Source organism: Bos grunniens, chromosome 17, assembly GCF_055505025.1.
Source record: "Bos grunniens cultivar Pamir isolate PY7600 chromosome 17, Bosgru_T2T1.0, whole genome shotgun sequence".
Taxonomy (NCBI): domain Eukaryota; kingdom Metazoa; phylum Chordata; class Mammalia; order Artiodactyla; family Bovidae; genus Bos; species Bos grunniens.
The window spans coordinates 73058215-73179747 of NC_141181.1; the positions used below are offsets into that span (position 1 = coordinate 73058215).

General features: G+C 64.2%; 5 protein-coding genes and 1 long non-coding RNA gene across 46 annotated transcripts in view; 3 read left to right on the forward strand and 3 right to left on the reverse strand.

The window, feature by feature from the left end:
• The window catches only part of TBX1 (T-box transcription factor 1), a 7233-nt gene extending 3623 nt beyond the window's left edge, over nt 1-3610 (forward strand). For 3 of the 6 annotated variants that reach the window (XM_086349277.1, XM_086349272.1, XM_086349275.1), the window contains 6 exons: nt 292-393; nt 995-1166; nt 1544-1699; nt 2270-2337; nt 2415-2515; nt 2793-3610. In XM_086349277.1, coding sequence (XP_086205403.1) covers nt 292-393; nt 995-1166; nt 1544-1699; nt 2270-2337; nt 2415-2515; nt 2793-3262 — 1069 coding nt within the window. In that variant the 3' untranslated portion in view covers nt 3263-3610. The remainder of the gene's footprint in view (nt 1-291; nt 394-994; nt 1167-1543; nt 1700-2269; nt 2338-2414; nt 2516-2792) is intronic. The other 3 variants (XM_086349273.1, XM_086349274.1, XM_086349271.1) reach the window with 1 other exon arrangement.
• A 5441-nt stretch (nt 3611-9051) lies between these two features.
• Nucleotides 9052-41030, reverse strand: GNB1L (G protein subunit beta 1 like). 7 transcript variants are annotated; one of them, XR_015144886.1, is made up of 8 exons: nt 39717-41030; nt 22019-22136; nt 21498-21623; nt 19842-20004; nt 17743-17841; nt 15199-15414; nt 9681-12216; nt 9052-9483 (listed from the first exon to the last, which is right to left on the reverse strand). XR_015144886.1 is itself a non-coding variant. In XM_086349301.1 (8 exons), the coding sequence occupies exons 2-8, from the start codon at nt 35596-35598 to the stop codon at nt 11965-11967; spliced, it is 987 nt and encodes a 328-aa protein (XP_086205427.1). In that variant the 5' UTR covers nt 35599-35664; nt 39717-39886; the 3' UTR covers nt 9052-11964. The 7 variants fall into 7 exon arrangements, 6 of the variants coding, with proteins under 6 accessions (XP_086205427.1, XP_086205429.1, XP_086205426.1 ...); XM_086349301.1 differs by adding an exon at nt 35586-35664 and having other exon boundaries at nt 9052-12216; nt 39717-39886; XM_086349303.1 differs by adding an exon at nt 35490-35664 and having other exon boundaries at nt 9052-12216; nt 39717-39886.
• Nucleotides 23761-25848, forward strand: LOC147355941 (uncharacterized). Its single transcript, XR_015144887.1, has 2 exons — nt 23761-24134; nt 24201-25848. It is a non-coding gene; the product is annotated as an uncharacterized LOC147355941 (long non-coding RNA).
• A 5320-nt stretch (nt 41031-46350) lies between the features above and the next one.
• On the reverse strand, nt 46351-74306 carry TXNRD2 (thioredoxin reductase 2). 8 transcript variants are annotated; one of them, XM_086349305.1, is made up of 18 exons: nt 74195-74306; nt 72436-72501; nt 69176-69232; nt 68916-69057; nt 68493-68567; nt 67790-67868; nt 67331-67393; nt 66383-66453; nt 59464-59483; nt 58771-58862; nt 57460-57634; nt 51131-51267; nt 49981-50076; nt 49663-49755; nt 48386-48457; nt 48218-48315; nt 47364-47544; nt 46351-46513 (listed from the first exon to the last, which is right to left on the reverse strand). In XM_086349305.1, the coding sequence occupies exons 1-17, from the start codon at nt 74286-74288 to the stop codon at nt 47415-47417; spliced, it is 1560 nt and encodes a 519-aa protein (XP_086205431.1). In that variant the 5' UTR covers nt 74289-74306; the 3' UTR covers nt 46351-46513; nt 47364-47414. The 8 variants fall into 8 exon arrangements, with proteins under 8 accessions (XP_086205431.1, XP_086205432.1, XP_086205435.1 ...); XM_086349306.1 differs by having other exon boundaries at nt 47152-47544; XM_086349309.1 differs by having other exon boundaries at nt 74115-74306.
• Nucleotides 74290-89279, forward strand: COMT (catechol-O-methyltransferase). Of its 5 annotated transcripts, none has more exons than XM_086349318.1 (6): nt 74290-74474; nt 82237-82303; nt 83708-83999; nt 84701-84894; nt 85104-85235; nt 87293-89279. In XM_086349318.1, the coding sequence occupies exons 3-6, from the start codon at nt 83708-83710 to the stop codon at nt 87491-87493; spliced, it is 819 nt and encodes a 272-aa protein (XP_086205444.1). In that variant the 5' UTR covers nt 74290-74474; nt 82237-82303; the 3' UTR covers nt 87494-89279. The 5 variants fall into 5 exon arrangements, with proteins under 5 accessions (XP_086205444.1, XP_086205442.1, XP_086205441.1 ...); XM_086349316.1 differs by having other exon boundaries at nt 74290-74355; XM_086349319.1 differs by lacking the exon at nt 74290-74474 and adding an exon at nt 78001-78190.
• Nucleotides 89223-119755, reverse strand: ARVCF (ARVCF delta catenin family member). Of its 19 annotated transcripts, none has more exons than XM_086349285.1 (19): nt 119540-119672; nt 105674-105882; nt 98261-98419; nt 97628-98154; nt 96425-96924; nt 95878-96061; nt 95228-95345; nt 94815-94986; nt 94318-94335; nt 93373-93444; nt 92385-92512; nt 92080-92230; nt 91791-91989; nt 91499-91610; nt 91314-91404; nt 90999-91052; nt 90584-90672; nt 90159-90278; nt 89223-89864 (listed from the first exon to the last, which is right to left on the reverse strand). In XM_086349285.1, exons 2-18 carry the CDS (start codon nt 105866-105868, stop codon nt 90171-90173), a joined length of 2877 nt encoding a protein of 958 aa, XP_086205411.1. In that variant the 5' UTR covers nt 105869-105882; nt 119540-119672; the 3' UTR covers nt 89223-89864; nt 90159-90170. The 19 variants fall into 19 exon arrangements, with proteins under 19 accessions (XP_086205411.1, XP_086205404.1, XP_086205405.1 ...); XM_086349278.1 differs by lacking the exon at nt 119540-119672 and adding an exon at nt 105983-106076; XM_086349279.1 differs by lacking the exon at nt 119540-119672 and adding an exon at nt 105983-105999 and having other exon boundaries at nt 90584-90669.
• Between the last annotated feature and the right edge of the window lie 1778 nt (nt 119756-121533).

The following is a 121533-nucleotide window of genomic DNA, read 5'->3' on the forward strand; positions in this document are numbered from 1 at the left end:
CGGGTGGAGGTGCAGTAAGAAGCCAGAAGCCGAGGTCAGGGCCTGCAGGCCCGGCTGGCACGCTGAGTTAGCCGTTTCTGTGTTTCTAACGGGGTGGGGGGGCAAGAGGCTGTCCTGCCATCCACTCGCCCTTGGTGGGGCAGGGGCCTAGTCAGGTCGGTCAGGCAGCCGGGTGAGGGGAGATATGACCAGGGTCCTGGCTGGCCGGCCGGCCGGAGGCTGCATCCTGGGCCACTGGAAGCTGGAGGCCTGTCCTCCAGTCCTGAGCTGACGGGGTCTTGCCATCCCCAGGCGCATGTTCCCCACCTTCCAAGTGAAGCTGTTTGGCATGGACCCCATGGCTGACTACATGCTCCTCATGGACTTTGTGCCCGTGGATGACAAGCGCTACCGGTGAGAGTGCGGCCCGGCCCGGCGGGCGGAGGCGGGCGGCCCAGGATGCTCGTTGGTGACCGCTGGCCAACTCTCCGGTCCCGCCAGCCCCCGCCCCACAGGTCTCATTCGCCCCCAGCAGTTCTGGGGACTGGTCCTGAGGGGGCTCAGACGTGCCCGGGCTCCCCACCAGCCTTGTCCGCGTCCCTTTCCACCCCCTCCCCGGGACGCCGGCCCGGAGCCGGCAGGAAAGGTGGGGTGGCCGGGAGAGATTACGCTGGGCGGGCCTGGCCGCCCGGACAATTAACAGCAATTAATAAAGAGAGCCCGGTCCGCCCTGCGCCCTAGGCCCTGGCGGGCCAGATCCAGGCTCCCCTCCTCCCCGCCGCACCGGCTGGTGACTCGGGAGGCTGCAGGCTGGCGGACGGACCCGCGTGCAGCGAATCGTGGCGCCAAGGCCGGCCGCCTCCCTGCTGGCGCTTCCTGCCGCCTGTCGGGATGGTTTCCTTGCGGCCCCCTGGGCAGCCCCCCATCTGCCCCGTGGGAGCCTCGGGCACCTCGGGCTCCCTGGGCAAGGCCCTCACCCGGCGTGTCGTGGCCCCTGCCCCCCACCGCGGCCCAGGTACGCCTTCCACAGCTCGTCCTGGCTGGTGGCCGGGAAGGCAGACCCCGCCACGCCGGGCCGCGTGCACTACCACCCTGACTCGCCGGCCAAGGGGGCCCAGTGGATGAAGCAGATTGTCTCCTTCGACAAGCTCAAGCTGACCAACAATCTGCTGGATGACAATGGCCATGTGAGTGGCCCCCCGAGCTACCGCCCCCGTCCCCGGGCAGGCTGAGGAAGTCCCTGCTGACCCGTGCCATGGCAGAGTGTGAATGATGGACGGATCAGGGAGAGCCAGCCCACGGGTCAGGGGCCTGGGCCTGGGAGAGAGGGCCGCACTGGTCCCTTCACCCCATTCTGGGCTTTTGCTGGAGGCATTTTCCCTGGAAAAGATGGGGGGCCGTGGGGTGGGGCGGTGGGCAGCAGACTTGTGAATCTGGCGGTGAGGCTCCTAAGAGGCTGGCCTCCTTGGGGGAGTGCAGGGTTGTGCCGGGCTGTCGGGAGGGAAGTGCGCTGCCGGTCTGGGCCCCGCGGAGCTGAGCTCGGCCCTCACCACCTCTCTTCCAGATCATTCTCAACTCCATGCACAGATACCAGCCACGCTTCCACGTGGTCTACGTGGACCCGCGCAAAGACAGCGAGAAGTACGCGGAGGAAAACTTCAAAACCTTCGTGTTTGAGGAGACACGTTTCACCGCAGTCACCGCCTACCAGAATCACCGGGTGAGGCCCTGGGGCAGCCCGCTCAGCACCCCTGGGAAGGGGTGATTCTCAGTGGCTGCCTGGGGAAACCCCGCCAGGATGGAGCCCACCCCCCCCCACCCGCCCCTGCGGCCTCAGACCACCCTCCTCCCCTCTGTGTTGCTGTCCGGACCAGCCTCCTATCAGGTTGACCCCTCAAGCAGCAGCTATCTCTGAAGCCTGAAAGTTTGTTTTCCAAACCATTCCGGAAGCTCCCACTGGGGGCCTGATGCGCGGTCTACCCAGATGCCTGGGGTGCCCTCCAGTCCAGACCTCGCGGCTCGGGGGTGGACCTAACTGCATTGCTAGCCCAGCCTGGGGGGCACTTGCGGGTGTGAAAGAGGAGTAGTTCCTTAGCCAGAAGGAGGGCTCCCCAGCCGCGGAGAGGTGCAGCCCCCTGCGGGGGAGGGAGCGGGTGTGCTCCAGCCCGTTTCTGGTGGAGAAGGGAGTGGGGGAGAAGCAGAGGGGAGAGTGGCGGGCGCTGCTACGGCTCCCTCCCCTCCGGGTAAGTCCCGCGGCCCCCAGAGCGAGCCCAGTGCCCGCTTCCCGCAGATCACGCAGCTCAAGATCGCCAGTAACCCCTTCGCCAAAGGCTTCCGAGACTGTGACCCCGAGGACTGGTGAGTGTCCCCCAGGAGAGCGCGAGAACGCGGGCGCCCCGCTGGCGCCCCTGACCCCGCCCGCCTCCCTCCCGCAGGCCCCGGAATCACAGGCCCGGCGCGCTGCCGATCATGAGCGCGTTCGCCCGCTCGCGCAACCCCGTGGCCTCCCCCACGCAGCCCAACGGCGCGGAGAAAGGTAGGCCGGGGTCGTGGGATCCGGACGGGCGGCCACGCCCGGCCTCGCCCGCGCCGCAGGGGCGCTCGCGGCCTTCGCGGCGGTTGCACGACTGCGGCGGCCGGGCAAGCGCGCACTCGCCCGTCGGCCCGACGGCTGCGTCCGCCCGCCCACCCCGCCCCGCCCGCCGGCGGGCGCGGGCCCCTGGGGAGGGCCCGGAGCTGGGCAGGGGCGCCGGGCGGGGGCCGGCGCGCTCTCGCCGGCTTCACCGCGGCTCAGCCGTCGGCCCTCCCCGCAGACACGGCCGAGGCCCGGCGAGAGTTCGAGCGCGACGCGGGCGGCCCGGCGGGGCTCGGGGACCCGGCGCACCCGCCGCAGCTGCTGGCGCGGGTGCTCAGCCCCGCGCTGCCCGGGCCCGGGGTCCCGCTGCCCGGTGCGCCCGGAGGCCGGCCCAGTCCCCCGCACCCCGAGCTGCGCCTGGAGGCGCCCGGCGCGTCGGAGCCGCTGCACCACCACCCCTACAAGTACCCGGCCGCCGCCTACGACCACTACCTCGGGGCCAAGAGCCGGCCGGCGCCCTACCCGCTGCCCGGCCTGCGCGGCCACGGCTTCCACGCGCACCCGCACCCGCACGCGCACCCGCACCACCACCCGGCTGTGAGCCCCGCCGCCGCGGCCGCCGCCGCCGCCGCCGCCGCCGCTGCCGCCAGCATGTACTCGTCGGCCGGGGCCGCGCCGCCGGGCTCCTACGACTACTGCCCCAGATAGTGCGCGCGCCTGCCCGGGGCCCGGGCCACGCGGCCGCGGGGCCGCCCCCTGCCAGCCCCAGGGCGGCCGGAGGACCCCGCTCCCCGGCCCCGGAACCCCCGGGGCGCGCCGTCAGCGCCGAAGTGCGCGGTGCGCGCGGGAAGGAAGTGGTATTTATTGTTCTCGGCGAGGCCGCGACGGCCCCGGCCCTCCCGCCCCCCGCCCTCGCCCCGGTCTGGCCGCTGCAGCGGGACGACCCGAGAACTCCCGTCTGCAGGCGGTGTGGTGTAGATACTTGTAGATATTTGTAGATAAACTGTAGATACCGCGCCGGCGCCGCCTTGATAAACGGTTTCGCCTCTTTTGGAAGCTGCCTGAGTGTCCGTTTCTTTGCGCCGGGTTACATCGCGCGGGGTGTCTGGGGAGAGCCGGACTTGGGGACCCGCGGGTTCTCCGGCCAGGCCGGCCGCAGGGCCAGGGGTCCCTGCCTCGCGCCCCAGCCCTGCGCCCTGGAGCCCGCGCGCGGCCCGCCCCCCCCCCCCCCCCCCCCCCGTTTCCACCTCGCGGTCCCCGCGGCCGGAGCTCCAGGTGTGCATCCGGCCTACATTCCTGCCTTGGCGGCTGCCCCTCTGCCTAGGGCCCGGGTCCCGCCCGTGGCCCGTTTTCAGGACCGGTGCCTGTCCTGTTTTTCCATGGAAGCTGGGATAACAGTCCTGGTCGAGCAGGATGGACACTGTCCGTTGGGGGCTGGGAAAGGAAGAAACCCTGACTCTGATCGGGAAAGACAGAAACAGGCAGCTCTGTTCTCAGAGCGCTGCCCTGGCTGCCCCGGCCCAGGCCTGTGTTTTTCCCCTGTTTATTGACTCTATTTGCTTCGAGGGTCCCCATGGGGTGGCCTGAGCGAAGCCACAATGACAGTGGTCATGAGTCATCCTGAAACCTGCCTGGGAAGCGTTTTTCCCAGGCCAGGTGGTGTGGGACCTCTCCCCATCAGCGCCACACCGGACCTTTGATGCGGTCCCTTCCTGAGTCCAGGCAGGAAGAGCCAACAGCCCATCAGCGTCAAGGTTGCTGGCCTGGGCTCGAGAGGGACGGGAAGTGCGAGTGGCCGAGGCCCTGTCCCCCTTCCGGGCCTGACCCGCTGCGTCTGTGGGCCTGGGCCACCTCTCCCAGGGCACGGCTGGGCTTTTCTGATGTCTGCCCTCGCCGACCCTTTCTTTCCGGACGTGTCCGCCCTGGAGGCGTTAAGTAGAGCTCAGCGATCAGCCGGCAGGAGCCATTCTCGCGTCCGGTCTAGGACGGGACGTGGTGACCACGGCTGCTGAGGAGCGAGCAGTGGAGCCAGGGCCCCCAGATCCTCGGGGGGCACCTGGCACTGGGCGTGAAGACTCCTGCAGTGTCTGCCTGAGTGGCCAGCAGGCTCGGTGGACAGAGCTTCAGGGACGCAGCCCTGGGCGCCACCCCAGTGGCTCCGCCCTAGTGGACAGTCTGCCCCCAACCCCAGGTCTGCCTCTGAGTGAGCCAGCTGTGCCCCTGGCTTCCTTGCCTGGGGCCACAAATCCAGCCAGCCCTCCTCGTCCTGGGAGGAGAGACACGCTGCGGTTTGTTCTGACCAGCTGGTCTCCGTGTGGCGCTTCGGCCTCCCACGCCCCATCCAGACCAGGGAGAACCGCAGATGCAGAAGTCTGTTTTGGGTTTGTTCAGACATGAAGTAAGGACACGTGTTCCCTGGTGCCCAGCGTTGGCAGATGAGAGGTGCCTCCCGAGACCGCCCCCTCCCCAGACTAGAGCCAGGGTCGCTATGCCCACTGCGGGGCATGCCCATGCCAAGCAAGACGGAATAAAGGTGGACGCCGGGCTCCCACCAGCCGTGTCCGAGAGCCGGGCACCTGCGGCTGGGCTCTGCAGATGCTTGCCTGCCCTGGGGTGCGACCCCGGCCCCCAGAGGTGTGTTTTCTCCCACTGCCCCCAGGGCTGAGTTGTTCTGGCTGAGACCTTGTCACAGGCTGGCCGCGAGCCGGGGACCCCTGCCAGCCACTGCAGACCCACGTCCAGACTCACGTGAGGGGCGCTCACGTATTCTTGGTGGGTGTTGGGCTGTGCTGTGCCCCCCCGTTGCAGTCGCCCTGCCTCTCGTCCTGGGGTCGGGGGAGGCCTGGCTCAGGTCACCAGGCCCCTGAAGGGCACTTGGGACTCTCGGTCACTTGTTCCCAGGTGCAGGCCCCTCCCTGGGACAGGCCATGTCCTCCCCCGCACCCGGCCTGTGCTTCCCACTACAACCATTTTCTGGGATGGGGCTGGGATCCTCCTTGGGGGCTCCCTCCCAGCTGTTGGACACTCTGAGCATCCTCCCTGTATCCCCGCTGGCCCAGAGACCCCGTTCCGGCCCCTTGTATGTCTCCAGGGCCAGGAAAGACCTCTCAGAGACCTGGTCCAGGGGCTCCAGATCCTTCAGTCCCGAAGTTCTTCGAAGAACCTCGATGTCCACCATGTGAAGGAGGTAAAGGCAGGAGTGGAGGGAGGAGCCCCTGGAGCCCAAGCATCCAGGGGTGTGGGGGACCACGTCCCGGGGTGGGCCGTTCCCTGGTCCTGCCACCTCCCGGGGTGTTCAGGAACTGCCCGCCCCGGCCCAACGGTTACGGTTACGGTGACTCGCCCGGCACCCCTTCACCTAGGTCCCCAGAGGCCCGCTGTGCTGACCTGACCCCACCGCGTGAGGCCGCGAGGCGGACCCCCTCCACAGTGAGGCCCTCGAGGAGGTCCCCTGGTGGCTGTGCTCTGGGTGGGGGGCTGCAATGTGGCCTCCCGGGGAGGCCTCGGTGGTGCAGCCTCTGGACAACGGAGGTCTCTTGGGGTCTGCAGGCCCGTCCCTGCCGGGGAGGCCCCCAGAGCCTATGGGCCACATTGTGGGGGAAAGTGAGGCAGGTCTGCTGCAGAGAAAGCTGCGTGCAGGCCGCCGGGGGAGATGGGCCCAGAGATGCTTCATGGACCGAAGCAGTGATCCCAGGGAAGCAGGAGCGTGACCCAGCTGGGCTGGGTGCAAGGGCGCCTGGGTCTGCAGCCGGGGCCTCGATTTCCATGCTGTATGACTGGGGAGGGGGTGCGTGGGGGGGGGTCTGAGCCTCAATCTCCCGTCAGGTTCTGTGGGTCCCGGGGTAGAACCTCCGACCAAGCCTGGCCCTGACAGCGGCCTCCCAGCTGGGAGCAGGCCAGAGCGGGGCGTGGGGTGTGACACCGCTGCTCTGCCGTCCGCGCTCTGTACTCAGAGAGCTGCTCTGTCCCCCCACGCTCTGTACTCAGAGAAACACCGATTGTGCCTTTGACAAATTCCCTTTCCTGCTTGTTGTCGTTCTTCAAACCAGATGGGTTTTTGAGATGAAACCGGGGACAGTTGGAGTCTCCACTCAACGGCTGCCAGGTCTGCACGGGAGTTGGCAGAACCAAAGGGGCTCTGATGGATGCGGCCCACTTTGGGGGAGCTTAGGTCTTAATAGCAGCGATTAAACGATCTTCTTAATTATACAGGGGAATGTTGACATCGCTTCTCCATCAGGTCTCAATCATAGGGAGCACACGCCCAACCCCTCCTCCCAGCCCCACCTCCACATCCTACCACCCGCCCCGGCCGGGCCCGTGGACAACCGGGCACTCCTGTGGCACGGCCCTGGGCACTGGCAGTCCTGAGGCGCCATTGCCGATGTCCAGGGCCTCAGCCTGCCTCGGCGGCACCACCTGGAGCCTCGTTTTCTCAGCCACGTGGCTGTGCGTGGTGGGCTGGGCCCCTGCTCTGGGGTGCCCTCTCTCCTGGAAGACACCCTGCCCCACACTGGCCCCTCCAGGACGCTGACCCTCCTGGCTCCTCCTCGTCATCCTGGCCTCAACTCCTCTCCCTTTCGTCCTGCCTCTGAACACAGCCTTTATCCTGCATGCATTTCTGAGGTTCTTCCCCAGAACCTCTGTGAGCTCATCACCCAGCGAGGGTTGTGGTGGCGGCCAGGACGATGAGGGCCTCGTGCAGGGCGGGGCCGGCACGTCTCCCCACGGCCTGGGATGCACACGGGCCTTCCCCGAGCAGGCTGTGTGCCGCAGGCAGGCAGGCGGTCCACGGGGGACGCCTAGTCGACTGGGCCCTCCCACATGCCTCAGCCCTGGGACGCCCTGGGACGCCCTGTGCCCATGGCCACCTGGCTGGCGGCTCCTGGCTGCAGGAGCCCTGCAGGCCGTGTGCCCTTGACCAGCCTGGGTCAGGTGACCGGGCACCCAGAGGCCACCTCCCGGCTCTGAGGCGGCGCTGGGAGCTGCCGCATGTGTGCAAGTGGCTTTCCTTCTGGTAACAGCGAGTGGATCTTCTTAACGCGAGAAGGAAATCAGGCGGCTTCCTTGAGAGGCAGCTGGCCAGATCTGGGGGCTCTAGGGCGGCCATTCTCCGGGAGAGCCTGGGGGCCCTGGGCTGCCAGCTGCACCCCTGCCCAAGGGCCTCTCAGTGAGGGGGGGACACGGCCGCAGGGGCCACAGGCCTCCCTGAGGAGGCCACCACCCAGCACCCACCCCAGGGCCCTGCCCACCCCACCCCCACCTTACCCTCCATGCACCCCTGTGGTCCCCACCCCCCTGTGCCCCTTGTGCCAGCAAGATGCCTCCGGCCATTGAGGGTGAAGCCCTATCTCCGTGGGGTGACTGAGTGGGGGCCATGGGCCCCACATAGGCTGCTGCTCCCTGGGCTGCGGGACCAGAGGCGCTCCTGGAGAGCTGATCCCACCCCGAGCAGGTGGGTGGTCCTGGGGCTGGGGGTCCCCGCACGCTTCCTCTCCGTGGCCCAGATGAGCAGGCCCTCTGTGACTTCAGGTGGCCAGCTGGGAGGGTGCTCTCAGTGAGGGGCCAGGACGCCGCTGGCACCCGCTTGGGGAGGGCTGGGGGCCGTGCCCACCACGTGCTCTCCCAGGCCCGAGGCTGCTGGCGGGGGCCCTGGGGCCCTGGCATCCCGGCCGCCCAGCACCGTGGATGCCGGGAAGGGGCCCAGTCTGGGGTGGGCTGGACACCCGTTCCCACCCACAGAAACAGGAACAAGACAGGGCGGACTCGCCCCGGAAAGCCGGCCCAGGCCTGCTCTCTGCTCCTGGGTCCCTCCAGTGGTCAGCGGCTGCCATGCAAGTGTGCCGCCCCAGGGAGCGAGCTCCCAGAAGACGGAGATCCTGTCATGTGCATACCCGGAAAGTAACCAAGGGTGAACGGAGAACCCGGATAGACCACGGCAAGGAGCAGCTCACACCCACGAGGGCCCAATGGCAGAAACCAGCAGAAGACAGCCGGGCAGCGGGCACAGCTGGTGGACGGAATCCCACACGCGGTGTGGACCCAGGAGGGCTGGGAGCGGGCCCTGAGCCCACACACGTCCACCCAGGCTCAGGGCAGCCCAGCCCCCGAGCAGCGGGAGCTGCACGCCCACGGACGGCTCATCAGTGGTTGGAATGGCTCAGCAGATGAATGGACAGAAGGCCCGGTCTGTCCACAGGGGATGAAAAGGAAGGATGTTCTGGTGCCACGACACGGACGAGCCCCGAGGACCGGATGCCCGGTGAAGCGCCAGACCCAGGACAGACCCTGCCTGGCTCCACCTGCACAAGGTCCCGGGGTCGTCAGATTCACAGAAGAAAGTAGACGGTGGGGACCAGGGCGGGGGACGGGGACGGGGCAGAGCGTCAGTCTGGGAAGACGGAAAGCTCTGGAGCTGTGCGTGCTGACTGCTGCAGGACCCCATGTGGGTCCCTGATGCTGCCAAGCCGTGCACCAAGTAACAGCCGAGACAGTAGTGACTTTTAAGTGTATTTATGTATGTTTAACAATTTATAACCCCTGGATTACCCTCAGTCTATTAAAACCATGCTGTTCATCTCGAATTGATCAAGTAGGTCCCCATACATGTGTGCACGCTCAGTCGTGTCTGACTCTTCTGTGACCTCATGGTCTGCAGCCCGCCAGGCTCCTCAGTCCGTGGGACTCTCCAGGCAAGAACACTGGAATGGGTTGCCATGTCCTCCTCCAGGGGATCTTCCCGACCCAGGGATCGAACCTGCGTCTCCTGCATCGGCAGGCGGGTTCTTACAACCGCGCCACCTGGGAAGCCCCAGTCTGTCCTTACGTGTCTGTAAACCGGCAGTTTTCCAGGGCAGTTCCGTGTCTGGAGACGCCTGCTGGTTGTCACCCTAGGCGGCTGGAGGCCAGCCTGCTGCGGGCACAGGAATCTTGGGGGCACAGGTTCGGGGTCAGCTCACAGTGCAGCCCGATGTTCTGAGCCCCATGGCCTGCCTAGCACGCAGCTGGACAGCAGCTGGATGGGCGCGTGTCCCTTCCGTGGGAGCCCCTCTCTTGGCTGTGTGCCCACCAGGCTGGGTCCACCCGCCCGGCCCAAACACCCCTGTGCCCAGGGGCCCAGACTCACCATGAGGCAGGCCATCCAGCTGTGGGCTCCAGCGGGGTGTGGGCTCAGGACCCCCAGGACAGGGCTCCTCCGAAAGCCCGAGCCTGGCCAGTCCTGGAGGCTCTGGAGCAGAAGGGGCCCGTGGGGCAGGCCGGGGGTGGGGACCCTGAGAAAGGTCCCTGAAACCACCAGGAAGGTTGCTGAAGCATCACAGTCAGAGCCTGTGCCGACCCCTGACCCTGACCTTGGAAGCGGGCATCCTACCGCCCCCGCCCCCTCCTGGCCCGCCCAGCGTCTTCCCCTGTGTGGGGAAGACACCCTCGATCCTCGGGGCCAGGCTGGGGGAGGGGGGTGGGCAGAGTGGCACCTCCAGCCCCACGGCGTCCTCGGAGAGTTTCTGCGCTCGAGCACCGCATGTGCCCAGGGAAGACAGCAACGTCCACCAGGACGGGAAGTCACCGTGCTCCGGGGAGAGCAGGGCCGGGACAGGCTCGGGGGGTCCAGGCTCAGCACTCGGGCTGCACACGGCCAGGCTGGGCAGGAGGGGGCCTCAGGGGGCATGTCCACCACGCGGGACGGACAGACAGGGGCACGCCCCATGGGGTCCCTCCGTCCACAGGGCCCGGCCCAGATGAGGGCGACGGTGGCATGGATGGCTGGGCACCATGTCCACACCCAGACTGGGAGAGGTGGCACCAGATGCCGGGAGGAATGGGGCAGCGGGGCTGGGGGCTGTGCCAGGTGCCCCGTGGCTTTCCACCTGCCCCCGCCCTGGGCCGGGCCCGCTCGCCCCCCGCCCCGTGTTCCCCCAGCCCTTCCTCCCATCCCTGAGCTCGGCAGTGCAGCCTGGGGGCTCAGTCACTCCCCCAACCATCTCCTGCCATCCTTCTCCAAGGCATTGAGCTGAGAGGCGCGTTGAGGCCCAGGGAAGGCCCATAGCCTCTGCTCGCCCAGGCCCCCCGGACAGACTCCGGAGCTGGCCTGACGCCTGGAGGCCAAGGCCTCGCGCTAAAGCTGGGCGCGGGCTCCGTGCTTTTCTCCTTCACTTTGATCTATGCTTGAAATTTCCAAATAAAAACAACATCCAGACTGATCAGCTGGATGTTGTGCAGTGATAACCCCCCATGCCGTCACACCCCACCTCCGCTCATAAATCAGCTTATGGCTGTGATAGAGCAGAATCCCCGACACGCCGCTGGCTCTAAGGTCAGTAACAACGCTCAGTATCCAACCACAGAGCTCTCTGAGGATGCAGGTGCCTCTCAGGGCTGCAAGGAGCTGCGTCCTCTGGGGGCAGGGGGCCGGTCTCACGTGAAGCCCCCCAACCCCCTTGGGCCCTCCTGCCAACGCCCCACGTGATGCTGGCGTGCCAACCGCACTTGCGTCCCTGCCTCACCCCACCGGCCAGCTCGCTGTCCCCTGGCCCCGCGCTGGACCTGGGAGCCAGACCCCCCGGCGGGGCCCTCCACCTGGATGCACACGTGGGCTCCAGATGCTGAAGGCCGGGCGGCGCCCCTGGAGCACAGCCACCGCAGGCCCACCCTCAGACCCGCCGGGTAAAGCGCAGTGCAGGGTGGGGGTCCTGGGCGCCCCTCGGGGAGGCCTCCAAGGCCACAGCCAAAGTGGGGACTCCTCCCTGGCCAGGCGGCAGGGGCTCCTTCACAAAAAAGCCCGTAGGACCAACGGCCTGTGGCCTGGGCTCTGCCGGGGTCTCCCACAGCCCCCACCCCAGCGCCAGGGTCTCCTTCCTCCCAGCCCACAGCCCAGCAAGGAGGGTTAGAAGCTGCCCTGGGTCCCCGTCTGCCCGGCTCAGCCGCCGCGCCGCACGCCCGGTGGCCACCTTAGCCTGGGCTGAGTCCTCCTCCTGGGACCCTGCTGCAGACCTGGCCCCCTCCCCACACCCCCAGTGGCGTCCTCTCACTGGGGTGCATGCTCAGCCCTCAGCCTTGGCTGTCTGCGAGGGGCTGGAGCCCGGGACTGCGACCCCCAGCCCCGCCGTGCTGTGTGGCCGGCCGCCCGCCAGGGGATGGCCCTGGCTCTGACGCCCCAGGGAAGCAGGGGCCGCCTGGGAGAATCCACGCCTCCATGCTGCAGGTCTGCAAACAAGTTTACTGTCAGGCACGCGGTGCGGCCCCTTGCTTGGACAGCAGGCGCCGTGTCCAGCCTGGCTATGCTGCAAACAGCAGCCACCAGGGCCCACACGGCTGCGTCAGGACGGGGAATTGGTCCCGGGCAGGAGGGGGGCCTGAGCGACCCGGGGGGCCCAGGACCCATGCCTCTGTGCCCGCACCCTCTCTGTGCTGAGTCACGTGGGCGGGTAGAGCGACCAGACGCTGATGCGCTGGTCCCCGGAGCCCGCAGCCAGCAGGCCCGTGGTGTTGAAGGCCACGCAGTGGACGGTGGCGCTGTGGAAGGCCAGCATGGCCAGCGGCTTCATCGTCCGCCACTGAAACACGCGGACACGGTGGTCCCAGCCCGCAGTGGCCAGGATCTTGCTGTCTGGCCGGATCTTGAGGTCAGCGATCCCGGGATTGATGAGCTCGTGGGTCCCACGCACCTGCGATCAGAGAGGCAGGGAGACGTCGGGTAGCTCCTTAGATCGGCTCCTGACGCCCACCCCCGGATGCCCTGCCCCCAGGACATCCCATTCCTGGACGCCCTGCCCCTAGGAGCCCCCCCGCCAACCCTTCATCCGGGACGCCCCTCCTTCTCCCCATCCATGGTGACCAGCAGCCCTGCGTGTCCCACGCCCTCTGCCCCTCCTGCCCAGGAATTCAGGCTTGGGGCTCAGCGCCCCAGCACCAGAGCAGCCGCTCCTCTGCTGCACATGCAAGGCCCCGAGGGAGCAGGCAGAGCACACGCAGCAGGCCTGCGCCCCAGCTCTCACGGGCAAGGACCTGCCCGTCTCTCCTGGGAGCTCTAGCCCTGGGATCAGAGCGGTGGATGCACTGGAACCCACGTGGCCTGCTTTGGGGGGCTGTTAACAGTGGGGACCGAGAGGGGGTCCCTGCGGAGCAGGGTGCGTCTAGGCCAGCATCACTGCCTGGGAGGGACCCAGGGGGCAGGGGGGACCTTCCCTCCTCCTCCTGGAAGCTGGGAATGCCCGGGCTGGAGAAGACGGGCCATCCTTCCTGCTGGCTCCAGGGATGGTCAAGGGGGCAGGGCCCTGTCCCTGGTCCCTGGATGTGTGGGCAGCATCTCCCGCCCACTGGCCTGTGTATCCCGCTGCCAGCTTCGGTGGGGTGCCCCTGGCAGGGTCAGGGAGTAGGCGGGCGGGCCGCGGCCAGCAGCGGGGCAAGGGGACGCCTGGCCGACCAGCCCAGGCATGGTGGGAGCGCGCCTGACTGGCGTAAATCAGCCTCTTCAAGGATGTGGACCTGCCCGAGGAGGGAGGCAGGGCAGTCTGCACACCACCTGTATGAGGGCGGCTGCGGCCCAGAGCCTGCCTGAGGGGCAGAGCTGGGACCCCTAGGTGGGTGGCGCCCAGCGTCCTGGCGAGGGTGACCCAGGGCCTGGGCACCATGGGCCCCGCTGAGCCCGCCCCGACCAGGACCCTGGGGAAGGACCCGGACACCAGGGCTTGCTTGGCGCGTGACCTCAGGTGCTGGGAATGTGCTGGGCCCATCTGGTTCCCATTACCTCGCTCCGCTCCGCGCGGAGCCCCAGCTGCGTCTGCAGTGCTGGCCTGCCTGCCTGCCTGCGCGGAGATTGATTTGGGCTCGTTGGAGCCGTGGCCGCGAGGCGAGGCACATCTCTGTTCACGAGGCTCCAGGGTAACACCGAGGGCCCGCGACTCGCGTGGACACCAGTGTGCCCAGGCCCCCGAGGCCTCTGGGACCGGCAGCAGCAAGTGGCCAGGGGGAGAGGCGCCCCCGGGACAGCGCTGAGTGAGGCCCAGCAGCCTCCCTGCCTCCTCCTCCTCAGGGTTCCCAGTTTGTTGGCGACGGCACCTCGGTTCTGTGCTGGACGTGCCGCGCGCGCTCTAAGTCTTAAATCTCTGTCACTGTTTCCCCCACAACGCAGGACGGATCAGGCCGACCTGGGCCAAGACAACAGGAGGGGCGGGAGGCCTGGGGTCGCCGCAGCAGGCGGGGCCCTCCGGAGAGCCGCCTGGTCCCCAGGCCTCAGGCACTTGGGCTGAAGTCCAGGCGACACTGGGAAGGGGCGCAGAGCCCACGCTACTGGGGGGGCTGCCTCAGCCCCACCAGGCAGGAGCAGAGGCAGAGGGCACCCTGATGTCCACCTGGGGGCCCTCCACCCTCAACGTGAGGTGAGCACGGCACGGCCCCGCCCACCTCAGGGATGTCGGCTCCCACCACCCATGTCTGGGACTCCGAGGCCTTGGAGACCGGGGAAGCCCCACCTCACAGCAGAGTGCCCTGTGGGGAGGTGGTCTGCCCCACTGCACGGGGCCGAGGGCTCGCTGGGACACAGGCCGGGCAGCTGCCGTGCTGGTCTGTGAGCGCGGCACAGGCAGGGCTGCAGGGGCAGGCTGATGCCAGGGGAGCTAGGGTGCCACCCTGTCTGCGGGCACACGGGGCCCGGCTCAGACGTCACCTGCAGCCACGACCACTTGCTCTGCTTCCAGCGCAGGCCTCCTGAGGGGGCGCTTTTCCGGAAGCCATTGCCCTCCCCAGCCACTGGAGTCCAGCCTTAGCCCCCCGCTCCTACCTGGGGCTCCACCCTGGCAGCCCTGACCCGCGGTCCTGCCCCCAGGAGGGGCGATGCCTGCGGGCATGAGGCCTGTCCCCATCTCTACCCGGGCCCGCCTCCCCAGGGGCAGGACCTGCTCCCTGGCCATGGGGGTCTGGGCTCCTGGGCGAGGCCTCCCTGTGGAGGGTCTGAGAGACACCCTCTTCTGCGGCCTCCAGTCTGCGGGGAAGCCCGGGCCACACAGCCCAAGAGGACGCAGCCAGTGTTCCACTCGGCTCCCCCCGGGGCCCTGCTTCCCCACACCTGGGCCCTCGGAACCGGCTGTGGACAGGTCTCAGCCTCCCGAGGCTTCCTGGCTAACCGGGGCTCCCGCCCCACCCAGAAGCCAGCGTGCACCCAGGCTCCCCACAGGGCTGGGCACTGGGCACCCAGACGTGGTCCCAGGGGCTGCGCAGCCATGGAGGGCGGGCAAGGCTCCGGTCACTTTGCCTCAAGGCCCCCCACCCTGCCGGGCAGCTTGCAGACGGCTACAGGCGCCTCACTGGGGGATTTCTCCACGTACAGTTTGGTTCTTTTTTTTTGATTAATCAGTTCCTTACTGACCAAATTCCTCTGAGTTTTCAAACTGGCTTGCACAGCCCGGATCCCACATGCCTTTCCCCTAGATGGACGAGACGTGACCGCTGTCGGCCAAGGCCCGAGAGAAACCCAAGCCCTGTGAGCGGCTCAGGAGTGCGGCCCCTTGCCCGCTGCCTGCCCGCGCCGGCCCCGATGATTAATTAGCCAGGGGCCTGCACCAAGTCCTTTTCATGCCTAAATATTGTTTCAGCCCATCAGACCGCCAGCACGGAGCAGGATGGATGAACCCGCGGCCCGGCCCGCTGACCTGCAGTGCCTGCTGCCCTTCCAGGCTCCAGACGGCCAGCACCTTCTCCGCAGAGCCCGACACGCCCCTGGCCCTCCGTGGGTCCAAGGCCAGGGCCATGACAGGCTCCGAGTGGCAGGCGACACGGCTGCACACCTTCCGCGCGGAGACGTCCCACAGGGCCAGTGAGCCGTCTTCGTAACCGGCCAGGAGCAGCGGGCGGGGGCTGGACTCGGCCTGCGGGGAAAACAGCGTGTCAGCGCCAGGGGAGAAGGGGCTGGGGACGGGCCGGCCACCCCGCTGGACCCGCGCGCCTGACACGCAGTCTGGACCAGCACCGGGGGACACGGGCCACGCCGGCCCTCCGGCTCCTTCCCACTGCTGACATGCGCGGCCACCCCTGGGCGGGGCCGGCCACCTGTCTGGCAAGCCAGCCAAAGAAAACCACGAGCCCCGTCTCCATGAAAAATGAACCGTCTGCACTTTGTCAACGTCGCCGCGAGCCCCCCGCCTCCGACCATCAAGCTCGCGGAGTCAGCGCCCCGCCCGCCACGTGATGGATGAGGGCGCGGGTCAGAGGCTGCATAGCGGCCACGAGGGGTGGGGGTGCGTATGGACCCCAGGCCAGCCTGGCACCAACTGGGAGCGGCTGCCCCGGGACTGCTGGCTGAGCTCCCGGGTCTCAGAGGTGACTGAGAATGCCCGCCCCTCAGCTGGGCTGCGGGACTTCCCTGACCAGGGGCTCAGCGGCCGCCCTGGGCCCTGGAGGGCCGGCGGGGGCCTGGCCCGGGGTTGCCGAAGCCCCGAGGAGGGAGGCTGGTGCTGGATGCAGCCTGGGCCTCACTGGACATGGCCCTCCTGCGGGCCCGGGGCTGCACCGCAGGCGTGACCTAAGGATGCCAGGGACAGAAGGGGGTGGGGAGCCCCGCATGGGCCCACCCGGGGTCTGGAGGGATGGGAAGACCTGTGTGCCTGGCTTTCTGATGACCACAGGAGCGCCCGGGAGAGAGGAGCAAAGTCCAAGGAAGCGGCCGTGAAGACTGCTGGGCCTGGGTCCAACCCCCGGGGGCTCCGCCCTGGCCCCCCCGCTGCCCCCACCCGTACACTCCCCCTGCACTGGGGGCTGCCCCGCTCCTGGGCTGGGGCGCCCCGGCTGAGTGAGGGCTGCATGCTGCTGACCCGTCCAGGCCCCACGTGGTGGCGGGGGCACCAGAGCTCCCGGTCCAGGGCCCACCCCTTGCGCTGAGGCCCCTAGGCCCCCCCGATGCACACAGGGTCCCCGCGGCCCAAAGACCGCATGGGCAGGCCCACCCTACTCACTCAGCATCCCTGCCAGCCTCTGGGTGTGCCGGCCACAGGGGCCCCAGCACCTCCAGGTTCCTGGGGAGCCCCTTGGCCAAAGGGCGGGCGCTGGAGGGCCAGCCTCCAGGTTGGGTATGCATGACCTCTGACCTCCCATGTGACCATCCTCCTCACAACACAGGCCATCCGTTCTCAGGAGCGGGATGGACAAGAAGGCCTCTGACGACTGGTCAGGGCCCCCGCCACACTTGGATCCGTCAGCGGTAGGCAGTCCAAGCCCCCAGGCCTGGAGATGCGTCCAGGGCCGACTCTGAGCCAGGGGCTCCGGGCTGGATCCACATCAGCCAACGCAGCTCGGCGTGTCCGGCAGCCGCGTCGCTCACCTTGATGAGTTTGTACATCCTGTTTCTACACGTGGTTCTGGTGGAATTCCTACACCATTAGGCAACGACGCTGACGGCGTCTCCAGGGAGAGTGAGCGGATGTGATGCGTCCCCTCTGGGGCCTGTGAGCACCCCGCCCCCCCGAGCCCGCCAGCCCGGCACCCACAGCCTCACTGTCCAAGAGAGTCTCGGGGCCCACGCCGCCCCACGCCCCCGAGAGCTGCTCTCAGTTCAAAAGCTGTGGGGGCAGCGAGTGTGAGGAAGGGCCAGGAGTGGGGCGCACAGGCCCATTCACCCCGCGGGGCTGCGTCTACCTGCAGGGCTGGATGGCTCCCCTGGTCCCAGTGGCACAGGAGAGCGGCCCTGGTCAGCGGCCTGCTCCCCGTGGCGCCTGCGACTGCAAGGACACCCCCTGGTCTCTGGAGGGCATGCCCTGGGCTGTCCACTCGCTGCCACCGGAGCATTGACGCCCCGGTGACCGAGGCTGCCCCCACCCTCGCCACAGCCTCGGAGATGCCTCCTGACTGCGAATGGTCATCAAGATCGGCCAAGCAAGGAGGACACGGCCACTGGACAGCGCTGAGCCCCCCACGGGCTGGAGAGCTAAGCAGCTCGTCCCGCAGTCAGAGGCCACGTGGCTTGCACGGTGGGCCAGCACCGCCCCCACCGGCCCCACGCAGACCAGAGGACAGCACGTGGCTCCCCAGGGAGGTTGCCGCTGACCCCACTGCCCGAGGGGTCTGCAGGCGCCCTTGCAGCAGGAGCGGGGCAGGCTGGGGATGGCACAGCGGTGGAGGAGGGGGACCAGGAACACCGTCCCCAACGGGCATGACTCACGCCCGGGGGCGTGGCTGGGGCGTGGCCAGGCACGGGGCCTTACCTGCCAGAGCTGCAGGCACATGGGCATGCCCAGCCTGGCCCCCGCCTCGGGCTTCAGGCAGCTCACTGACGTCTTGGACGGCAGCTCCAGAACTTGGACCTGACAGCAAGAGAACAGGCGGGTCTGGGCTGGAGCCAGGTCGAGTCTGGGCCGCACGCACAGGAGGCTCAAGGCTCAGCTTGGTGCTGTGGGCCTGTTTGCGCCTCTGCACAACCCCCTGGGTCCCAGGCCACGCAGGATGCACACGTCACTCCCGGGTCACTGGCGGGGCCCTCGAAGGTGTCGTTGTCCAGCGGCCACCTGGGGCCTCCCTCGTGTTGACCTCCCGGCCGGGCGGGCGGCTCTGCCCGACGTGTTGACTCAGCGCCTGGTGCCCCTGCCTCCTGGCGCCCCCGCCTGGCTAGGCCTCACATGCGGACGGCCTGGAGCCTCTGGGCTGTCCTGGGCCCAGTGCCCGCTGCTCCACCTGTGTGTAGCCTGTGCTCAGAGTTGCCCACGCCAGCACAGACCCTCCTGGGTGCCCTGCCTGGTGGCCACCCTGTGGGCGAAGCACCACGGGCAGTGTGCCAGGGGGGACATGGGCAGCCCAAGTCTCCAGACAGCGAGGCTGTGGTGCAGATGGGCTGTGGCATCAAGACGATGAACACCTGCTGGGAACACAGGACCCCTGGGAGGTGAAGCAGAGGTGCCGACGTGCAGGGCGGGGGCGACGCTCTCACCAGCACCACACGCGCGCACACACGCCCTCCACACCGTCGTGTCTGCAGGGCTAGCTTCCGCCCCGCACACCTTGTCCTCACTGCCCCAAAGACGCGGCAAAGAACCTGAGCCACCAGAGGGCCGCCCCACCACGAGCTAGGAAGGCGAGGCGCCCCCACAGCAGCCGTGAGCTCAGGACAGGCGCCAGCAGGACGAAGGACGCTGGGAGGACGCAGAAGCCCAGGGTGCGGCCCGGACGTGACCGGGCAGACCAGGAGGACGCGGGGGCCTCTCGGGGGAGGTCCCCCAGGCCTCAGACATCCAGGCCCACCCTGGCCAAGGGCGGGGCCCGGGGGCCTAGCGCCTGCATGTCAACGGGACTGGCCAGGGGTTGGGTGGTGCTGGCGTGAGAGCTCTTGGCCACGGTCCCTGTGGTCAGGGGTGCGGGGGGCCTCCTACACACTGCTGCTCCCACCTGGCATCCAAGGGCACGTTCTGCTTTCAGAAAGATGTCTGGTCTGGGCAAGTGTGGCCACCCAGACGGCTGGGCTGGCGGGGCGGGATCACGTCCTAGTCACATCGGGAGCCCCTGGGCCTGTGGCCTGAGTCCAGGCGGGAACACGGGGAATGGCCCGCTCCCAGGAGGCGGCCGGCCCTGGCCCAGACCCCGCCGCCTGCTCGGGAAGGGCAGGCACGGAGGAGGCTCAGCACCGTCTCGCTGCTGCCGCGGGAGAGCGTGGAGCCCTCTGTCTTCACATTAATAAAACTTTTAACAGGTTTTTGGCAAATTGGCAACAAAAGCACATGTAGCTCCTAATTGGAGATTTGAGCGCCTCGGCGAACAAACAGACGCCTGTTCCTGCCTCGTTATTTACGAGCTGGGTCTGCTCTGAGATTCACGGCTCCTCTTGGGCACTGGCCAAACTTCCCGGGTGCAGGGCTTGAGTGCCCGCCCAGCCCGGCCTGCCAAATGGCCCTCAGGGAGCAGGGACAAGGTGGGGGATGGAGGGGGTGCCACCCCCGGGTATGTGGCTCCAACCCCCCCCGACCCCCATCCCCATAGGCCCCACCCCCAGGCGCAGCTGACCTGGCCCTGCTCAGCCTGTGCCCCCCGACAGTGACCCTGGGGCCCTGCTCTCTGACGTCCCCTCTGTCCTGCAGTCGCCACCCTGGTGCGTGTCCCCCAGCAGCGTCCCAGCCCTGCCCAAGGCCTCACGTCGGTGCCTAGTTCTGACCTGAAAGGCCGCCTCCCCTGCTGGCCTGCCTCTGCTCCTGACGCCCTGAGGGCCTCCCGGAGACCCCAGCCTACCTGGGCCCCCTGCCCAAGCCCAACACCAGGGCCACCCAGGCGGCCGGCCACAGCTGCTCGGAGACCCCAGAGCCGCTTGGGGCTCACTCACCTCGTCACTGCCCCTCCCAGGCACTGCCAGCATCCAGCGCTGCGGGCCCTCGGCCAGGACGGAGGCCCTGCAGAAGCCCACGCTCTCCAGGTGCACGGCGTCCACCACAGCGTTCCTACCTTCCGCCAGGTCCCACACACACAGCTGCAGGTCGCGGCCCTGGCTGCCAGAAAAGGAAGCGGCAGGCCGTGACCCTCCCGGTGGAGGCCACAGGACGGCATGGGACCCCTCGTGGGGAGGGCCCCGGCTCCTGCGCTAAGAAAGGCCACACTTACACCTGCGGCCCAGACGTGCTGGCCTGAGGTCCGAGGCAGACGGGGAGCAGACACCGAGGACCCCACCCACCGTCTGGCACTGACGCTCCAAAAGCTCAAGCCCGTGTCCCTGCAGCGGCCCCTCGCTGGCCCTCAGGTCTCCCATCCGAGGAGCCCAGGAGGAGGGGCCGTCGCTGACACGTGCAGCACGCACACACCCCGGAGGACGAGGCGTGGACGTGGAGCGTCTCCTCCCGACGGCCTGCCTCAGCAGTCCGACCTGAGAACCCCAGGGGTCCAGAGCAGGCGAAAGGGGCCGCCCACGGGCACAGGTGCGGCCTCGGGTGTGCGAGCCGGGCCGGGGGGGTGTCTGCGGGGCCTGGTGAGGCCGGCCCGGGCCCCAGCTTTGTCCTCCAGCCCAACATGAAAGGGCACCTTCCCTTCAAGGGCCGTGTAGGAGGCTGGACTTGCAAACACAGCTGGGCCCCGGCCGCCACTGCAGCGGCACACACCTGGCCCCTCAAGCACCTGCGTGTTCTGCATCCTGCCCGGCGGAGCACCGCGGCCAGCTGTCACGCACGCACGCCAGCACCCCCACAATCGTCCCGCATGTGTCCGCAGGCCGGCTCTCCAAGGGGCCCGCCTCCCGTGGGGGCTCCCCCAGGACAGCCCAGGGTGCTTGGGGGAGCAGGGGGCCCGGAAAGGCCTACACCTCCACTCAACACCCAGGAGGAAGGTGGGGGTGGCTCAGCGGGGCCCTCGGACACGGCCCCTACTCCAACCATCACGGAGAGAGTGAGGCCCATGTGCAAGGGGTGCGTCTGTGCAGCTCAGGGGACGGGTCGAGGCCCTGTGGGGGCTGAACAAGCATACGCCCAGGGCATGGCCCTAGACTCACCCGGCCTCAGCCGCCCCAGGGCTCGCGAGTGGCTTGTGTCCAGCACAAAAGTGCTTTGAAGCCCCCTGGGGCCTAGAGGCCTTGTATTCTGGGGACCAGCCTCCACGGTGCCCAGGTTTCAAGTCCAGAGGCCAGAGCTGCCCTGTCCGGGAGTTCCAGGGCAGAGGGTGCCCTGAAAAGCCCTCTGATGTCTCAGCTATCTGGGGCTGTGACCCCTGAACACAAGCAGAGAGCCCCCAGACAGCAGTCACTCTGGCAGTGGGGCCCCCATCCTGGCCCTGCCCCACCCGCACCGTGCCTCTCTCCAGGGGAAGGCGGAGGCCCCCAGAGTGCCCCACACCCCCCAGCGCTCAATGGCCGCCTCCTGGCCGACTGCCCAGCCTGGGCGCGTCCCATCACCTCCACGGGCCCCTGCCCTGCTGCCAGCCCCCAGCCCCTCCTGGGATGCACAGGCCAGGTCCACTGCAGCCTCCCCCCACCCCGGTCAGCACCGCCGCGGCCCACCTGAGCAGCTGGGGTCCCTGGGGCAGTGTGTGCAGCCAGGTCACACACTGGCCCCCGTGGCCATCCAGGGCGGCGAGTGGCCTCCGCGTCTGCAGGCTCCAGACGTGCACCAGCCCACGCAGCGACCTGTTCAGACAGCGTGGTCAGGGACGGCCTTGGGGGTGGGGGGTGGGATGCAGTCAGGCTGAGAGTCAGGGTGGGCTGGAGTCAGACTTGGGGGGGTTGGGGGGCTGGAGTCAGGCTAAGAGTCAGGGTGCGGCCTGCAGTCAGGCCTGGGGGTTGGGGGGTGGGCTGGATTCAGGCCTGGGGGTTTGGATGGGTTGCAGTCAGGCCTGGGTGTGGGGTGGGGGCTGGGGGGACACCACTTGGCTGGTGAGCAGGAGCTCCAGCCAGTAACTCTCAGGGGACGGCTGGCCACACGCGCCCAGGAGACGCGCTCCACTTCCAGGCAGGGCGGTCGAGGGGGCGACAGCGTGGGCCCTTCCCCAACCTGCTCCTGGCTGCCGGGGCGGGGCACTCACCCCGAGAGGAGCAGCGGGTGTCCCTGGGCTCCGTGGCAGAAGTGCAGCGCGTGCACAGCCGAGCGGGCACCGCGTAGGACGAACTGGGGGTTGGGCACGGGGGCTGCCATGTGCTCGCCTGCGGACGGAAGGGGGCGTGAAAGACCGTGGGCTCCTCAGGACGGCACGGGCGCCCCTGGGTCCCCCAGACAGCAGGCCCCCCCTCGCCTGGAGCCCCCGCCCTGCCCTCTGCGCCCCCAGGGGCCCTTCCTGCCCAGCCCTCCCCTCTGCAGTCAGAGGCGTGCAGGTCCGTTCCTCACAGGGCTGCGGGCTCGGCCCCCCGGCCCCCATGCTCAAGCAACGGGCCAGCCAATGGCCTTGTCCAGCCTGGACCCTGCATGCCCCTATGGTGTGCAGACAAGACGCAGGCCCTGTATCCTGCCACTGCCCAGGAGGGCCGCTCTCACAGAGCACGTGTCTCGTGAGCAAGGCCTGCGGGTCCCCCAAAGGAGGAGCTGCCAGGGCCCCTCCAAGCCCCTGCAACCACCCTGCCCCAGTCCTGCTGGTGGCCATGGCCACGGCCACCTGTCTGGCCGCAGGTCCTGAGCCAGGTTGAGGGCACAGCAGGGAGCAGAGCCTGGGGCGGCCGAGGGGCCGTCCTGCTGGGCCCCAGGACAGTCCCCCGAAGTCTGCACACAGCCATCAGAGTGCCACGGGGCCGGGGCTGAGGGCTCCCACGATGCAGGCCCCCGGGCACACGCATACACGCAGCGCCAGCAGAGGCCCAGTCCGCACTTGCCATCGCCGCGGCCTGACGGGAGTTTCCAGGACCTGCACGGGGCTGGCTCCAGCAGATGAATCAGGCCCCACCCCCACCCCGTTTCCCAACGGAAGGACGCGGGGAACAAACCCGTCACATTGCTGTTACAACAGCCGGACGCTCAGGCCAAGACGAAGCCTCAGCAATTAAGGGCTCCATCGTTTCAGGCAATTAAAGTAAACGCTTTATTTAAAAACTAATTAATTCTAGCTACATATTTTTCCCATGACAATACCCCGTGATGACTTGATTTATGACGCCTAATTATTCTTTATTAATCTAATTGAGAATAATCACATCATCCCATCTCCTGGCAGGGGGCCGCCCAGAGCTGTGAGCACCCAGCCGCCTGGCCGCCTCACCCCTGGCTTGTCACTATCCCCCTCGGCGGGCAGAGGAGTCCGACAGCTAATCCACAGAGCACAGGCCTGGGTCTGCGAGACACATTCCTTCAAAAATTAAAAAGGGAGAATCTGACGGCTCTTCCTCCACTGTGACACATGCCCCCGGAGGCCCCCGGACGAGGAGGCCGTGGGGGTGATGCTGTGCAGGGGTCCTGGCCTTCTGCAGGCCCCCCAGCCCCGCCCCGTGTGGGCACAGTGTGGGGCAGGAGCCTGCGGCTGACCCCTGGCCGCGGAGGACAGGGCCCAGGGTGCTTGGGGGCAGGTCACTGCACAGGAGCAGCCCCTGCGCAGGCGGGACCATCAGGCTGAGCCAGAGCTGGAGCTGCGCCCACGGCTGCCTGACGTTGCCCCGCAGCCCTCAGCCACCTCGGGCCCAAACCGCAGCCTGAGCGTCATTCACGAGGACCCGAGACGAGGCCTTGGCGGTTCACACGGAGCGCCCTGGGTGGGCCCCGTCAACAGCACGAGCAGACGAGGAGGCTGGCCCCGCAGGGGCCCTGCAGGGGCCACAGGTGTGGAGGGACCGAGCAGAGCGCAGGGCTGGGGCGGACAACAACACTGAGCGGCTCTGAGGCCCGAGACGGCCTGAGCTACACGGAACGCGGCCCACTCAGATCCGGAGAGACCCGGCCAGGGAGAGGCTGCTGGGGGCAGGGGGCGCGCTGGGGCTGCAGCGGAGACGCTCCGTCCATCATGGGGGACGAGGACAGGCTCCCCGTCCACCACCTCCCGGGGGACACGGGAGGACAGGCCTGTCCGTCCACCCAGGCCTGTAGGAACCTCCTGAAGCACCCACAGGCACCCAGAGAGGACATTCGGCTCAGACTCAGGGTAAAGGTCAAGGTCGAGGGAACAGCAGGGCAGCCCTTCTGAATTCAGGGTCCTGAGCACACGGACACGCGGCCTCGGTGAGGTCCTGAGCACACGGACACGCAGCCTCGGTGAGGCCCTGAGCACACGGACACGTGGCCTCGGTGAGGTCCTGAGCACACGGACACGAAGCCTCGGTGAGGCCCTGAGCACACGGACACGTGGCCTCGGTGAGGTCCTGGTTCACATCGAGAGCCCAAGATAAAAAGGGATAAAGCAGACTCAAACATTCAAAGGCAACTTCAGCACGGTAGCAGCAAAGAAAACCAGCAGCGAGAACTCAACAGGCTCCTTGGACACAAACAGCATGCCATCAGAGAAAACTCCACTACAGTCCCAACTAAGAAGATAAAAGACTTAACCATGAATCGTTTAACTGTTGCACATCAAAAGAGCTAAAAACCTAAAGTATCTTTAAAACACGTGGAAGTCTTCAAAACGAAGGTAGAGCTAAATGCCAGATAGAAAACTGGGCAAAAGACAGTAACAGACAATGCACGCACGGAGACAGGGGAATGGCCTTGAAGGTGAGGAGAGGCGCTCCCGCCTGGGACTAACGCCGCCCCAGTGGCTCTGGTTCTGGCCGGATGGAGTGGGCTCAATGCTGACTGTCGCCTCTCTCTTTGGCCAACTGCAAAGAAAACCTCCAGGCAAAACATCATTAGCGATCACCATAAGCTCCCAGAGCGTGGGACCTGGAGTAGCTCCTCGAGGCCCTCCTGGGCCCGCGCAGCCACCGCTCCTTGGAGGTGAGTTTGCTCCTCCCGGCCGCTGCCCCTGGCCCTCGGGCGTGGGGTAGCTCCTCTTGGCTGCTGCCCCTGACCTCGGATGTGGGGTCAACCTCTGTTCGTTTCCAAGGCAAACCATTCAATATCACAGTAATCCAAGTCTCTGCCCCAACCAGTAACGCTGAAGAAGCTAAAGTTGAACAATTCTATGAAGACCTACAAGACCTTTTAGAACTAACACCCAAAAAAGATGTCCTTTTCATTATAGGGGACTGGAATGCAAAAGTAGGAAGTCAAGAAACACCTGGAGTAAAAGGCAAATTTGGCCTTGGAATACAGGATGAAGCAGGGCAAACGCTAACAGTTTTGCCAAGAAAATGCACTGGTCATAGCAAACACCCTCTTCCAACAACACAAGAGAAGACTCTATACATGGACATCACCAGATGGTCAACACCGAAATCAGACTGATTATATTCTTTACAGCCAAAGATGGAGAAGCTCCATACAGTCAACAAAAACAAGACCAGGAGCTGACTGTGGCTCAGATCATGAACTCCTTATTGCCAAATTCAGACTTAAATTGAAGAAAGTAGGGAAAAACCACTAGACCATTCAGGTATGACCTAAATCAAATCCCTTATGATTATACAGTGGAAGTGAGAAATAGATTTAAGGGACTAGATCTGACAGATAGAGTGCCTGATGAACTATGGACTGAGGTTTGTGACACTGTACAGGAGACAGGGATCAAGACCATCCCCATGGAAAAGAAACGCAAAAAAGCAAAATGGTTGTCTGGGGAGGCCTTACATATAGCTGTGAAAAAAAGAGAAAGTGAAAGTGAAGTCGCTCAGTCGTGTCTGACTCTTTGCGACCTGTGGACTGTAGACCACCAAGGTCCTCCGTCTATAGTATTCTCCAGGCAAGAATACTGGAGTGGGTGGCCATTTCCTTCTCCAGTGAAAAGAAGAGAAGCAAAAAGCAAAGGAGAAAAGGAAAGATATAAGCATCTGAATGCAGAGTTCCAAAGAATAGCAAGAAGAGATAAGAAAGCCTTCCTCAGCAATCAATGCAAAGAAATAGAGGAAAACAACAGAATGGGAAAGACTAGAGACCTCTTCAAGAAAGTTAGAGATACCAAGGGAACATTTCATGCAAAGATGGGCTCGATAAAGGACAGAAATGGTATGGACCTAACAGAAGCAGAAGATATTAAGAAGAGGTGGCAAGAATACACAGAAGAACTGTACAAAAAAGATCTTCACGACCCAGATAATCACAATGGTGTGATCACTGACCTAGAGCCAGACATCCTGGAATGTGAAGTCAAGTGGGCCTTAGAAAGCATCACTACGAACAAAGCTAGTGGAGGTGATGGAATTCCAGTTGAGCTATTTCAAATCCTGAAAGATGATGCTGTGAAAGTGCTGCACTCAATATGCCAGCAAATTTGGAAAACTCAGCAGTGGCCAAAGGACTGGAAAAGGTCAGTTTTTATTCCAATCCCAAAGAAAGGCAATGCCAAAGAATGCTCAAACTACCACACAATTGCACTCATCTCACACACTAGTAAAGTAATGCTCAAAATTCTCCAAGCCAGGCTTCAGCAATACGTGAACCGTGAACTTCCTGATGTTCAAGCTGGTTTTAGAAAAGGCAGAGGGACCAGAGATCAAATTGCCAACATCCACTGGATCACCAAAAAAGCAAGAGAGTTCCAGAAAAACATCTATTTCTGCTTTATTGACTATGCCAAAGCATTTGACTGTGTGGATCACAATAAACTGTGGAAAATTCTTAAAGAGATGGGAATACCAGACCACCTGACCTGCCTCTTGAGACATCTGTATGCAGGTCAGGAAGCAACAGTTAGAACTGGACATGGAACAACAGACTGGTTCCAAATAGGAAAAGGAGTATGTCAAGGCTGTATATTGTCACCCTGCTTATTTAACTTCTATGCAGAGTACATCACGAGAAACGCTGGGCTGGAAGAAGCACAAGTTGGAATCAAGATTGCTGGGAGAAATATCAATAACCTCAGATATGCAGATGACACCACCCTTATGGCAGAAAGTGAAGAGAACTCAAAAGCCTCTTGATGAAAGTGAGAGTGGAGAGTGAAAAAGTTGGCTTAAAGCTCAACATTCAGAAAACAAAGATCATGGCATCCAGTCCCATCACTTCATGGGAAATAGATGGGGAAACAGTGAAAACAGTGTCAGACTTTATTTTTTTGGGCTCCAAAATCACTGCAGATAGTGACTGCAGCCATGAAATTAAAAGACGCTTACTCCTTGGAAGAAAAGTTATGACCAACCTAGATAGCATATTGAAAAGCAGAGACATTACTTTGCCAACAAAGGTCCGTCTAGTCAAGGCTATGGTTTTTCCAGTGGTCACGTATGGATGTGAGAGTTGGACTGTGAAGAAAGATAAGTGCCGAGGAATTGATGCTTTTGAACTGTGGTGTTGGAGAAGACTCTTGAGAGTCCCTTGGACTGCAAGGACATCCAACCAGTCCATTCTAAAGGAGATCAGCCCTGGGTGTTCTTTGGAAGGAATGATGCTAAAGCTGAAACTCCAGTACTTTGGCCACCTCATGTGAAGAGTTGACTCATTGGAAAAGACTCTGATGCTGGGAGGGATTGGGGGCAGGAGGAGAAGGGGACGACAGAGGATGAGATGACTGGATGGCATCACTGACTTGATGGACCTGAGTCTGAGTGAACTCTGGGAGTTGGTGATGGACAGGGAGGCCTGGCGTGCTGCGATTCATGGGGTCGCAAAGAGTCGGACACAACTCAGTGACTGAACTAAACTGAACTGAAGCTCCAAGAAGTGAAGGACGGCAGACAGACTTTGGAGGCAGGCAGGAACTTGGAGAGCTGAGCTGAGTGGGGACAAGCTTCCTGCTTCTGTGTTTGCGTCCTGGGGCACTGCCTTCAGGCTGGGTTGGGCTGCAGGGCTGCGAGGCCGGGGTGGCTAAGACTTGGAGAGGAACTAACTTCAGTGCAGGGAAAAGTCTGAGTCCTGGACTGAGCTAAAAACGTAATACACGGCACAGAGAGAGCGTCAAACATCCACCATGACCCCGGATTCTGAAGAGTCCGGGTCTGACTCCCCGATGGTGTCTGCTTCTCTCCTCTCTAGGCCCTGCCCCAGGCGTGGCCCCAGACATGGAGCTGTGCAGGAGAAGTGGCTCTGAGGGCCACCCCAACTTCATGGCCAGAGGGACCGCACAGAAAGGGCCCCACTGGATCCTGTGTGACAGACGGCAGAGAGCAGAGGGCTACAGACAGGCGGTCATGGAATGAACCCCGGAAAGCCTGTGCTCACCTCTGAGCTGTGTGGGGTGGGGCGGACCCACAGCAGCACCAGCGTCAACACCTGAGCTGGGACCACCGAACACTGCCCAGGGCTCAGGCTGACCTGAGTGGCTGGTGCGCGGGCCCAAAGCAGAGCACTGGAAACTTTGGAGACGGACATGTGAGCGAAAAACTGTGGTCCACGACGGGGGGAGGCCACCTGACGGGGTGACAGCCTGCTGACACGACACTCAACGTTCTCCAGGGGACCCAAGATCACAGTCCGTCCAGGCTACAACATGAAGTTACTCCACACACAGAACCAGGAAATGAGATCAGTTCTCACAGGAAAAGACAATTCACAGATGCCAGCCTTGACGGTTCTGAAGTTGGGAACATCAGATGAGGGTTCTGAGCGGCCTCTGTGCTTGTGCTCCGGGAGGTGAAGGTAAACACTCTTGAAAGGAACACAGGGAAGTTGCCAGCAGACAGGTTCCTAGGGCTTCCCTGGCGGTCCCGTGGCTGAGACGTCGCAGTCCCAGTGCAGGGGCCCGGGTCTGATCCCCAGCGGTCCCGTGGCTGAGATGTTGCAGTCCCAGTGCAGGGGCCCAGGTCTGATCCCTGGTCAGGGGATGAGGCCACGCAGGCTGCAGCTAAGAGCTGGCGCACCCGCTAGTAAATCCAGATAAATGTGTGTGTGTCTTAGAAAAAGAAGATATGAAGTGGCAAGTCAGGACACGAGAACATACTCACCGGCCCTGTGCGTCAGGGAAATCTAGTGACAGACACAGCCACATGTCCTGCAGGCTCACGGAGCGGCCAGTGTTAAAGACGGGCTACGCCGCCGGCCGCTGGGACCCATGTGACGCGGGGGAGCTCTCCCAGGGGTGCACTGGCTCAGTCACTTCGGAACGCAGTTTGGCTGTCTCTAGAAAAAGGCCCCCCACTAGGGATGGTCCTCACAGCCACGGAGGCCGAACACACGGTGATGGGCCCCACACCCCAGCAAAGCAGTGCTGACCAGGCTCCCCGCAGGTCAGCCTCAAACTCGCGGAAAAGCAGCCTGTGGAGGAGAGCGGACACCGTGACGCCGTTTAGATGAGACTGTAGAAGGGGCAAGCCGCCCAGCGGTCACAGGAAGCAGCTGAGGGCCCCTGGGGAGGGCTGGTGGGGGAGCGGGAGGCCGGGTGAGGTCGGGAGGCGGCCCTGGGCGCTCCCCCAGGACGACGTGCGTGTGTCTCCGGGCGTGTGTGCCTCAGGTGCGGCAGTGCTTACACAGGTGCCGGAACGTATCCAGTTATCTACTTCACGTGTGTGTGCTTGAGTGTACGTCAGTGTTATTTAAAAACACTCAACAGTACCTAAACCAACGATGTGAGCAGACACTTCACCTGTAAGGTGTGCAGACGGTGAACACACAGCTCAGCGCCCTTAGCCTCGGGGAAATGCAAACAAAAGCACCACAGCTCAGGTGAGGCTGGCAGAGCCGCCGAGAGGACGGAGCCTCACGCGAGCCCACAGCCTGCTGGGAGGTCCACGGCCAGAGCAGCAGAGTTGCACCGCCAGCGCTGTGACCACGGGACACCGGCTCTGCAGAAACGAAACCGTGCCTGAGGGGTCTGCTCTGTTCACATCATCTCTCAAATGCAAAATGACCAAATGACCACTCACCCTCGAGCAACAGTGCAGGAACCCAGTACTGAGGAACGCAACGCTGTGGACGCGACCATGGAGGACGGGAGCAAGGACTAGCCTACATTCTGCACGGCCTGGTTCACTGGGCATGCTGGAAATGGCAGGTGCCAGGGCTCAGGGGTCAGGATCCAGGGTGCACAGAGGGGAGGGGCCCCTGAGGGGGTTTCTGCCTGCATGCTGGAACTCCCTATAAGCATGTGTCGTAAGGATCAACCTGAGGCCACAGTGATGAAAAAACAGCTGAAGATATGGGCCAGCATATGGGCCAGGCAGAGACCTGCGAGGAGGCGGGCTGAACCCCACCCCGGAGGCCACCTTCCTCTGGGAGACGGGGCCCGTGTGGACAGACGTTCTCTGGGTACGGCGCGTGCAATGGCCCTTTATGTGGGAGGTCCTGCTCCCTGAAACCGAAACCCCAGGCCCGTCCTGAGGAACATAGGTGGCAAGTCCCAGCTGAGGGCACTCGCTTAGAACTGTCTCGGGCGCCACAGCCCACAGGAGCCCCCACGGATGTGACAACTGAGGGCCACGTCCCAGCTGGGACCCTGGGGAAGGACTGGAGGGAAAACGAAGGAAACTGGAATAAGCCCGGGTCTGGGGGGGGTCACAGTGTGTGAGATCGCTCATTCCGCACGGGATGACCGCGCCAACTTGGGGGCGAGCACCCTCCTGCCATCCTCAAGGAGGCCAATCTCCAAATGTGGCTTGGGGAATATTTGGGGGCTACTGCTTCTCGAGTGACTTACCACCAAGATATTATGAAAACCCAGCTTCCTATCTACATTTTCTGGTTTTAGATCCAATTTCTCATTCCAGTTAAGGGGACTTTAAACAGACTCACTGCCAGTTTTTAAGTGCTTTTCCTATTTAAAGTGATTTCCCACCCTATTTTTGCCCTAACAGACTTAGATCCTAAAATGGACTGGAATGGGTAAATTTAACTCAGGTGACCATTATAACTACTGTGGGCAAGAATCCCTCAGAAGAAATGGAGTAGTCATCATGGTCAACAAGAGAGTCCGAAATCCAGTACTTGGATGCAATCTCAAAAACGACAGAATGATCTCTGTTTGTTTCTAAGACAAACCATTCAACATCATGGTAATCTAAGTCTATGCCCCGACCAGTGACGCTGAAGAAGCTAAAGTTGAACAGTTCTATGAAGACCTACAAGACCTTCTAGAACAAACACCCAAAAAAGATGTCCTTTTCATTATAGGGGACTGGAATGCAAAAGTAGGAAGTCAAGAAACACCTGGAGTAAAAGGCAAATTTGGCCTTGGAATACAGGATGAAGCAGGGCAAACGCTAACAGTTTTGCCAAGAAAATGCATTGGTCATAGCAAACACCCTCTTCCAACAACACAAGAGAAGACTCTACATATGGACATCACCCGATGGCCAACACCAAAATCAGATTGATTATATTCTTTGCAGCCAAAGATGGAGATGCCCTATACAGTCAGCAAAAACAAGACCGGGAGCTGACTGTGGCTCAGATCATGAACTCCTTATTGCCAAATTCAGACTGAAATTGAAGCATGTGGGGAAAACCAGTAGACCACTCAGTATAACCTAAATCAGATCCCTTACGATTATACAGTGCAAGTGAGGAATAGATTTAAGGGACCAGATCTGATAGACAGAGTGCCTGATGAACTATGGACGGAGGTTCGTGACATTGTACAGGAGACAGGGATCAAGACCATCCCCATGGAAAAGAAATGCAAAAAAGCAAAATGGTTGTCTGGGGCGGCCTTACAAATAGCTGTGAAAAGAAGAGAAGTGAAAAGGAAAGGAAAAAAGGAAAGATATAAGCATCTGAATGCGGAGTTCCAAAAAATAGCAAGGAGAGATAAGAAAGCCTACCTCAGTGATCAATGCAAAAAAACAGAGAAAAACAATAGCGTGGGAACGACTAGAGATCTCTTCAAGAAAATTAAAGATACCAAGGGAACATTTCCTGCGAAGATGGGCTCAATAAAGGACAGAAATGGTATGGACCTAACAGAAGCATAAGATGTTAAGAGAGAGGGCAAGAATACACAGAAGAACTGTACAAAAAAGATCTTCACCACCTAGATAATCATGATGGTGTGATCACTCACCTAGAGCCAGACATCCTGCAATGTGGAGTCAAGTGGGCCTTGGAAAGTATCACTAAGAACAAAGCTAGTGGAGGTGATGGAATTCCAGTTGAGCTATTTCAAATCCTAAAAGATGATGCTATGAAAGTGCTGCACTCAATATGCCAGCAAATTTGGAAAACTCAGCAGTAGCCACAGGACTGGAAAAGGTCAGTTTTCATTCCAATCACAAAGAAAGGCAATGCCAAAGAATGCTCAAACTACCGCACAATTGCATTCATCCCACATGCTAGTAAAGTAATGCTCAAAATTCTCCAAGCCAGGCTTCAGCAATACGTGAACCATGAACTTCCAGATGTTCAAGCTGGTTTTAGAAAAGGCAGAGGAACCAGAGACCAAATTCCAACATCCGCTGGATTATCAGAAAAGCAAGAAAGTTTCAGAAAAGCATCTATTTCTGCTTTATAGACTATGCCAAAACATTTGACTGTGTGGATCACAATAAACTATGGAAAATTCTGAAAGAGATGGGAATACCAGATCACCTGATTTGCCTCTTGAGAAATCTGTATGCAGGTCAGGAAGCAACAGTTAGAACTGGACATGGAACAACAGACTGGTCCCAAATAGGAAAAGGAGTACGTCAAGGCTGTATATTGTCACCCTGCTTATTTAACTTCTATGCAGAGTACATCATGAGAAATGCTGGACTGGAAGAAACACAAGCTGGAATCAAGATTGCTGGGAGAAATATCAATAACCTCAGATATGCAGATGACACCACCGTTATGGCAGAAAGTGAAGAGGAACTAAAAAGCCTCTTGATGAAAGTGAAAGAGAACAAAAAAGTTGGCTTAAAGCTCAACATTCAGAAAAGTAAGATCATGGCATCTGGGCCCATCACTTCATGGCAAATAGATGGAGAAACAATGGAAACAGTGTCAGACTTTATTTTTTTGGGCTCCAAAATCACTGCAGATGGTGACTGCAGCCATGAAATTAAAAGACACTTACTTCTTGGAAGGAAAGTTATGACCAACCCAGGCAGCATATTAAAAAGCAGAGACATTACTTTGCCAACAAAGGTCCGTCTCATCAAGGCTATGGTTTTTCCGGTTATCGTGTATGGATGTGAGAGTTGGACCATAAAGAAAGAGGAGCGCCGAAGAACTGACGCTTTTGAACTGTGGTGCTGGAGGAGACTCTTGAGAGTCCCTTGGACTGCAAGGAGATCCAACCAGTCCATCCTAAAGGAGATCAGTCCTGAATGTTCATGGGAAGGACTGATGCTGAAGCTGAAACTCCAATACTTTGGCCACCTCATGCGAAGAGCTGACTCACTGGAAAGACCCTGATGCTGGGAAACATTGAGGGCGGGAGGAGAAGGGGATGACAGGCTGGATGGCATCACCGACTCAATGGACATGGGTTTGGGTGGACTCTGGGAGTTGGTGATGGACAGAGAGGCCTGGCGTGCTGCAGTCCATGGTGTCGCCGTGAGACACGACTGAGCGACTGAACTGAACTGAGACAGATCCATCAGTATCGGCCCCCACAGGAGGTGTCCACACTCAGCTAACCAGGTGACTGGGAACCTTCATCTGCACGCTCGCGGCTCCTCCTGGAACAGAGGGGAGTCGGGAAGCAAGAGGCCTCCCTCATGTGACGTGGTCCTGCTGGCAGGCATGCCCTGAGGAATGCCCTGTGGTCCTGCAGGCAGGAGGAATCGAGACCCGTCCCTCCCGGCCTCCCGGGCCACACCTGAACAGGCCGTCATCCTTACTGTCCTGATCAGCCTGGACCACGGCAAGGCCTAAACCCAGGACTGGCTCCTGGAAGCAGCGTCACACCCGTCCTGGCTGGATGCGGGTTCTGCCCGCCACCCCCCAGTTCGGAGCTGTGGGGAGGTCTGTGGAAGCCTGCAACACGCCATGCGCTCCTGTCGCCGAGGCCCATGGGTCAGCGTCCTGTCCACAGCGCTGGCTCACTGGTGGGGGCGGCCCCGCCCCGAGCCACCAGGGAGGCCAGTCCTGCCCACGACGCTGCGGGGAACCCTTGGTCCAGTGCAACTGCGCGTCTGCCTGGGACCCCAACTGCACAAAGGAGCGCCTCTGGGACGGGCGGCTGGCTGCGGAGTCAAAGGCTCGCGTCACAACCCTCCCCGCCGGGCCCCTGCACCTTTGAAGCCTCGGTGAGTGATTGAAGCGTCTCCTTTCGGAGGGCAGATAGCGCTGCGAAACCCGACTCTAAGCTCCGGGATAAAGGTAGTTTGTTTCCTCTCAGCCAGTCTGTCAACACCTCCTCAGTAATTAGCCCTAATTATTACCAAGGGCCGGCCCCCATTTGGTTATTAAATCAGAAATAGTATCGTGGCTAGCCGTCTGTCAGCGCCTGCCGGGCGACCTTGGATTCACTGGATCCTCTGTCAGTATCCGTGGCTTCAAAGACGTAGGCCCGGGAGGGGCTCGGGCAGGCAGCTCAGGGCTGCAAGGGGGTGGGGGCCAGGCCAGTGCCCCAGGTGGCTTCAGGGCCCGGGAGGCAGGAACCAGGCACCCAGGAGCCCCAACCTGCACCCCGTCCCCGACCCACCACCCCTGCCTCCCAGCCCGGCATGGCTGTGTGTGGGGAGGGCGGTCAGGAGCAGCCCGACGGCCCAGCGGCCCGCCTCAGCACGGCCCACTCCCCGAGTGCCTCCATGGTGTGGCCTCACCCACATGAGCCGCGAGGGCCAACCGGCAGCCGTGGGCGCGCAGCCGCCCATCAGACCCCTTGGGACGGCGGGACAGGCCAGGAGGAAATGCCAGAGTGAGGGGCCGCTGCCCCAGGAGCTGGACGCGACAGGAAGGCAGGCCATGTGAGCGTGCTCGGCCAGCTGCTGGCACCGGAAGGCAGGTGGGACCCCGGCCTGTGCGTCCCTGGTGCGGGCGTGGAAAAGCCCCTTGTTGCCCAGGACGTGGGCCCACTCCCACCAGGAGGTCTGCCCCCCAGGGCACGGCAGCTGAGGGCTGACCACGCTGCCCAACGGTGCTCCACAGGGCCTGGGATGCAGCCGACACCCACGGGCTGGCACCAGGAAGCTGCAGGGAACTTGGAAGGGCCCATACCTGCGGGGGTAAAGGGCGCGCCCACTTGGGGCCCCTTGGCGGCCAGCAGGCAGCCCAAGCAGGCTGCTCCCGCATGGGCTCACCCCAGCCGCTGGCCGGGCCAGCGCTGCTCAGACGCACAGGTGGCCAGGGAGAGGCGGGCCCGTGACTCAGAGACTGGACCGGAAGGGTGGGAAGGGGCTGGCGAGGGTGCCTTGCAGGCCAGGCGACCTGAGTCACGTGAAGGAGGAGAGTTCAAACTGGGGGCACAGGGTGGCATCCCAACACTGCTGCCCGGGGCTGAGCAGCTCGGCAAGCGGGGCGATGTCGGAGGGACACTCACACCGGCACCCAGAGGTGGCCGGGACGCGAGACCACGCAATCCACGTCAGGTGTCGACAGGCCAGCCGCGCCACCAAGCCCACACCCATCGGAAAGGCCAGGTCAGCGGCCTGCCGCCCTCCCAACCCACAGCAGGCCAGGCCACGACTGACCAGGCTAGACGGAGGAGGACCAGAGGTCGCGGTGTGACCAGGTGGACACGTCCAGACTCCTCCATCCAATCAGAGACGAGACAAGACGACACTCACTTCCCGTCTGCATGCTTGCTTTGCTGTAGCAGCCTCCTCCTGCCAGGCTTCCCAGGGGGCTCGGTGGTTAAGAATCCGCCTGCAATGCAGGGGACACGGGTTCAACCCCGCATCAGGAAGGTCCCCTGGAGCAGGGAACGGTGGAAGTGGCAACCCACTCCAGTACCGCTGCCCGGGAAATCCCACGGACAGAGGAGCCTGGGGGGGCGCAGTCCAGAGGGTCACAAGAGTCGGACACGACTGAGGGACCGAACAGCAGCCTCCTGGCTTCCAGACTCGAAGCTGTTCTGCTCACGCGGTGTCTGTGCCGTGAGATAACACACATGCACCCAGAGGCTTTTCCGTCACGGTAGAGGGTGAGATGACGCCAGTGTCTATTTTACTTAAAACGTTTAACCAGCTGGTTATTCGTTTTTCCTAGAACGACTTCTCACCTGCGCTTAGGTTTCGACTGATCCTTTTTCGGTCTTCTCCAGAACTCTAAGACCCACAGGGCCCTGAAGCGCTGGCCCAGCCGCCCACGGGAGCCGGCCCATCCACTCGTCTGTACTGACCTACCCGAGGTGCCTCAGCGCCCGTTACCAGGACCCCGCCCCGGCCCCGAGCAGAGCGGGCCTTGGTCACTGCGGCTGGCCCTGAGCCTCACACCCAGTCTGCAGCCCACTCCTGCCCTCGCCGGCGGCCTGGAAGCCGGTCCTCGGGGCCACATTGCTCCCCTGAACCTCCGCGCCCCCCGCTTCAGCCCCAACTCCTTCAGCCAGACCTCGCACCCCCCACGGCCCAGGCAGGAGCCTCACCTGCAATGCCGGTGACCATTCTCACACTTGGCCACAGATCCCATGCACGTGTAACAGCCCCGCCCGGGGACACCAGGCTGACTGCTGGAGGCCCCGCCGCGGGGCTCGCCGTCTGCTGGGGACATGGCCGTCACAGCACAGGCGTGTGGGCTGAGGCAGAGGTGCAGTGGGCGGGACAGCTGCGGAGGGCAGCAGGGCCCAGAGGAGACCGGACCTGGAAGGGGTCCACCTGGCGGGCGGGCGGCTGTGAGCCCCAGGGGCACCCTTCTCCACCAAGGCCCTCCCACTCCTACCCAAGACTGAGAACAGCCACTTCCTCCAGGCGGCCTTCTTAACTTCCTGCCCCGAGGACGGACGCACCCGGGCAAAGCCTGGGGCAGTGGTGAGAGCAGACGCCACACAGGAGTCAAAAGGGCTGGCACGCAGGCTGGGGCACCCAGCACTGAAGGGGCGGGGACCAGGCCACATGGATGTCCGACAGGGATGATCCAGGGACCTCGGTCCGCCCGCCAGCAGTGCCCCTGCCAGGTCCAGGGGCCCCCGGGGCCTCAGAGGATAAGGGGCACAGGGCAGAGACCACTACGCCGCGGGGAGCTGTCTGCGCCCAGACACCCTGAACACACGCACCCTCCGCCCAGCAGCGGGCGCAGTGCCCAGGCACCATCTGGAACCACACCGGACGTCCAGCAGGGCCACCTCACCAAGACAGGGCGCGCAGGCCGCTTTGCCGGGGCCACCGCCACACCTGCGCAGCCCGTGCTCAGATGGGAGCCGCAGATGGGGGCGCGGATGGAATGGTGGCTCTCCTAGGGTCTTGGTGGTGTCCACCGCCCCCTGGGGGGAACCTGACGGTAACTCCTGGACACCCTGGGTGAGAGGAACCTGGTCTCTGGGCAGGGGCTCAGCTGATCCTGTACGTGCAGGGGAAGCTTTGGGGGCGCCTGCCCTGGCTGGGGGGCGGCTGGCCCCATAGGACCAGGACTGTGTGCAGAGCTGGACAAGGCAGGAGGCCCTATGGGCCTGGGCTGCCCTCTGTGGCCAGCAGCTGCTCACAGCGAGTGTTTCTGGATGTGGAGTTGAACTAGAAACAGCAGAGGCCCAGAGCAGTGGGGCCAGGCCTGGGCGGAGCGCCCGTGTTGCGAGCCGGGCCTCTGAGAACCTAAGTGAGCACTCTCACCACAGGCCACTGTGGGGCCACCGGTGGCTGGCTCGAGGCTGGAGGCAGGGCCCAGGGCACTGCAGCGCGGCACTCGGCAGGGCCGTCTGGAGCTTGAATAACATCCTCAAGATCCTGGGGATAAAGCCCATGGTCGTCCCCAGTCCCCGTCGAGGCACGGGGCTGCCCATGCCCAGGCTAGGTTCGCCAGGTGCCTGAGGTTGTCCCGGCGGTGTTCGAAGTGGGAGGTCAGGCAACTGTCCTGCTGCACCAGGAATCGGTCCAGCAGTGCAGTCGAAGGCGCCTGGGGCCGAGCCGAGCGTGCAGGGGCGGCCCTCTCTGCGACACAGCACCACCCGCCGAGCTCGTCTGCTCCACAGTCGTGTACACGCGTGGGGTCCCCACATTGGACCGCTCAATCCAGGAATCCTCTGTTGGGGGCGTCCATGACCCAGGAGAGGCCCCGTGCATCTGCTGCCAGGGGTGTGCGTGGCGCAGCTGGCCGCCACCCAGACAGCACAGTGAGGGCCCTGCCACCAGCGACGAGGCAGCTGGGAGTGGACGGGAGCTGCCGTGCCAACCAGAGAGGACGCGAGGAGAGGGGCCCGGAGGGTGGGCAGAAGCAACAGACACACGGGCAGAGGCAGCTGAAGAGGGGCGCTCCAGGTAAGTGCTGAGCGGGCAGCTGACTGCAGCCGCCTCAGGAGAGCCCAGGAGAGCCAATGGGACCGAAAGCCGCAGGCCACCATCCGAGACAATCTGTCCAAAAACAAGGCAGGAGAAGTGGGAAAGAGGCCCCACCATCGCCCCTGGGCGGCCGACCCTGGGCCCCACTGGACCTCTCCGAGCAAGGGGCCTGGAGACCCACTGGGGAGGCCAAGAAGGCAGGCAAATGCCGCCTGGCCCCTTCAAGGACAGGGTGTGATGGCAGCCAGGTCCACCCAAGAGAAGGAGGGCCCAAGTCAGGTCCCCCGGGCTTCCTGGGACAGCCTGGATGGCTGTTAGGGAATTTCAGGAGGAGGCTGACAACAGCAAGGCCCCGGGGCCTCTATGCATGGCCAACACTGACCCTGACGAGGCTGGTCCTCTTGCTATGTCTGAGGCGCGGTGCTGAGTGAAGTCGCTCGTCTGCAGCCACGTGCCAACCACTCAGTGAAGGTACCACCGACCCTGGCCTGAGACTCCCCTGGCCTACTCCAGCACACATCACCCCCCATCACCCACGACGAGTCAGAGTCCCATGGACGGATGCCCTTCACCCCCACCCTGCACTGTCAGGCGCTCAGGATCATGAGACCCCCAGAGCACGGCAGCTGTTACCCGTCTGCCCTTCAGCCCACCCACACCCCCATCCAGACCCCTGTCCCTACTCACAGGGCAGCCACCCCCACTCCAAAGGCCTCCTCCCTGCATCCCCCTCCCTGTCAACAGCCCGGCATCCAGCCCCTCCCGGCCGACAGCTTTAATTCCGCTTGCTGTGTCTACTCTCGCCACTCCAAGGTCACCACGCAAAGGGCCACCTGCTTAAGTGGGCCAAAGACACACAGAGCAGAGAAGGGGCGGTTCCCATCAGATGCACGGAACCTGCCTAAGGGCTACCCCTTCCCCAGTCTCCTTGCAACAGGATGTCCACCCGTGGTCGGCACAGCGCGCCCCACTTCACCCCTCTGGGGGCGGTTTCGCCAACAAGGCTCCACACCCGCCCCCTCCACCTGTCGCCCACAGACGCCGGCCTGCACTCACCTTCGGGGCGGCTCCCCGCGGATCCACCTGCCCCCCCTCCCCCCGTCTGCCGGAGCTCCTCCAGGGGGCACGGCCTGTAGGTCCTTCCGCCCCGCACCCCAGGGTGGCCCCCGGTACCTCCCTCCGCACCCACTCCTCTTGTGTGCGTGTTGGGGTGGGAGATACTCCACCCAAAAGCCCGTCGCATCCTGACACTAACACTCTGGGGCGGCAGAGGACGCAGGCGGCAGGTGAACGCCGTGCACGGCCCTGCCCAGCAACCCAGAGTCCCACCGGCCGCTGACAACGCGCTGCCCACGGAGCACTCTGGCCCCGGCCCCACGACGAGAGGGGAGGCAGCGGCCGTGCCACCCGCCCGCGCTACCTGAGGGAGCCGGGTGCCCAGCCCGACCGGCCCTCCCCCGGATCGCGCGCCGCCGCACCAAGCCCACCTACCTGCGGCCGCGCGGCGCCACGACTGTGCCGCTCCCTCGACGGCAAGCACGGAGCGGGCGGGACCGGCGGCGCGGGCCGAGGTCGGGAGAGAAGGAAGGGCGCAGACCCAGCCCGCCGGCCCTCTGAGGACCGCAGACCGAGCGGCCAGGCTGCCGGCCCCGCCTCGACGTGGGCCCCGCCCCCTGCGTGCGCGCGACCGCCCCTTACGGCCCCGCGCCGGGCGCGACCACGCCCCACGCCGGTCTCCCGGCGGGGCCCGCGCCTGCGCCCTGCGCTCGGGGGCTGCGAACGCGCAGGCGCTTCCGGCCCCGCCCGCGGGCGGCGCGGCGCGGGGATTGATGGGAGCGCGCCGTGCCGTGGGCCCCCCGGAGCGCTTCGCGCTGGGGGCGCTTGCGCAGGCGCGGCCGGGGCTGCGTCCGGCGGTGGACGTGGCGCCGGGCTGAGGGCTGACTCGCTGCTGAGAGACCGCGGCGCCCTCCGGCCTCCGCGGGCTGAGGGTGCGTTCCTTGCCCTCAGTTCCTGCCGAGCGCCAGGAGGGGTACCGGGAGGGTTGGCACAGAAGGGCTGCGTCGCCCGCCCGCCGGACGGCGTGTCTGCAGAGTGCCCGTCGTGGAGGCCCGGCCAGGGCCGAGCGCGGACCTGCGCCCCGGAGCGACAGAGCGGGGCTGTCCGAGGACCGTCCGCCGTGGGCGAGCCGGGGGGAGCCGGCACGGACCCCGGGAGCGCAGCTGCGGGGGCCGCTGGCGCCCTCCGAGCCTACTCCCCGGGGACGCCCCATGCGGGCGGGTTACCAGGGCCGAGGTCACCGGGAGTGGTGTCAAACGAGCCCCCTCTCTGCCCTGGTCTAGCGACTCCTTTCATGAGACCGTCCCTGAAATGTTATCTGCGTTTGCACCCAAGCTTACTTGCTTTGATCCTTGAAACGGAATCAAAGGTTACATTGTACCTTCTCAGGGTCTATGGGCCTTTCAACAGCCTCGCCAAAAATAATAGAGGTGGCACCCAGCCAGGAAACGCCTCCTGGAAGTGTGAATGAAAGTTGTATTTTTCGGTTGTGTCTTTCCTAATTGACCTGATAATTTAAACTTCCTGCTTCAGAGGAGACGGGGAGTTCCCGACTGTTAGGCAGCTCAGGGAGGTCAGTGGAGAGAGTGGGCAGCTGGCTTTGTGCAAGGCACTCATCCAGCTGGGCCATGCCGTCAGAAAACACATTCTTGGGTCCAAAACGCTTTTTTTGTTGTTATTGTTCAGGTCATCTATGTATATGTATTTTAATTGTGGTAAAATGTAATAATTAAAATTTATCGTAACTATTTGTAAGTATGCATTCAGTAGCATTAAGTACATTCATATTGTTAGGCAAACTTCACCACCATCATCTCCAGGACTTTTTCATCCCCATCAAACACTCCCCACCACCCCTTTCCCAAGCCCCTGGGGACCTCAGTGCTACTTTGTTAGTTTGCCTCTTCTAAGTATCTAATGTAAGTGGTGTCACATATTTGTCATGTCGCTTAGAAGAATGTTCTAAAGGTTCATCCACGGTGTGCACCTATCAGAATTTTTGTTCCTTTTTAGGGCTGGATAGTATTCCTTTGTACTGTATACAACATTTTGTTTATCCGTTCATCTGTTGGTAGACACTCGTGTTCCTCCCGTCTTTTGGCTGTTGCGATTGATTCTGTTGTGAATGTGGGTATACAAATATCTGTTTGAGTCCCTGTTCTCAGTTCTTTTGGGTGTATGCCAAGGACTAGAATTGCTGGGTCACATGGTAAGGCTATGTCTAACTTTTTGAGGAACCGCTAAACTTTGCTGCAGTGGTTGCATGATTTTTCATTCCCACCAACAGTGCACAAGGGTTCCAGTTTCTCTGCATCTTCACCAACAGGTGTTCTTACCTATTTTTTTTTTTTAATAGGTGGCCTAATGGGACCTTGTGGTTTTGATTGGCATTTCCCTAGTGACCAGCGATGTTGAGCATCTCTTCCTGAGCTCATCGGAGCTGGGTGTGTGTTTGGACTGGGGAGCCCAGAGGCCGTGGGCAGCCTCACGCGTTCAGTTGGTGTCAGGACTGTGGCTCCCCAGAGCCAGGGCAGCCGGGAAGCGGCTCCAGGCCCCGGTGTGGGCCTCTCCCTGGCAGGACCCGCTACTTGTGGCCCTGGAGGGCGGGTGGGAGGGCCTCCAGGTGCAGCTCCTCCCCTGGCGGGCCCAGGCCCCAGGCGCTGATGGGCACACGCCTCTGGGAGGAGGCAGGCGCCGAGCGGGTCTCTGACCTGCAGAGAACGGCTGATGGGAACAACGCTGCACTTGTATGAGGTCTTCCCTTTGAAAACCAGATACTCCCTGAGCTATGGAAACCCAACTGCTGGCTGAGCGTCAAGACATTATTATTACAATCACCCGGCCCGATTCCAGCCACCGTGGCAGGACAATGTCCCTTTGAGGCCGTGCGGAGGACTCGCCTCCTGTCCACCCTCTCCCACAGGCAGGGCCCTGGCTGTACCTATGCGCCCGCGGGACTCCTGCCCAGAGGAGCTCTGCTCATCGGTCTATCTCATCGGGTGGAGCCCGAAGGAAATGCGTCCAGGTGTTGCTTGACTGCCTCCTGTCCTGTCTCACGTCTCCACCATGCTGGGACCTCAGGAACGACTTAGGTCTGCTTGGGGGAAATTTTCGGGTGTGAAAAAGTCTTCAAAGACACGAAGACCACTGGGGCCTCTTAGCCATCCTGTCATGGGCTGCGTGCCTCGCTAACATCACTATGAAACGGGGCCCATGGAGGGCATGCCCAGTGCCTGGAGCCCTCGCTGGTTCACTGACTGGCAGCTGGGGCAGAGAGTGGGGCCTGCAGGCTCCTGACCACCAGCTGCTACGTAGCGAGACCATAGAGCGTCTTGTTCTTGGTCCCACTTTATTCCCAAGCTTTTGGTGTTATTTGATCACCAGTTTTATGCCATAAAGATCCTGATTTTATTAGGAAAAAAAAAAAAACCAACAAACATAATCTTGTGGAAGTGCAAGGCAGGATCACCTTCCCATGAAACCCTAGAGCCAGAGCCTTGAGGCTTGAGACAGGCCTGTGCATGCTCAGTCGTGTCCTACTCTGCGACCCCAGGGACTGCAGCCCAGCAGGCTCCTCTATCCATGGGACTCTCCAGGCAAGAATACTGGAGAGGGTTGTCATTCCCTCCTCCAGGGGATCTTCCCGACCCGGGGATTGAACCCACCCCTCCTGAGTCTCCTGCAGGTGAGTTCTTTACCAGTGGGCCACCTGGGAAGCCTGAGACAAGCCTCCCTCTCCTGTTTGCTTCTGCTGTCGCTGCTGGGCAGCCTGAGGAGTGGACGGGGCAGGACGCGCCAGGCAGTGAGGGCTCCACGGTTCCTGAGTTCATCTGGGTACGTCAGGGTTGGGTCTTCACCCTACAGGTGCCCTGATCCCACCGGGGGGTCGGCTCCAGGCAACAGGCACATGGAGGGAGGGGGTGTCCTCCTGCTGCCGGTTCGACGGCGCTGGGACCCCAGCTTGGTCTTCGGGATCAGGGACACCCGAGCAACATAAGGGATTAGGCAGGCTCAGCTCTAAGAGGCTCTGCTGGCCCCAGGGAAGCACAGGTGCTTGGCTGGGGCCCAGGGCATGCAGAGCTCCCAGAGCCCTTGGGGCAGGCCTGGAAACCCGAGAGCCCTCCAGGAGCTGGTGATGGAGGAGTGGGCTGGGGGAGGGCAGACGGGGAGACAGCGGGGGCGGCAGTGGGGGAGCAGGGGGTGGTTTGCAGGGGGTGGCCCCGCTGCGCTCCCTGACAGACGTCAGACCCAGGTCTGGAGGCTGTGGCCCACCTGTCCTGAGGCCGGGCACCTCGCGGTCTCCTCCCTCCCAGGGTTGCCCCAGAGACGTAACAGGTCAGCAGGAGGAGGACCCTGGACCCTTGGGGGCAGGACGCACACTGCTGTCCTCTCCGTCCCCAGGCACTGCAGGAGGTCAGGTCCAAGGGGTGCGGTCCGCGGCCATGGGGATAGGGTGTTGGTTCCAGCAGAGACGCCTCCTGACGGGGCCAGGCCAGTGGTGTGGCGTGCCGTGGGACCTTGGCGCGATGGTGGGGGCAGGACAGGGACACTCATGGGGCTGTCTGGGCTCGGTCACCTCAGGCCCAACCTGCTGGCCTGCTCGCTGGGGTGGACGCACCTCCCAACCTGTTTCTGGCAATGACCTGGACCCAAGGGTGTTCTGAGTGGGACCAGCGGGCTGGGCCCAGGTGAGGGCACCCAGGGACCCTGGGCCAGGCAGGGGAGGGAAGTGGCTTCCAGGGAACTCAGGGACAGGTAGGGACAGCCCCGAGCTGGCAGGAGCGTGTCGTGGAGGACCCGTCAAGGATCAGATGCTTCCGAGAATGACGTGAGCTGGGCGGCCCGTGACTGGAGCAGGGTGCCCGAAACCTGAGCAGGGTCCGCAAGGCTCAGTCACATGGCCTGGCAGCCCTGGCCCCTGGATGAGTACACTGCTCAGCCAACTCACGAGTCCCTCTTGCAGAGCCTGGGGCCGCCTGGCAGCTCTGAGTCAGGCGATGAGTGGTGGGTGAGGGTCTCGGGCCCAGTGCGGGGGCCTGCTTCAGGCCAAGGCATCACCCACGTCTGAGCTACCGCCTGACATGTGTCCACACACCCTGACCTGCAGGTGCTGCCTGATGCCAGCTGTTGTTACAGGAGATCTCCATTTGGAGGGACCCTGGACGCACCTGGCGGGTACCTGTTCAGCCAGGCCTCTGGCCACAGGAAAGCATGGCTGAAGCACGTGTGGGGTGGGTGCTCCCTGCTACCCACCCAGGGATGCTGGGGGTCCCAGCAGGGCTGTGGGATGCTGGGGGCACCCTTGGCCTACAGAGGTTATGAGTCCTCAGCACAGCCCTGGGGGACAGGTCACTCTCCTGTCTTATTATCTACCTCCCCAGGGACCCAGAACGTTGGGGACAGCACCCCAGGGGGCTGGAGGAATACCTCGGTGGCTGGAGGGCTTGGCAGTTGAGGGCGAGGCAGGGGAGGGTGGGGGCTGGCTGCGGCATTGGCAACTCCTCTCACATCCCTGCACAACCTGCAGCCATAAGCCGAGGAGCGCAGGACGTCCTGGGGGTAATTGTAGGTTACACGAAGCAACCGAGGAATTAAAGTCATATTTTCATTGCACCATAAAAACATGCCAAGGCGCAGGAGAGCACCTGGCCTGTGGGCTTCTGGCCCCTCCCTGCGCCCTCCGGGGGGAGGGGCGGGGCGGGGCCGGGCCGGGGAGCAACTGTGGAGCCAGGCAGGCCTGAGGGACGCCCAGGACAGGACCCGTGGCGGGCCAGCTCAGGCGTGAGACCGGAGAGCACGTGGGAGCCTCCGCGAGCGCGGGGCGCAGGTAGAGGGGCCTGGGTCCACGCGGCCCGCCCCGCTGGAGCCCCCAGAGCAGGGTACACTGGGACGGGTCCACTCTGCGGCCCTGCGGCTGGCGAAGGGGCTAGGCCCCGGCCCGTGACCGCGCTGGGTGGCGGGACGCGGCTGAGCCCCGCGCTGGGGAGGGGCCTCCAACAGGCGGCGCCCCAGGGCTGGCCCGAGCACCATGAGGGGGTTCTGCTCTCCATTCGGCGGCCACACCAACCATGTCAACCGGCCCGGACGTGGACGCCGCAGGCACAGCTGGAGCAAGGCCGCCCAGCTGGGGAAAGGGGTTGCGGGGCACCGAGGTGAGGTGGCCGCCCAGCTGCGTCACCCGGAGTCACGTGAAGCGGTGAGGCCGCCTGCATCCCTCGCCGGCCCCACGCGGTCCGCCCGGCGCCCCGGACCCAGCCAACCCCGAGCCGGCGGAGACCACGCCCAGAGGAGAGGCCCCGCCCACCTGGTCGGCTGACTCGTAGACCCCGAGCCTGCGGAGGCCACGCCCGGCAGGGAGGCCACGCCCACCTGGTCGGCCGACTCGTAGACCCTGAGCCGGCGGAGGCCACGCCCGGCGGGGGCCACGCCCACCGCCGGAGCCCCTCCCACAGCACCGCCGGCCGGGAGATCAACGGTCGGCTGCTCTTGCCCGAGGCCCGGCCCTCGGTGTCTCGCTTGGGCGTCTGCGGCGGCCGCGCGAGCTTCACGCGAGCCCATCCAGGCGCAAAGACATTCCTTTGTTCGCTGACAAGCAGGGTCCCACCCAGGGCTCCCGGGCGGCAGACTGAATGATGTTTTCTTAGGGAAGACACGAGATTAACTGCCGCTAAAGCCCCAGCGCAAGGCAGGGCCCCGCCCGGCCTGTCAGCGCCGTCTCTCCGCCTGACTGACAGGTGCCGGGGGCCTCGCTCCCCGTCGGCCTCCGTGCACGGGATTAAGCCTGAGCCCGGCCGACAAGCTGGCTGGGGCCCCGGGGGAGCGGGCCGCTCGGGGGACGGGGCTTCAGCGCCGGCCACCGCCTATCACCGGCCACGCCGCTGGCGGTGTCTCCGCACAGAGTCCGTGTTCCCGGGAGCGGAGCGAGGTACCCCGTGGCGGGGCTGCTGGGGGCCCCCGACCCCGCGCTCCCCTACCCCAGCGGCCCACTGCCGCCACCCACAAGCCGCCACCCCTGCGCCCACGCCGGGGAGGTGACGGGCCTGTGGGAGACATCACAGGCCGGGAACGCTTCCGGAAGACAGCCTCTTTATTTGCGCCGGGTGATGCCAGGGGCTCAGACATGGGCAGCCCGCGGGGGGTTTCCGCACAGGTCCTCATCATCTGGCAGGGTCCGGGGTGCGTGGTGCCGGCCTGGGCCATCCTTGCCGGGCGCTCGGTGTCAGTCCAGTGTCCTGCCCAAGATGAGCGTCAGTGTGGGGCGGCCTGCGTGCCCACACCCACCCACACGGAGGGCCCCTGGGGGGTAGGATGAGAGAGCAGGCAAGGGCGGCCCTGCGCCATCAGGTGGGGCATCGTTGTTAGAAATGCCATGAGTCGATGAGGCTCCTCAGAGGCTGTCACAGGGCTTTGTGAAGAAACCAGTGTCTGAGTGCCTAGGAGAGGCCGGGGCCTGGCCCGCTAACCCTCGGCCACGGCTCAGCCTGACGCATCAGATGCCTGCAGGCATCTTCTGGGCGCTCACTGCTCTGTCCACAGCCCCCCGGGGCCCTGGGGACCCCAACCCAGGAGGGGGTGAGGGCCGGGTGAAGCCCCTCCAGCTGACAGGCAGAAAGGCCCGGACCACAGGCACCCTGTAGGCCAGGGGCAAGAAGGGGTTTCCTCCAAGAAGAGGCTCAGGACCAACGGCACACCAGGGCTTCCGGCTGCCCACCCGGCTGGCTGTGCCAAGCCTAACACAGCCAGACTGAGAGTCCGCTTTCTGAGCAGAGGGAAGGGACCTGGCAGCCCTGGGCGGGGCAGGCGGGGCGGGGGAGGCCGCTTCCCCACCCTGTGTCCCCGCCCCGCCCCCGGGGACAGGCCGCATGCGCACCTGGCCTCCAGACACCCTGCTTGGCAGCAGTCAGGCCGGGGTCTGGAGGGTCCAGTGGAGGTGGGGCCCTCAACGGCCTCCCTTCTCAGCTGTTTGTCTGGCCACAGTGGCCCAGGCGCAGGGCCCACTTGCCTGAGGTCACCTGCAGCTGGAGAGCAGTTGGCGGTGGCACCCAGCCCCCCTCAAACACAGGACCAGCCCCGCACGCACACCTGGCCATGGGGGCAGCAGTGGGCCGAGCACCCTGGGCTGTGGATGGCCGCCTAGCCTCAGCAGCCGGTTACTGTGGGGTCCAGGCCAGAGCGCTTGGAGATGCGGAGCTTGGCCACCTCCTCCGCACAGGTGGGGTGGATGCCCACTGTCCGCATCAGCTGCTGGTAGGAGGCCCCACACCTGCACGCCGGGACGGGGGTGGAGGGTGAGTTAGTGCAGGGAGGCAATGTTTGTACACCCACCCGCCCCCCCGGAGAAGTCACCAATGGCAGGACTTGGGGGAGGGCCCGGAAGTCAGTCTCCTCACTGCCCTCCAGCCCCGGCCCCCACCCTCTTCTCCAGCCGGCAGCCAGGAACACCTGCCATCTCCACCTCCCACCTGCCGGCCTGGCCCCCTACTGCCCCCTGCTGCCCCCAGGCCCACACGGCCCTCCATGAGTCCAGCCCGCTCCCCTGTGCCATCCTGCCTCTGACAGCCCTCACCAGCTGCCCGGCCCCTTCACTCCCAGCCCTGCCGGAGCGGCCACAGCACGGATCCCGGGACCCCACTGCAGGTCTGGCCCCAGAGGATGTGTGCCCGCTAGGCGGCCCTCCCGGTACATGCGATGCCAAGCTGCTCCCGACCACCTGGGCACGCATTCTGAGGAGAGAAGACCCACAGGGACCCCTTGGCCAGTCGAGGACACAAGCCTGTCCCAGAGATGAACATGGCCACACCCCAGGTGACTGGACCTGGCCCGTCGGGTGGATGCTGTCTGAAAACACCACTCCACGGACAAGTGGCCTGACACAGCAGACTCGACAGCCCAGCGGCCTGCGAGTGGCGTATCAGCTGACATTCCTGTGGACTCACTTGATCCCCAGGGCAAATCCCTGAATAACTTCGCCTGCGTTGGGGCCGAGGAAGTGCAGGCCCAGCACCAGCTGTGGGGGCTCCCGCAGACACACCATCTGAAAGGCACATGGTCAGTGGGGGTGGCGGGGGCCCGTGTGCCCAGGCCAGGCCCATAGGGACGCTCACCTTTATGTAGCACTGAGATGCATCCCGCTGGGGGACAGTGAACTCCAGTGGTTTATAGAACGCGTGGTAAACCTGGGCACCAAGACAGGGATTCCCGGGTCAGTGGCTGCAGCACAACAAGCCCCGGGATCTCCTCGAGCTGGTCAGGCTGTGGGTGCGGCAGGGGAGCCGCAACCACCCACTGGGCCTGTAGGCTTCGATACGGGCTGAGGACAAGGCCCCGCTGGCCTGGAGGCAGCCTGCGCCCCTGGGCACCGCAGCCTGTGGCCAGGCCCGAGACTCTGGAGAGCTGCGGCAGCGAGGCAGGCTGCCCTCTGACCTGCCTCAGAGCCCGGGGCGCAGAGCAGGCCTGGGCACCACCCAGGCGGACGCTGCCCAGGCTAGCACTGGAGGGGGGCCGGCTGCCTGTCCCATCTCCCTGGGGCCCCCAGTGCTCTCCAGGCCCTCACTCCAGCCAGCAGGGGGGCAGGCACAGCCCCCACCGACTGCCGGACAAAGGCTTTCAGCGCCCGAGAAGGGCCGACAGCGGGGTTGGGGCTGCGGCCGTGTAAAAAATGAGCAGGGCGCTCACATGTGCTGCACAGCCATTATTAATTAATGCAGCTTCAGAGAATATTGTTCTAATGAAGACAGGATTGAAAAGAAAACAAACAAAGGACATTTGGCCATTCAACATTGTGAAACATAAAACAACATCACGGAATGCCACGACACATGTCCCAGGGCCCTTGTGATGAATTAAACAAAAATAGCAAATAAAGCACAGTTGATGGAGGACGGGGCAGGCCCTGGAGCCCAGGGCTCGCTCCCAGAGGGAAGCTGGCCATGCTGGTGGCCACGTGGGGTCCAGTGCCTCCCGGCCCGCCTCCAAGCTGCAGCCAAAGCAGACCCCAGAGGCACCCATCTGGTGACCAAGCCCTCCCTCCGGGTGACGCCCATGCTGGGCTGGCAGAGGCCCGTGAGGACCAGAAGTGGGCAGGAGGGCAGCGGGGGAGGCGGGCAGAGGGCAGGAGGAGACTTTCCAGATGGAGGGAGACACATACCCCACTGAGGGGGCCGCTGCTCCAAGGCCCCCCTGGTCCCTGCCATGCCTGCCGACATCCCCAACCTGTCACACCTGTTGTGTGGGGCCCCATGCCGCCCTGCCGAGCCTCAGGCCCCGGGAAGCAAGGCTCCAATATTCCCGCTTGCCCTCCGGCGTCTGTGGGGGCGGCCGTCACCGGGGTGGGGGCCACGGGGGCCTGCATGCTGCACCCCACCCCCGGGCCTGGACTCACCTCCACGTGCTCTTCTCCATGGCGAGCCACCGCTGCCTCCTCTGACAGCCCCACGCAGCCGTACTCCAGCGGGGTGAAGACAGTCGTGGGGACCTGGAGGGCAGGCCTGCATCAGGCAGGCTCCTGGGGGCCCAGGGCGAAGACCCCCCAGGGACAGCGAGTGTCCGGTCATGCATGCATGCTTGCACACACGCACACGCTCGCACACACACACACGCTCACACTCACACGCACACGCTCACACACACGCACATGCCCCCAGAACGAGCTGTAGCCTTGCGCAGGCTGGGCGTGGCTGTGGCGAGCAAAGGCACTCACGCTGCTGTAGTCCATCAGGTCTGAGGTCCGGCCGCTCAGCCGCTGGGCCAGGAGCCGCCCGGCCATGATGGCCGTGGGCGTCAGCTCCGGCCGCCCCTGGAAGCAGGGAGCATGGGTTACTCCAGCACGGCTCATGGTGGGGGCGCCACCTTCCCGAGACCCCCCAGATGCAGGTTGCCTCTGTTGCTCTTGCGTGCTCCCCTCTGTCCCACCCTGGAGAGCTGCCAGTCTCCCTGGAAGAGGGGGTGGGCTGCTAACGAGCCCGGCCACGCCAGCCACGCTGGCCAGACCAGTGGCACCTCCCACATCCACCGGGGGCTTCTCTTGGGACCCTGCTTCATGCCAGTGCCCTTGGAGAGGGTTCCCACAGCAAAGCCCATGTGAGACCCGCCGCCATTCACTAGATCCCATTGACTGGGGTTCGGGCTAAGACAGGCCCAAGGAGCACCCGTGGGCCCCGACACACAGCTGGTCCGGCACGCCAAGCCCAAGACAGCCCGGATAGGACTGCATTCCGTGGAGGCCCCTGCCCTGGAGCAGAGCTGCCACAGCCCCGTGTCCCCTCATGCGCCAGCCTGGGACTGGGGGCTGATCCCCCACAACAGTGGGAAACACCCACGACCGACGTTCTGGAAATGACAGGGATCGGCAGCGAGAAAGCACCCCACCCGCCTGACTGACACACACGTGGCCCACACAGCACACACGTCTCCCTGAGCCACGGTGCCCTTGCTGGACCCTGGGGGTGAATGCCTCTGACCGCTGAGTGACTTTTAGTCATGACTTTTAATCAATGGTCTTCCCAGGTGGCTCAGTGGTAAAGAACCCGCCTGCCAATGCAGGAGATGCAGGAGACACAGGCTCAGTCCCTGGGTCAGGAGATCTCCTGGAGGAGAAAATGGCAACCCACTCCAGTACTCTTGCCTGGGGAACCCAATGGACAGAGGAGCCCGGCGGGCTGCAGTCCATGGGATCACAGAGTCTAACACGACTTAGCGACTGGGCACACACGCGTGTCTTAATTAACACACAGCACTGCCTAAGCAGCCAGGCCCCAGGGCAGCGAGCATGCATGAAGCTTCGTCCACAGCACTGGGCTGACAGGGTGGCCAGGGTCAGAGGGACAAGGAGCAGGGGGCGCAGGCCATACCTCTGCCACATCGCCGATGGCATAGATGTGGGGGACGGAGGTGGCTTCCTGGGCATCAACGAGGATCTTCCCAGTGACGGGGTTCGTATGCACACCAGCCTTTTCCAAATTCAGACTTGCGGTTTCTGGAACTCGGCCTGAAGGACACAGAGCAAGGTGGAAGGTTTCCATGAGAGGTTCTGATCAAGATTCCGGGTTTATTTAAAGCCCTTCTCAGAAAGTCCACTTAGAATTGGTGAGACACCAAGCACTGACAGTGTCAAGGGCCTCAGACATGTATGCACACACACGCATGTGTGTGCACACACCTGCACGCACATGTGTGTACACATGCACGCACGTACGTGCACGTACATGTGCGCACGCGTGCAAACGTGTACACACATTGCACAGGTGCTCGCATGCATGTGCGTGCACACACATGCACATACATGTACGCACGCGTGCAAACGCATACACACATGCTGCACAGGTGCACACATGCATGTGCGTGCACATGTGCACGTACATGCACTACACCCATACAGTTTGCACACATACACACGCAATGTGTACACACACTTTTTATGTACACATGCACGTGTGAGTACACGCACACACACATCTGCACAGAAAACGAAAGGACAGTGCAAGAACAGGAGGAAGTGGGGTGTGTGTGCAGAGTCTGGAATAAGAAATCCTAAACACAGCCTATGACACAATTTTGGTTTTTTAAATTATACACAGTTAAGAGTCATACATATTCAAAAAATAAACGTGGGAAAAAAACCCTATAACCGATGAACAACCAAAAGGGCTTATTGGTTTTTTGTTTTAATTTTTTACTTTTTATTTTCAAAAATATTTACTTATTTGGCTGCGCCAGATTGTATTTGCAGCACGTGGGATATTTAGTTACGGTACGCAGCATCTTGGTTGTGGCACGAGGGATTTAGTTCCTTGACCAGGGATAGAACCTGTGTCCCCTGCATCAGCAGGTGGATTCTCAACCACTGGACCACCAGGGAATTCCACAAAGGTGCCTGTGGTAACAGATAACTCGCTCGGGAGCCCTGGGGGGCCCACCCTGGAACTGTACCTCTGCAGGTCACGTCTCAGCAAGTGAGATGACGTGTCACTCAAAGAGGACGTTCAAGCCCCATAACGCTGACTTTGTGCGGGAGAGCTGTGATTTCTTTCGAAGGTGCCTGGCTCTGACAACAGAATTGTGTAGAAGCAGCAGCCAGGCGCGACATGCCCCCAGCCCCTGACCAGATCCCTAAGCCCCTCCCCACTGATGGCTGCACTCCAAGGGCCAGGGACCCCAGGTCACGTGGCAGAGTGACGCAGGCGAAGGGCCAGCTTGGCTGCACACACAGCCCGATGGGGCCACACAGCCTTCGAGGCATAGGCCTGAGGGCAACTCGGAAACTCCGGCCTGTCCCTGCGTGCACCCCTTGGTGGGTCAGGGCATCTCAGGGGCCCTCAGGTGGCCTCCCTGGTCCAGGGCGCCCCCCCAACACTCCTGGAGTCCCTGCCCTCTACCTGCCAGGTCACCCCACCTGCCAGGAAGCTGCCTGTGAAGGACAGGCAGTGCCTCACGTCCCCAGCCCCTGGCAAGGACGTCCCCCTGATGCCCGAGGAGGGTGAGCCGATCCAGAGGAGGCAGATGGTGCGCTCAACCGCGTCCTGCCCAGGGTCCAGGACAGACCCCCGCTGCCGGCAGCCCCAGCCTGAGGCGTCCAGGGCTGGCAGGCACAGCCGCCCGTCCTGGGGGGCCATCAGCTTGTGGACTCCGCCCTTGGAGAGAGGCCTGGAGGGGGCAGTGCTGGGCGGACACCCCAGCACTGCCAGCCGGTGTGCTCACAGCCTGGGGCCTCGTTCAGACGACAAGGCCTCTTTGAGTGGGGGTGGTGGGGGGGGCAGTGGGCACCCCGTCTTCCCGGGACTGGGCGGGGGATCCGGAGGCGGGAGGCTCGGCTTCAAAGGCACAGATCCCACAGCTCCCACGGCTCAGGCCCCCGGGGTCAGCAGGGGCTGGTGGAGCCAGGGAGGGGAGCCTTAAGTCTCCAGCTGCTGTCCCCGCGGGAAGTCAAAACACAGGCTCAGCTAAACCTCCTTCTCAGCGATGACTCCGGCTTGGCCCCAGGGATCAGGGGCTGAGGGCTGGCGCCCTTCTCCAGCAGACCAGACGCGGACCCACTAGGACAGGAGGGCCCCGCCTCCGACCACACCGATGCTGGCGCTCCAGCTCTGATGGAGGCCCACGAGCCTGTAGAGTGTGACGTGCCACCTGCCAACATCCTGCCCGGGGCCTGGGGGCCCAGCGGGCACCTGGGAACGGGTTGGACCGTGCTCTGGCAAGGAAGAAGTGGGCCCCACGGGTGGGATGGGGGGCATCAGTGCTGCAGGCAGGGGCTCCTCGATCAGCCCCTGGGTTCCTCCCCAGGTCCTGGGCCCTGAGCTTCCCAGTACACTGGGCCGGGCTGATGAGCCACAGGCAAAGCGGGCAGCACCCAGGCCAGGCACTCCGACACGGCCACGCTGCCCGCAGCTCACCCCTGCACCCCGCCCGGCTGGTCACAGGAGGTCAACAGCGCTTCTTCCCGGGCCTGTGGTAACCATGGTAACTGCACACCTTGCAGAGACTAACAAACCACATCTCAGGTCCCCGAAGAAACAGAGATAAACTTGAAGCAGAAGCAGGAGACGGCAGCCACGCTGGCCCCCGTGGTCCATCTTGAAACCAGGATTCTCTAGGACGCGCTGTCTACGTAAGTGGGAAGGTACGTGGAACGTGTAAGCCAGGCCACGGGCACAGAGAATAACGCTGGACAATGCCGGTGGCGAGCTTCCAGGACCAACCGTGCAGGAAGGGAGGCCCTGGACAGGGGCCACGGACGGCGGATGGGCCCCGGCCTCCGCCACGCTGCCCCGTGTTCTCCAAGCCGGGGGTCATGCTCCCCGTCAAACAGGCCCGGAGCCCCAGAGGCAGATGGAGACGGAGAACGGGTGGGGCGGGGGGCCCAGCGGCCGGCTGCTTGGACGTCCGCTCAGACCGGGCTGGGCTTGAACGGCAGCGGTCATGCCATCCTCCACGGCCTCCCCAAGGGCAGGCAGTCCTCCCCAGTGACGGCTCACACGCCACCCTATCCAGCCCACAGGCCGCCCACTCCTCACCCCGGCGTGGGGTTGGCAGCTGGTCCCTGGGGGAGGCCCTTCCAGGCAGGCGGCCCCCTCGCTCTGCACTCTGCTCCTTGTCAGGGTGGGGAGCTGTGAAGGTTCAACGTGCGCTTCTTCAGTGAGTCGTACAACGCAGTGTCCTTTGGCCACATGTCAGTGAGCTGGGCTTCCTCCTGAGAATGACTGATCCGGCCCTTTGTGTCCGTTTATATGATCCCGTGAGCGTCTTCCTTAGGACATGCGTGACTTGCTGCCGCGGTTGCAACAAACGAGCGCTCTGAAACCTCAGCCCCCTGCCTTGGGGCTGCCCCTCGCCGGCTGGCCAGAGTCCCTCAGGGGGACCTCATGACCCTCGCAGCTTGGACGGCCCCCATCCAGCGCTGACCGCCCAGGACAGAGCTCTTGGTGGGCCGGGCCAGGCCAGCCTCCTCTGGTGGCACTGAGGGAACCACCTGCTGGCTGTCGTGACGTGCTCCATGCAGCCGGGGATGCAGAGGAGCAGACGTGCCCGTCACAGGAAGACGGGCCTCCCTGGAGCACACGGGGTGCTGGTGCGCAGGGGATCCCTCAGCAAGGGCGGACTCGGGGCCGGCGGGGGCGTGACACGGGAGTGCGGGCTGCGACTGGACAAACCGCGCGGGCAGTCCTGGGCGCGGCGCTGGGAGGCTGGGCAGGGGCCCGGGCTGGAGGCCCGGTCAGGCTATGGTGGGGCCCCCACCTGGAGAACAGAGCCCCACTCGGGTGTCCTGCAGCCGCAGCAGGACGCGGTTCCAGGGGCAGGCCGGGTGGCTGCCCCAGCGGGCTGTATCACTGCTCAGACCTCCAGCCTCCGGGTGGCGGCCTTGGACGGGCCCCGGCTGCAGCCAACCTCGGCCCCTCGGGCCCGGCACAGTCTCCTTGGGCCAGCCTTCATCCCAGGCTGCAGTCCACGTGCGCACCAGCGTGGGGACAGTGCTCAGAGTGGCTGGGCCTTCAGGACGGGGGTCGGCCAGAGGGGGTTGGCTGGGACCCACGGGCTTGCTTCCCCCAACGCCAGAGGCTTCCACGTGACACAGGTGAATGGCAACAGCCCGCTGCAAAGAAAAAGCCTGAAGAAAAAGCGCCGGCTTCGGGGGCTGACTGCCCACGGCGCCCCGCTGCTTCACCACCCGGGGTGGGGCTCCTCTGGCCTGAGCCTTCCTCCAGCCTGGACACTGAGCCCTGCCTGGAGGACGCTGATTATGGGGGTAGGGGGGAGGGCGCTGGGGACTGTTTTGGCTCTGGGTTTTCCCGAGGCCAAGGTGCTCAGGCTGTTTCTAAGAACAAGAGGAAGTCACAGCAAAGCCAAGGGTCCCTGCTCAGAGGTGTCCACTGGGCTCACCAGTCCCACTCCACGCACCGCGCCCCCAGCCGGGATCCAGGCCACAAGTGGTTAACTGTGGCGGCCGGAGCCTGCGGGGCGGGCTGACTGTCTTCACTCATCACAGTAATCGGCGCATCTGCAGACAGGAAATCCTCCTCCCCAGCTCCCGGCCTGTTATCTAAGACACCTGGTGTGAGCGGGTGATTCACAGACAAACAATGAGCCGGCCCCCTGCACAGCAATTAACTGCTTTAGCTGCTAATGTGCTTAATCCACCTCGTGGGGATCAAGGCTGCGCCGCGGAAGAGGCTGGCAGGCTGCAGGCCAGCCCACTCTGGTGTCCGCGGGTGTCCACGGGCACGAGCCGCAGCCCGCCCTTCTCATCTGTGACACCTGGGGTCCGGTGGGTGCCCGGGCGGACCCAGGGTCTGCCAGCTCCCGGCCGGCCGTGGTGTTCGGACCCCTGGGACCACCCTTTATCGCACACAGAAGTAATGCCCGGTTCCAGGCTCTCCAGGTAAAGGGCAGAGAACGTTCCGGTTGCTGAAACGGGACGTGGCTCCTGGATGTTTACAAAACCCGCTGCGAGCTGTGCCCCGCCAGCACTTGCCCGCGGCTGGGAGGCGTGCCGGGAACCGCAGCGCTGCCTCGGGAAGCAAGGTCAGAGGCCAAGGACTGTGAAAAGCCCCCACCCCCGGCATCAATCACACCAGCAGACCGTCTGGGGGATGCCAGTTTTGAAAATACAGAAAACAAAACGGACTCCTGGTGGGGGAGGGCTCCCAGGGCCTCACCCTGTAGCCCACCAGGGCCGTCTGGACGCGGGGAGGACCCCGAGGGTCCGGGGGGAGGGGCGGGGTGCAGGCGAGGGGCCAGGCAGGCGGTGGGTGCAGTCCCCTCGGCCTTTAGAACCAAGCTGAAAACGACAGCCATCAGTTTACCTCTCCGGGTCTGAACACTCAGACGACCCTTCACAGCGTTCAAAACAAACCCCCTTTTAGGTCTACTCTCTCGATTCGATCAAGAACATTTCCTCTGGTAATTTAGCGAATCTTGGCCAAGAGTTCGCTCCAGGGCGTCTCAGATTTTTGCCTCATTCCTAAAACCTGCTCGCATCAAGCTTCAACAGCCAGGCGCTGACCGCTCCGGGGTTTATTTCATTTTCGGATTTCCACCCGTTCTGAGCATTTCGGAAGCAGTAGGCTTCTCAGAAGTACACCCCACCCCAGCCCCACCTCAGGGCACGTGGGGACCTGGGCAGCCGGGGCGGGAAAGCGCGGGAGGCAGGCCCTCTGAGGGCTCAGTGGACACGTCGAGAGCTGCGGAGCCGGATGTGGGGTCTGATGGGCACAGAGACTCAGAAGCCAGGCCCGGGGGGAGGGGGATGAGAGGCCCGCGGGCTGGAGACACGGAGGGAAGACCCTGATCGCCTCTAGGTGTAACGTGCACACAGACGGGTCGGGAAAACGGGTTCCAAACGCGCAGGCCACAGGCCCCAAGGCAGGAGGGTGTCCCGGCAGGTGGGCCCAGCGCCCTCTGTGCAGGGACCCCTGGGGCAGGCCCGCCTGCCACGGCTCTGGGCTCCAGGCTGTGCCCTCAGGGCCTCTCCCCTCCAGGCTGGCCGTCCTGAGCCCTGCAGGGGCCCCAAGGCCCTCCGCAGGGTCAGCCGGGTGCAGGGGGCCCAAACCTGGGAGTGTGTTCCACACGGTCACCCATGAGCTCTCTGCATTGCCACCCGGGGGGGCGCGGGGAGGGGCAGGGAGGGGTCCAGACACCCGACGGCAGGGAAGGGGGCACCTGGGCCCTAGGGCACGCACGTCCTCACCTATGGCCCAGAGCACCGTGTCAAAGGTGCCCGCGTCCTTCCGGTCCGAGGTGAGGTCCACCCAGGTGACGCGGAGCTGCTGGCCTGGGAGCTTCTCTACCTTCTCGGGGGCGCAGCCCCGTAGGATCCGGGTGCCGTGGCCAGCCATGTGCTCGGTGACCAGCGAAGCCATTTGCTGCAGAGGGTGGAGAGGGTGCGGGGTGAGGGCCCGGCGCTGGGGGGAGGGGGGCCCGCAGAGACGACCTGCCTGAGCTGGCCGTCCGGGGGCGGGGGCAGGCCTCACGCCCCGCTCTGGGGACCCTGCTCTCTGTGGAGCTGAGGACTAACCCGGCAGAGCTTCTGGCAGCCCCTGTCCCCCCAAGTCTGCGGGCCCAGGCCCCTGGCCCGGGGTATGTGTGACCTCTGGACACTTCTTAGACATTAATGAACCGAGTTTTCCCTGAAGGGGCTGAGACCCGCCCCGGGCTCTGTCTGCCAGGTTCTGCCGGGCGCGGTGGCCAGGTAGCTGCGAGCAGATGTGGGCACCTCTGCCCCCCTTCTCATTCCTGCGGGCCTCTGTCTCTTGGGCCCTCTCTGCCTGCATCCAGCCCGAGGCTCGAGGCCATCCCCGGACATGTGTGCCAGAGGCGGGCACTCGGGCATCTGTCCAGGGGGTGACAGGACATCGGGGGGTGCATCGCCCCGGAGCCCACCCACCGTCCCACTGCGCAGACACTTGGTGTTCTGACAGCGACAACCCAGACCTGGGCTTTAAAGTGACGTCTCTTCGAAGGTATTGTGGCTTAAAAAGAAAATACATGTGCTCATCACGTGGGCACATCCATTGTCAGCAAGGGTGCCCGCGCCCCAGGCTGGGAGGCCACGGGGCCGCCTGCGTGGTGGATGGGGAGGCCATGCGGCTACAGGGCCTGGCGCGGCTTGGCGTCCTGTCCGTCCTGTCTATGGTGGCCGGGCTGCCGTCACCCACGACGGTCACCCAGGGCCTCTCTCCCCACCACGCTGGCCCTGGAAAGACACACTCCTCGGGCCCCAGAGGCTCAGCAAGGGAGCTGGGATGGCACGGCTGCCCATGCTTGCCGGCCACTGCCCTCCCAGGTTGGGGCTGGCCGCTGTGTCTGCTGTGAGCTGACCCTTGCTGCCACCCGCCAATAGGTGTCTATGTCGCCAACAGTCTCTTCGCTCGACTTGAGGGCCGGTTTCTAAAGACTGAGACCTCGGTGCCAGTCCACACCTGCCCCCGCCCAGGTAGGGGGGTGGGAAAGCCCCCTCACGACAGCAGGGACACGGGTGGGGGCGCCGGCCCGGCATTACCTGGTCGAAGGCCCGGAGGGGCACGCTGCGTATCATGACGGTGGTGTCCAAGCCGAGCCCGGTGAGGAGGCCCGCACACTCCAGGGCTACGTCTGCCAGGCGGCTAAGGAGTGTTAACGATGGTGACGCTGGGGCCGGGCAGCGAGACCCCCACGCCCCGCCAGAAGCCCACACCCACCCGCCCCACCAGCCCAGAGGAGGCTCCGACCTGGCTGCAGAGACCACCCCCCGGTGCCATCTTGGACACACGTCGAGGGCCAGGTGGGGGCTCCATGCACAGGCGCCTTCCACGCCCCTGGAGGCTCACCCGGGCCACATGGGGGTGGTCGGGAGCCAGCGCCCGGGCCTCACACCTCTGTCTCCCCTGCAGTCGCCCCTCCGGGCCCCCAGTCTTACTGTTCCATCTGAAGGAACTGGCCAGAGGGGGCTGGTCTCCAGGGAGGACCACCTGCCTCAAGGCTGTGTCCAGCTGCCTAGCCAGTGAGCGGCTCAGGAAGAGCCTCCCGGAAGCCCCAGACTCAGAGGTCAACCTCAGAGTGTCCCTTGAGCACAGAGGACAGAGTGGGCCTTTACAGGTCACAGGGGGCAGCCCCCACGGGAGGGGCGAGGGCGGGGGCCGGACCCGAGCGTCCGCTCTTGGGACGGTGAGCAGCGCCGTCTGTCTGTCCATCACCTGCATGCAGCAAAGGATACAGCTGGCCCCGACCACCAACCTGTTGGAGGGACAGACAGAGATACATGGGTCACATGTCCACGGGTCGTGAGCTGCCCCCGGGGCTCCGAGGGCCGGGCCTTGTGCGGGCGCCCGGTAGCTGCCGCGAACTGTCCGACAGGCCACCCTGAGGGATGATAGCCCCCCCAGGGCTCCTGCCACAGTGACAGCCAGCTGCCGGATCGGGGAACTGCCTGGTGGCGAGGGAGGGGCAGCTGGTGACAGACCAGCGTGTCTGGGGACGGGCCCGCAGGCAGGACCGACGTGGACCAAGCCCAGATGTTGCAAGCTTCTCCTTGACTCCCACTGGACCCTGACGTCAGGCTGCAGACAACCAGGGAGGTACGGATGTGGGCAGTAATGCTCCGGGGCCACGGAGGCCGGGCGGAGGGCCCACGCCTGCCTGCCCCAAGTCCCCCCATGCAGAGGCTGGGAAAGTCAGCACGGCCAGCAGGGAGGGGCCACAGGACCCAGCAGACCTCCCGTTACACACCCTGCGTGCACACACACCTGAGCACACGTGCACACACATGCTTGCACACGTGCACCGAACTGAACCTGAGCGCAGACTCCCCGCCCAGGCAGTGTGGGTGGGCTCGTCAGATCACCCTCAGCCTTTGAACGAGAAGAGGTGACGCGGGGGAGGATCAGCAGATGTCAGCTTGATCCCGGCAGGTACTAATGATATAATTCCATTTCAAACAGACGCTCGTCCCGGGAGGACTGCTGCTGGCGCCCTGTGGGGAGCTGCTGGCACTCAGCTTCCTCGGGACGGGTCGGAGCCGCGGGTGTCTATGTGGGTGAGTGGGGAGAGCTCGGCATGTGAAGCACACATGCAGGCACATGCACATGGGGCATGTATGCAGGCATGCACACACGGGGCACACACACGCACATGTACACGGGGCATACACGCAGGCACACGCAGCACACGCACACGGAGCACACATGGAGACACACATGGGGCACACGCACGCAGGCATGCGCACACGGGGCACACGCAGGCACGCGCACGTGTCCACACGTGGGTACACACAAGATGGCCTTCTCTCCCTCCGTCTGGACGTGAACGGGGAAGGTACAAGCCTTCCTTCTAGACAGAAACTGCAAGGCTTGGGCTGCCCTGAATATCCTGCCCCGACGCAAGAACCAGTGAAGGGCGTGCGTGCAGACCTCGTGGTGGTGCCCTGTGCCCCGCCAGGGTGCCCACGGCCTGCGCGGCTGAGCCATGCAGGCCCGGAGAGCCCACTGACCACCCACTGTGCGGTCCTGCCGTCCAAGTCTTCCTGTCTCCACAGAGCAGACTCTGGTGGGGGTCTGCAGCCTGAAGCCCACAGCCCAGCTCCAGGCAGAGCAGCAACGTGGTCTGATTTTGGCAAAGACGTTTTGTTTCCACAGTTCCTGAGCATGCTCCCAAGCCCTGCACAGGCGGGTGGGGAGTGGGGGTGGGTGAGGGTCCCCCCAAGCCCTGGGTGTCCCACTCCCACCTCAAGGTCACGGGGCCCCGCTCCCAGGCTGCTGGCTCCAAGCCACCAACAGTGGGTGCATCAGGAGGGCACGTCCTTGACCAAGTGTGGGAGGGCGAAAACTCCCGGGGGAGGGCGTGTGCTGGCGCCCATGGTCACCTCGGTCTCCTCAACGGGGTTGGTTTTCACTCCACCCCTGGCCCCCAGTTCATCAAATAAGCAATTCATTATCAAACAACAATTATCTGAAAAAGGCAGGATCCAAGGTCTTAACCAGAGAACTCCCTTCAGGCGGACTCGATGAGAAAACACCCAAACCAGGGCTGGACTCCGGAGCTGGGGGCTGGCGGGTCTGAGCTGCGGGTGGCCTTTGCTGGCCCCCGAGGACACCCTGTCTCGGGTGAGGCCAAGGCTGGTGCCCGGCAGGTGCCCCTGGCAGGCCCTGGGGGCGGGGCGGGCCTCCAAGGCCTGTGCCCTGGGGCCCCGCGGCTGCGTGTGTGTTTGGGCAGCCCCCCATGTACCCCTGGGTGCTGCCGACACAGCACGCCGAGGTGTAGCTGCTGCAGGCTTACCCTGCTCACGGGCTGGCCGCCGCCTCGCATCTGGAGGCAGAGGAAGCAGCAACAAAGCTTCCCCAGGCGTGAAGCCCCAGTTTAAGGAGCTCTCCACCTGCCTCTCGGGTCTGAAGGCCCCAGTCCGCACCCGGGGCGGCGGGGGGCACCCACACAGTGCGAGGGCCCACGGCCACCCCGCCAGCGCAGGCAACACTGAGGCCCTGCAGGCAGGGGCCCCGGGAGCAGCTGGACATGGGCTGTCCAGAGGGCTCCCAGACCCCTGGGGCAAAGCAGGTGGGTCACCCGTGGAGGCTGCTGGCCACCCCGTCTCATGAATGTGACCCTGAGGGCGGTCCACACAGGGAGGAGCTGGCCAGCGGAGGCAGCTGCAGGCTGAGGCGAGGCTGGGCATGCTGGGCACCCCGCTGGCCAGCTGGCCTCCTGGATGGGCCCCGGGACACGGCCCGCCTGGCTTCGCGAGGCCTCCAGGGCGGGGGCAGCCCTCGGTGCCCATATTCATTTCAGCTCCATTTTAAAGGCGAGTTAAAATAAACACCAGGAATATTTATAAGGCAAATAAATCTGGTAGAAACAGCCCCTCGGAGTGTGAGTGGAGGCCCCCAGCCCGGCCAGAGCTGATAAAATACAGAAATGCTACTGTCGGCCCTCCGGCTTATTTTGACTGCGCGCAGGAATGTAGCGAGTAAACAGTGCCTCCGTATCACACTGTTACAACTTGCATTCACAGCTCGGCACAAAAGCTGCGTTTCACAGAAGCAGCGTTCGGGGATGTATCTCCAGCTTAATTTTTTAAAAAAACCATTTCCTCACATAAATCATGCTCAGAACGGAATGGGTGACTGATACATTGCAAACACTTTTTTTCCTTAAACAATAACATACCTAGATTCCTTCTAAACGAAAGAGCTAAAAAAAAAAAAAGTCTTCTAAATGGTTTGGTTTTTTTTTTCCTGAAGAAAATAAACACTTTGCTGACCCCGATATCTGGGGCTGTCTTCCCTGGCCGCGCATGCCCCGGGCCCAGCACGTGGTCAGCAGGGCGGCCACGCGGGGCCCTGCACCCAGACCTTTCGGTGTCCAGGCCCCGGCGAGCCACAGGCAGTGAGGGCACCAGACGGCGGCCCCTCTTGGTGGCTGGACTCGGCATTCAGAAGGCCAAGTGGGAATAACAAACGAAAGAAAACGAACACACGGGAATGGAGTCAACGAAAGACCAAGATTCAGAGAGTGCTGGCGCTGGGCAGACGCGACCGAGCCACAGTGGTGGCCTCGGCCAGGACACAGGCCCCACGCCGTGAGCCAGCATCCAGGCGGCTGCGCCGTGAAGGCCGACGGCACCACAGTCTCCACGGCCCTCCACGGACCTGCGTCACCCCCAGAAACCCACGCCCAAGAAAACGACGCGGGTCCAAAGCCTGGCGGACGGGACCCGGAACAGGGCCAGAGCAGGATGGTGCCCCACTCGGAGGAGTTTCCAGGCCGACCGCAGGCGCTCATGGTGGGTGCCTGGGACCCCGTCTTCACGCAGACAAGCTGCAGACGCCCACCAAGGCCCTGGGACCCACAGGAAATCCAGGGCTTTTGTCAAAAACCATCTTGCTGGGGGGGAGGCTCTCCTGAACATGCAATAAATCTAACAGCAATTAAGCATAAAAGAGCCTAAGCCACACTTAAAAAACCCAAAACACTGGTACGTTACTGGAGTTAAAAGACACGACAAGCTGAAAAAATCTGCAATTGTAAACAACATGAGATTTCAGCTCTGACAGCAAAGCTGTGGGTACATAAGAAAGAGGAAAGCAGAGGGCAGTGCCAGGGCAGGGCAGCCTTGCTCAGAGCCACACACACTCAGGGCCACACGCTCACAGCCACTCACAGACACACATGGCAGCCCTGCTCACAGCCACACAGGCTCACAGCCACTCAGACACACACGCTCAGAGCCACACACAGAGACACATGCTCAGGGCCCCACACGCTCACAGTCACTCACAGGCACACATGCTAACAGTCACATGCTCAAACCTGTGAGTAGATAAGAAAGAGGAAAGCAGAGGGCAGTCCCAGGGCAGGGCAGCCCTGCTCAGAGCCACACACGCTCACAGCCCCTCAGACAATCATGCTTACAGCCACTCACAGACACACACGCTCACAGCCACATGCTCACAGCCACTCAGACATGCTCACAGCCACACGCTCATAGCCACTCACAGACACACACGCTCACAGACACTCAGACACACACACTCGCAGCCACACACTCACAGCCACACACAGACACACACGCTCACAGCCACACACTCACAGCCACTCAGACACACACGCTCACAGCCACTCAGACATGCTCACAGCCACACGCTCACAGCCACACACTCACAGCCACTCACAGACACTCACACTCACAGCCACTCAGACACATACGTTCACAGACACTCAGACACACACGCTCACAGCCACTCAGACACACACACTCACACTCATAGACTCACACACAGCCACTCACGCTCACAGCCACACATGCTCACAGCCACACGCTCATAGCTACTCAGACACACACGCTCACAGACACTCACAGACACACATGCTCACAGCCAGTCACGCTCACAGCCACACGCTCACAGCCATACACGCTCACAGCCACTCACAAACACGCTCACAGCCACTCACACTCACAGCCACTCACAGACACACACGCTCACAGGCACACACGCTCACAACCACACGCTCACGGCCACTCACAGCCACACACGCTCACAGCCACACACACAAATACACAAATTCACACAGATGCTGACTAACACACATGCTCAGAGACACACGTGCTCACAGCCACATACACAGAGATACACACGCTCACTGATACACATGTTCACACATGCTCATAGACACACACTCTTACATAGATACAGCCCACAGACATACACAGATACATTCACAGACACACACGCTCACACACACATGTTCACAGACACACATGCTCACAGACATGCTCACACTCGCACACTTCACAGACACACATGCTCACACTCATACAACACGCTCAGATATACTCTCACAGGCACACTCAAGACACACGCTCATGCTCACAGACACACAGGCTCACAGACACACACATTCACTGACACACATGCTTACACAGATCCACAGTGTCACTGACACACACACTGAGCCACACACATTCACACTCACAGCCACACATTCAAAACCCACACTTAGACACCCACACTCATTTTAAACAGCTAGTGCTGCTGCTAAGTCGCTTCAGTCGTGTCCGACGCCAAAGATGACATAACAGCAAATGCAAAAGAAACCACACCACGTTTAACCTACTAGTTAGAGATAAGAGAATTAGCCCAGATACTACGGAGTAAACAGATAATGTGGTAAACGTGACATAAAATTATACCCTACTTCAGGCGGAAGCGCCGGGCACAGCTGGAGCCTGTGGAGGTGGCGGCAGAGCGACCCGGGCTGTAGATGGGAGTGGCCGAGGGGCCCCACCTGGCAGGCGAGGCCCGGTTCCTTCGGCCCACGAGACAGCACCCACCCGGGACTGCAGTTCTCGACTGGACACAGCCCCGGCCGTGCACACGGCGCGGAAGAAGCCAGGGATGGTCAGGACCCGCACGTGGGGCTTCTCTGCAGCCAGTCCGACCAGGGAAGAGAAAAGGGGCTGGGGGCTCCCAGGAGCCCCTCGCGAAGGGCTGCACCTGGGCCTGAAAGGGCGCCTCGTGAGGCCAGGACAGTGAGGACGTGCAGAGCGCATGGCCCGCCACGCACACACGCTCACGTGTTCACACACAGGCACATAGGCTCACACAAGGCACACACACGTGCGCACACACACACGCGTGCACACACACTCACACCAGGCGCACCCACATACGCTTACACAGGCACGCACACACACACACACAGGCGCACACACGTGCACACACACAGGCACACACACACAGGCGCACACACATGCTCACACCAGGCGTGCACACACACTCACACCAGGCGCACCCACACACGCTCACACACAGGCACGCACACACACTCACACCAGTCGTGCACACATACGCTCACACACAGGCACACACACATGCTCACACACAGGCACACATGTGTGCACACACACGCTCACACCAGGCGCACACACACACGCTCACACACAGGTGTACACACACATGCTCATACACAGGCACACACCAGGTGCGCACACACACACAGGCGCACACACTCACACACAGGCACACACATGTGTGCGCACACACGCTCACACACAGGCACACACACATGCTCGCACACAGGCATACACACGTGTGCACACACACGTTCACACCAGGCGCACACACACACGCTCACACACATGCTCGCACACGGGCACACACCCACATGCAGAGCCTGCACCCACATGCAGAGCCTGCACCCGCAGGCCTCGGGCAGCAGGCCTCCCTAGCCCGGCGCTGTGACAGCGAGCCTCTGCCGCCCTCTGGTGGCCTGTCTGGTCCCTGCAAACACAGGTCCCTGAGACGCCCAGCAGCAGTGCCCAGAGCTGGACCCCAGGCTGGGAGTGAGCTCGGCCCCTGGGCCCTGCCGATCTCAGGGGCGCCCAGGACGCAAGGGGGGCAGGTGAAAGCGAGACATCTTTCAGGACTGGAGAGGGGCCAGGCTCCCCCCGGTGGCCCACGGGAACCCTGATGAATGCCAGGCCTGCGGACAACAGCCACGCCCTGTGACACAGCCCTGGGCGGGAGCAGCCCCGAACGCACTGTGCGGCCCGGCTTTCCGCCTTCCCTCCGTGGGAAGGAACACAGGCTACCCAGCCGCCCTGTGCACAAGGGAGCGGGCCCCAGACACCCCTCAGGCCTTACGTTTTCCCAGGGGATTCCTTCAGCCAGAAGAGGTCATCACTTGTGATCCCATATTCCAAGGCACCTTCGATCTGTCCAGGAGAAGGGTTGATGTGAGGTGGCATCTCTGGCCCCTAGGGTGCCCACAGAGGAAGCTGGCTCGCAGACACCACCCATGATCGGCTGCACCTCCCCAGAAGCGGCTCTGGGCTGGGGGCCGGGGGGCTGCAGCCTCTTCCTCCAGCTCTCCAGGACTCCCGGATCAGACCCAGGGCTGGGGGCGGGAGGGGCGAGGCCAGGCGGGCCGGTCCCCAGGGCGCTGGGCTGAAGGCTGGGCAGTCCCCGAGGGAGAGTGCGGTGGGCCCTGCGCCTGGAGGCTGTGCAGGTTACCCCATGCCCCAGCAGGTGGGGGACGTGGGACGTGTGCCCTCCCCGTGGCCCTCGGGAGTCAGAAGTGCTGGAGAGAGGAAACGGATTCCAAACAGTTTACAGTTCCAATTGGCAAAAAAAATAAAGTTTCGTAGGTTTGCTCAAGGGAGACCGAAAGGTCTGGGTAACACAGGGACCAGAACACAGGCAGACTTGGCCGGCAGCGGGGCGAGCGGCCAACGAGTGGCCTCCTCAGGACCCGTGGCTCCACATCAACCCCCAAAGCCCTTCAGGGGGCAGTGGGGTGGGAGCGGGCCAGTCCGCATGTGGGCAGCCAGGCAGCCGAGCTGATCGCCAGGTCCTGGGAGCCGACCACGGCCGTCAGGGACTTTGAATGCAGCCTTAGCGGGCCCAGCTGCGGGTGGGGGTCACTGACAGTCACTGCTGGGCCCTGCCTGTGTGGTCACTCGGACAAGCGCCCTGCCCTCCTTCGGAGGCCTGTCCAGAGCCACCAGTCACAGCCGCCGGGTCCCCCACCCTGGAGGCAGCTCTCGCTGGGCGGACCTCAGGGGCTGGGGCGGGAGCTCCGGGGACACTCACGTGCGTGGGGTACCGCGGCCGACCTCCGGTGGCGATGACAATGTGCTCGGCCGAAAGCAGAGTCTGGGAAGAAAGCGAGGAAGCCGCGGTCACCCAGGCACCTCGCGAGGGCTCCACTGTGCCCTGGTCACAGCCACTGCCCTGTGGCGCCGGCCCCGCGGCAGCCCCGAGACAGGTCTGAGCACCAGCAGGAGAGCTTCCCAGTTTACACAGCGTCCCCGGGGAGAAGGTCTCCAGAATCCCACAAGGCCATGCTGGGCTGGGCCGCCTGAGCCGCGGGCAGCCTCGTGTGCTCGCTTCCTCCGTCACAGAGTACTGGACCAGCCTGGGCCCCGGAGGGATGTCCTGTCAATCCCAGCGGCACTGATCGCTGGGGACAGCGCAGAGGCTGTGTGAACCCGGGGTCTGCCCACCCTGGCCACAGACCAGCCCCTGGGAGCCCAGGAGGCCGGTGCTCACCTCCTCCCCGCCTTTGGAGACACCGCAAACTGTGTGCGTGTCGACAAAGCTGGCCTTGACGTTAAAATACTTGACTTTCCTGCAAAATAAAAACAGGATGCTCAAACGTGACCTCAGGCCACCCACGGCTCAGGGATAGGGGGCACGGCTGCCGTCTCCCCAGACACGGGGACCACAGCCGCCGCGCAGGGGCGTCCCAAGGCCCAGCGCAGCTCCGGTGTGTGGGGACAGAGGCGGCCGGGCCTCTTCTGAGCTCAGTCCTGTCACCTGAACGCTCCACCAGGAAGAGGAGGCTCTCACACGCACCCAGTACTGTCCCCCCAGAACCCACCGACGTGCCGCTGCCAAGGAAGGGGGCCAGCAGGCAGGGGACTGTGAGGCCAGGCCCCAGGAGGGGTGAGGGGCACCTGGTGCCCAGAAACTGGCTTTCTTTCTTTTAAAAAAATACTTTCAAATGGTGCCGTGTCTTTATTTTCTAAATATTTACTTATTTATTTGGCTGTGCCGAGTCTCAGCTGCCGTTTGCAGGGTCTAGGTTCCCCGACCAGGGATTGAACCCGGGCCCCGTGTTGGGAGCATGGAGTCCGCCGCTGGAGCAGAGGGAGTCCTGACGACCGGGCTTTCTCCGCAGTTCTCCCTACCTCCCCAGCCTGGGGAGTCCTCAACACCCACGACCGCCCGGGGCCCGGCGCGGCAGCGGTACCTGTCCTGCAGCTGGACGCGGTGGCCCCAGTTCAGGGACTTCACGTGGTTCTGAACAGCGTCCGCCAGCGTCGCCCTGGTGACACACATAGCGCCCGGCCACACGGTTCAGGGGTGGGTCCCGCCAGAACGGGGCTGCTAAGGGCCCTTCACAGGCGCACCCGGGGGCCACGCGCTTCTCAAGGTGGTGGGGGTGGAGGCCGTCCCCGGGCCAGGCGAGGGGCTCCTGACTGGGGGGCCTTGAGCAGACCCCCACCACCTGCCGGGCCTGGGCGCCATGGGCGCAGCAGGGCCCAGGCCCCACCCAGAGGGCAGGCAGCCTCTGCCACCCACCCGGGGAGACAACTAGAAGCCTCGCCCACACATGGGGGTGAAGGGACTGCCCGGGGGCTGCGGGGACCCTGGTCCCCCCATCGCCCCTCACCAGCTGTGCGGGGCCTGGGCCACGCCCCAGCCATAGTGGGGAGCGTCGCGGATCATGCCCCCCAGCAGGGCCGCCTGGTGCATCAGTTTCTTGGGGATGCAGCCGACGTTCACGCAGGTGCCGCCAAGGCCCCACCTGGTGCCTGGGGGTGGGGGGAGCTCGGGTGAGCTGTCACCCTGCTGACCCCAACTCTGCCAGCCAGCGGGCTGGGCTCAGCCCCTCAGGACTGATGCCCGCCCCCACCCCCAGGACTGGCCTACCTCGGGGGGAAGGCTCCACGTAGTCCACCACGGCCACCTTCTTCCCCAGCTGGGCGGCTAAGGACGAGGAACAGGCAGGTGAGCGCGCTGGGGACCAGTCCCCCCGGGGGACTCAGCCACGCTGCCCGTGGACAGGCACCCGGACTCTCCCTGACTGCCCACCAGAGCAGCGCTGCCCAGCCCACCCCGCCACCCTGCTCCAGGGCAGGTCAGACCTGGGATACCACAGACAGGCCCCTGGCCCCTCTCACTCCGCGCTTTCCTGGACACCATTGGGGGGGTTCCCATCCACCTACACAGAGTCCCCAGCTGGGCATTGCTGCCTCTTCCCAGGAAAGCGAAGCTCGGGAGTCAGATGGCAGGTCAGCCAGGCCCCGAGACGGGGAGCAGGACCAGACCCCACACTGCACCCCCGCCTGGAGCCCCCTCCACCCCATGCCCTGCCCCGCAACCCCCTGCCTCTGCTGCCTGCAGGTCCCCAAGCTGCGAGCCCCGCATTCTGAGCCCAGGGAAAACTGTGGGTTTCCCACCGGCCCTGCTGGGGCACAGCAGCGGCCAGCCCTAGGCCCTGGACCTGCGCCCCGAGGGCATGAGCGTCTGACACCATAGAACACGCTCGACTCGTGGCTACCACGATCAGAAGCGAGTATACAAGTCTTCATTAACAAAATCACTTCATTCAGCGATAACCGATGGGACCCCGGCACTGGATTTAAAGGCTGTGGCCGAGGGGACTCCTCAGACACAACCACACCCAGCTTCTGGGCCTGACCAGGACGGGGAAACGGGGACCAGAGTTACTCTCCTGCTCAAAACAACCAAGCATCCTGACACAGTGTGCAAAATACTGGTTTCAAGAAACTGAACAGAAGAAAACAAAGGTCCGCGATCTCTGGGAGGCAGGAGCGGGCGGACATGAACCCCAGAAATGGGTTCCCCAGGACCCAGCCCGGGAGAGCCGGGCGTTCCCGAGAGGAGGTGGGGTGGAAGTGCTGCCCAGCCTTCTGGGGCAGTGGGTGGGCTCGGGAAGGTCGTGTCTCCGAGTAGGCAAGCCTGGACTGGGCCCCGCACCAGACCTGCCTAACAGTCCTCACGCAGAAAATTCGAAAAGACCAGGCTGTCCCTACCTACATCCCAGGACATACAAAAAAGACCCAGGACCCAGCAAACGAAAATGAACGAGTGTAAGTCACTTCGTCGTGTCCGACCCTTTGTGATCCCGTGGACTGTAGCTCACCAAGCTCCTCTGTCCGTGGGATTCTCCACGCAAGAAGACTGGAGCAGGTTGCCACGCTCTCCTCCAGGGGATCTTCCCCACCCAGGGATCAAACCCAGGTCTCCTGCATTGCAGGCAGATTCTTTACCAAGTGAAGCCATCAGGGTAGAGTCCAAAGTGTCTGGCGCTCTAACAAAAATTACCAGGCACACAGAGGAGCAAAAAATGCAACCAGTCCATGAAGCTGACCAGAACTGACAGTGACGTCAGGATCAGCAGAAAAGAAAGCAAAGCAGGCGTTACAACTGTACCCCACGTGTGCGCAGAGCTAAGAAGCCACGCGAAAGACAGAAAAAAAGTGCCCACGTCAAAGTGTAGCGATGAAACTGCACCGCGCAGCAGGAAATCCAAAATGGGGGGAGCCGTGTATGCGCGCGGCTGACGCGGAGGAGACGAATTCAACATTGTAAAGCAACCGTGCTCCAATAAAAACACGTTTAAAACCTGCCCCACGCGGGGTTCACAGAGGAGCAGACGCCGCAGATTCTTTCATTAGGGAGCCTGCAAACAGGAATGGAAACTATGCACAATGCAGAGAGCTGGGCGAGCTCGGAGAGGAGCCGGAGTAGCGGACGCACGTGGACTAGCGTCGCCCCTGTGAAGGAGCGACTGACGGTTGGACAGTGTCATGGATCAGTGAAAACTATGACCCAGCGGTCTCCCCTCCCTTTTGGGCACCAGGGGCTGGTTCTGTGGAAGACAACTTTGCCATGGATGGTGTCAGGGGTGGTGTCGGGATGATCCAAGCCCATCACATTTATGGGCACTTTATTCCTATTGCCATGACATCAGCTCCACCTCAGGCATTAGGGCCCAGAGGACAGGGAACCTTGACCCACAGACCCACAGAACTCGATGAACTCCGGCAGGAAGAGGATTCAGCACACACCTGAACTGGCATGCTATCGTTAAACTGCTCAAAAGTAACAGAAAGAGAAAACCCTAAAAGCAAGCAGAGGAGAAAGACGCAACAGAGGAACGAAGATACAAACGGCAGGTTTCTCATCAGAACGGATGCGGGCGCAGACAGGGCAGAGCCCTATGGTCCCCTGTGGGGCGACACGCAGGCGCGGGGCGAAGTCGTCGCCTCCGGGTCGGGGTACTTACGTCTCCGCGTCACAGTCCCCCTTCTGGTGAGCCTCTCCCAGTGGGGAAGAATCCACGCGCACCCTAGAGCCCGCGCCGCACAAGCAAAGAAGCAACCGCACTGAGAAGCCCCCCAGCAAAGAGCAGCCCCGCTCCTGCGACTAGGAAAAGCCCGGACAGTGAACACCAGCACAAACAAGAAACAACAGAAGATAAACTCAGGGGTGACGGTCGCACAACTCTGCGAATGCAAAATCCACCGCATCAGGCAGTTTACACGCGCGATCTACACGGTGTGTGACTTACGTCTCAACAAAGCAGTCTGAAAACCATGAAACACTCAGGGATAAAGCTGACATAAGACGTCAAAGACCTGTTCATCGAACGGCAAAACCCCGCTGAAAGAGCCAGAGAGCACCTGAACGGGAGGCTCACCACACGGCCCCGCTGTTCTGCTTCCAGGCGACTCTCCAGCAGACTCACGACACGCATCCACACAGAGACACACGCACACAAACGTTTCCAACAGCCCCAAACAGGAAACAACCCAGTCCACGGGCGAACGGACCAACCACAGGTGAGATGGACGCAAAGTCCATGCAGCCGCATGAGAAGGCAAGACTTGGATACACGCAGCAACACGGATGATCTCCACATGATGGGGCCCGTGGGAGAGGCCGGAAAGTAAGGATACTCGCAGCGCGAGTCCATTGAGACAAAATGTCATAAAACGCAAGGTGATCTACAGCAAGAGAAAGTGGGTCACCGGCTGCCTGGGGAGGGGGACCAGGCCCACGGCAGAGAGCACGCGTGCGGGGCACACCCCCAGCCCCCAGAGCTCCACTGCCTTCCCGGAGGCCCCGCCGCGCCGGCCGGATGTGGGATGCAGGACACGCACCTTCCTTGGCGCAGGCCAGGCCGCCGGATCCGCCGCCGATCACCAGGAGGTCGTAGCACTGCCGGCCTGCAGGGGTGAGGGGGCGTCAGAAGGAAGGACCGGGACCAGCCAGGAGGTGCCACCAGGGAGGCCGCCCACGTTCCGGGGCGGTCCCACAGCCACACCCGGCCCTGTGATGGTCTGGGGTGAGCACGCGTCCCCCAGCATGCACTGACCCCCGCCACCCACATCGAGAAGGCAAGTGAGCCGCCCTGAGCGCGACGTCATCCGACGTCCTAGCAGGAGCGGGCGGGAAAGCTTCTCTCAAGTCCACCTGTCGGGCCGTGCGGCTCAGCCGCTCCGAGGGCCCGCAGACCCTGCTGGGGCAGCGGCTCTGAAACGCTTCTGGGCCCCCTGGAGGCCGCTTGCAGCCCCCACCCCTGCCCCTGGCAGACCGGCCGCCCCGTCTTCTCTCCGCAGAAGGCCGTCTCTGCAGATGCTCCCACGGAAAGCAGCCCAGAGACAGCAGAACTGGGGTCCGCAAGGGGGGGCGGAGGGGGGTGTGTCTTCAGGGGCGGCCAGCTCCGAGCCAGGGACCCCCAGCACCAGGCCTCGCCCGTGGGCAGAAAGAAGATCAGCACAAGCCCGGGGCCTCTCTCCTCTCCCCTGCTCAGGGAGGCGGGGATTGGGAGGAGGTGCCTACCGTCCATAGCCAGGGCAGGTCCCTCCTGCCGCCCTGCGGTGTCTGTGGGGTCTCCCTGGCCCGCAGAGCCCCTCCGCCAGCCCCACTCTCCCTGCCCACGTGAACAGATGGCGCGAGGACTGTGGGCTTATCTTCGATGGTCTGCTCTCCCCATGGGGCACACCCAGCAGCCCCCTCGTCTGATAAGCGGGGAGGAGGCGGACCAATGGGCCTCTGTAGGCCCCACTGCGGGAAACCACCTTTAAGACCTGTGGGCTCTGGGCAGCCTGTCTGCAAGGAAGGGCCCCAGTGGACCCCAGAGAGGGCACTGCCCTTGGAGCGCCCGCTGGGCACGCACCCGTGCGCTCCAAGGCTCCCCAGGGCGCCTCACAGCCTGGGCCCTCTGCTCGGCCTGAAAGGCCTGTCGCCCGGTGTCCTGAGCCCTCCCCCGCCAGGCTTTCTGCTCAGCCCTGAACCTGGGGCCTGCACAGGGCCAGCAGAGCCCCCAGGAGCAGCGCCCCCCGCCCCGCCTAACAAGCTGTGACCCTCTGGCCAGACCCCGCGACCTCCCCAGCCCCACGCCCTAAGGCCCCAGCTACACACAGCCGGCAGGGGGCGGTGCTCTGCCCAGGGCGCCTTCTCCAGTAAGGGGTCTGCCCCGCCTTCCCCGCGTGGTCCCCCCAGGGCAGGGATGTGCTGGGAGAGGTTGGGGTGTGTGGTGCCCCCAAGGCCACCTCTGGGAGTCCCCAGACCCGCCCCTGCTCAGGACCCTGGAGGCGCCCCCCACCCCTGCTTGTGGCCCTGGGGGACGGGTGGGCCCAGGACCCCTGGCCGTCCAGGGGGTCCGCAGTGTCAGCTCCCTCCCCCAGGGCGCCCCAGCATAGCGCGGAGCGCCCACCAGCAGAGGGGAAGGGCCCCTCCTGAGTCCCGCACGTGCAGGGATGGGGCAGGGCCTTGGGGAGGAGCGGGGAGACCTGGCCGGCGGTCACCGCTCCTGCTGAGCCGGGAGGTGACCCACCCCCACCACGGTCGGCTCCCCGGTTAACGCCGCCGCGGGGATCGCCGCTCCACGCCCGGTCCCGGCCCGCGCCCGCTGACCTGCGGCGCCCCGCGCCCCTCCCGGCGCGCGGCCCCGGAAACGCGCGGCCGCTCCGCGCAGCGCCGCCATCGCCGCCCCGCGCAGCGCCGCCATCGCCGCCCCGGGGGCCTCGGGCCGGGCTGCCCGCCGCGCTGCCTGCGCCGGCGACTACGAACCCGAGGTGGGTGCGCGCGGCCGGGCCCGGAGTCGGGCCGCCCGCGGGGTCCGCGCGGGGCTGGAGCCACGGATGCGGGGCGTCTAGGACCCCGGAGAAGGATCCTCCCGGGACGCGGGCTCCAAGTTGGGCGGGGGCTCCAACCTGAGCTGGGGGGCTCCAGCCTGGGGTGGGGCCTCTGACCTGAGCTGGGGCTTGGACCTGGGGTGGGGGCTCTGGACCTGGGGTGGGGGGTTCCGACCTGGATGGGGCTCTGACCTGGTTGGGGGGAATCTGACCTGGGGTGGGGGTCTTTGACCTGGGTAGGGGGGCTCTGGACCTGGATTGGGGCTGCAACTTGCAGTGAGGGTCTCAGGACCTGGGGTGGTCTCCAGAGGAAGGGGTGTTTAACCTGGGCTGGGGATTCCCAGACCTATGATGGGGAGTCTCCCAGAACTGGAGTGGGTCTCGGGACATGAGGTGGCTTCCCCAGACCTTAAGTGGGGCAGGTGCCCCAGACCTGGGCTGGGAGCTTCTGACCTGGGTCGGGGCGCCGACCTGGGCTGGGGGCTCTGACCTGGGTAGGGCTCCAACCTGGATGGGGGCTCCGACCTGGGTGGGGACTCTGACCTGGGCTGGGGCCCTGTGACATGGTGGCAGCAGGGACACCAGGCTGGTGGAGGGAAGGGAGCCGTGCTGCAGGAGAAAGTCCCCTTGGGCACTGGGTGTGGAGGGGGGGCCACCACAGGGCTCTGGGACCCGGACTCCCAGGTTGGCGGTTTCTGGGAGAGTGCGAACCTGGGTCCAGGCTGCAGAGCAGGGTCTGAGCACCTCGGGTCCCCAGGGAGGGAGCACTCTGGGGCCCAGACGAGGGCTCAGCCGTGTCCCTGTCCCACTGGCAGGCCTGGGGCCTCCTGGGCCTTACGTTTTGTGAAACTGGCAGCCTTCCCAGGAAGAAGCCTGGGCCCCTCGGCCTGCTGCCACCTTTGAGGTTTGACCAGCAGCTTCCTTTAGGCTTGTCAGGTCAGATAGACATGCTGGACACAGGTAACAGCACGGTACCGGACTGGCTCAGGGGCCGCCGGGCCTTGGAAAGCGGAAATGCGGGTGGGGTGTCGGGGCCTGAGGGAGTCAGAGAGGAAGCACAGGTCCCTGGGACCCCCACCCAAGCTTGCCCGCTGGACCTGGCCTCCTGCCCTCCTGCAGAGCTGGGTGGTGTTGCTGGACGTGTCGCTTCTTCCGGAAGCTGTGAAGTTGTTGGGTGGACACCGTGGGGGGCTCGGGCATCGTAGAGAAGTGGCCTCGAGCCGTGACACACACTCAGCTCTTTGTTCCAGTCTTTACAAGAGGCCTCGTGGCTGGGTCTGGCAGGGACCAAGTCTCCTCAGTGGGTGATCGGAGGCCACAGTAACCCAGCGTTCTGAGTCCTGAGGGAGGTCAATTGAGAAGATTTTAGACGTCGAGTTCTCAGGTCACTAGATGGTGACGTGAGGCCGCGGTGGCCATCTGCTGGATTTCTCTGGTTGCCATGTGAATGAACGTCTGTGGAGACATCAGGGTTGCGTGGCAAGGCCACTTCCATCGGGAGCAGAGCTCGGGAGATGCTGGCGCCCTGCGGCTCGTGCCGTGGCCCACATCTGAAGTTCCCGCCACTGTGTCTCCCTTCAGCGTGCAGGGCTCTGTCAGACCGAGGAGGACATGGGCAGTGATAGGACTGAGTCCCAGGCCGGGAGGGAGGGAGGAAAATGAGGAAAACTGACGTTTGGAGCGTTATCCCGAATATTGAGTAAACCGGAAGGACTGAGGATCCGGCGATGACGAAAGGTGCAAGCGGGCTGTACAGCCCGACACGCAGGTGGTGATAAAACCTCCAGGGCATCGACTGGGCAGGACTGGACTCTGACGACCCGCAAGGTGTATTGTTTTCTCCACTGAGACAGAATTTCTCTCTGTGGTCGCTTCCATTTTTGATCAGTGGTCAAGTGAAGAGTATTCATGTTTACAAAACAGTTCTGGTCCCATTCTGTTGTTGTCCAGTCACTAAGTCGTGCCCGACTCTCTGCGACCCCGTGGACCGCAGTGCGTGGGTCTCCCTGTCCATCACTGACACCTGGAGTTTGCTCAAACTCACGTCCATTGAGTCGGTGATGCCCTCCAACCATCTCGTCCTCTGTCACAACACAGGAGTTGCGACAACTTCTATTTGGGGCAAAATGAGGCCCACAGCCTGGGAGGCAGCATTTCAGGTCGCTCGGGAAGGCGCTCGAAAGAGGAAGGGGAGAGGCCAGTGTACGTGTGACTTTGACGAAGGGGAGTGCTTGCAGTCAAGCCTGCGGGAGGTTGCTGGTCACAAGGAGCAGCTGTTGCCAGGAAGGAATCCAGTGCTTTTCTAGATACGAGAAGATGCAAGCACTGGGCTCATAAAATCAGCTCCTGAGAGTAACTGACTCTCTGAAGACCTGTCCTGCCGGTTTTCCCTGAGCACGGAGGGCCTCATTTCCCTGAACTCCTTCGGGGCGTGGGAGGTCAGCATCTGCAGGGGCACGTGACTTAACCCTTGTGGAAGGCAGAGGGCAAGTTTGTAATTGACAAGGATTTGTCTCCCTCTTTTTTTTACCTTTTATTTGTTGGCTGTGCTGGGTCTTCATTGTTGCGTGGGCTTCCTCTAGTTGCAGCGAGCGGGGGCTACTCTCGGGTCTGGTGCATGGGCCTCTCGTTGCAGAGTGCGGGCTCTAGGGCGCACGGGCTTGGTTGCTCTGCGAAACATGGGATCTTCCCGGGTCAGGGGTCACAGCCGTGTCTCCTGCGTTGGCAGGCAGATTCTCCACCCTTGAGCCACCAGGGGAGCCCTGTCTCCCTTTGTTATTTTGCTTGAGGACAAAAATGACTCTCCTCCCTCAACAAAAACGTATTCCACATTCTCTGCGTGCTTTTCGCGTTCGTTTTCCTGGCTCGGGGACAAAGTTGTTTTCCTTTGCTTGGACTAGTGGCAGTTTTATTCTCACGCGTTGATTGAAGTTTGTAACCGTTAGCAGCCTTTATTTTATAGAGAGAATGAGGAAGCAGACAACTGCAAATTATCCGTCCTATCCCAGTATTCTGTAGCAGATGAGCAACTTTTGTGAAGATAGGCTTGCATAATCCATAAGGTTGGAGGAGGAAATGGCAGCCCACTCCAGTGTTCTTGTCTGGAGAGTCCCATGGACAGAGGAGCCTGGCGGGCTACAGTCCACAGGGTCACACAGAGTTGGACACGACGGAGCGACCAACACTTTCACCTTCAAATGTCTTTAGCTTCTTTGTTATATAAATATCAGAAGCCAAAGTATAGAAACTTAAACTCATGCCTTCTTAATCATGAGTGTTTCAGCACTTTATCTTATATAGAAATTATACAGATATTCGGTGACAGGGAAATTTAAATGGAGGTTGTCTTGTTCAGGCTTCAGGAGTAGAGGAGCAGGCCTCTGACCGACCTCTGACCCCTCGACCACAAGCACATCAGTCCTACCGGCAAGTCAGGTGGCACTTAGATAAGAAAGGGACTGGGTCTTGGAATTTCTTAAGCCCCTGTGGACCCAGCCAGCCCCCTGAGGTCTAAGGAATCTTATGACTCACAAAGCGAGTCAAACAGCATTGTGAAACTTAAACCACAACTGCAATTTTTTTGTGCACAAACCGATGATGCTGTTGGTCTGCTGCCTGGGATTATGAGCAGGAGCCCCCAGAGCTGCAATTTGGAGTCTCGCTCGTGTGGTGGACGCACCGCCCAGGACCCTTCCCCTCTGGGACTCCAGACCGCGTGATGTGGGACTCGCCCACACTGTTAAGGGCTGGGTGTAGATGCCGGCTCAGTTTGGTGGTGTGTACAGTATTACTTCTCTCTTACTTCTTTTCTCCTAATGACTGTATTTGGGGATTTTTAAAAAATTGTCTTATTTATTTACTTTTGGCTGAGCTGGGTCTTGTTGCTGTGGCTTCTCCGGTGGCTGCTCTCTAGCTGGGGAGTGCGGGTTGCTCATTGCGGTGGTTCTCCTGTTGCAGGGCGTGTGCTCTAGGACACACGGGCCTCAGTAGCCGCACAGGCAGGGTCAGCTGCTCCGTGGCACGTGGAGTCTTCCCGCACGAGGGATTGACCCTGTGTCCCCTGCATTTGCAGGCGGATTCTTAACCACTGGGCCGTGAGGGAAGTCCCTAGATTTGAGATTAAGTTGGGTAATCTTCTGTTAAAAAGTGAAATTGTTTGTTTGTGTGTAACGAGTGCTTTCTCTTTTTGACGAATGCCTCAAACCTAAAATGAAAACTTTTGGCAGAACAACGGGATGTCTATTGTTTAACTTAATTTGGTAGAACTCTTAAGGTTTCAAGTTACCAAAAAGATTTTGGAAACTGTTTTCAGGCAGACTGAAACACAATCATTATGGAAAGAAAGTTTGTCTGAATAGTGACTGGAGGATTTCCTTGGTGGTTCAGTGCCTAAGACTGCGCTCCCAGTGCAGGGGGCCCGGGTGTGATCCCTGGTCGGGGAGCTGGATCCCCAACGCTGCAGCTAAGACCTGGTGCAGCCAAATGCATAAGTGAATATTAAAAAAGAGAGAATAGTGACCGGCTTTGATTAAAATCAAATTTATAATTGAAATGACTAATCGATAGTCAACCAAGGAGACTTAAGTGTGTTGCAATGTATGTAATGTTGACAACTCTAAAGATACACCTATTTTATGAGATGAACACTTACTAAGCTGGTTTTATTTAGCAAAGATTTACCCAAGTACACGAACGAGAAAAACAGTTGAGTTGGTGCTTGTATCTTTGGGAGTTTTAGGAAACTGCCTGTTCCTCTGGAAGCCAGTCAGGATAGAGTCCCTGGAAGGCACTGCAGAACTTGATCTGGTCATACCATCTGGAGGTGGGGAAGCAGCGTATGTATATAAAAAAACACAATCGTACATAAAAATTTATGCCTAGCTATGCATCAGTCATAAAGTTACATAAGACCCACTAGTATATGTAAGAGTTGGACCGTCTCTTTGCTCGTTTGGTATCTTAATCCAAATCGTGTTGTAGCAAGTGGGGCAGGTTGACACCAGTGTGCTGTGACGCCTGAAAGCCCCTCTGGACCCTGCTGTATCATCTCAGGGAGGCGTAGACTAAATGCTTCCAATTCACTGTTCTTTTTCCTTTTCAGCATCAGCTGGTTGCTTCTGGGGGATCCCTGAGCCCCCGGAGAGGCGCCAGGGGGCACAAGATTTCAGGGACTGGGGGAATTGAGGGGCCGGGGAGGAGGGCGTGGTGGGCAGGCGGCCCAGGAGCCCCCGAGGACCACGTGCTCTTTTGCTGACCGGGAGGAAGTGGGCGGAGCCAGTTGGGCGGAGCCAGCCCCGCCCCAGCCTAGGAGCGGCAGAGCTGTGGTCCCTGTGGCCTGCGGGTCCGGAGCCAGAATCACAGCGGACAGGAGACGAGGCCACAGCCCCCGGGCCTCTGTGTCCCATGCCATGCCCCACGCCACCCAAGAGCACAGGCCCCCGGCCCAGGCACATCCCTAGTTCGGGCAGCCGCCTGGTTCCCCCTTCGTGAGGACTCCCCCTCTTGCCCCCCACGGCCCCCCTTCCCTCGCACCGCGCTCTCAGGCCTGCCTTTCTCGGGGAGGCAGGGAGGCCTGTGTGACTCCTGGCGAGGACCCCCCCTACCCCAGACACTGCGCCCTAGCAGATTGTGCACCGTGGGACTGAAGAGCATATGGGCCATCTGCAGCCCCCGCCTGGGCTTAAGGGGGCCGGGGCCCTGGCCGGCATCTCCATCAGCTCCTTGGGGGGTTATCAGGAGGAGGGTAGGTGGCGATCCCAGGTGATGGAGGGTCTGCAAGGAGACCACTTAAGAACGGGCTTATAATAAGGAAGCTTTGGGGGTGGGCTGTTGTTGCTGTTGTGAGAGAGCCGCCCCCCCAGGTTTGTGCTCCATCTCTAGGGCTCGGGGAACACACACGGGGCCTGGGGAGGAGGCCCGGGACCGACGGCCTTCCCCTCCTCCCAGAGGGGGTGAGTGTGCGCCTCCTGGTGCGGTGGGGCAGGCCCCCAGGTGCCCAGGCTCGGGGCAGGCGCCGGCCCAGCAGGCATGCAGACTGGGAGCTGGGCTGGTTTTTCTGGATCCTGCTTCCCAGCGGAGTTGCCGTGTTCCTTTTTCTTGTGGAAACAGAGAGGACCAGAAACAGGGTTGCTTGTTTTCTTGGTTTTCCACCATTTTTGATGAAGTGAAACATGCGTAAGTTGAAATTTACCACTCTAAGCACGTGCACGTGTACAGTTGGGTGGCATCGAGCGTCCACGTGGCTGTGTAGCCGTTGCCACAGTCTTCAGAACTCCCACGCCGCCCCAGGCAGAAGCTCTGCCCCTTTCAGCAGTGACTCCCCGCGGCCCCCAGCCCCTGGCAGCCTCTGTTCTCCATCCTGTGTGAAACTGCCCCTCGTGCGCGTTTCATCCGGGTGTGATCATTCAGAATTGATCCTCACGTGTCCGGCTCATCCCACTAAGCGTGACGTCCCCCCGGTCCCTCTGTGAAGTTGCAGGTGTCCGCACGTCCCTCCCAGTGGGACGGGGTCAGGGCTGCAGTCACCTTAGTCATCCCTTAGTGTGACTAAGGGATACCCCAGTGTGCGGAGAGACCACGCCTCCTCTGTCCACGGTCCGTGTCCTCTGGCGGCCGCTGCTCGTCACACTGTCCTGAACGTGAGTGGACAAATACGGGTTCAAGCCGCTGCTCTCAGGCGTCTTGTGTCCACTCCCAGAGGTGGGGTTGCTGGGTCATATGGTCACTCTGTTTACCTTTCTGAGGAACCGCCAGCTGTTTTCCACAGCAGGTGCTCCGTCTTGGGTTCCCACCAGCCGTGCTTGAGTTTCGGATTTCTCCGTGGCCCTGCCAGCACGGGGCGGGTCATCCCAGCGGGTATGAAGTGGTGCCTTGCGGCTTTGATCAGACGTCCAAGTGATGAGCTTCCTGGTCGCTGGTGTGTCTTCTTTGGGGAAATGTCTGTTTGTGTTCTGTCTCGTTTCTAACTGGGTCCTTTCTGAGTTGTAGGAATTCTTATGTATACTTAGGATTTTAAACCCTCATCAGATGGTGGTTTGCAGATATTTTCTCCACCCCCTGGGTTGTCCTTTGCTCTCTTGATGGTGTCCTTTGATGCACAGAGCTTTCATTTTGGTGAAATTCTATTTTTCTTTTGTTGCCTGTGCTTTTGGTGTCGTATCTAAGAATCCATAGCCAAATTCAAAGTCATGAAGAGTTAGTCCTATGTTTTCTTCTATGAGTTTTATGGTTTTATTTCTTAAAATTAGGTTCTGGACGCGAGTGGAACACACGGAAGCAGGGGGATACGTGTGGGATGCGCAGAGCAGGGGGTCTGAGGGTGCCGCTCGGCCTCCAGCCCTCACCTGTGGCCAGTGGCTCCCTTATCCTCCTCTCAGGGCAGCAGGGCCCTTCACCCTCCCGGGGCCCAGAGCCATGCAGGGTGGCGGGAACCTCAGGCCACCGCTGGGGGAACTGAGCGACCTCACTGTGGCCCTTCCAAAGGGCAGAGCTGTGGGCGCTCCAGTATTGGGACCCCCAGCACAAGGGGCCCCCTGGGTTGTCTCCCCGAGGAGGGGTCTGCCTGGCCCTGACCTGGAGGGCTTCCTCGCAGCACGTCAGTGGCTCTGTTCTTGGTCCTCGGCACCGTGTGAAGCTCCTAGCAGACCTGGGCTGTCAGGTGGCTGAGTCCTCGCCTGATTTTTATACAGTTCAGGCATTGTGGGAATTACGTTATCCTTCACAACTCCAGGTCCAGCAAGGACTTTGGTATTTAAATGGAATATTACTTTTTATTTTTTTATATTTATGTGTAACATTGATTAGTTTTTTTCATCAACCCAGAGAATCCATCAAAGTGGCCCAGCCTCTCTCCACTGCTGCTGAACACAGTCGTGATAAAGTCACACAGGTGTGTGGTTGAGGATCCTAAGCTGGCAGGACGGAGCCCAATGGGCAGTGCTGGCCACCTCATGCCACGCGCCCCCATTATATTCTGTCACCTGTCCAGGACGTGCAGTCAGCCCCACTCCACCGCACCCCCAGAGTCCCCCCACCTGCCTTCTGCCCCGTGGGGCACCTGCTGGCTTGGCCTGCAGGCAGTGCCACAGGGACCAGGGAGACCGTCCATGGTGTCCAGGGCTGGGGGGACATTCCAGGCGATGTCTTGCTGCCTGTCTGCTCTCCCCCGAGGGCAGGGCCGGCCTGCGGCAGGCCCCCATGCCAGGACTCCGGTCCCTCTCAGGCTGTGGTTCCTGATTAACTGTCTACAAGCAGGAGAACTCCACACAAGCTCTGTCTGCTTTGCAGCAGAGCTCGGAGGAGGGGCATGGGGCGTGGCCATCAGGGAGGTGGGTCAGGTGGGGCCCTGACCTGCTGACCACATGCTGGCTGTGCCTGGTGTAAACAGGCCATGCATGCAAGACCACCGGGAAGTCTGGGTGTGCACGCTCCCCTGTTCCTCCCTGCTCTGCCTGCCGAGACCCTCATTGTGGCCCAGGCCGCTGGAGCCCTGAGCTGTCCAGGGAGGGGCGGTCACCTCTCCAAGACCCTCAGGCTGCCTGCTCTCCAACGTGCCTTTCCCAACAGGCGCTTCTGGAGGAGCCGGTCCTGTGCGGCCCCTCCCTGTGCGTGACCCACGAGTGACCACAGCCCTGCTGGAAGCTTCCCACACTTTCCCACTTTAGGGCCTCTGCCCTGTGCCGGCTCAGCCTGGCTGTGTCTCAGGGGCCCCGGGCCCCTCCTCTGACTGGGGACCCCTGCTACCCGCCCAAAGGGTTGCCTGCCAGGGGGAGGGCCGGTCTCCTGCTCATTGTGGTGCAGGTGGGCGGCAGGGTAAGCGTCCTCGCGGGACAGGCTGCCCCTGTGTGGAACAGCCGGCTTGGGGCTGCCTGTGTCCGTCCGCTGAAGCTCACGGGCCACACGAGCTCCCGGGCTGTCCCCAGTGTGTGCCCCAGGGAGCTCTGAGTGCGGTTGGCCGTCCCTGTGGGGAGTGTCCAGCCTCGGGCCAGCCGTGCCCCAGGCTGCCAGAGACCCTGGTCTCTCCACCCAGGGCGGAGTCCCTGGGGATGTGGTTTGCAGGTGGGCGGGGCCCCGGTCGTCTCACCTGGGTCTAGCCACCGGGCACGGGGCTGGCCTCTCGAACCTCCTGGGTGGGTCAGCCAGGCGGGAAGGTTACTAACACCGTGGTGACCACGTGGTCCCACGCGTCCTGCGGGCGGCGGGGCCTAGCAGAGCCCGGAAGCCCCGCCCCGCCCCTCGCCCCAGTGCAGGTGCTGGTGGCCCCGCCCTGAAGCCCCCCCCCCTCGCCCCGCAGATGCTGGAGGCCCCGTCCCTGCTGCTGGTCGCTGGTGGCGTAGGCCTGGCCCTGCTCGCGCTGCGGTGGCTGGCCACAACGGACCTGCAGTTCTTCGGCTGGGCCTTTATCGGCTGGAACGAGTTCATCATGAAGCCCATCCGCAACCTCCTCATGGGCAGCAGCAAGGAGCAGCGCATCCTGCAGCACGTGCTGCAGCACGCGGTGGCCGGGGACCCGCAGAGCGTGGTGGCCGCCATCGACAGCTACAGCTTGGAGAAGGAGTGGGCCATGCACGTGGGCGAGAAGAAAGGTGGGTGGTGGGGAGGCTCGGGCGCGGGTCCCGCGGGAGGACTGCTGTAGGGGAAGCCCCGCCCCCCACTCCCGGAGGTGCTGTCAGGGAGCCTCGGCCAGTGCTGGAGGGGACGGGGAACAGCAGAGTCATTGTATGGTCTTTTCGCTGGCAGCCGCCAGGCAGAGCCAGGTGCCCTCTGGGGCGGGCCGTGGGTCCCTGGGTGTCCCGGCTGGCCCCAGGGTGCATGGAGACCCTTGGACTGCGTCCTGCGGGGCGCCTGGCCTCGCCCCGCCCCCGAGGCCGCTTCCCGACCTTTGGACTCCAGCCGGTATGCGTGGCACCCCCGGAGTCAGGGCAGCGGACATGAACCCTGGGGACAGACGTCAGGGTTCCAGCAGCCTTGAACCTTCCAACTGTGTCCAGCTCAAGGGAGCGGGGCACGTTCTCGGTGCAGCCCGTGGCCAGAGTGGGGTGGGGCTTCCACGGAGTACCGCTCTGGGCGGGGCCAGGCTGGGGGCAGCCGGGAATGCTGGGAGGGGAGGACAAGCGCAAGCCAAAACACAGAGGCCTGGGGGCGGGAGCTCGGGCTGAGCGCGGTGGGGCCTGCGGCTGGGCTGGCCTGGCCGGAGGGCGCAGCGCGGGGAGGGGTGGGGGAGTGGCAGGTGGGAAGCTCCCTGCTCACCTGATCACCCCCAGCGCCCCCCCCCCCACCTCCGCAGGCCAGATCGTGGACAGGGTGCTGAGGGAACAGCAGCCGTCCGTACTGCTGGAGCTGGGCGCCTACTGCGGCTACTCGGCGGTGCGAATGGCCCGCCTGCTGCTGCCCGGCGCCCGGCTGCTCACCATCGAGTTCAATCCCGACTATGCCGCCATCACCCAGCGGATGGTGGAGTTTGCAGGCCTGCAGGACAAGGTGCGGTGCTGTCCCTGAGGTGGTGGACGGATGTGGGCACAGGCTCCGAGGGCCAGGAGGGCTGGGGTCATACCCCAGCGGCTCCAAGCCATGCTTACTCACCTGGCTGGCAGCCCTGTCTGCAGGGCGGGAGACTTCCAGAGGTGGGGCAGAGTGGGACCTGGCTCCCGGGACCCCCAGGCTCACTGGGTGGGGGTCTGCTGCTCCAGGTCACCGTTGTTCTTGGAGCATCCCAGGACATCATCCCCCAGCTGAAGATGAAATATGATGTGGACACCCTGGACATGGTCTTTCTCGACCACTGGAAGGACCGCTACCTGCCGGACATGCTTCTCCTGGAGGTGAGCCCTGTGTCTGTGGCCAGGTCGGGCCCTGCAGAGGTTGGCTGGGGAGCTATGGGCTGGCCTGCGTGCATTCGGGACACAGAGGGGCGTGGGGGCCTGGGCCGGGGCGCGTGGGCCTCAGGGAGCATACGTGGACGGCCTGCATCCGTAGAAAGCAGCAGATACTGCCCTTGGAAGCGGACGTGTTAGTTCTGTTGTGTCCTACTGTTTGTGACCCACGTACGGACTGTCCTCGCCAGGCTCCTCTGTCCATGGGATTCTCCAGGGGGATCTTCCTGACCTAGGGATTGAACCCAGGTTTCCTGAACTGTGGCCAGATTCTTTACCATCTGAGCCACCAGGGAAGCCCTGCTGCCCTTGGCAACTAGGAACCTAACAGTTTTCTCAGAACCACTTGTTCACGGCTGGTCATCTCAAGAGAAGGGAAGGCGTGTTCTGCAGTTGGCTCTGCCTTGGCCTGGCCACGCCGCCTTGGTTGGGCGAGGGGCTGGAAGGGCAGGTGGCCTTCGTCCCCATCGCTCAGGCCTCTCCACGGGCTTCTTGGTGTCCTTATAGCAGGGCGGCCAGAGACGAAGGATGGTGAGGCCTGGCACCCTCGTGACCTGAAGCCGCACCCAGGGCGGAAGGAGGGGCTTCGGGAACAGGGGACCCCACTCTGGTCCTCTGAGTGCTGGCACGCGGCTCTGGTCAGACACTCCAGGGCTCCGTCCCCGGGCAGGCGGCCGGCCTTTGCATTGCCTCCTCCGAGGTTAACCCATGGGTTCAGTGCCCCATGTGTTGAGCCCCAGCTCACCTTGAGTGTTTGCTCCTGGGGTTGGGCAGGCCGGGCCGCTGCTCCCAGTGGCCCTTCCTCATCTGTATCACGGGGAAGTTCCTTTTTTAGGAGAAACACTCCATGATTCAGAGGCCCACTTTTTTCAGATTCTGGCTCATGGGTTGTTATCCCAACCTCACTGACCTCACAGCTGTGTTTTCCACTCCGGCCTCAGGGCCCAGGCATGGAAGGGAGGCAGCCGCTACCAGGATGATTTGAGGGCTGCACCCACTCCAGTGGTCCCCGTGTTCCTAAGTCACCAGGGGATCCCCGTCCATCTCTGCGGTCTCACTAGCAACTTAAGACACGCCTGGGGCCTCCTGCTTGACTTGGCTTTCCTTTTGGGGGGTTTTTATTTTTTTGCCACTTTAATGATCATTAGAGAAAGCTGTGATCTTCTAGCGCAGCAGCTGGGCTGTCCCTTCACCTCTTTCCCAGGGAAACATTTCCTTTCGGTTTTTGATGTAACCTAAGCAGGGCTTCCCTGGTGGCTCAGATGGTAAAGAATCTGCCTGCAATGTGGGAGACCTGGATTCCATCCCTGGGTTGGGAAGTTGCCGTGGAGGAGGGCATGGCAACCCATTCCCGTTTCTTGCCTGGAGAATCCCATGGACAGAGGAGCCCAGTGGGCTACAGTCCATGGGGTCGCAGAGAGTCAGACACAACTGAGCAAGTTTCACACACACCGAGCAGCTCCTCCTCTGGCTTAGAGAGACTAGGGGTGAGGTTGGGGGGCATGGAAGTGCAGCTGCCCCTCCCTCTGTAGAGCCAGGCCTGACATGCTGGCTGACTGCCCAGGTGCTGGTGGAGACTGGGGTGCCTCAGGGTGGACCTGAGGGGCAGGCTTGTGGGTGTGGAGGTCTGCCTCCCCACCCTGCAGGGTCTCCCTGGTCGGGCCCTACTGAACCTCCAGTGACCAATGCCAGCGGCCCCCGCATGGGTCATCAGGCATCTCGGTGACCTGGAGGAGCCCGTGTTCCTGGCACCCACGGCCCTTGGTCACCCACTGGCCGCAGTCTGGTCCCCGCCATCTGCACTCTCACGCCCCCCAGCATGCAGTGAGCCCCTCCTGTGCGCCATGTGCAGTACTAGGGCCTGAGGGCCCCCCCTGCCTGCTCAGCCCTTCCTCGAAGTGGCCACTGCCTGGAGGGGCTGGGGTGGGGCCGCCCCCAACCCCACCCCCCCACCCCCTCCGGCCAGGCTGCCCTCATGCCCTCCAGCCCTGCATCTGTCCCCACAGGAGTGCGGCCTGCTGCGGGAGGGGACAGTGTTGCTGGCTGACAACGTCATCTACCCTGGGGCGCCCGACTTTCTGGAGTACGTGCGCGGGAACAACCGCTTCGAATGTTCGCACTTCAGCTCGTACCTGGAGTACTCCAAGGTGGTGGACGGCTTGGAGAAGGTCGTCTACAAGGGCCTGAGCGGCCCTGCTCGGCCCTGAGCCCCACTCGGGGTGGCCCGCCACACCTGGCCCTGAAGGGTGAGGCGGCCCCAGCCCTGGGCGCATGAGTCCCTGGCGCCGGTCATTCCTCAGGGCAGCAGCCCCGCGGCCGCCCCTTCTCAGCTCCAGGCTGTCAGGCTGGCCTGCCCCGAGCACGACCAGCTCCCCTTCCAGAATCGTGGCAGTCCATCTAGAAGGAAGGTGCCTGCCTGCGAAGACCAGCTAGGCAAGCCGTGGCCGTGAGTGCCGTGTGCACAGTGTCACACACAGCCACACACACACGTGCAGTGTCACACACATCCACACTCACACATGTGCACAGTGTCACACAGTCACACACACCCGTGCAGTGTCACAGCCTCACACATGTGCAGTGTCACACAGTCACAAACACACGTGCAGTGTCACACACAGCCTCACACACACACGTGCAGTGTCACACACATCCACACTCACACATGTGCACAGTGTCACAGTCACACACACCTGTGCAGTCACAGCCTCACACATGTGCAGTGTCACACAGTCACAAACACACGTGCAGTGTCACACACAGCCTCACACACACACGTGCAGTGTCACAGCCTCACACACACACGTGCAGTGTCACACACACGTGAAGTGTCCCACAGTCACACACGTGCAGTGTCACACAGGATGACAGTGTCACAGTTTCATAGTGCAACAGTCACACAGCCACTTACATAGTATCTCACTTTCACAGTCACAGTCTCACACACTCACACACCTCTCCTCCTCCCCTCTCTCCCTCTCCCCCTCCCCCCCTCCAATCAGCAGGTCGGGCGGCCGCACCCCTCGCAGCCTGCACCTGCGCTCTGCCGTCACCAGGTGGCAGCAGTGCCTCGGTGATCACCCCCGACCCCCCCTGCCCCCAAAACATACCCTCCCGACTCCTTTCGCCTCCTTTTAAGAATGAAATGCAACTTTTCTACTCAGTCGCTACCAATCTCACAGACGAACACCCTGTTTAGAAGACACTGAGGTAGAAATTAAGGACCTGATTCAACTTTAGGTGAGAGACGACCCGAGTGCTGCTCCGTCTCCCCCCAACAACCCAGCTTCGCACCAGGCACCCGCCGCTCCCCTTGGCCGCTGCAGACTGGCCGCCCCGCTCAGCCCCACGGGGATGTCTGCGGGCTGGGCTGAGCCCCACTGAGAACCTGGGCAGCCCGCAGGCCACTCTAAGCAAGCAGTGCTGGGCCAGGTGTGGAATGCCGAGTGCCTGGCCTCGGGCCTGGTGTGGCTCTGGGTGCACCGTGTCCCCATCCCGCTCAGCCTGGTCTGGGACAAGACGGCACAGTTGGAGCAGCTGCATTGCTTCTGTGGCAGCCTGGCTGCCTGTAATGACGTGACTGGCCGGTGCCCACTCACATCCACAGGCACCCCTGGCCCCAACGCTGGCCTTCCAGCCACAAGGCCCTCAAGCGGCCGGCTGGACCGTCAGCCGCCTCGGAGGGTCTTCTGGGTCCCTCACCTCGAGATCACCCCTTCTGGCCAAGCCCACCTGTGCCCAAGACCAGCCACAGACCTCGGGGCCCCGCTAACCACCCAGGATCGAGCCTATGCCTCTGTGTGTAGAGAGGGGCCGTGTGGGGGGCACATCCCGGGGGCCTAGATGCAGCGGACCCCACGGGGCCACCCGGGGCCACCCTGGCCCACCCAGCAGACGACAGGGGAGTGGCTTGTGGAGACAGACACGGGAAGTTCCTTTGTTGCTTGTTATAATTTTTAATTTTTCTTACAAAAATTTAGATGTCTACCAACAGTCTTAGTTTGGTTTTGTTATTGATGTTTTATCAGTGTCTCTCTGGTTTCTAAGCCGCAAACAGCAGGCACTCAACAGCGGTCCCCCCACTGCTGCCAAAGGCCAGTCCCAGAGGTGCCACTCGAGGGCCACAGTGCCCAGGGAGGGGCTCCCGGCGCAGCGGGCAGCGGGCAGGGCACGCACAGCTAGCCCCCGCTCGCTGCCTTCAGGGTCTCTGCGGGGGCTGTCCCCCAGCGCCGCCCCTGCTCAGGGCCCAAGGAAGCCCCTGCAGCCTCTGGGCCAGACTCCCTGCCCTTGAGCCCCCTCCTCACCCGTCCGCACTCCGCGGGTTCCCCGCTGGCCCCAGAGCAACGCCGGGCACCCTGGCCTGGGTTTCCCAGGCGCACGCTGCACACAGCACCATGTCAGGACGCTAACTCGCCCGGGAGTTAGGAGTGGGGAGCCAGGGCCGGAGGGGGAGGCGCCGCCCAGCCCGCCGCCAGAGGGCTCCCAGCTCCGCAGCGGGTTCTGCACGGGCGTCCAGGCACCCCTTCCCGCGGTCTCTTCAGGGGTCAGACCCTAAGAGCAAACGGCCAGGCCCAGGCCCTGCGGGCAGAAAAGGGAAGCCTGAGCAGGCCTGCTGACGGCCGCTGAGGGAAGGTGGGTCTCGGGGGGCCCTGTGCCGGGGCGTTGGGAGGTGTGGAGGGTCAGCCCCCATCTCACCCTGTGACCTCCAGGCTCCGATGGCCCAGGGTCCCTCCCGCCCCGCCCCCGACCTGGGCTTCCCTCCACTGAGCTGGGGCGGCCCTGCAGGAAGCGTGCAGGGAGAGCAGGGCAGGCAGGCAGGCAGCGGCACGGGGAGGAGGCCCCACCCTGACGCAGAACCCAGAGGGGACGTACCGGGCATGCAAGCTAGACCCAGGAGTCGACAGGCTGAGGCCTGGCGTCCCCCACAGCGTCCACCAGCCTGACCGCAGGCCTGCTGGGCCCGGGCGGAGGAGCCTTCCTGCTGGGGTCGGGCTGCAGCGGGCGGGCAGCGGGCAGGCGGGCGTTAGAGGCAGAACGCAGCAGGTTAGTATGAGCAGGCGGGTGGGAGCTGGGCAGGTCAGCAGGGCAGGGGTGTGTGCCAGGGGAGGGCTGAGCGCCAGCAGGGCTGGGGGACACAAGAACAGGCGCAGAGCAGGCGGCGGGGCTGCCATGGGGGCGGGGCTGAGGAGGGAGGGTGCGTATGCAGCCTCGAACTGGACCGGGTGCCCAGCTTCCCCAGCCAGGAGAGCCACAGCCCCGCCCCAGGCCCCGCCCCGGACATGCCCAAGGCCACTCACTTTCAACGGCTCCTTCTCAGAGGTCTCCCCCGCTGGGTCACTGCCTCGAGGCCTACGCTCCCTCCTGTCCATGGTGGAGTAGCCGTCTGCTGGGCGGAGGCAGAGGGGACCCTGAGGCAGGCACCGAGGTGTGGCTGTCCCTCAGCGCCCAGGGTGTATCTGGGGAGGGCATCCGCCTGGACTGCGCGGAGCCGGGTCTTCTCATCTGTCCCCACTCCCCCTGCTGGCCCCCTGACCCACAGCTCAGAGCCCTCCAGCCGCCATCAAGTGGCAGACCAGATTGGCTGGACAGTGACCCCTCCCTGGCTGGCCCGCCCCTCGCTCCCTGAGCACCCCTAAGCCAAATCACTTTTCTAACCACCCCTCCTTGGAAGGCCCTCCCCACACAGAGCAAACAGCCTGCACCTGCCCGCACCTGGACCAAGCGCCTCCATGGGGATCATGTCCCGGCCGCCTGGCTTCTCACCGTCTGCAAGGCATGAGCGTGTGGGTGGCTGGCTGCAGGTGGTGGCGGGGGCCCAGGCCTGGCCTCAGCCACTCTGGGTACCCTGTCACCAACATCTGCTCCCTGGCAAAGCCGCCCCCAGCTTGGTGCCAAGGTGAACGCCCTGGGGGTAGGGGGTGCGAAGAGTGGGGGCCATCCTCCTGGAGGAAGGCCCACCTCCCTGCAGCCCTCGGCCGGGAGAGAGGAACAGCTGAACCTCGGGATGAGCTCTGGCCCCATACTCACCCAGGCTCTTTTCCACCAGTGGCAGCGTGCTGTCGTCCAAGCCTCCCGGACTCGGGGCTGCCTTGGGGCCCCTGGCATTAGCAGCGGCTGACTGCGGCGGGGGAACACATAGCAGACGGCGTGGGTCGGGGCGCTGCCACAGGAGACCAGGCCTGGCGAAGTGAGAAGGGGCGGGCGGGCCTAACCTGGAAGCGCGCCTTGCTCCAGCCGTCCTTCTGGAGGGCGCTGCGCAGCTCCTTGTAGCTCCACACGGTCTGCAGCACGTGCGACGCGGCCTTCGCCTCGCGCACCGATTGGCTGCGGCCCAGGCGGGATCAGCTTCTGCCTGGACCGCCCCGCCCCGCCCACTCACCGGGCCCCTCCTACTCCGCCCCACAGGCCCCGCCCACCCACCCGGGGCCCCCTCCCGCTCCACCCACCTAGGCCCCGCCCCAACAGGCCCTGCCCGGCCCCTCCCGCGGCCACGCCTGCACCCACCTGGAGGCGCCCAGTGCCACCAGCGCGGGCACGCCGCGAGCTTGCAGCAGCGAGCGCGCGTTGTCCAGACTGTCGGACACGATCTCGTGGATGGTGTTGAGCACGGCCACCACTGTGTCCTCCTCCAGGCGGGCACCGGGCCGGGCGGGCGCCTGCGCGCTGCGCACGTTTCTCACAAGCTCGGCCATGGCGTAGCTCCCTGCGGGCGGCGGGCAGCGGGCTAGGGTCGGTGAGGCCGCACCGGCGGGGTCGGGGGGCCCGGGCCCCAGACCCCCGTGCCCGCGCTCACCGATAAGGTCTTTGTTGCGCCGGTCGAGCGAGAGGTTGCGCAGGGCGATGGCGACGGCGCGCACCACCTTGTCGGTCTCCGACTGCAGCAGCTCCACCAGCACCGGCAGCCCGCGCTCCTTGCGCACCGCGGCGCGGATGTACGTGGCCCACTGCGGCGGGGGGCGGCGTGCTCAGCTGGGGCCGCGTCGCGCGCCCAGCGGCGCCCTGACCGCCCCTTCGAGCCGGACCGCCCTCCCGCTGCGGACAAAGCCCGCCCCAGCAGCTCCACTCCGAAGCCTCCCTGCCCCGCGGGGCCTCTCTCACCACCCAGTTCCCGGCGCTGAGGTTCTGCAGGGCGCCGGCCGCGGCCTCCAGGGTGTTGAAGTTGCGGCTCTCCGTCAGGAGGGACAGGTAGAGACGCACCACCTCGGGCTGGTACAGCAGCTCGAAGCCTGGGCACGGAGTGACCCCGCCGCGGTCACGCATGCCGCCCGTCACCCTCCCATCCTGGGCGCTCCCGGGGCAGCGAAGCTGGGGCCCAGGGCGGCTATGACGTCACCGGGGGACGTTCCGCACCCACGTGATCACCCCTTAGCTGCCCGAGAGGAAAAGCCTTCCCATTTCACAGAGGAAGCAACGGAGGCTGGGAGAGGTCACGGACCCGGCTTAGGGGTGTGGGGCGTGGGCAACAGCCAGGACTGCTCCCCTAGCAACAGGACTCAGACTGCCTAGCAACAGCCCCCACCCGCGCATCCTATGTTAGAGGCCTGCCCTCCAAGACACAGCCGCTCAACCCCTACTGGCGCCGCCTCAATGGAGGCCCCAGCCCAGCAGCAGAGTCGCTCCACTGTGCTCCAGGGCAGAGCGGGGAGAAGCCTGCCAGATCTGCCCCACACTGCGGCCTGTGTCCCTGGGCATCACCTCCATCCCCCGTCCCTCACCCTGCGTGTCATCAGCCCCTCCCCAATTCTGCCCCAATGTGCCAGGGTGCTCTGGACCAGCCTCCAAACTGGGCCTGACCTGGTGCCTAGGCTGGCAAAGGCGGCTACTGGTTAGCCCTGCCCTTCGCTGAAGACCCTCGCTGCTTCCCCACCCACTCCTCCATGCCTCACTCCTATACCTGCCTGAAGTTACCTTGGCACAGACCCTGATTCCCAGCCCTGAGCAGATGGCCAGAAGCTGGCACAGTCCTCTGGGAGCCCCACCCCTGTGGGCCTCAGTTTCCCCACTGGCCCCCAAGGCCCTTCAGGCCAGCTCGGTGGCACAGAACTTCACTCCTGGACTGGCCTGGCCTCTGCCTCCCCACACTCACCCTTGGCAGCCTCAGTGCGCTTGGGCAGGTCCAGGGTGTCCGAGTTCTGGTCCGTCTCTCCATCCCGCTTCCCTGGAACAAAAGGGCAGTGGAGGGTGAGATGGAGCCTGCAGGGCACAGGCGTGTATCAGGTGCGGCCCAGAAGACACCCCCACGTCAGAGACGGGCACCAGGAGGCTGGAGCAGGGTGCTGTCCCGAGTTCAGCCAGATGTGTCGGCCCAGAGTGCAGTGGGGGCCAGGACTCGTCTCCCACTGGGTGCTGGCAGCCGCGCTTCAGATCGCCCCACAGCCTCCTTGGGGTCCCAGGGCATGAACTCAGGGGCCAGCAGCCCAGGCTGGGCAGGGAGGTGCAGACAGGGCAGTGAGGCCTGGTGGGGGCAGGGCGCGCCAGGCTGTGGTGAAGCAGGCCTGGGGCGAACAGTGCCACTCACGGCGGCCGGGCCCGGCCCTGGGCGCTGGCAGCCAGGAGATGCCCCCGCAGCTGCCAGCCGAGGGCCAGTTCACCGCCTCCCAGCTCCTCCGCCCAGGCCGACCCTCTTCCTCGTGGAGGCAGAGCTGAGACCAGACGGCCAGGGCTGGCTCTGCCTAGCCTCCTGGGGCCTTTGCGTGCTCCCGCTGTCTGCGCCACGCCTCACCCGCTCCATTGGAGGGCAGACTCTCTCCCCAGGGCCCTGGGGATGGACGTGCCCGGCCCTGTCCACCCTGGGCTCCCTCCACCCAGGACCACAGCTGAGGTTTCACAGAGGGACAGCCCCTCAGCCTCCCAACCAGCCCCAGGCCGACATTCCTGCCGTTGTCATGGAGACGGCTGCCAGGAGAAGGGAGGGGCCTTCCTGCAGACGCAGGTCCTGTGGTTGTCATGGAGACAGCTGCCTGAGCAATGGGGGGGTCCCTGGTGCCCACTGCGCCCGCCAGGCCTGCACGCAGGCCGAGCAGGGACTCACCTTGATGGAACCACTCTTCTGGGCGGCCGAGGAAGCACGGGAGAGAGGAGAGGAGCCTGAGCGGGCAGCACCCCATGCCCCCCCAGGATCGGGTGGGGGACGGGGAGTCTCAGCCCGATCACTCCTGGGGGAGCGACCCCACGGGCGACGGGGTCAGGAAAGGCCATGCGGTGTGCGGGTAAGGTCAGCACAGACCCCGGGCAGCCGCGCCGGAGGCAGGGATGGAGTGAAGCGGGTGGGTGCTACCCCCCCGCCCCAGGGTCCTCGGGCTCCCTGCCAACGCTGGAAGGCGGTGATGTCCAAACATGAGCCCCCAGAACCCTTCCTGGAGCTGAAGGTCTGGGTCTGGGCACCAAAGGAGACCACCGCACGGGCTCGCTCCTGCCTGCCCCTGGGTGCCCCGCTTGGCTCCCTGGCCGTGACCCCCGTGGGTGTGGAGGGCCTTTAGCTCGGCGGGCCTCGGATCCAAGAGCCAAACCCTGGTGCCGCCCACACACCTTTGGCCTTCTTGCCACCGAAGCAGCCGGCGTCCTCCCTGCTCCGGCGCTGGGCGCTCCCGGAACCACCCGGGGGCCTGGGCTCGGCCTCCTGGTACCTTTCGGCCCCCGGCACCTCCTTATGCACGTGGTAGGAGAGGTTCCGGACAATGCACACACAGTTCTCCACCGACTGTGGGGAGAGGGGGCATGGGGCGCTGACCCTCCCGGGGGCACGCCGCAGCCCGTGAAGGCGGGAGGGGCCGGGGCCCACTGGGGTGAGACTCAGGGATGCGTCTGAGGGGAGGGGAGCACCTCCCCGTCGTGGACCACGTGCCCACCCCCCTGCTGCCCGAGTGCTCCAGGGCTCCTATTCAGACCCCAGCCCGTTGTGGGGGCTACAAGTCCGGCCCTTCCCGGGGCTCCCTGCCTACCTTGTTGTCAGTGTCCTTCCTGCCCACGGCCGACTGCAGAGCGTGCAGCAGGGCGTCCACCAGCCCCTCACACTCGCGGAGCCGCCGCCGGGCCTCTGCGCCGTCTGAGCTCACATTCCTGGGAGGCCAAGAGCGAGCCTGTGGGCTGGCTCCTGTGGGGACTCTCCCCCCAGCCCTGGGGTCTTGTCTGCAGAAATGCCCACACACAGTCAGGGCTGCCAGCAGACGAGGGAGCCTGGCAGTGAATGGCAGACCGCGGGACCTGGGCCGGGGGCCCGCCTGCACCCACGTTGGGTGGGGGCTCCTCTGACTCCCAGAGACCTGAGTCTGTGCAGCTCAGGGTTCTACCTCTCAGGGACCTCACAGGGGGTTACCCTGACGGACAGACAGGACCCAGGGGACCTGGATCTGCGAGTTCCAGCTCCCCGCCTGGCTGTGGCAGGGATACGTGGAGGGACACAGACGTGCAGAGCAGGCCCGTTCTCGGACCCTGACAAGCGCTGTGACCAGCTCTGAGACCGAGGCCTGGGTGGCCAGCCGCCTTGCACGTTATCCGGGACACGGGGATGTCCCCAGGGCACAGGCCAGCTAGGCGCCTGGGTCCCGTCTCCTGGGCAGGGAAGAGCCCCGGCAGCCTTGAGGGCCCGCACCTCAGGCAACCTGACGTGTTCTTGAAGACGGTTGTCCACTCGGCGTCCCGTGGCTTGGAGTCCTCATTGGGCTCCGGCTCCCAGCCCGAGTTCGGCACGATGACCTCGTGGGTCAGCGTCTGCAGGCCATGGTCTATGATGACCATCTTCAGAGGCTCGTAGGATGACAGGTTCCAGAGCGTGCCTGTGAGCACCATCGACCCGCCTGGGCTGACCGCAGGCTCTGTCTGCCCTTCCTCCCCAGAGGGCCAGCTCAGGGATCCCCTCCTCAACCAGCTCAGCCCAGCTCACACCAGCCATGGTGAGAGGCTGTGGGCACTCTGGCGTACAGGGGAGGGGAAGGAGCCCCCAGGGGCCGGGACACGGGAGGGGCTGGCAGGTGCACCCCTTCCCAGCCACCCAGGCAGCTGGGACTGTGCTCCAGGGTCAAGAGGTGGTCTTCACGTGACCCGCACCCAGCCACGGGCCCACCACTTCCCAGGAGGACCAGGGAGGGAGGGGTGGAGGAGTCGTGGTGGGGAGCTGGGGGCCGGGGCGGGCGCCTCACCTGTGACAAGCTCGCGGACTTCGCTGTCCCGCGCTGCCCGCAGCAGGCGCACCAGGGCGGGCACTCCGCCACAGTCCCGGATGGCGGCCTTGTTGTCGGCGTCCCGGCCGTAGGAGAGGTTCCGCAGTGCCCCGCAGGCGCGGCGCCGCACCTCCGCCCGCGGGTGGTCCAGCAGGGCCACGAGCAGCGGCAGCCCCCGCAGCTGCCGCACGCGCCTCTTGACGGCCTCGTTCTCGAAGCACAGGTGCTGCAGGTAGGCGGCCGCGTTGGCCTTCACGGGGTCCACGGGGTGCCGCAGCATGGCGAGCACCTCGGGCAGCTCGGGGTCCCGCCAGCGTGGCTCCTTGCGGGCACTGTCTGCCGAGGGCGAGCGCCGCACCACCCGCTCCAGGCTGCCCAGGCTGCCGCGTTCTGGCTGCGCCAGGGGCGCCGCGGTGGCGGGGAAGGACGGCCGCTCCTCCATCAGCTCGCCGCCGTCGTCCGCCACGTCCTCGTAGGCCCTGGGCGAGAGAGCACGCGCGTGACCATCCCCTCACGGCTGCGGCCCTGCCCCCAAGCCATCGCACTGGCTGTCGGGCAGGTTGTCCCCAGACCCGGGGAGTCGCTCACTCCCGCCACCAGGCAGACCCCCGACTCCCAGCAGAAACCTGGTGTTTCTGTGAAACACCAGGATGGGGTCCCACCTCCCGCGAGGCCCAAGTGCAACCCCTGCACACAGCCTTGCTGGTAGGACTACGTGAGGGGCCACCAGGCCCGGGGTCAGATGTCCAACCCCCTTCCAGGTGACGGGCTGCGGCTGGGCAAGTGTCTCGCCTGTGGGCATGTTCCCACTCGCAGATGGAGACGCTGAGAGCGGGAGAGACAGAACCAGAAGTGCCGGCGGGAAGGGAAGGGCCGGGGCTTGGGTTCTGGGCACCCCTGTGCAGGGGCAGGCGTCTGGCCCAAGCTCAGACAGACGCCCTGAGTTTGTATCTCCGGGGCCATCTAGCTGAAGCGGGGGCGGGAGGTGCCGGTGCTTCACCAGCTTCTCTGACTCCTGACCTGCACGAGGGGACCCAGTGCAGCCCCCCAGGCCTGAGCCCGCCCTTGCCGCTGTCCCCGAGAAGAGCCAAGGCCGATCCCGCAGCGAGACTGCCCAGGTGGTACCCTGGCACGGGGCGCAGGGCGGACTTCTTGGAGGTGGCGGTAGGGCACAGGGCTCACCTGGAGCGCAGGCCCCGCCCACAGTCCGGCCTCCTCCGCGCGGCGGTGCCGTAGTCCGACTCCAGCTCAGGGGCCCCTTCTTCGTCGGCTGCCAGGCTGCGAGCGTCGTCCTCCAAGCCATACGGCTCCGCCTGGAACCGCTCGGGCTGTGAACGGCTGGCCGGCGGCCCCGGCTCCGGCCCTGGCCCCACAGGAAAGGCCTCCCGGCGGCTGGGCAGGGTGAAGCAGCCATCGCCGGGGCCTGGGCCTGGGGGGCCTCCGCGTGGGGGCCGGACGCCCAGCCCTCGAGACAGGCTTCCGTAGCCGGGGACGTCGCGGGGCTCGTCGGGAAAGCCGCCCCCGCCGCCGAGGCAGGTGCGGGAGAGCGTGGCCGCTGGGCCGCCCCCACGCAGCAGGAAGTGCCGGTCCAGGGGGCCGTCGGTGAAGGGGCCCAGGGGGGGCCCGCCGTCCAGCAGGGGGAGGCCGTCGGGGCCCACGGGCACCTGGCGCAGGGTCCTCGTGGTCACCGTCTTGACTGTCTTGGTGACCTGGTGGGCAAGGGGGTGGCCGGTGGGCGGGCAGCCTGGGAGGCCAGGGCGGCTCGGCCCTGCGCCCTACGCCGGGTGGACACGCAGGAGGCGGGGCGCCGTGTACCTTGGTCTCCGTGCGGCGCGTGGTGCCGTCTTCCGACGTGACGATGGACACGTGGGAGGTGGGCGTGCCCGGGTCCTCTTCCACCGTCACGGTCTCCTCCAGCACCTCGGGCGCCTCCGGCATCGTGGCCAGTGAGGCCTGGCTGCCCGGGCTCTGCTCCTGGGCGAGGGGACAGGTGTCGGCAGGACAGCCCCGAGCTCACCATCCCTGGGCACGGACGCCTCCCCGCTCTCCTGCCCCAGGCCCATCTCAGCCGGGGCGGCATGTTCCTGCCTCTGACAGCGGAGGGGCTGGTCACCCGCTTCCGGGTGGGGAGGATTCCTGAGGGCTGAGCGAGTGGGTAAAGCCCGGCTCCCCATGTGGTGCGCAGCCTTGCGGGGGGGAGGGGGGCGGCCTTCGTGGGGGCTGTGCGGCTGGGCTGCTGCTGTTCCTGGAGACCCAGGCGCCAGCGGGACACTCATGATCCCTGGTGGGTCTACCTCCCTGCCCACCTCAGAGCGCAGAGGGTGGCAGGTTCTGCACTGTTCACTGGCTCCTGGAGGCCACACCCAGGCTCCCGCCACCCCCCAGGGCCTGCGGACGCCCTCGCAGGACAGAAATACCCAGTTCCCAGAAAACCCTGCGCACCCGGAGCAACAAAATACCCTGGGTCCTTCCGGCCGGATGCTCAGGGCTGCTGTGTGGGCAGGGCCTCCCTCGGTCCAGGGCCCGGTGCCCGCTCCCCGAGACCTGGTGCCAGGTCAGAGCCTAGAGAGGCTGGATCTAGGCCAGCGGGGCCCAGCCGACCCCGGAAGGGAGCCCTGGTGTCCCCTTCCTACACCCTGCCCCAGTCTCCCCAGCCGGGCCCTTAGCTCTCAGCACCCCTTGCCAACATCCCCGCAGACAAGACAGCGCTGCACAGAGGCGCTTCTGAAGGCCACGGGCCTGCGGGTCAGACTTTCTTGAGGGTAAACTGAGGCTCACAGAGGCCAGGCCAGCCCACAGCACGGCTGGGCCGGATCCCTGCCGTGCCGAGCAGCACGAGGTCCCCCCTGCCTGCACCAGCACCCCAGGACCAGCCTCTGGCCAGGAGGGGCAGTGGCTGAGATCCAAGCCCTAGTGGGTGGCGCAGGGGCGCACACTCCTGGGTCAGCAGGAGGCCAGGCCCTGTTCCACGGCGAGACCCGTACCCTGATGGGTGGGGTCCCGTCCTAAAGGAACGCGTGTCCCCCAACTGCACACAGTGCTGGGGTCGGGGCCTCCTCGGGGTCCAGGGGGAGCCTGAAGGACTAGCCCGCAGGCTCTGGTGCCAGGGGCTACGGAACGCGCCCCTCCTCCAGAAGCAGGGCCCTGAGGACGGGTGTGGTTTTATAAAGTGATGCTGAGGCCTGTCGGAGGGCAGAGTGTGAGCAGGATGTGTGCGCTGCTAACAGGACCCCAGAGCCCCGGGAAAGGCTTCCCGGCCATACATCACCCCTCGCGGGCCTCAGCCCGGCAGCACCTCCACGATCCTAGAGAGCAAGTAGCAGGTCTGCCGGGGTCCCGGTCCGGAGGAGGGAGGCCGCCCCCCAAGGAAGAGAAGCAGGTGGAGGCCTGGGATGGGGACATGGGCGGTAGGCCCAGCAGAGTGGCCTGGCTCTTGCTGAGGGCCCTGGGGAGCCAGTGAGGTGCAGGGGCAACCCACAGACCCTCAGCACTCCCGTCCCCTGCATCTGCACTGGTCAAGGGAGGGGCATGAGTGTGGCAGGCAGTGGGCACTCTGCTGGCACAGGGGGCCAGGGGCCGGCAGGCCGCAGGCTATGACGCCAAGAGGATGGAGGGCAGGGACTCCAAGACCTGTCATGGGAGGGCCCTGGGGAGGTGTGCGTAGACTTGCATACGTTAATTCTCTCCGAGAAGAGGCCCCGCCCCACTGGGCTCGGGCTTCTGGGAGGGCACAGGGGGTGCACCCCTTGGGTCTCAGTGCCACTGGTGCCTGGCTGCCCAGCCTGTAGACACTGTGCAGTGGGGGGCTGAGGGTGTGGGGTCCAGGGGAGCCAGGAGCCCAGGAAGGCCTGGCGGCCCTGTGGCAGCTCCCACCAACACCAGCCCAGGCAGCCCGGCAGCGGGATCCCGAGGCCCTAAGAGCCCCCGCTGGCAAGTGACCTCAGGGAGCTAAAAATGGCGATGACTTCACCGGGGCAGGCGGGCAGGGAGGCGGCAGCCTGAGTCAGCCAGGGAGCATGGGGAGGCCTGGCCCCTGTACACACGCCTGGGCACACGCATGCAGACAGGGACCTGGACACACATGTGCACTCACACACGCGTGCAAGAGCACCCAGCCCGGTTCCCGGGCTCTCCCAACAGCACCTATCACCCACACCCCCATGATACCACCCCCCACCTTCTACCTGTGCCTCCAGGCTCCCTCAGCACCCCTGGCGTCCACCACAGGGACGGTAGGAGCCAGTAGGTGGGGGAGCTAAGGCCTGGGGGCCGCGGGGGCCCGAGGTCAAACCATGGCTGGTGCCTCCAAAACAGCTTTGGGGTGAGGACGTGGGGTCACTGACTGACCTCCAGGACATGGTTGGCGCTCACCAGAGGTTGTGGACCACCCTGCTTGCACCCCTGTCTGGCTCCGGGCCCTGCTCCAGGGCCCCGTGTCCTGTGTCCACCTACCCAGGCCAGCTGAGCCTCAGGGACCACCAGCCCTGCAGCCCCAGACCGCCCTCATACCCTAGACACGGAGCCCCCCAACCCCCATCCCGACAGTCCCGTCCACCGCCTCTCCACCCCGTTCTTGGCCCGGGCCCCACCCTTGCCTCTCACGCTGGGATAACCATCCAGCCTCCCGTCACCTCTCCCCTGAGCCCACGTCAGTTCCGTGGTCCTCCCGTCCATGGTGGCTGGGTCCACAGCCCCTGGGCCCGGCCCAGCAAGGGGCTGTGTCCAGGCCTGGGGTTTCCCATGAGCTCCTGGAGCTTGTGCACAGGGCCTGGTCCAGGATGCCAAGCCAGGGGCCGGAGTGACCAGCACCCCACTGCTCTCAAGAGGGTCCCCAGGGCCCAGAGCTAGAGGGCCCTGGGCCGGCTACACACCTGGGCTCAGCTTCCTCACACGGAAACAGGAGGAAGCCAGGTGTCCAGGCTGTGGGACAGGGGGATAGCACCAGTCCTGCCTTTGTGACCAGATCTAGGGTGTGCAGGGCATAGAAAAGTGACCCGGGGGACAAGGCAAAAGCCCAGAGCAGCCTCTAGGGGCGCGTGCGGCGATGGCAGGAAGGCACAGGAAACAAGCACAGGCACAGCTGGGGGCCAGGACGGGGTCCCCGAGGCGCGGATCCACCCCCACTGCCTGCCTTCCCCGGAGGAGCACTCAGTGTCCGTCATGAAGACCAGGATGTGGGGTGCCCACGACCCCACTGGCACACATGGGATGGGTTACGGCCAATGTCCAGGCCCTGGAGTGCGAGATGGCTGCTGGATGAATGAACGGAAGGGGAGGATCGCCAGTCCCCTACCCTGCATGGCCATCCTGGTAGGGTCTAGGCCAGGCAGCGCAAGCCTCTGTCCCCAGGGAGCAAGTTCTTGGCCACTACAGAAGCCCTCTCCCGTCCTGCCCAGAACAGCGGGGCCCAGCCTGGCTGACTGGAAGCTCACCCCTCCACAGCAGCACTCCACCTGCGAGTGCACAGCCCCAGGCCAAGTAACCAGAGGACACAGGGTGGTGGGTGCCCTGCAGACTAGGGGAGCGAGCCTGTGGGCGACAGCAGGGTGGGCTTTCCCCTAACCCAGCTTCCCCAAGCCCAGCCCGCAACCATCAGCCACATGGTGGCCCCAGATGCCCTCGGCTCCCCTGAATTGGTCCCTCGGTCTCTGGAGCCAGCAGGCACCTAGCTGTCCAGCTGGGCAGGTGTCCAGACCCACCTCTTGCCTTTCCCCTCTGCCTCAGTTTCCGTGCCTGTAAGTGCACCACCCCACACACACTCTTGAGCAAGCGTGCAGGCTATCCACCAGCCTTCCCCGGTGCTGGTGGTGCTCGGAGGTCACCCCCTCGCCTCTGCACGTGGGCAGGGCAGGCCCCCAGCCCTCGCTCCACGTGCGCTGCCGCGGCAGACCAGCTTCCATTAGAATCCTGAAGCTCCTGCGCGGCCCCCCCAAGCCGGGGCCCTGGGAACATGGGGGAGGCGTAGCCGCGCCGCCCTCTCCAGACGCGGCCTCCCTCCTGCAGCAGAGGCGCCACTCCGGGAGGCCCTCCCACCACCCTGTCCCAGGCACCTGTCCGGGGCGCTGGCCGGGGTGCGCCCGCGGCCCCCCGCCTCCATGGCCCCAACCCCGGCCCGCTCTCCGCACCCCCGGCGGCGCGTCCACTCAGCCCCCACGCCCGGCCCCGGCCCCGGGGGCGCAGACAATAGCTGCCTCAGGCCGGCGGCTCCACAAACAAAAGCGGGTCCTCCCGAAGGGCCAGCGCCCCGCCCTCCGCCACCGGTCCCCGAGACGGAGCCCCCGCCCGGGACCAAGTTCCTTCCAACCTGTCTGAGTTCGGCCGGCATCGGGCCGGGCGCGGGGGACGCGGGCCGGCGGCGGCGGCGGCTGGACCGGGATCGGCTCCGGTGCCTCGGCCGCTCGGGTCGGGCTCGGCGGACTCGCTCCCGGCGGTCGGACCTGGCTGAGCGGCGGCTAGCGGCCGACGGGCGGGGCGGGGCGAGGCGACGAGGCGAGCGGCCAATCGGGCGGAGCCAAACTGGGGCGGGGCGGCGAACAGCCAATGGGGCGGGGCCAAGGTGGGTGGGGCGGAGCGAAACTGGGGCGGGGCGGAGGGCAGCCAATCGGGTGGGGCGGCGCCCAGCGGGCGGGGTGGGCCGCAGCCAATCGGTAGGGGCGGCGCCCGGCGGGGGACGGGGCGGGACGGGGCGGGGCGGGGCAGGGCCGGGGTCGCCCTCCGCCCCCGCGGCCGGTCAGGGCTCCCGGTCCCCACGCCGCGGCCGCGGGGCTGGCATTTTCCCGCTGAGCCCTTCCTCGACCTCGGTTTGCTCCCAGTGAAAGCGCTCCCCACCCCTGCAGGTGGCCCAGAGGCCTCTGAGACTTGAGGTCCCCCGCTCTGGGTCCCCCAGCCGCTGAGCGGTGTCAGAGCAGACAGATCACAGAGAGGGGAGGGAGCATCACTGTTGGGTGGCTGGGTGAAGGCTGGCGGGCCTAGCTGGCCTCAGACCCTCTCCTCCCGCCTTTGATGTACTAAGCGGTGGCTGGGGTGGGGGCGGTTATCAGGGCTTCTGACCCGTCTGGGGGCTAACTCTCCGCCTGCAGCAGGCCACTCCCGGGAGTCTGGCTCCCCCTAAGGGAACACAGACCTGGGGGAGGTTCGGGGGGCTGGGCACGAGAGGGGGCCCTGGCCTGGGCTCTCTGCTTTCCACCCACTTCTCCCCAGACCCCCTGTCCCTTCCAAGTCACACCAGCACACGGGCCATGCAGCCAGCATGCTCAAGCTCTCTGGGTGTCCACTGCATGTCCTTCTAAGCCTCAGTTTTCCTTAAGTTGCTCCTAATCACTGGTCCCTGTAACTCGGAGCCACACGAGGCAGGAGCAGCAGACGGGACCACTGCCCTGAGAGAACCTGGACGCTTCGTGTGAGTAGATCCTTGTCCCAAATTTCACACTCGGCTGGTGCCACGGCCACACCCCCATCTCGGCCTGGCCTGCTGCTGGCCAGGTCCCTACAGGTGACTCCTGCCACACACACATTGGGTGAGGGCCAGCCCTGCTCCAGCCAGCCTGCTCTAGGTGTCCGGAGGAGGCCACTCTTTCTGCTGGACGATGAAAGGCCTGCAGTCAGGCCTACAGCACAGCCTTGGGGTCATGGCAGCCCCCACCCCTTGGCTCACCAGCCCCAGCCGCCTGCCTGGCCACCAGCCTCCAAGCTTCATAGACCTGGGCTCTGACCCCAAGGGCCAGGTCCAGGCAGCTGAGGGTCACAGGTGGCTCACCAGGCACCTCCTGCTGAGACGGGGCTGGGAAGCAGGTGCAGTGTGGAGGCCGCCAGGCCCAGCGGGCTACATGTGGCCTGGCCTCCCCAGTGTCCCCATCAGTCCTGCTAGTCTGGTCTCAGCCTGAGAAACCATCTCCTGCCTAGAGACAGAATACCAGGGGCAGGGCTGGAGGGCCCCCGGTGGGAGGGGCAGTGGCCGGGGAAGGTGGTGGCCTTTCAGGCCAGGGCAGCTCCAGGCTATGGGAACGTCTTCCCACCGGGTCATCGACCCTCAGCGCACCCTCTGGGCTGGACGCCAGAGCCCTTTCTGGACTGGGAGGGCTGGAGCCTGGAAAGAGCACCCAAGAGTAACCTTGGGGTCATGGGCTGCCACTGTCCCCATGAGGCCCAGCCGGCTGTGTTGCTCCCCAAGTTTGGGGGTGCAGGCCTCACTGTCTGGAGTGGCCGGGGTCCAGGGGGCCACGGGGCGGCCCTCGTACCTAGACCCACTTGGCTTCAGCTCCAGCCTCTGTGAACCAGCTGTGCGGCCTCGTCAGCGCCAGCCAGCATGGAAAGAGTTGCCCAACGTGTCCGGTCTGTGGAGAGGTGTCTTTGGCTGTGACCACGGACCTAGCTGGGCTGTGCGTGCAGACTGCCCACCATCAGATGAGGACATCAAGGCTTGGGGAAGTCACTGGCCATGTCCCCCATCTGACCACGGGCCACTGCTTCTGAGTCCCACACACCCAGGCTGGGCAGCCGAGCCTGCTGGGCCAGTCTCGGCCCGGACCCGTACCCTGCTCCCTCTCTCTCTGGCCACAGGGGCCTCGTGTCCCCACTCTGCCAGTGTGAGTCTGGCTCCCCTGAACCCTGCCAGCGCCCTGCCCTGCACCTCAGCCTGTCACAGCAACCTCCAGGCAAAGCGTTCCCTCCTCTGCCGACACCCCAGGAGCCAGCCCCCACCTGTGGTTTGGCAGTAGGGCACAGCTCACATGGGGAGGAGCCCAGGAGGCCGCACGGGACTGTCCATCCCCACTTCAGAGTTCTCAGGCCAGGAGCAGACCAGGCTCACTCCTCCTGGGGTGGTGCAGGGCGGTCGCCGTCATGCTCCAGGCAGCAGGCAGAGCCCAGCCTTACCTGAGCCTTCCTGGTGGCTGGCCTGCTGACGGACGCAGCAGCAGCGAAGGCAGGGGGACTCCGTGGAAGCCGAACCCTCTGCGTGCCCAGGCTGAGTGCTGAGCCGCCCAGAGGGGACCCTGCCCAGCCGCCTGGGCCCCGGGGCTCCCTCAGGCGGAAAGCGCCCTTCTGAGAGTATGGCTGTGTCCTGCCCCCTTGTCACATGATGTCCTGCACACCCAGGGGGGCCGGAATCCCACTCCCTTTCCCTCCCGAGGCCCCAGGAGGCCTCAAAATAAGTGGCTGCCTGCGGGCTTGTGGTCCACCGGGGTCCCGTTATTGTCTTCCCGCTGGGCCGAGTCCCAGGGCTAGTACCTGCAGAACCAGCTGTTGCCAGGCCATGGGCAGGGACTGCCCGCCGCCTGCGCCAGGCTGCTGGGCGCGCTCCAGCTGCAGGGCGACATGGCGCCGCTCCTGCTCCAGCGCCCGCGTCAGCAGCTCGAAGCGGGCCTCCTGCTCTCTCACCGAGGCCAGGATGGTGGCGGCCGAGCGCACGCTGCAGTCCTCCATGACCAGGGCGCCAGCTGCGGGCAGAGCAGAGCAAGTCAGGGTGCGGCCAGGGCAGGGGCCCAGGAAGGCGTCGCGGGCCCCCTGCCCACCCCACTCTCAGAGCACGTGACTCACGACCAAACCAGAGCGTGCAGCCCTCTGGAGAGACGCCACATTGATTAAATTCTAAATTAAAAGCCATTAATCCAAGGCTGGCCGGAAGCAGCCGGCTCCCTCCCCAGGGCGTGCGGGGCTCTGACCCAGGCTCCCCGCTTCCTGCCGGGCCTGGCAGAACTGTGGGCCCTGAGCCCACGGGGGAGGACTGGGGAGGGAAGGGAAAGTACGGAAGAGCAGGCGTGACCAGCTCTCAGACCTCCCAGGTCCTCCGCTGACCAGGGCACCCGCCAGCTCACCACAGCCTCGCGGCCCCCGCGCAAGCCCAGCTCAGAGGTGGACGCTGGGGCCTGGAGAGCATGGGAGGCCCCTCTGTGGCCACAGGAATGGCCCGGCGGGCCCAGGGCGCCAGCGCACAGGGAGTGGGAAGCCGCCCCGCGGCCGCTGGGCGCCCCAAAAGGGTCAAATGAGCTGCTCACAGGCCCAGGTTGTGCTGGCCGCGAGGACAGAGCCCAGGGAGGAGAGTCAGCCCTGGGCTCGGCTTGTACCAGCGCGGCTGGGCTGGGGGCATGGGCACACCTCAGAGACACCCCCGTGCCCGTGACAGATGGGCAGAGCACGGCCCCATGAGGGAAGAGGCCAGCAGGGCCCCAGAGCTGGCCTTTGCCTGCCCAGCGCCTGTTACGCCAACGACACAGCAACCAGCTGAACTACCAGGACAGCGGTTGGCGCGGGTAGCGGGCCACTGCAGGCCATGCGTTTTTAAGCTGGACCGAGAAACTGTGACGATGCCTCCCCTGGCAGATTCAGGGGACAGGTGGGCACCAGGCTCACCTCCCTGCTGGCCCGGGAGGCCTGGGGGCTGGGAGTGTGTGCCCTGTGGGACTGCGGTGACCTTCGCCCTCCTGCCTGGCCAGCACCTTCCCTGCCCCCGTCCACTAGTGAGGGCCTCGCACTGCCCACCGGGCACACCCCCGCCCAGACCCTGACCCCAGCATCCTGAGTCCTGGGTGCAGGTTGCTCATGGGGATGGGGGATGTCTAGCAGGAAGACAGGGACAGACACACCGTCCAGAGACCACCTCGCCTGTCCTGGGGCAGGTGACCAGGCTGACCACCCCTGGGAGGAGCCCCGGCTGGGTGGAGAGATGGAAGGGCAGGAAGCAGGTGGAAGGGAACGCAGGGGAGCACTGAGGGGAGCACGGAGAGCAGTGAGGGGAGCACGAAGAGCGATGAGAAGGAGCACTGAGGGGAGCACGAAGAGCAGTGAGGGGAGCACGAAGAGCAGTGAGGGGAGCACAGAGGGGAGCACAGGGGAGCACTGAGGGGAGCATGAGGAGCGTTGAGGGGAGCACAGGGGAGCACGGAGGAGCACTGAATGGAGCATGGGGAGGGGTGAGGGGACATGTGGATGCTGCAGGGGGGCGGGGGTGTGGGTGGGTTTTGAGGGGGCAGTTCGGGGAGGAAGGGAGGCTGGCCACGGCATGAGGGGGCGGGCAGCCGGGGGCCTGAGTGGGTGGGCAGGGGTGAGGTGGACACCCCCCCTGGGGCTCCCAGCCGGCCGGGACAGCACTATGGCCAGCCCGTGCTCCCCCAGGAGGGCATGGGTGCCCAGAAGGACTGGCGGGGCACTGACCGTCCCCGAAACCGTGCCTGCACTCGGGCATCTGTCTTTGTGCTGAGCCAGCCGCTCCTCCTCCTCACAGGCCTGGCCAAACCCGGCTCCAGAAATCAAATTATGGGGACGGAGTCCAGTCTGGGCTGAGGAATTAGAGGAATTTCCGATGGGTCAGGCCGGCGGGGAGGCGGGCAGGAGGCCGGGGCTCCAGGGCCCTCCCCTCGCGCAAGGCCTGCTCCCCAGCAGGCCTGCTTCCCGGCGCCCCTGACCTCTGCGAGGGAAGGACAGGGCTCTGCTTCCTCACTGGCCCCTTCCTCCGGGCGCGAGGGGAGTGGGCCGCAGCCCACCGCCTGGGAGGGCGCCGTGTTGCCCTGGCCCCGTGAGGGCCTGCCTTCACCCCGCTGCCCCGTGGGGATCAGAGGGCGCCCTCAGCCCTGGGGAGAGCTGCTGGCCGAAGCCACGAGGACGGTGCGGCGCTACGGCCAGGCGGGGTCCGCACCCGCCCATCATGGCGAGGCCCGCGGGGTCACCCGGAGCTGATGCAGGGCTGGGAGTAGGCCTGGGTGGGAAGAGACTGTCCTCGACCATAAGACCGTGGAAGAAACTGCAGAGGAGAAAGGACTGGCTCGCCTTCGCGAGAAAGAAGGGTTTCTGAACATCCAGAAAAAGCGCCTCTGGACGAGGTTGTCCTTGGTGGAGTGAGTGCTCAGACGGGAGCCGCTGGGCCGCACGCCTACCACCGTGGAAGCCGGGCAGGCTCATGGGACACACGCCATCGCTCTCCACTGTTGGTGTGTTTCCAGTTTTCCACGATAGGCAGTAGGAAAAAAACCACAAGACCGAGATACCGTCGACATGCGGGAACCAAGGGTTCACAATGTCCAGTAGACAAGTGACCCCCTTCATCTACACGGTGCCCGGAGGAGCCTGCAGAAACCAACACCCAGCCCAAGAGCAACAAGGACGCCTGCCAGGGGTCCTAGGCTTCCCTAGTGGCTCAGCTGGTAAAGAATCCGCCTGCAGTGCAGACCCCGGACGACCTCTGGGTTGGGAGGATCCCCCAGACAAGGGAAAGGCTACCCACTCCAGTATTCTGGCCTGGAGAATTCCAAGTCCATGGGGTTGCAAAGAGTTGGACACGACTGAGCAACTTTCACTAGACCCCACTAGACCAGGTGTGTGGCCCAGCGATGCTGTGTGCAGGATGAGTGTGGAAATGGTCACACGCGCGCACATTAGCACATACACACGGGAAGAAGGGCACGTTGGCCGTGGTGGGGCTCTGGGTGGAGGGGTGCATGAACCACTGGCGTAGGCAGGAAGCAGGTAAGAGCTGGGAAGGAGGGTGCCCCTCCCCACAGCAGCCGGTAGGTGAGGGTGGGGCCTGGAAACTCGCCCCAGGGGCCCCGAGGGAAGCAGCCGGTCTTCAGGGAGCTGGATGTCAGGCTGGACATCAGCTTTGCCCAGCAGAGGAGGTACCCTGCTGTCACCTGGGCCAGACACTGCAGGGGTGGGAGGTGGACACAGATGGCCCTTCGGTGACCTCCTCCTGCCCCCAGGCCGTCCCCATGAACACCCAGGAGCACCCACTGACTGCACAGAGGATGGCCGCTCTGGGCAGGGGCAATTCCTGAGGGCTTCCTGCCCCACACAGAGGGGGTGCCCGGGGCCTGGGCAGCACTGATCAGCCGCAGGGCAGGGGCCTACTGGACGGGCAGTCTGGGAGGACCGGAGGATGTGAGGGGCAGTTGCAGGAGGCCTGGGGGCAGGCTAAGGCAGGAATGCTTTCCGGGGCATGTGGAGCCTGAGGTCCGACATCCAACAGCCTAGGGCTGGGTCCAGGGCCGAGGCCTGGGAGCAGCCAGGGGGCCGCAGGCTGCACACAGCAGGGACAGGCCTGGCCCTGGCCAGAGGGTGGGTGAGCATGCCAGCTGCTGGGATGGGAGGCCTGGGACACAGGGAGCCCCCGTCAGACTCGAGAAGGGTCTTGGTCTGAGATTCCTGCTGGGGCGGGTTACAGACACATGCTCCGAGTCACGGGGCCTTGCCGCTCTGGGGAGACTTGATGGACGGCTGCCCCCGCCCCTGCCCCAGACTCTGGCTGCGTCACAGCCTGAGGGCAAAGCCCGACAGGCTCTGAGCGGGGGCTGGGCGCTGAGGACCCCCCCCACCACGGTGTCTGCAGCAGCCAGTCCAGGGCCGCCCCAAGGGAGGGCAGGGCAGGGAGGCACGGGGCTGGTGGGCACACTGCTCTCTGCACCAGCGGCCCACCCCCTCCAGCCCGGCCACGAAAGGGGAGCCCACAGTGAGCTACGTTGGGGAGCGGCCTGTTGTCTGCATCGCCTGCCCCAGGGTCCCTCTGAGAGGTGGCTCCCCCACCCCCATTCCACCCTGGGAGAACCCCTCCACACTGTGCTCTAGGTGGATGCCAGGCCGAGGCATTCCTAAGAGGGGACCAAACCGGGGGGTCCTGCTGGCCCCCAGGCCTGGAAGTCCAGCTCTTGCTTGCCCAGCAGCCAAGAGGTCACTGAGACTTCGATGAGCGCAGGGAGCCACAGCAGGGCAGCTGTCCGTCCAGGCCGAGGGCTGAGGCCCACGTGCACTGGTGCCCTCTGCCCGGAACACCCCTTCCCCTCCAAGATGTAGGACCCCTTCTTCCCAGGCCCCCTCTGTCACCATGGCAACGCCCAAGCTTCCCCAAGAGGGACAGAGGCTCTTTGTGGCAGCACAAAGTCCCTTTGAGGGGCTTCAGCTCCGGGGAGCCTGTGGCCAGCAAATCTCTGGGGGACACGGTTGGGCCCATCAGCCCAGCCCCCGCCCTGAGGCTGCAGAGCCAAGGGAGCCGGAGAGTCTGGTGGTTCGGGATACCACCCCCAGCACCGCTTGCTCACACAAGGGACCCTGGGGTGAGCCCCTGTCCCCAGGGGGGTTGCTCCCTGAGGGGGCCTGGGGACTTCCCATGGCCTCCCCACCTTTGACAGGAGACCTACTCTTCTTGGAAAAGGGGAGGGGGTGGAGGCAGCAGGGAAGCCCCCTGCCGGACGGGAAGTCGGGTTCAGGACACAGTGGGTGGTGTCCGAGACAGTGCAGGTCTGGGGCCAGGCTGGCCCTGTCCCCCGTCCCACCCCACCTTCACCTGCCTGCCCCGAGGGCGTGCAGCTGGGCCAGCCGGGTTGCCTGGGGCAGGCTTGCCGCAGCCAGGACCTCAGGACAGACTGGGGCAGGAGGGGGCCTTGCCGGGGAGGGGAGATGGGACCCCGGGGGCGGTGTGGGCCCAGTGTGGAGCCCCCCAGCGTGTTGCTTGGTCCCCGCTGCCCCCCATCCCCATGGGCCCCAGCCACCCTGGCCACTGCTGAGCAGGCACTTGGCAGTGCCCCGTGTGCCGGGCACCCTGCCCGGCAGCCCTCCCTGGGTGACCTCAGTCTGACCCCTGCAGCTTTGCTAACCCAGCGCCCAGAGCAGGGGCCACAGCCTCGGGGGCAGCACAGGGCGGCGCTGGTCCGGTCGGGTCGGTTCTCTGTGGGCAGACCCACACGGGGCAGGGGCACGGGCTGCCAAGGGGCGGCCCTCCCGGTCAGGGGTGGGGGCTCCTCACCCGCCTGGCCGGCTGCCCCGCCTGCATTCCTGGGAGCTGCTGACTCTTCTGGGCTCCCGGACGGGTTCACACGGACCTCTGTCAGCAGTCCCGGGCCCTCCCCCCACCAAGCCCAGCCCAGGGCCTCGCGGTCCTGTGGCTCAGCTTTGAGGAGGTTCCCTGGGAAGCTCGAGAGTAGGAAACGGGTCGCCTATCCCCTTATTGGGGAATAATGGGGGCCCTGAAGACACAGAGCCCACAGCCTGGGGGCGACGGTGTTAGAAGACCCTCCAGTGGCTGTGGGCAGAGGCAGGGCGGCTGGGTCACCGGGGCCTGAATGAGCGGGCGACCGAGCAAAGCTCGCCCTGGGAAGGGGGCCCCGGGCCCCTCCAGCCTTGCCCCCCAGCCCGCAGCACCTAAGGGCCCCGCTGGTCTGCCCTCGTCCAGGGTCCCGTGTGGCCTCCAGCTGGCACTGGCCCCTCCCGGGGGCCCGAGACCCCCACCTCCTCCCAGAAGCTGAGCTATGCCAGTTCCTCTGCTCCAGACTGCCCTTCCCCCCGACCAGACCGGTGCCTGAAGCCCGGGAGTGCCCATGGCAACAGGTCCAGACACTAGCAGTCTCCAGCCAACAGCACAGTCTCATATTTTATATGCAAACGCCCCAGCAGGGGCAAGGGGCTTCACCCCACCCCACCCCGTGCAGACTGCCTCCACACCCTCCCCTGCCCCTCCTCAGTGCCCCTGCCTGGCTCCCTGACGCCCCCATCCTGTGAGACCAAAGGAGGCGTGTGCTCCGGCCTCACCAGCAGGACGCAGATCACTGCGGCAGGCTGACTGGCAGTTTGGGGGCTTCCTCGGACCCGCCCGCAGGCACACGCCTCTAGCCACCCACACGGTCATGCGCACACACGCCCGTCCACGCTATGCAGCTGTGAGCCCACCAAGCTGCCCCAAGCGGCCTCGCCTGCCCTGGGGAATGGGTGGTGAGTGGTCTCTGACATCCGTGTGCTGGGGGAGGCAAGAGTTTGGCTCCTGGAGGGTCGGGCAGACCCGTGAGGCCTGGCCTGCAGTGCCCAGCCTTGGTCCACACTGGAGGTCCCCACATGGGAGGGGGTGTGTGGCTGGGCCAGGACCCTGGACAGAAGCCCTAGGGCGGCAGAGACCCCAGCGCCCGGGCCGCCCCTGCCGCTCCAGCGCCCCAGAGAGCGGCAGTTAACTGGCACAAGCCTAAGGGAGCTGTTGATACGTGTCCTTGAGAGGTGAAAGACGACCTTGATCTGATGAACTGGGAACAAACTTTAAGAAGGACTGATCACGGACCCCACAGGGATTTGAAGAAAAATGCAGTGGAGGCTTGGCGGCCAGGACACTGTCGAGGCCATGGACAGGCCAGAGGCAGGCCTGCCGAACCGTGGGGACAGCCCAGAGCCGGCGGGACGGGGGAGGGAACGTGAGGCCAGGGCGCCGGGCTACGCCCGCTGGCACGGGGTCCCCGAGAGACCCCAGATCCAGCCGGGAGCCGGCCCACACAGCGGCCTCCAGCAGGGCTGCGGGGTCACGGCGGGCCTGAGCTGTTCACCCAGGAGGAAGCCGGGAAGGCTGTGCTCACGCCAAGCTGGGCTTGCACGGCTCGCTCTCCCCGGGCTCTGTGCCCCGGGAGCTGGGCCACCCCAGGGAGCACCGAGGTGTCCATGGTGCCACCAGGCGGTCTGTGATGTTGGCTCAGCCCCCAGCGGCCCACCCACCCTATCCACAGACAGACGCTCCTCTATGGCCCCGGCTGACAGCTCTGCAAGCCTGACGCCTCCCTTTCTCCTTTCTCATGACATCCCGACATTCCGAGGGTAAACCCAGCTCTGGACATTCTAAGAAAACATCGGGCAGACTTCCCACTGTCAGGGCCGACTGGCCACCCAGGCCCCTCTACCTGCACACTCAACCCCATCCATGGCTGCGGGGCGCCAGGCTCTCCCTGCAGGGCACGAGCAAGCCGAGCAAGCGGAGGCCCCAGAGGACGGGCTGCCAGCCCGCTCCCAGTCTCGTTATCTTGCAAAATGCAGAGAGCAGCAAAGTACATTCAGACGAATGAATGGCCTAATTAGGATTTCACAGAGAGTGAAAATATTTTGAAAAGAGAAAGTTTAACTAAAGGCATATTTGAAATACCAAAGTCATCAATTGCAAATGTCAACCCGGCAACGTGTGCCGGGAGGGTAGGGGGCGTGGGGGCCTCACCCCACCTGACAACAGGCGGCCCTCCCCAGATCGGAGCACAACACCGAAGTCAGGGCGGGGCTGATGACTCGGGGGTGCCCCGTGGAGGGTCCCGCCTGGCCGGGCCGGGGCACAGGCTCAGGGCCTGGGGAAGGAAGCTGACAGGCTGGCCCAGGCCGAGAGCAGAGCAGAGCACCCAGGGAACAGGCAGATGCTGACGTGGCTGGTGAGGCCCCACCCCGTGCAGAGACGCAAACAGGCAGGTGTGGGTGCAGCTGGTGCTGCGTCCCCTGGAGGTCACGAGCGTGCCAAGCCCACACCTAGAGGAGGAGGCCCACACACTCCCTGCAGGCCACCAGAAGCGGGAGAGCCTCGGGGGACCCCCAGGCCCTCCCAGCTGCGGGCAGCCTCACGCTCAGAGGCGGGATGCCACAAAGGGGGCCCGCATCACTCTGCGGGCCTCTGAGAGGCTTCCCCACAGCAGGGACCTGTTCTTGGTCACCAAGGGGGCTCAGATGGGCTGGAGACTCAGGGGGACCAGAGCAGGACCCACGTGCACAGGGCCAGCATGGCAGGGGCCCCCCGACAGCGTGGACCGGCCCGCACCTGCGGGGCCAGCTCGAGGCCACCCAGGACTGTCCCACACAGAGGCTGGTTGGCCTGAGTGTCCAACGAGGACCCGGGGGTCCTGTTTCCAGTTTCCACTGACAGGACACGTCGGTCAGGTAACAGTTCAGATACAACTGTGTCAACCAAGCTCAGCCCTCACCTCCCATCTGCGTCAACACAGACTCCAGGTGGGTGAAGTCTCGGGCGTGGACGCCGACCTGGAAACTCCAACGGGGTGGACGAACGTGTGCTCGCTCGGCCATGCTCAGAGGACACGCGTGGGACATGGAACCATCGGAAGAAGACTTCCATAGCTTCCGCACAGAACATGCAAAGTTTGAAACTTTCTCAAACAGAAAGTCACCAACCACAGGCAAACATTGAAGGCTGTAAAACGCCTGCAGTGGCCAATGCGCACGACCCTGGCCCCAAGAGGCCCCACAGCCTGGACGCAGCCGAGCCTCCTCATCCCGACTGAGCAGGCCCCTTGCGGCCCCGCAGCCTGGCCACTGAGATGCTGGGCTGGTGTTCTCAGAGCTCGCCACCCTCAGCGAGTCCATCGGCACAGCAAACGGACTGCCCGGCCTCGCCCCTCCGCCTCCGTCCCTGCCTCCCTCCCTGGACGCCGCGCCCTGTGCCCTGGAGCTGTCACCGCAGAGGAGCCCACGAGACAGGGCCGGCGCACGCCAGGCACAGCTCCTCCCCCTCTGACCATGGCCAAGTGTGGCTGTGTGTGCTGGAGGCCCCCAGGCCCCGTTGGGCCCTCACGTGGGCCCGTGGCCCGTCACTCCTGGCGGCTCCAGACTCTCTGGTTTGTCAGGAACGGCCCCGAGCAGGATCAGAGCCGGCAGCCTGTGGAACACATGGGCACTGACCCGCTGGGCACCCACGTCAGGGCAGCACAGACCTGCCCGGCTGACGTCCTGGTGGGCGTCCCGCAAGCCTGTGTCCATGGTCCACGCCCAGCCCGTTGGTGGATTTGAGCAGGGCTGGAAGGAGGCCTCACATCCAGCCCTGTCCAGCCCGGGGCACTGTGCCTACCTGGGCTGAGGCTGACCAGAGGCGCCCACACACACTCAGGCCACAGTCCGTCCTTCTGTTGACCATGAGCCGCCCTGCCCTCCACCTGTGTGAGGACGGAACATCCCTGGGGAGGTAGGCACGTCCAGACACCGATTGGCGGGCTCTTCATCCAGAGGGCACCTGCTGAGGCCAATTTGTGGGGCTGAGTCCCTCCTGGACAGGGTCAGACCCCGGCTGGTCATCCCTGGTCATCCCAGCCCAGGGGCATCCTACGGCGCGCCGGCAGGGGCCCGCCCCACAGGACCCTGAGCACGTTCTCGTTCCTCCGCACTGGGTCTGTCGCGTCCGCGCTTAGCACTGGCCGCCTGGGCGTTTCTTACGACTATCCTTCAAAACCTGGAGCGTTCAGAGTTGTAAGCGGATAACCTCTCCGGCTTCCCGAGGCTGGGCGCGCTCTGCTGTGATATGCTCCCACACCAAGGCCAGTGCAGGGGTCCACGCCCCACCTCCCCCAGGTCCCCTGAGGCTGGCCCCATCCGTGTGCCTCGTAGGCAGGCAGCGAGCCTCCCAGGCCCAGACCAAGGACCTTGCAGCTGCCTGTCTCAGCCAGGGTGCTGGGGATGCCTCCCCTCCCTGTGTCCAGGCCTGGGGACGCCTCCCCTCTCTCTGCTTGCAGCCAGGCCTGGCAATACTGCTGAAAAATGAAAAACAGGGTGGTGTGACGGGCGGCAGGCCCCTCCGGGGATCACAGTGACGGGAACTCCCCCCCGGCTCCGCAGTGTCACCCAAGTGGTCTCAAGCCTCCATCCAACCTTTCCTTGCGGACATGGCTCATTCAGGGGCCTGAGGGTGCGGCCTTCTGGCTCCTGGCAGCCCCTTCAACAAGGGGAAGGGTGTCCAGTTGGGGCAGGATTGTGACAGGAGAGCAGGAGGCCAGGGCCAGAGGCAAGAAAGAAGGCGGGGGGCGGGGGGGAGGGCCCAAGCCAGGCATGTGCGTGCACGTGTGTACATGTGTGTGCGTGAGTGCCTGGGAGGGAGGCATGGTTGGGAGTCTGCCCGCTCGTGGCAGGACCTGCGGCCCCCACCGAGGTCAGGAATCAGCGTTTGCTCCGAATGTGATATGTCTGGGGCGCAACTGCTTCTGGCTTAAGCGTTGACAAAGACCTCGTCCCACGAGAACAACGTGCCTTTATTATCAGTCTTGATAACCACCCAACCACGGGAAGAACAGGGCTCCCACCTCGGGGGCTCCAGTGGGCCAAGAAGCCACCAAAGCAGAGGCAACCCGGGGTCCAGGCTGGTGTAGGGGTGGGGGGCATCTTCAGGGCGAGAAGGACTGAGAACCGGGAGGGTCTGGATGGTGCGTGGTGGGCGTGGACCTGGGCGGGGTCTGCGTGCCCAGGGCACCTCACCTCGGCAGCACTGTACCCTAGGGTGCTGGGGGCAGAGCCTCTTAAGAGCCCTGGGGCTGTGGATGGACAGACAGACGGGCAGGCCTGAGACGTGAAGGCAGCAGCAGCGGTGGGGCTTGTGCTGCGAGGCTGAGGGTGCCTGTCGCAGGGAGCCCTCCTCAGCAACCCTCAGAGCTGGTCAGCGGGCTCGGGGGTCCCTGCCGGACAAGGACCCTGCACCAATAGCCCGGGGTCCGAGAGGGCTGCTCCTGCCCCGGAAAGGCCTGTGGTGCCCCTGGCTGGGCAGGAACCCCCTGCAGAGGCCGGCCAAGAGCCAGGATAGCAAGCACAGACCAGAGACACCTGGCAGTGTGAGGGAGCCCCCACGGCACAATCCCAGTCTGGAGGGGTGTAGGGCCCGGGCTGGGGCCAGGGATGGGGGATGGACGGATGGGGCTCAGGCTGGGGGGATGGGGCCCAGGTTGGGGGCCGGGGGGATGGGGCCCAGGTTGGGTGCTGGGGGGGATGGGGGGATGGGGGATGGGGCTTGGGCTGGGGGGGATGGGCCAGCAGCTCTGGGCCATGAAGGGTGGTGAGGAGCCCAAGCTTGCCCTGTCTGGAATCCTGCTCCACCATGGAAATCCTGGCCAGCCCCTGCTGGCCACTGGTCACTCTGTGCATCTTGAAAGGACCCCCTTTGGCTGTGCCCTCTATGCCCCCCAGGACACTGAGGCAGAGAGGCATGGCCTGGTGTTGAGTGGCTGGCACTGAGGCCTGGCCTGGACCCAGGGGCCGTGCATGACAGGATGGCCACTGGGAGCCCGGCCCCAGCCTGCTCCCCCTGCTGTGTCCAGTACCCAGGGGCCTTGCCCTCTCCAGCTTCCCACTCTGGGCAGGGGACCCGGACAGAGCAAAGCTCCAGTGAGTGCTTCTGGGCGCCTGGGGAAGAGGTCCTCCCCCCCCCCACTCCCCCCACCCTCGCACTGGGGGGCTGGGTGGAGCCGCTCTTGCTGGCTGTGGCGGCCCCGGGCGCCCTCTGGTGGCTGCACTCAGCTTGTGCCTGCTCTGCTGGAGGGCGCCGGCGCTCAGGGTGCGCCAGGGCCTCGGTGAGGGCTGTGCCTCACACCCACCGCCTCCCACCACCCGGGGCGGGGGGTGGGGGGGGCAAGGGGGAGGGGCCCCGCGAGTGATGAGGATGCCCCCCAGCTCCGGGCAGGTGGGCTGTGCAGCCCTCCCGGGAGAAGCCCCAGGAAGGGGCTCCTGACCCTGACTCCCCCTGCTTATTCTTGGACCCCGAGTCCCGCTGGTTACTCTCTGACCCTGAGTTGCCGCAGTTCCTCTCTGACCCTGAGTCCCCCCAGTAACTCTCCGACCCCTAGTTCCCACTTACGCTCTGACTCTGGGGTTCCTGCGGAGTGGCTGACACCTCATTTGAGTTTTGATGAGCCACTGCTCATCTGAGCCACTGCTGGGGAAAGCCCCGGGAACCCTGGCCACCTCCCTGGCACCCCACAGCACTTACCCCCAGGACCCCCGCCCCGGCTGTCCCCTCCCTCCCTCCGCTGGTTCAGATGGGCTGGTGTCTCCATTCGCCCCTTGGCTCCTCTTGGAGGTGGAGGATCTCACTGGTGGCCCAGGGGTGGAAGAGAGGGAACCCACCTGAATCCTGTGCAGCACAGATGGGGCTGGTGGTGCAGCCCCCAGGGAAACTGGGAGATGCAGAGGGACCCCTGGGTCCGAGAAGCGACCTGAGGGGCCACCCTGGGGGGAGGCATGTGGCCCAGGCTGGGTGTGTGGGGGGGTGCAGCTCTAGCCTGGCAGGACTGAGGGCGGGCCCTGCTCCCCCAGGAGGCATGTGGTTAGCAGGCATCATGCCCCTGTGGAGAGCAGGGTAGGGGCTAGCCGGGCTGTGCTTGTGGGACCTCCTCCCCAGGCCAGGGCTAGACCAGAGTCCTGAGTGCAGTGCGTGCTCTATGGCCGGCCCTGGGCTGGGTGCCGGTGGACCTCAGACTTGGGGGTGTGGGCGATGGGGGAGAGACAGGGCGCTGTGGAAGGGACGGGCGAGGCTGCGGGAAAACACAAGAGCCAGATTCTCGGCTCCACACGCTGTGGCCGAACCCCAGACCCAGACCGCCTGCTTGGGAACTGCTGCGCGTCCAGATACACTGAGACAGGGCAGGTGCGACCTGCTTGGGCCAGGAGGACCTGCGGGAGCCTGGACCCCAAGGCTCCCAGTGTGGGGCTGGGCATGCCCTCATCGGAAGGACGCCCCTGGGCTCACAGACCCTCACCTGGCGCATGCCCTGCATGGCGACTCGGGTGACCTGTGAAAGGGGTGCGGGGGAGAGGGGGTTTCACACGGAATGAGACCCTCGGAGCAGCTTTTCTCCTTGTTCCTAAAACCTTTGGGTTAAAGGGAAAGGGGCACGGGAGTCTCCAACTCCTGTTTTCACTGTGACACGTTATGCAGAGGTTAGAAATGGTGACATGTTGTAATAACCCAATATTTAATTATTTAAGATCAAAAGAGGCAGGCTGGGGATCTCCGGCTGCGTGCTCAGGATAACAGCCAATCTGGTCCGAGCCCCATTCCGGGTCGGGGGGAACGCGCCTCACACCAGCGGTTGGGGACCCACCAGCGGGGCGCAGGGGAGGCGAGGATGGGGAGCCAGGTTGGGGCTCCGGGCAGGGACCCCGGGCAGCGTTCCCTCCCTTGTCCTCTGGGCGGCGGGCGCGGCGCCGGCGCCCGGGCATTCCCCGTCCCCGCCGTGCGGGTGCTTCCCTGCAGCTAGCAGCCCCGGGAAAGTTCCCCAGCCCCTGATCGGTTCGGCCGATGGAAAGTTTCCGTGGCTGCGTGGCGCCGGCCCAAGGCGCCCGGTCGAGTAGGGGGGACACGGCTCAGGCTGCACCGCGACCGGAGGGGTGCGCGGAGCGAGGCGCACGGCCGGCCGGGCAGGACCCCAGGCCGCGCACAAAGGGACCCGCCCCCGCCGGTCCGGGATCTCGCGCACCGCCGCGCGGTGCGGGTGGAGCGGGGCTGGCCTGGACTCCCGGCACTGACCCCTGCCCAGACCTCGATTCCAGCCCTTGCCCGGCCCGCAGCCCGGATGCCGGCCCCGACCCCGACCCGGGTTCCCGGCCGGAGCCTACCTGGAGCGCGGTTGTGGGCGGCGCCGCAGCACGGCCCCCGCCCCAGACGGGCGTCCGCCGGTCCCTCGGCGCGCGGCGTCCCCGGGAGGGCGCGGATGACCGTCCGGGGGCCTCCGATCGCGCCGGTGCGGGGCGCACCCTCAGCGCCCCGCGCAACCCTGGCCAGCCCTCCGCCCCTTGCGCGGCCCGTGCGCAAAGCCGGCCTGCCGGCGCCGAGACCCTCGCCCCTCCCCGCCGCCGCCACTGTTCTCATTGGTCGGGAGGCCCGGCAACCGGCGCCGATTGGACGAGCGCGAAGGGACGCCGGCTTGCCATTGGGCGCTGGGGGTGTCCGTCTCTGCCGATCACGGCCCCTCGTGGAGCGGCGGAGGCCGGGGCACCTGCCGGGACCTATGCGGCTGTGGCCCGGGCTGCTGGCCGTCCTCTCCCGGCCGCCTTCGAGGACGTGCCCAGGCCATGCGGCCCGCGTGGGGAGCCGGGCAGGCCTGGCGCCCCATCCCAGGACTTGGGCCGGTCGGCTCTATCATCACCCCCAGTTCCTGGGTATCCTCCTCCAGCGCCTGCTGTTGGCTGCACGCCGTGCCCGCCCATCGGCACCAGTTGTGTTCCCCACAGTTCGCGAGGGAGCGTTCTGCTGCTCTCCCGTTTTACAGACGGGAAGCCCACCGAGGCCCGAGGCGTAGAGAGGTTCTCGCCAGCTGTAGGTCACTGGGAGGAGGCGGTGGGGCCCCAACCCAGTCCATCTGGGCGGTCTCCCACCCTCATCGCTCTAGCGTTCCCACTGTGGAGATCCGAATGGGTGGGACCCCTCGGGGAACGGTGGCTTTTCTCCTCCTTCAGGGGTGAATTTACAACACCGTGGGCTTCGCCCACCCAGCAGGGCCCGCGGGACTGGCTTCCTTCCCTGACCCAGGCTGCAGATGGGGGCTGGAAGGAGTCAGAGTTCAGGGAAGGGGGCCTCCGCCCCTGGCCCATCGCCACAGGGCCCAGGAGCCCCGTCTCCCCCTCTCACCCACCCTCTACCTGGCTTCTGGCCAGTTTTGTAGGGCCATCCCTCGGGCATGTGTGAAATGCTGCAGGGAGGGCCAGGTTTCAGCTGGATGTTAGAAGTTCCCACCAGCTGCAGATGCTTGAAGTCAAAAGGGTGACCACACGAGGTCATGATCTCCCATCTAAGGATGTATGTGTTCAGAGGTAGGGTGACAGGGAACCCGTGGTGGCCCTGAGACCCCTACCCTGACCCATTTCATTGGCTGACAGCGGAGTGGGATTTCCACCTCCCCAACCCAAGCATGGCTGCATCCCCTTTGCAGATAATGGGAAGGTGCTGGTCAGGAGGGCTTGGTCACTAGGGGTCCTGCACCTCTGGGCCCAGTGGTTTGGGGCAGATCACTCTGCGGCTGCTGCCTGTTGTCCTCCTGGGCATTGCCACTTGCCTCCAAACCCCAGATTCTGCTTATCCAACACTACCACCTCTCAGCTGGACTGCAGAATCCAGCTGCCTGGAGGGGAATCACTGGCACCACCCAGCTTGACTCTCTTGCCAGGTGGTGGGAGGAGGACTGAATGTCTCTCGCTGGGTCTGCCACCTGCTGGTCAGGAGTCCTCGGACAACGGGGAGCCCGAGGACAGGGGGAGCCTTGAGACATGGGGAGCCCTGGGACAGGAGGAGACCTTGGACACGGGAGCTCTGGGACACGGGGAGCCCAAGGTCAGGCAGAGCCCTGGACACAGGGGGCCTGGGGAGTCCCGGGACAGGAAGAGCCCTTGGACCCGGGGAACCCCGGAACAGGGAGAGCCCCGGGACACAGGGAGTCGTTGCTTTCCTTGCCTGCAAAGGGTTTCTGTGGACTTCCGGGACTAGCACAGATGAGGCAGCACAACAGTGGAGTGGAATGGGCTTTTAGGGGTGTCGTGCAGGTTTGAGTTGGACTCTTGCCTGGGGTTAATACCAGTCAGGCCCTTGCCCTCTCTGAGTCCCAGTTTTCACAGGG

Coding starts and splice junctions, on each gene's coding strand:
- GNB1L (XM_086349299.1), bottom strand. CDS start 40,494: ATGGGGCGTCCCCGGGGAGTAGGCTCGGAGGGCGCCAGCGGCCCCCGC. Junction 21,624..22,018: donor CACCCGCTGCTCCTCTCGGG/GTGAGTGCCCCG, acceptor CTGTCTGAACAG/GTCGCTGCGTGGGCTGGTGC. Junction 15,415..17,742: donor TGTGCCTGCAGCTCTGGCAG/GTAAGGCCCCGT, acceptor TTTTCCCCGCAG/GCCGAGTCCAGCCCCCGCCC.
- COMT (XM_086349314.1), top strand. CDS start 78,134: ATGTGGGACTCGCCCACACTGTTAAGGGCTGGGTGTAGATGCCGGCTC. Junction 78,191..83,707: donor GATGCCGGCTCAGTTTGGTG/GTGTGTACAGTA, acceptor CTCGCCCCGCAG/ATGCTGGAGGCCCCGTCCCT. Junction 84,895..85,103: donor TTGCAGGCCTGCAGGACAAG/GTGCGGTGCTGT, acceptor CTGCTGCTCCAG/GTCACCGTTGTTCTTGGAGC.
- ARVCF (XM_086349278.1), bottom strand. CDS start 106,049: ATGGCTTTTAATTTAGAATTTAATCAATGTGGCGTCTCTCCAGAGGGC. Junction 98,420..105,673: donor GGCAACAGCTGGTTCTGCAG/GTACTAGCCCTG, acceptor CCCCTCGCCCAG/GAGCAGAGCCCGGGCAGCCA. Junction 94,987..95,227: donor GGAAGGACACTGACAACAAG/GTAGGCAGGGAG, acceptor CTCTCCCCACAG/TCGGTGGAGAACTGTGTGTG.